The 105,670-nt window shown below is 45.1% G+C and overlaps 2 protein-coding genes across 4 annotated transcripts; both read left to right on the top strand.

Annotated features, from left to right (window-relative positions):
• Positions 1–7,110: 7,110 nt before the first annotated feature.
• LOC138764870 (myosin-binding protein H-like) lies at positions 7,111–47,053 on the top strand. 2 transcript variants are annotated; one of them, XM_069941275.1, is made up of 11 exons: positions 7,111–7,232; positions 8,393–8,527; positions 17,429–17,596; positions 22,590–22,678; positions 24,729–24,924; positions 27,165–27,304; positions 32,422–32,581; positions 34,897–35,033; positions 37,497–37,683; positions 41,336–41,391; positions 46,816–47,053. In XM_069941275.1, exons 1-10 carry the CDS (start codon positions 7,208–7,210, stop codon positions 41,353–41,355), a joined length of 1,257 nt encoding a protein of 418 aa, XP_069797376.1. In that variant the 5' UTR covers positions 7,111–7,207; the 3' UTR covers positions 41,356–41,391; positions 46,816–47,053. The 2 variants fall into 2 exon arrangements, with proteins under 2 accessions (XP_069797376.1, XP_069797375.1); XM_069941274.1 differs by lacking the exon at positions 41,336–41,391.
• A 5,109-nt stretch (positions 47,054–52,162) lies between these two features.
• Positions 52,163–104,028, top strand: LOC138764869 (choline/ethanolaminephosphotransferase 1-like). 2 transcript variants are annotated; one of them, XM_069941273.1, is made up of 8 exons: positions 52,163–52,739; positions 60,738–60,885; positions 62,911–63,052; positions 63,487–63,571; positions 93,938–94,069; positions 95,294–95,452; positions 96,476–96,601; positions 100,763–104,028. In XM_069941273.1, exons 1-8 carry the CDS (start codon positions 52,365–52,367, stop codon positions 100,898–100,900), a joined length of 1,305 nt encoding a protein of 434 aa, XP_069797374.1. In that variant the 5' UTR covers positions 52,163–52,364; the 3' UTR covers positions 100,901–104,028. The 2 variants fall into 2 exon arrangements, with proteins under 2 accessions (XP_069797374.1, XP_069797373.1); XM_069941272.1 differs by lacking the exon at positions 63,487–63,571 and adding an exon at positions 65,818–65,902 and having other exon boundaries at positions 52,165–52,739.
• Positions 104,029–105,670: the final 1,642 nt, after the last annotated feature.

Below are 105,670 nucleotides of genomic sequence, written 5' to 3'. Positions count from 1 at the left end.
TCAATGGAGGTTCAAGAGTCTGATTGCTGTTTGAAAGAGAACCGAGGGATGCTGGTGCTCAGGCTTCTGTACCTTCTACCTGAAGGTAGCAGTGAAAAAAGGCTGCAACCATGGTGATAGAAGTCCTCTATAATGTTGGCTGCCTCTTCTGTGATCGACATATGTTTGCTACCTTCTACAGCCTTCTGAGTTCCTGGGCACTTGAATTTCCAAACCAGGCTGCAATGCCCAGGGAACCTGTAGTAGTTTAAGTCGTACCAAAGTCCCAAAGGTTGGTAGGTTGGTTGGCCACAGTAATCGACCCCTGGTGTAGGTGGTGGGAGGAGGATTGTACAAGGGGAGTGATGTGAGGGGAAATAGATTACAGGGATGGGGATTAAAGGGAATGCTTGGTAAACTGGCATAGTCTGGGTGGACAAATGTAAGGAAATCTGGAAACGTTCCAATGACTGTACTTGTGAGCTGACAAAATAAAACTGTCCGTCTACAATTAATTGGTATTATATCCCCCATCCACTGCACTTGTCTCATCAGCCTCGTATGTTACCATGACATTACTATCTGTAGCACACTGACCCCTGGCAGAACTCGCACTACGGGATGCTCATGGACATCAGCTGTCTCTTCCTCATGCTTCACATACTGTATCTCATGCAAGAACAAATGTGCAGGAGAAACTCAGCTGGTCACGCTGCAACCATAGGAACTAAAAGGTAACTAACGTTTCGGGTCTGTGCCCTTCATCAAGGTATGAGCAAAAAAAACCAGGTAGGTGCCTGAATAAAAAGGTGGGGGGTGTCATGATAATGAATATGTATGAGATGTACCGGAAGTCACGTGGTATGAGAGAGATAAGAACACAAGCAAGAGAACAAAGGAAACGGGAGAATAAAGCCACTGAGAAGTTTACCTGATAAAACTTGTGTTTAATGTTTTATTAACTTCACATTTCGGGCCACAAATGTGACATTGGCAACGAGGATGAAAGAAGCTTGAAGAAAATTAAAGACTAAACAAGATTACAGAGGATTACAGAGAACTTCAAGGTGATAAGAATTTTCTCTTTGTCTCAGTACTTTTGGGGCTGGAATATTTCCTCATGGCTGGTGCAGACGGTGACTTTCTAACACATAGTGGAATTGCTCATTTTGACCCAACGGGTGATGCAAGCACTGTAAGTGTGAAGTGGAAGGCATGGCTGGAAGAATTTGAATCCTACGCCGACAGTCGTGGCCTATTTCTAGATACCGGTACAGTTGAACAAAAAGCGCAGAGGAGGACGTTACTTCTTTTCACTGCTGGACCTGCAGTTCGGGAAACATTTAAGACACTTTTGAATACTGGAAGAAAGGATGAGTACCGGAAAGCGGTAGATGCATTAAATGCACACTATGTAGTGACACCGAATGCTACATTTCAACGCCATTTGTTTCGGAGAATGAGACAAGAAGATGGCCAGACAATTGCTCAGTACGTGACGAGACTACGCCAGCTAGCTGTTGGATGCAATTACATGCCAGCTGATTTGGACAACCAATTATTGGATCAAGTCGTACAGCACTGTAGATCAGATAAACTCAGAAGACGTCTACTGGAAAGAGGGAGTGAGTTGAAACTCACCGATGCTTTAACCATTGCTGCTGCATTAGAAGCTGTTGAAGGGCAATTTCATACCATGACCCTGAAAGACAACTCAAGCCAGCAAATTAAGAGGCTCTCACATCGCCATAACCAGCCAAGATATACGTCGACACAGGACGTGGAGTGTTATCGATGTGGAAACCGAGGTCACTTTGGAAAAGACCCATATTGCCCGGCCAAAGGCAAAGTTTGCAGAAAGTGTGGAGGTAAGGACCACTTTGCAAAGAAGTGCAAAAGCAAGTCCAATGCAGACCAGAAGAGGAAGAGTACAACTTCCAAAGGCAAAGCCTGGGGGAAAGGAAAGTATCCTGGAAAGAAAGATACCATTCGCCAGATAGACGGTGACGATGATGATACCCAGGAGGAACAGAGTTGTTACCAATTTACGTTGAATGAAGTACACCATGAGAAGGTCCCAGTGATCATTGGTGGAGTGATAGTGCAGGTCATTGTAGACTCAGGCAGTGACAGTAATGTGATTGATCGACATTTATGGGAGAAGTTGAAAAGGAAAAAGATCATCTGTACCTCAAAGAAGTGTTCCAAGAAACTGTATCCATACACAGCAACCAAGCCATTACAGACCATTGGATGTTTTACTGCAACTGTTGAAGCTGGAGATAAGTACACCGAAGCAGAGTTTATGGTCATAGAAGAGAGGGGAGAACCATTGCTGAGTAGAAGCACAGCACAAGACCTGGCAATACTTCATATTGGAGCTTGTGTCGATTCAATTCAGTCATATGAGGATATGAAGCAAGAATTCCCCGCAGTCTTCCAAGGAGTAGGAAAGCTGAAAAGTCGACAATTGAAGCTAGCGGTAGATGAAACGGTCAAACCCAAGGCACAACCAATGCGCCGAACTCCGTTTGGACTTCGTGGGAAAGTCGAAGCCAAAATTAAAGAATTGATCGAACAAGCCATTATTGAACCTGTGGAACATTCGACACAATGGGTCAGCCCAGTCGTGATCGTGCCCAAACCAAAGGGTGACATAAGACTATGTGTTGACATGAGAATGGCCAATGAAGCTATAATTAGAGAACGACACCCTATACCAACAGTGGAGGAAATACTTCAAGAACTAACTACCAGCAAGGTATTCTCAAAAATTGATCTGAAATGGGGCTATCATCAATTAGAGCTGGATCCAGGTTCCCGAGATGTAACAACATTTGTGACTCACTGTGTATTGTATCGTTACAAGAGACTATCATTTGGAATTAATGCAGCTTCGGAGATCTACCAGTATGAAATCCATCGAGTGATTCAAGGCATTCCTGGAGTTGCCAACATTTCTGACGACATCATAGTCCATGAACCAACGAAGGAAGAGCATGACAAACGGTTGAGACGTGTACTATCTAGACTACAGGAGGCAGGCCTTACCGTGAATGGAAACAAGTGCCAGTTCGGTGTGTCAGAAATGGACTTCATGGGACACAGACTTACACAGAAAGGACTAAACCCTGCAGAGGCCAAGGTGAAAGCTATTGCAGAGGCACGTGCACCTCAGAACACAACAGAGGTGAGGAGTTTCCTGGGATTGGTCAATTTTTGTGCAAAGTTCATTCCTAATTTTGCTACAGTGGCAGAACCACTAAGGAAACTAACCAGGAAAGGTGTACCATTTCATTTTGGATCTGAGCAGAAGAAAGTGTTCACAGCGCTGAAGCAAAGCCTGACAGATGCAAAAACTCTTGGATATTACGGTCCGGCGGCATCAACCAAAGTCATAGCGGATGCCAGCCCGGTTGGTTTAGGAGCCGTGTTGGTCCAGATGCATGATGGAGGACCAAGAATCATTGCCTATGCTAGCAGATCGTTATCAGATGTGGAAAGAAGATACTCTCAGACAGAGAAAGAAGCACTCGGACTTGTATGGGCCTGTGAGAGGTTCCATGCATATTTATACGGCATTGAATTTGAACTCATCACAGATCATAAGCCATTAGAGGTGATCTATGCACCTAGATCCAAACCATGTGCCAGAATAGAGAGATGGGTACTCAGACTACAACCCTACAAATATAAAGTAATCCACATTGCAGGGAAAACAAACATTGCAGATCCGCTGTCCAGATTGGTGAAGGATGGATGTCCACAATCCAAGTCAGAATTGGGAACAGAAACAGAGAGCTTTGTACGCTTCGTAGCTATTCAGTCGACACCGAAAGCTGTGACTACGAAGGAAGTCGAGAGAGAATCTGAACGTGATCCAGAACTCATGGAAGTAAGAGAATGCATACAGAGTGGACAATGGGACAAGTGTACTCACAAGGCTTACATTCCCATTAGAGACGAACTTTGTTGCATCGGACAGTGTGTATTAAGAGGTTGCAGATTGGTGATACCGCAAAGATTGAGACAAAAGATCGTATCCTTAGCGCATGAAGGACACCTAGGCATTGTTAGTACCAAGCAAAACCTCAGGACCAAGGTATGGTGGCCAGGTTGTGATAAAGACGCAGAGAAATTTGTCAAAACTTGTCACGGATGTCAAATCACAAGTAGGAGTAATCTGCCAGAACCGATCCGGAGTACACAACTTCCGACAGGACCATGGATCGACGTAGCTGTTGATTTTCTTGGACCTTTACCGACGGGTGAATCAATTATGGTAGTGATAGATTACTACAGCAGATACTATGAGTACGTGGTGTTGAAGTCCACAACCATTGAAAAAACAATACAAGCGTAGGCAGAGATATTCGCAAGATATGGATTACCTGTAACATTATACTCTGACAATGGTCCACAATTCATTTCAAAGACATTTGCGGAATACATGAGGACCACAGGTATCCACCGTCATAAAGTAACTCCGAAATGGTCGCAAGCCAACGGAGAAGTAGAGAGACAAAATCAATCCATTGAAAAACGATTGAGGATTGCACACGCAGAAGGACAAAATTGGCGAGAAGCATTGCTATCTTATGTGGCTGTCTATCGAGCAACGCCTCATGCAACCACTGGAAAAAGTCCTGCAGAAGCATTTTTTGGGAGAAAAATCCGCACAAAAATGCCAGAAATAAAGGAAATCCGATACGACCAGGAGATGAGGGACCATGATGCTGAAAAGAAAGGTGCAGCAAAGCTGTACACAGATTCGAAACGTGGAGCCAAGTATTCAGACATCATGCCAGGAGATAATGTTCTAGTGAGGCATGAAACTGGTGGTAAGCTAGACACACCTTATTACAATCAAACCTATACTGTCGTATCCAGAAGTGGCAGTATGGTGACAGTCAAGTCTCCGACTGGAGTCCTGTATAAGAGAAATGTCTCAGGTGTAAAAAGGTACCAGTCCAGAGATACATCGAGCGAAGAGGTTGAAAGGCCAATACGAGATGCTGAAACTGAGAGACCTGATGATGTTCCAGAGGCAGTTACCAGCACCCCTGATGAAGTGACTAGAGCGCCAGAAACACCCGAAGCCGTGGCGAGCAGTATTTCCGACGCTGAGAGTGAACAACCGAGAAGCGACGACAATATCGCAGGCAGGCCAAAACGAAACCGGAAACCGCCCAAATGATACGAAGACTTTGTGCCATAGTTTTAATAAGAACTTTGGGACAGTATTTTAATCTTATATCATAAAGTGCATGTATGAGTGCAGTAGGAAGTAAATTTTATGTAGTTGAGTTATAGTATTACCATTAGTTACGATGTTTGTATGTTTCCGAGGGATATTGGTAAGTGAAGGTAAAGTTTATTTCTGATTAAAGGAGGGATGTCATGATAATGAATATGTATGAGATGTACCGGAAGTCACGTGGTATGAGAGAGATAAGAACACAAGCAGGAGAACAAAGGAAACGGGAGAATAAAGCCACTGAGAAGTTAACCTGATAAAACTTGTGTTTAATGTTTTATTAACTTCACATTTCGGGCCACAAATGTGACAGGGGGGAGGTGGACAGGAAGGAGGCAGGAGGAGGAGCCCAGGCTAACAGGTAAGAGGCCTTAAGTGGATGCAGGTGGGTGATTGATGAGAAAAAGTGATGGGGGGGAGAGGATCGCTCTCTGATAGGAGAGGCAAGGGAACCTGGAGGAAAGGAGACAGAGAGAGAGGGAAAAGGAGAGACACGGGGCAAGAGGGTGAATGGAAATAGGAGCAATCAGTCTTAATGCTGTAGAGTGCCAGATGGAATGTTAGACTATTCTTCCAATATAGGGGTATCAGTGCATGAAGCCATGGTCAAACAGGGTGGGAACCATGTGTGCGATTAAAATGATTGGCCACTAGGAGTTCCTTGCTGCTGAATGAAACAATCTCCCAGTTTGCTCCCATCTACCCCAGTATCTGCAAATGTTCTTGTTCAGCTTCACATTGCTCTTCATTCATCATCCGCACACCTGACGAACTGCATGTGTTGCTTCATCCACAGATTTCTTTTTCAATATTGTTATTAACATTGAAATTTCACATCCAAAAAATAGAGTACATATGGATATATTTAAAATTCAAAGATACCTTACACTTAATCATAGCCTTTCATCCAAGGTTCCCCACATTTTAATCAAACAGATTACATTGTATTGATATTACAATATTTTTTTAAAAAAAGGAAAATCTAAACCCACTACTAAGAAGCTGATTCGCAAAGAAAAGGAAGACAGAATTCTTATCAGAGGTGATAACTTACCTCATTGGTCAACACTTTCTACCTTCATAGCAAACCAGAGATGATAAAAGTAACCCAAAAAGGGTCCCCGCAGTGTTTGAAAATTTGATTTCAAATTGGAAAATTAGCATCTCCTCTAAATTTAAACATGACATGGCGTCACCTAACCATTGAGCATAGATTTCTCCCCTCTCTCCACACATATCGTGTGCAATTCCAAAGACCTTCGAAGTGGCTTACAAAGGCCATTGGGGATAGTACAGCAGGTAAACTGCACAGACAAGAAGACATGTTGGCCTTCATTAGTCAGGACGTTGAAGAGCAGGGAGGTTGTGCTCCAACCTCGAACAAAGAATTACAGTGCCCTTGTCCGTTGCATTTATGCGTATGACAATAAACTCATCTGACATTTCAGTCTTTTTCGGATCAGGAGCACCTTGACTGACAATCCATTGGCTGTTCACTACACTTGGCGTCAGAACCACGTATTTCAAAGTTTGAAGAAATCTCCCTGTCCATGGTGATCACAGTGAACAGACATTGATATCGATGCATGGTGTGTGTGGGTGTGAGAGAGAGTGTGTGCGCGGATTAGCTGGTTATCTGTGTGTGTGTGTGTGTGTGTGTGGTGAGAGAAAAAGAGAGAAGGTGAGGGTGGGCCAATGGACAGAAGGATGATGGGGATGGATTCGGGTTGCAGGTTTACACTGGTCGGCCTGCCAGCGGATGGCGGAGGTCTAGTGCCACCCCGTAATCTCCCACTGCCCTCGTCCTTATCCCCTGGGTCGCGTCAGTCCCGCGGGGCGGGTCCCCATCTGCCTGCTGACTATTTAAAGAGATCACCGGCCGCTCCAGTCCCGTTGCAGTCCCTCTCGGTTCTCCTGCCAGCCTCTCAGCCTCTCCCGTGGGACAACACAGCCACACCTTCCTCGCCGGCCATGGACCCAGAGAATCCCAAACCAGGTAAGAAAGTGGCCGGAGAGAGATTCGCACAACTTCCTAACTCAAATGGTAAAGGTGCCTGTCCGGGTGTCCCCGTCTGTTGACACTCGCTCGAGCCCAATCTCTGCAAATAAACTTATCTTTCTCTAAAGTTGATCTCCATCCTTCGACATAATAAAACATCTCGATCAATTTTCAAACCAATGTATTTCATACGAGTTTTATATATATTTATATGTACCTCCTCTGTGATTATAGATGATCTATTCCCCGTAAAAGTATATCCAAATGTTATCTTTTTCGCTGTACAGATTCACCACCGTCCCCCTCGTTCATCTACCTTCGTCTCCCCTCTCCTCCCATTCTTCCTCTCCCCATTTCTCCACCGTATTCCCTCCGCTCATACTCCCCCCGTTCTCCCTCTCCCCGTTCTCTCTCCCGGTTCGCTCCCCCCTCCGTTCTCCTCCTCTCCGTTTTTTTTCTCTCTCTCTCTATCCCTCTCCGCTCTCTCTCTCTCCGCGCTCTCTCTATCCCCTCCGCTCTCTCTCGCTCTCTCTATCCCTCTCCGTGCTCTCTCTATCCCCTCCGCTCCCTCTCTATCCTCCCTCCGCTCTTTCTCTCTCTCTCTATCCCTCTCCGCTCTCTCTCTCTCTCTCTATCCCCCTCCGCTCCCTCTCTATCCCCCTTCCGCTCTCTCTATCCCCCTCCGTTCTCTCTCCATCCCTCTCCGATCTCTCTCTCTATCCTCCTCCGTTCTCTTCCCTCCTCCGTTCTCCTCCCCCTCCGTTCTTTCTCTCTTTCCTTCCTCCGTTTCCTCTCTATTCCCCTTCCATCCCTCCGTTGTCTCTCTAACCCCCACTCCGTTCTCTATCTTCCCCATTTCTCTCCTCCTCCCTCCCACCATCGCTCTCTCTCCCTCCCTCTCCCTTCCCCTCTCCAGTGACTGATCTGTGTGGGGGAATCCCGCTGCTTTTAAATTTACATTTAGACATACACCCTGATCACAGGCATTTCGGCCCACGAACCCGTGCCGGCTAATTTACAGCCAATAAACCTACAGCGGTGGAAGAACATCCACACTCCTTCCAGACAGCGCCGGATTCGAACTCTCGTCGCTGGCGGTTTATTAGCGTTGCGCTCACCGTGCCAATTACTCTCTCCTCTGGCCTCTCCCTGTGCAGTTCCCGACGGGGAGCCAACGGACCTGACGGTGGAGGATGTGACCAGCACTTCACTGACTCTGAACTGGAACACTCCCAAGCACATTGGCACCAGTGGTTTGGCTGGATACCTAGTGGAATATTGCAAGGACAACAGTGAGTGATGGCTCTTGAACCCTGGGTGGATCAGACAACAGATCTCCCCGAGCTGGGCTGAGAGTGACAGGGTATGGCGGGAGGAGGAGGAGGTGTGTTCAGGGGTCAATCTGGTGTGGGGTGTCTGGGTGTGGAGAGGAGGGAGCCAGTTTGGGTATTGGGGGAGCAGGGGTTGGACTGGGTGTGGGCGGTCGAGTCAATCTGGTGTGAGGGGAGTCTCACTGGGTGCAGGGGATTGGACTGGATGCGGGGGATCTGTGTGATGGGGTCAGGGATCAGTCACGATGTAGTGGGACAGTCTGGGTATAGGGGTTGGTCTGAGTGTTAGAAGTTATGGGTCAGTCTGAATGTGTCGGGGGGGGGGGGGGTGTCAGTCTGACTTTTAAGAATCAGGGGTGACTGTTGGAGGCCAGGCAGTGTTGGGAGTTAGGAATCAGTCTGGATGTAGTGGGTCATTTTGAGTGTTTTGGGGACAATGGTCAGTCTGGGTGAAAGGTGGTCAGTCTGGTGTAGGGTGGTCAGTCTGGGTGTAGGGAACAGACTAGTTGAAGATTAGGGTTCATTATGGTGTCAGTCTGAGTATTGGGGGTCAGGGATCAGTCTGGGTGTTGGAGGGTCAGTGTGGGTGCAGGAATCAGACAAGTTAGGGGCCAGGGTTGCATCAGTGTGTAGGGAGACTTTAGTGATTGGACAGCATGGGGGTGGGGCCCTCCTGGATATAGGGCTCTGTCTGGTCTTGATGGTTGGGAGGTGGTTTGGGTATTGGGGGTGAGGGGTCAGATAGTGTGCAATGTCAGTCTGAAGGTGGATTGGACTTCTCGGCATCAGTGAGTCACACTGGAGGGGTCAGGGGCCAGCCTGGGTGCTGGTTTGGCTGTTGGGGGTGGAGGGGGGAGGATCAGTCGGTGTGGGATCAGTTTAGGTATGGAGAGGGGCAAATAGGAGGATGACATCCCTTTGGAATCGTCTGTGTCATCCTAGTTCCAGGTGGGTCAGGTTTAGTCAGACGAGAGGTGGCGCTGGGCTGAGGCACTTTCTACAGACATTGCAGGACACAGGAGACTCCTGAAACATGAAACTGATTTTGTACTTCAGGTCCACAGTGAGTGCAAAAGATTAAAGGTATCGTGCTCTGTTTTCAGCAGGTGGACAAATTGAGTTAAAGAAAAAAGTCTGCAGTACTACCCCTCCTCCCTCACCACCTATCGGGGCCCCAAATAATCCTTCCAAGTGAGGCAACCCTTCATCTGTGAATTTTCAGGGGACATTTACAGCTCCTGTTGTGGCCTCCTCTGCATCAAAGAGACTGGATGCTGACTGGGAGATCATTACCTTGAGCACCTTCACTCTGTCCGCTGCAACAGTAAGGAGTCCCATTAGCCAACCATTTCAAATCCTCACACCATTCCTACACCGACATGTCTATCCATGGTTTCGTGCACTGGCAAGTTGAGGCTACTAGTAGACTGTATTCAGTCTGGTCACTTTCCAACCAGATGGCATTATCATCAACTCCAGTTTCCATTAAACCTCTCTCCCCGAGTTCTTCTCTTTCCCTGTTTCCTTTCTTCCAGCTCTCCCCACCATTCCCTTCCTTCTTCTATCAGAGGGCTACCCCTTTTTTTGGTCCTCGGCCCACTCCCCTATCATATTTCAGCTTTTTACTCTTCTATCCTCCTTTACTTATGCCTGTGCACCTCCCCCTACCCCTTCCACTCCTCGTGCACCTTTTTATTCAGGGCCCGAAACGTTGGTGACCATATCAATGCTGCGCAATCTGCTGAGTTTCTCCAGCGCTTTTATGCACAAACTGAGATCTGGAGCTGTTGTGTGTCTGCTCCTGCTCTCATGATCCCAGCACTGGGCTGTGGTTATGTCCTAGTACTGGCCTCCAGACCTGACCCCGTGATGTCAGCACTGAGCTCCAGACTTATCCCGTTATTTCCAGCATTGAGCTCCGGACGTGTCCCATTATTCCCAACACTGGGTTCCGGTCTTGTCCCGTGATCCCAGCAATGGGCTCCAGACCTGTCCTGTGATCCCTACACTGGATTCTGGACCTGTCCCATGATCCCAGTGATGGGCTCCGGACCTGTCCCATGATTCCAGGGCTGAGCTCCAGACCTGTCCCGTGATCTCAGGCTGAGCTCCAGACCTGTCCTGTTATCCCACAACTGAGGTCCAGACTTGTCCCGTGATCTCAGTTGACTGACATTGTAATAAATAATTTGGTGTCTGCAAAATGGATTATTATGGTCAGGAATCGCCACAAACAAGTCCTGTATTTTTGCCTCAAGATCGCAGCTGATATAAGATTTATTCTGCTTTTTTGTGGGGAATTTTCTACCCTGGCAAGAGATACTGGTGAAGGAATTGTAACCAGACAGATTGGTTGGGCTCTGAACTCAGCTCGCTGAAATTCCTCACTGGAGAAAGCGGAGGCATAGGGAGTAGAGGAGCAGAATGGATCAATGACTAACACTGGTTGCAAGTCCTTCAGTCTCAGATCTGATTATTTCTGAGATTTGTCTAAGATTTCCTGCTTCTGGCTCGTTCCTCATATTCCTTGAAGAAAGTCTTTGTTCCAGAAGGGAAAAATAGGCCTGAAACTTCGGCAATATATCTTTGCTTTTTATGGACTGGCTGAATTCATCCAGCATTTTGGTGTGTTTGATGCTGACATGTTGAGGACGGGGAATTTACAAGTAGCCTCAACACGAGGCCATGGACACATGTATTAGTGTGGTAATGGGGTGTGGAATTGAAGTGGTTGGCCACTGGGAGGTCCTTGCTGTTTCAGCAGACAGAACAAAGATGCTCAACAAAACCATTTTACTGTTCCTTTGTGCCCCCTCCCCTCCTTTGTCAATTTGCCTGAAGTGTAGGGAGGTACTGGGTCTGTTTCCCCTGGAGGTTAAGAAAGGACATGATTGAGCCGTGAATTGGGTATGGATGGGGTCAACTGCAGAAAACTATTCCCTTATTAGATCAAACTGGAGAACATAGATAGAGGTACATAGTTATAAACACTGATAGCATTTAAAAATTACGCTTGAATTCCTGAAGCACGGAAGATCATGGGCAGATGGGATTAATGCAGATGGGCGCCCACTGGCCAGCATGGATGTAATGGGCAGAACAGCCTGTTTCTATGCTGTGCGACTCTCTGACAGCCCACCACAAGCCCGGCTTTGCTGCGATGTCAGCAGTGATGTTCCTGAGCCACGTGCTGTGAGAGACATTGTAGTGACCTCTCTTCTGTTTACTCCTGGTATGCCACGAGCTCCTGCAGTGACTGACTCAAAGTAACTATCTGCAGACCATGACTTAAATATTGTCCATGTTTGACCTGATGTCATGACAATTTCATGGTGCCTGGATTTGGTACTAAGCAACCTCTCCAGTGTTGATCTTATGACTGAGATTTGAAGCCTATTCAAGAGCGAACCGCTTTGAAATGGATCAAGAATGGAATTGTGCCACGTGATGACGTGGGGTTATACTGCAAATCCCTACTCTCCTTGAAAAAGTTGAAAGAAAGAGTCAAAATAAGTTAGCAAAACTTAAGAAAAATAGAAGAAAGAAGTATCGGAAGATGCAAAACATTTTAAAATGGCACCAAAGAAAGAAAAGCCAGTCGTTACAGTACAAGAAACTGAGCAAGAATGAGATCGAGGTAAGGACGAATGGCTGACCTTGAGGAAGGATCTAGGAGCTGTTCATAAGGTACTGTCCAGGGGAGATAAGCCAGGAGCTGGGGAGACCTTGGAATCTGCAGTACAGGGTCTCTCCAGATAATAGCCACCCGACTCGGGTGAAGATGTGACTCTGTGCATGTGTGACTCCACAAAAAAAAACCAGAGGCAACTTTTAAAAATAAAACAAGCAGACGCCCAGCTCCAGTGAGCACAAATACGAACAGTAAGGACAGGAGTTTTTGTTTACTCAAAGTCCCAAGACCAAGCAGCTGGAGAAAATTAAAGAATCATTTATTTCTGCAGCAGAAATGAAAAAAAAAATACATGGAATCTTCCCAACAAGATAGGAAGTTTATAATGGCAGAAATAAAAAGATATGGAGAGATTGTAGCTGAAAACAAGACTTTTACGGAGAAAGTTGAGAAAAAAAAATTGAAATTCAAGGCATCAAGGAGCAAATGAAATTGGTACGAGCAGAAGCAGCTGCAATAAAAGATCAGTTAATGCTGAAAAGAGACATTTTAGAGAACTTCAGTTGAAGAAACAACAGATTATTGGACTTAAAGAAGGTGATGAAGGACAAGAAATTACAAAGTTTTCACAGCGTTGGATTCCACAGTCTTTGGGAGTGTCTGAATTTCAAGGAGACATTGAAATTGAGAGAGCGCATAGAGCATCGAGACCAAAGCCACAGCCGGACCAGAAGCCGCACCCGATACTAGTCAGATTTCTTCAATATGAAATACAAGAGAAGATTTTAGAGCTGGCGGTGAAGCAAGCAAAAGAACGACAGTAACCAATCATTTATTTATATTGGAAATAAGATTTTTTTATATCCTGATATAAGTTTTGAGTTGTTGAAAAAGAGGAAAGAATTCAATGCAGTTAAAATGTGTTATGGAAGAAAGGTTATGCCTTTGTCTTAAGATATCCGGCAGTTTTGAAGGTCTTTGTTCCAGAAGGGAAAAATAGGTTTTTCACGGAACCTAATAAAGCTGATTCATAGCCTGAAAAAAACAAGATACTTGCATGTATTATCAGATGGAAAATATTTTGTTGTAATTGGGGGGAAAAAGTAATACTTCGAGAGTTTAAATGGGGAAGAGGGTTTAACCTTTACAAGATCTATATATTAAAAGATCTATGAGAGAATTCGAATCTATGATAAAAATAGAATATTGTTTGATATATCGAGTGAGTGAGTGGGGACCATGAGCCTCACCACTGTGAAGTCATGTGCATGAATATGATTTGGATCACATCCTGAATAGATCATGGGAATAGAGACGTAATGGGATCATGCACCTTGGGGGGTTCTTCTCTAGTTCTTATTTCTATCTTTTCTTATTTTATGCCTGGATTGACTACGATTATTGTAATATATGATGTTAATTTAATGGGAGTGAGAGGTGTGGGAAAGAGATGATCGATGGACAGAAGATTTAATATTGGTACTTAATGGCAGGAAAATTGAATTTTATTAGTATTAATATCAATAGAATTCAGAATCCAATAAAATGGAAAAAAATGTTAAATTACATGAAGAAGATTAAAATAGATACAGCTTTTTTGGCAGGAATGAATTTAAAAAGAGATTGGATTGGATCTGTATTGGCTTCTTCATTTAATTCCAAGGCCAGAGAAGTAGCTATATTAATAAATAAACGTTTACCAATCAAAACTATAGATAAAGCAGGGAGATATGTAATGATTAATTTTCAAATTTATCCAGAATATTGGACATTGATGAATATATATGCACCAAATGTGGATGATGGGAAATTTATACAAGATATTTTTAAGAAATTATCAAGTACCCATGGGAAAATAATAATGGGTGGAGATTTTAATTTCACTTTTGATTCAAAACTAGATCGATCAGGTGGAAATATTGTTAAAAATAAAGTAGTTGAAATCGTGACAGGTTTAATGAATGAGATGAGACTTGTTGATAGTTGGAGGAAAATTCATCCTAATGATTGGGACTATTCTTTTTATTCTTTTAGACACAAGACATATTCATATATTGATATGTTTTTAGTTTCTACACAATTACAAGCTCTAGTTCAGAAGATTGAATATCAAGAATATTATTGGAAAGAGGAATTAAGAAATATAAAATAGCTAAGATGATGTTAAAGCAGAATCCATTTATTTCTTTTACTGGTACAATAACGTGATAAAGAGGATAAAAGATTGCTTCTGAGGTTCTTTTTCTTGACTTTGGAACAAATGTAAGAGAATTTCAATACACCAAACTATTTTTTCATACTATCATCTTAAATCATATTTAAAAAATAAATTAGGTGCAAATTTTAGACTTCTGGAACAGAGCCCATTTGAGTATTTAATAATTCATACATTTATTGAGAAATTCATTACTAATATGTATATACAATTACAAGACACAATGCAGTAAAAAGAAATATTTAAGTGTAAAAATGGGAAAAATATTTAAATATACAAATTCATGATGAGGCCTGGTCAAGATTGTTCCAGGAAAGTGCAACCAATACAATTAATTTTAGTTATCAAATGGTACAATATAATTTTTTACACCAATTATACTACACTCTGTATCAATTACATGGACTTCATTCAAATTGTTCTGATAAATGTTTCAGATGTAACAAAGAAACAGGAACCTTATTACAAGCAGTTTGGTCTTGTGAAAAAGTGGGAAAACCTTGGGAAGACTTGAATATATAATTGGGACAAATTATGAAGATTCAGATACCAAAAGATTCCAGAATATTTTTGCTTGGTGAATTATATGGCACTGATACTAAATTGAAGTTAGACAAATATCAACAAAATTTTTTGAGTGTAGCAATAACGGTGGCAGTAACATGGAAGTCAGATAATTTTATAAGGTTAGATAGATGGCGTACGGAAATTCAAAATTGTTCAAAAGATTACTTATAATTTAAGGTTTATATGATTTGGAAACCATATATGGATTTCATCAGTAAGAGTCTATCCACATCGTCCATAACACCCGCTCATCCCAATTAATATGTACAGGATAGAATAATATGTTAGGAATATATGAATAGTGAATGACAAATAAATTCAGGTGTATTCTCTTTTTTCTCTTTCTTTGGGGATGGGCAGGGAGGGGGATAAAAAAATTAAAAATGTATATAAAATTTTGTATCATTTTCATTACATTGTATTGGTATATGATGAAGAATTTATATGTACATATTGATGGAAATTAAAAATAAAATTTTCAAAAAAAGAATGGAATTGTGACTAATTTCAAGATGTTGGATTTTAGAATACTGGGGTTTATGCCGGAGTCACGTCATGCAGCTCACACAGGTCAACTTTGGTAACAGAGAATTAGATTCTCTGTCATACAGCAGGAAAATGGGATCTTCAACTCAACTTGTCCATGCCAATCAAGTGGCCTACCTCAGCTACTTCTAATCGCCTGCCTTTAGAACATAAAACATTACAGCACAGGCACTTCAGCTCACAATCTACGCATATAAACCTACTCAACAATCCAAACTTTCGGAACCTCTCACCCATAACCCTATATTTTTCTTGATTCCACGTGCCTGTGTAAGAGTCTTTTAAATGTCCCTGTTGTACCAGCCTCTACCACCACCCCTGGCAATGCATTCCAAGCACCCACTGCTCTCTGTGTATAGAAAAAAAATTATCCATGACAGTTCTACTAAATTTTCCTCCCCTCATTTTATACAGATGTCGTCTGGTATTTACTACTGTCACTCCTGGAAAAAGTTGCTGGCTGTCTGTCCTCTCTATGCCTCTCATAATGTAGACCTCTACTAAATCACCTCTAATCCTTCCTCACTCCTAACTCTGTTAACCTTGCCTCCTAAGATGTGTTCTCCAATCCAGGCAACATCCAGGTAAATCTCCTCTGCCCCCAATCCAAAGCTTCCACATCCTTCCTGTAATGAGGCGATCAGAACCGAACACAATATTCCAAATGTGATCAAAGTCGAGTTTTATAGAGCTGCAACATTACCTCATGGCTCTTGAACTCAATCCCTTGACTAATGAAGGCCAGCATGATGCCTATCAACCTGTGTGGCAATTTGCCCCATATCCCTCCAAATCTTTCCTGTCCATGGAGCTTCTCTTTGGATTCCAGCCCAGGTGAAAGTAGTCGTAATTCCAAATATCTTTTAAAGGCGATAATTGTACCTGCCTCTACCATTCTCTCCACTAGCTTGTTCCACGCACCCTCTCTGTGGAAAAGCTTGCCCCAAGGTGCTTTTGAAATCTTTTCTCTATCACCTTAAACTTATGGCCCCTAGTTTTAGACTTTCATACCCTATGAAAGTGACTATTTATCTATCTATGACCCTAGCTATCTATGTTTTCTTCTTAGAAGGCAGAGAGGGGATTTGATTGAGGTATTTAAAATTATTAAGGGTATAGTTAGAGTTGACATGGAAAGGCTCTTTCCTTAAAGAAAGGGATAGATATAAATGAGAGAACATGAGTTGAGAGTTAGGGGGCAAAAGTTTAGAGGAAATATGAGGGGGGACATCTTTTCTCAGAGAGCGGTGGGTGTGTGGATCGAGCTTTCAGACAAAATGGCAGAGGCAGGCTCGATATTACCATTTAAGGAGAATCCCAAATACATGCACACAACCTATTAACTTTCCAATCCTATCTCTCTTTGGGTCTTAAGAGGAAACCTGTGCATCCAGAGGAAACCCTCGCAGGTCACGGGGAGAACGTACAAACTCCTTACAGGTCACGGGGAGAACGTACAAACTCCTTACAGGTCACGGGGAGAACGTACAAACTCCTTACAGGTCACGGGGAGAACGTACAAACTCCTTACAGGTCACGGGGAGAACGTACAAACTCCTTACAGGTCACGGGGAGAACGTACAAACTCCTTACAGACAATGGTGGATTTGAACCCAGGACAGTGACATTATAATAGCGTTGCGCTAACCACTACACTAACCCTGAGACCCGGATCATCTGAATGCACTGAGAGAGCCCCTAATACCCTTTCTCCTAACAGCTGAAGTGTGTAGTGAGCTTCTACAAGGTTTGATTCCATGTAATTCCCACCTGCCAGATGTGAACTTTGACACTGGTAACAAGACACCGAGTTTTCCCAAACGCAGGCGGCTGCTAGTTTCCATCGCATTCCTCAGATGCGCAGCTGAGATGATCCTTTTAATTCCTACATTTCTTTTCCCAGCTGAAACCTGGATCCCGGCCAACAAGGTAATGACCACAAAAACCATCCTGGTGATCAAGAACCTCACGGAAGGAGACCGGTTGAGGGTCCGGGTTAAGGCGGTCCATGGTAGCGGTGGGACTGCCACCGCTACCCTCCCTGACCCGGTTCTCATCAAGCAGCCGATCGGTAAGTCGGGGGTTAATGCAGGAGAGAGTCAGAGCTTTTGGCTAATCTATGGGATCTGGAGGTGAGGGGGTTGGGCACCAGGAAGGTATCACGTTTCCCCTACACCCTGTCAGAGTGATGGTGACAAATGGAGCAAAATTCCTCAGCAGATTCCTGAGTCAGGGAGAATGTGGCATATCAGCTTGCCAAAATAGCAGCTGGATCAGCAGAATATTTAAATGTTCTCGGCAGGATTTCCGTGTCATCCTGACGTGACCGGCCCCCTCAACCATTCAATGAAGGGCCTCCTGGACTGAGTTTTACTGTTCTGAATGCTGATTAGGGTCTGGTTTCTGGAGGGCTTGTCAAAGATACAGCAGGGAAGCAGGCCCTTCAGCCACACCCACCACTTTACACCCACTGATGTTTTACTCTCCTCGTGCTCCCCTCAACCCTCCCCCTTCAGATTCTACTCCCTGCCTATGAATGAGGAGAAAATTACTGGAGCCAATTAACCTCCCAGCTTGGGATGTGGGTGGTGACACAGAAGTCGCTGGGGGAATGTCCAAGAGAGCATCCGTGGTCAGGATCGAACCGGGCTCCCCGGGGCAGTGAGCTCCAGCCACTGTGATGCCCTTCTTGTGCAACTCCCCAACCGTACCCACTGCCTGAGTCACTCACACACACCACGGTGTGCAGAGTTGGCTGCTCACATCCTCAGTCCTTGGACGGAATCAAACTGAATTGTTTGCTGCACCACATGCGGAGACACAACAGTGAACAGAAACGTTGTTTTGTGTGCTATCCAGGTAAGTCAACCCATATTGGAATACTAAAACTTTTGCAATAGTGAAATCACAGAGAAAATGTTCAGTTAAAACCATGCAGGAGCCGCACCATTTCACTGATTGTAGGTCTGCTCAAGATTCGGATAACAGCAAGAACGAAAGAATCCTTGCATCAATTGCATCCGGTACTCCCACTGTGGCCTTCTCTACATTGGAGACTGGGAGATCGCTTCGCTAAGCACCTTCGCTCCATCCGCACCAGTGACAGGGATCTCACAGTGGCCAACCATTTCAGTTCTGTGCCCCACTCCTGTGCTGACCTGTCTGCCCACGGCCTCATATACTGCCAAACCAAGACCACCTGCACATTGGAGGAGAAACACCTCATTTTCTGTCGTGGCTCTCTCCAGCTGGATGGCATTAATATTGACTTCTCCAGTTTCTGCTAGCCTACTTTGTTCTTCCTCTCTCTTCTCCATTCATCTTTTCTCCAGGTCTCAAACCCCTCCCCTCTCCGTTCAGAGCCATCCCCCCTCCCCCTGTTTGCTGGTGTGCTATCCCTCTCTTATCCACCTATTACCTCCTGCCTGTGGGACTGTGCTCCTACCTCTCCCCCCCCCCACCATTTTGTTTGGGTGCCTCCCTACATTTTGTCCATACGCTGATGAAGGACTCAATCCCGAAACATTGGTTATATATCTTTATTTTTGCTACATAAAGGACACTGTTTGACCTGCTGAGTTTCTCCAGCATTGTTTTCACTTCAACCACGGTGTCTGCAGAATTTCGTGTTTAACTTGCATCCGGTGGGGCATGCTTTCAAACTCGTGTATCTTCTGTGCGATGGGAGGGGGGAGAAGAGTGGGATGGCCCCTTTAGCATGTTGGCCTTGTGCAGGATTGACCCAATACCTTCACTCAACCTCAACAGTCTGGCCCACATCACACATTAGGCACGTGTGGGGAATCTTGCAGGAACGCTCACATTTTGTAACTTTGTTCACCCACTTTGTTTGTCGGGATCCTTGAGAATCTGAAAGTTTGCTGCCAATTGATTGGAAAGAGAATTTCTTTTCTCTTCCTGCCCGAACTGTTCTTGAGAGGTGGGGCTGGGGAATAGGGAGGTGGGGGGGAATGATACAAACAGCGCGTAACGAGCAGCAATAGACAATGAACCAGACAGTGTTTAATTTTAAAATACTATTTTTATTTCTTACTCTTAAACTATAGTCTTAACTCTTATGCTATCCTTAACATTAAATCTATCCCCAACCATGCACAGGTGTCACATGTCGCATGCGTGTGTGTGTGTGTGTGTGTGTGTGTGTGTGTGTGTGTGTGTGCGTGTGTGTGTGTATTTGTGTGTGTGTGTGTTTGTGTGTGTGTGTTTGTGTGTGTGTGTTTGTGTGTTTGTGAGTGTGTGTGTATTTGTATGTGTGTATGTGTTTGTATGTGTGTGTGTGTTTGTGTGTGTGTGTTTGTGTGTGTGTGTTTGTATGTGTGTGTGTATTTGTGTGTGTGTGTTTGTGTGTGTGTTTGTGTGTGTGTGTTTGTATGTGTGTGTTTGTGTGTGTGTGTTTGTATGTGTGTGTGTATTTGTGTGTGTGTGTGTTTGTGTGTGTGTGTTTGTGTGTGTGTGTTTGTGAGTGTGTGTGTGTATTTGTATGTGTGTATGTGTTTGTATGTGTGTGTGTGTTTGTGTGTGTGTGTGTTTGTGTGTGTGTTTGTGTGTGTTTGTATGTGTGTGTGTATTTGTGTGTGTGTGTATTTGTGTGTGTGTGTGTGTTTGTGTGTGTGTGTTTGTGTGTGTGTGTTTGTATGTGTGTGTATTTGTGTGTGTGTGTGTTTGTGTGTTTGTGTGTGTGTGTGTGCATGTGTGTGTGCATGTGTGTGTGCATGTGTGTGTGTGTTTGTGTGTGTGTGTTTGTGTGTGTGTGTTTGAGTGTGTGTGTATTTGTATGTGTGTATGTGTTTGTATGTGTGTGTGTGTGTTTGTGTGTGTGTTTGTATGTGTGTGTGTATTTGTGTGTGTGTTTGTATGTGTGTGTGTATTTGTGTGTGTGTGTGTGTTTGTGTGTGTGTGTTTGTGTGTGTGTGTTTGTATGTGTGTGTGTATTTGTGTGTGTGTGTTTGTGTGTGTGTGTTTGTGTGTGTGCATGTGTGTGTGTGTGTGTGTGTGTGTGAGTGTGTGCATGTGTGTGTGTGTGTGTGTGTGTGTGTGTGTGTGTGTGTGTGTGTGTGTGTGCGCGCGGGCGTTAAACCCAGACCATTACAGTCCATACCAAAGTCAAGAAAGTTACTTCAAAGTTCACTTTTACAGATTCAGTGTTGAAGTGTAGACCTTTGAAACGTGATGCCCGGATTAATGTTGAACTGATGGGAGACTGGAGTTGTGTCTGCTACAGACTCACGAATTCTTCTTGCTTTGCCCTTGAAGAAATGTCCATCCACACGAGCAGTGGTCACTACACTTCTGGTCCTTATGTAGGTGAGACTTGAACTAGGCGGCCTCCACAAAGCTTCCAAGACCCTGGTACCTGTCTCTCCAAGTGATCTCCACTGTTAGTCACACTCAAAATGAAGCATCTTGCTTCCCGCAAAGACCCTCCTGGCACAGGTCAATCCACCGAAAAGGCCCAGTCATTCACAGAGCTTTGCTCTGAATTCCACAAATATGGTTTCAAACAGCTGCTTTCTCTCCAGCAGCCAGAATGGTTCTCTCTCTGCAAAATCGAATTCTGGAACAGACTGTGATAAACCTTCCCTCCATTCTGTCGCTGGGCTGAGACTTGTGTGAAATGTTAAATGTTAACTGTGACCATTCAGTTCCTCGGGTCTATACTATCCCTTACAGTAATAATCCCATTTTACTAAAACAGGAGCTCGTAATAGAGGCCGCTACTGTTGAAGGTGTTCCCACAGGTCCTTTTGGGGAGGGTCAGAGACCCAGAGACAATGGTCTGAGGGAGGATCCATTGAGTGATAAACTTTTTTTTCTCCAAAAATAAACTTTATTCACCATAAATTATTTACAAAAAAACAGTTGGAAGACTTTTCACATCCTTAGTGGGATATCCATATATTTCCATCAATCTTTATTGTTACCTTTGTTCTCCATTTAGCACCATTGTGGTTGCTTGTATTGTTTGAAGGTTTTCCCCTTGGCCCCTCAATGCCTGATAACAGAAAGACTTGAGATTGTGGTCCTACCCCCAAAACACTCTCATGTTGGCTGCACCAAGCCTCAGTACATCCCTCAGCACGTACTCCTGTAGACTAGAATGCGCCAATCAACTGCATTCCCTCACCAAAATCTCGGCGTGCTGGAAGACCAACAAGTTTCAAGCAGACCACAGGGTGTCTCTCACCGAGTTGATGGTCTTCCAACAGTTCTGGATGCCCTTTCACTGCGTGTGTCATGAACCTGTCAAGTCGACCAGTGCAGAGACAGGGCCTTTGACTCATCAGCCCATCTTCACCAATCCTGTTGGTCTTCCAGGAGATGGTGCTCCCATACATCCAATTCCCCCACCTTTTCGGGGGGGGGGGTACGTCATGGAGACCTCTGGAGACTTTGGGGTCGAGTGCAGTACTCAAAAATGCTGGAGAAACTCACTAAGTCATTCAGCACTGGCTGCCAGCATTTCAGGGCTGAGCCCTTTGTCAAGGTATGAGTTAAAAACAGGCAGGTGTCTAAATAAATAGGTGTGGGGGGGGGGAAGGAGAGGAGAAGAGGGAGGCAGGGGCAGGGGAAGAAACACAGGCTAACAGGTTGGAGGTCGTGGGTGGATACTGGTGGGAGGGTTGAAGGGAATAAAGCTGAGGTGATAGGGAGAGGGGGATGGAGAAGGAGGGGAAGAGGGTGGGAAGCTGGAGAAAAGACAGAGAGATGGGGAAAGAGAGTCTCCGAATACTCCAGTGTCTGTGTATAGTTATTGAGCACCCTTCGGCCCACTGTATCCATGGCGACCATCAAGTACCCATGTACATTAATCCCATTTACCAGCACTTGGCTCAAAGCTTTGGCGATCGAAGTGGTCATCCTGAAACCTCACTGGTTGTGAGTCTCTATCTCCTCTCCTCCTCCAATCTCCAACTACAGTCTCCCTGAAAACATTTTTCCTCCGCCCCCCTCTGTATACCCTGCCCTAAATCTTTGCTCTCCAGTTTTGCACATCTTGGGGCATATAAACACACTCCATTCTTCCTTTTACATTTTTCTTGCAGTTCCTCCCAAAATCCGTCTACCCCGCAAACTCCGGGAAACGTTCATTCGGAAAGTTGGCCAGAAGTTGAACCTGTCAATACCGATCCACGTGAGTAACTGGTAATCATTGTGAGGGCTCCATCCATCGTCTGCATGTATCGATTTAATTGATCCTGAGCTAGATTTAGGGCAGCATGGTTACCGCAACGCTGCTAAAAGTGCCAGCGAATTGGGTTCGAATCAAATGCTGTCTATTAGGAGTTTGCACGTTCTCCCCTGTCCATGTGGGTTTCCTCCAGGTGCTCCGGTTTCCTCCCATGTTCCAAAGACGTATGAGTTTAGAAGGTTAATTGGTCACTTGTATTTGAGCAGTGCGAGCTTGTGGGCCGGAAGGAGCTGTTACTGTGCTGTATCTATAAATTTGAAACATTAATTGTTTCATAAAGATAACTCCATTGGAAAGCTTGCAGAAGGTAAATCCTCCTGGTCCAAGACCTCTGTAATAGAAAATGAACACTTTTACCCCCTGAGTTTCTGGTGAAGATAGGATAGACCACACTGCCCCACCTCATATCGCTCTCCAAGTCATTGTGGAGTCAGGCAAGAACTGTCAGATGGCTTTATAAAAAAAGCTTGGGACATCCGGGAATTTCAAAAGTCCAACAAAGTTACAGTTTCACACAATTTTTTAGGTCCGAAATAACCTGTGTAAATCCTGTTCCCAGCTAATAGCCAACCATTCAATGTGCATAGAGCATGGAACAGTACAGCACACCCTGCAGCCTGTGTGATTGTATCAGGTATGGCGTCCAAGTTAAACTAAATCTCTGCCACTTGCACCATGATCTTCATCCTACATTTTCACATGTCTATACAGAAGCCTCTTAGACGCCACAACCATTTAGAATAGTACAGCCCTTCTGTGTCTGTGCCAACCATGATTCCCAAATTAAACTAAAACTTTGCTTCTATATTTGCTTTCATCATTACCTCTGGCAGCCGTTCCTGGCAACCACCACTGTGTGTGTGTGTGTGTGTGAAAAATAAACACTTGACCTGCACATCTCCTCCAAACAGTTCCTCCTCTCACCTTAAACACATGCCCTCGACATTTTGTATGCTGGGGAAAATATGTGGGATCCTTTCACCGTGACAGAAGTGAATGCGTAGGAGCCTCTCACCGTTATGGGAGTGTGTGTGTAGGAGCCTCTCACCGTTATGGGAGTGAGTGTGTGTATGAGTCTTTCACCGTGACGGGAGTGATTGTGTGCGAGCCTCTCACCGTGACGGGAGTGAGAGGAAGGGACAGGTCAGTGTGGCAGGGGGTTGTGGTTCAGTGTTGGGGTGTGTCAGGTCGGGGTGCGGTGTGAGGGTTCGATGTGGAGGAGAGGGTTCGGTATGGGATCGAGCGTGCAGGTCTGTTTGAGGGAGAGGAGAGGGATCATTGTAGGGGGTGAGGGAAAGGAGTCAGTGGGGGAGGTGTGAAGGAGGAGGAGAGGGATCGGTTTGGGGGATGGATGGGCGTGGGGTCGGTGTTGAGAGTCCTTTGTTTGCTCAGGTCCATATTAGAGTTGCTGTGTATTTGAGCGGGTCCTGTGCTTGAACAGGTCTTGTGTTTGAACAGGTTCTATGTTTGGGCAGGTCCTGTGCTTGAGTGGGTCCTATGTTTGAGCGGGTCCTGGGTTTGAGCGGGTCCTGTGTTTGAGCGGATCCTGGGTTTGAGCGGGTCCTGGGTTTGAGCAGGTCCTGGGTTTGAGTGGGTCCTGAGTTTGAGTGGGTCCTATGTTTGAGCGGGTCCTGAGTATGTGTGCTCTGGTTGTGTGGGAGTAACTGCATTGAAGCAGGCCGTTGTTTGGGAAGTGTGCTGGTGTCCCAAGGGTTGGACCATGATTGATGGAATAATTCCTTCACTCACAAACACAGAAACAGGCAGTCCCTTGACCTGCCCCCCTCCCCCACTCAGTGCGATCCTGGACAGCCTTCTCCAGTCTCAGCCCTTCGTCCGTGCCTGGTCTTTGTGTGAGTGTGAGCCTCGGAGTAGACCATGTGCAGTCTTCCTGCACGTGAAGCATTGAGCAGTCGCAGCCGTCCACCTCCAGTGCCCGGGAACTCCGCTCTCCTTCCCCATTGACAGAAACTGTGTTTCTCTCCAACTCCAGGGCAATATGAAATCCTCCATCATCTGGACTAAAGATGACCAGCCTGTGCCAGCGGACCGGGTGAACATCTGTAACACTTCCACAGACACTATCCTGTTTATCAGATCATTGGAGAGGAAAGACTCTGGCAAGTACAAGCTCCTTGCCCAGGCGGACACTGCTGTGGATGAAGTGGTCATCAACATCCAGGTCGTGGGTAGGCACCCACATTTCTTCCTGATCGTGTCTTTGTATGTTTCTGAGATAGATTCAGTGAGACTAGAAGTCGAGGCCTTTTGGCCCAACTTATCCATGCTGACCAAAATGTCCCACTCACACTTGTCTCGCCTGCCTGGGTTTGGCCCATATTCCTCTAAGCCCATCCTATCCATGCATCCGTCGAAATGTCCCTCCCACTCTAGTCCCACCTGTGAAGGAGTTGAGTCTATGGTCAGATCAGCCATGATCTTAGTGAGTGGTGGAGCAGGTTCAGCAGGTCAGATGGCCAACTAGGGTCATAAAGAGAGCTTTTGGGATGTTGGCCTTCATAAATGATAGTGTGCAAACTCCACACAGACAGCAATGCCCGAGGTAAATCTGCACCCCCTCCAAAGCCAGCAATGAGGTGACCAGAAGTAAACGCCACAGAACACAACATACTGTTAAGTAGAATGATCTTCAGGTGATGTGATTGCAGTGCAATACACAAGCTCACAGCTTGACGAAGGACTCACAGGTCTGAAATGTTCTTTACCCTTTATTTCCTTTAGATGCTGCGAGTCCTGCTGTGTTTCTCCAGCACTTTTGCTTCTGGCACAGAATTCTTGTGTTTTTAGGTCTTCTTGTCCTATTTACTATTGTTGATTACATCAGTGGTGCTCTGCAGGTGGTGTCAAGGATTACTAAATCAGAAAGGCATAGTAGCACCTACACATTCTAAGGAGGGTGGGGGTGGGAGGCAAGGCTACCAGCCCTCATCTTAACAACGCTATATAGGAGGACAATTGAGCGGGTCCTACCTGGCTGCATCTTTGTGTGGTAGCTGCAAAGCATCGGGCTGGAAGTCAATACAAAGGATCCTCAAAATGGCCGTGAAGATCCCTTTCCTTTATTAACATCTACCGGGAACAAAGAACATTGGAATTTACAGCACAGTACAGTCCCTTCAGCCCACGGTGTTGTGCAGACCTCAGCTAATCTGGCTGTGGACTCCATTCCCCATAACCCTTAATCCCTCTACTATGCAAAAATCTACCCATTTGTATCTTAAATATATGTAATGGTAATATTTTATTGTCGTACACATTGTACAGTGTACATATGCACCAAAATTCTTTTTGGCTGCAGCTGAACAGTATTTTGCAAAACAAAACAATATGATACATTAAATTAAATTGAAACAATAAGTACATAAGAGAGAAAGATAATAAATATTCAGTTATCCTAGTGTAAATATAAGTGACTTTACAATAGTGCAGACAATCCTTTTGTTCAAGAGTCTAATAGCTCTAAAATGTTGGAAATAAACTGTTCTTGAACCTAGAAGTGGTAGTCTTCACCTTTCTGTACCTTCTACCCAAAGGTAGCAGTGAGAAGAGGTTTTAATCAAGGTGATGGGGATCCTCAATGATGTTCAAGGCAGCGCCTTTCATAGATATCTGCAGTGGATGGGAGGTCAGGGCCTCTGATGGACCTGGCTATGATTGCTGCTTTCAGCATCCTTCTGTGTTCATGAGCACTCGAATTACCCAACCATGAGGCGGTCTCTGCTGCTTTCTTTCTTAATCTCTGTCCTAAATCTACTCCCCCTGAAAAAAAACTTAATTCTCCAAAAAAAAATGTTCCCCAGCAAAACAAAACTCCTGTTGGTGGTCAGGGAAAGGGTTCAAACGCTCTTGTGGTCGAAGATTTGGTGGTAGGTGTTCCACGGGTGTGTCAAAGGTGGTCCACAGGTGTGTTGTGGGGTGGTCCCTGGCTGTATTGCAGATGGTCCTTGGTCGGGTTACAGGTGGTTGGCTAGTTTGTTCTTGGGGGCCCACTGGTTTATTATCGGGTATCCATAGGATTGTTGTAGGTTGTCTGTGGATGTGTTGTAGGTGTCTATGGGTTTGCAGTAGGTGGTCTGCTGGTGCCTTGTCGGGGGTCAGCGGGTGTTTTATAGGGGTTCCATGGGTTTATTGCAAATGGGTCCTGGGGTGTGGTGAGGATGGTCCTTAGGTTTGTTTAGGTGGTCACTGGATTTGTTTTGGTAGTCTGTGTTAAGAAATATTTAAGGCAGTCTGTGGGTCAAAAAAAAATTGAGAATAATGGACCCCTCTGTAGTCTCTGGTCCTCTCAACATTTAATTACTCCAACAGATTTGACAGGAACCACTCTCTCCTGTCATCCAAGGTGTTACTGTAGATTATGTGTGGTTGGGGCAGTAGGCCTGATGCAGTCAATATGTTTTTCTTGCAGAGAAACCCGCTCCTCCACAGACTCTGAAGTTGGGCAATGTATGGGGATTCAACGTGTCCCTGGAGTGGCAGCCCCCCAAGGACAACGGGAACACCGAGATCAGTGGCTACACGGTCCAGAAATCGGACAAAAAGACGGGGGTGAGTGGCCAGGGTGTTCGTGTAGCTTTACCTTAACTGGCCACGGATACGGTTGGTGCGAATGTCCGACCTTTACTCTTATGGCCACCGTCGCCTCATTCCCAGAAGCCAGGGAGATTTGGTTTTACCTGTCAGCCATTTGGAATCAGTCGTTGATGACCGCCCTGTTGCCTCAGTGCAGGAGGTTCTCGTCCTGCTCATGGGACCTGTGTCTATGATGGAGGCCGATCGTGAGGGGTACCTGTACTGTGATGGCCACAATATACCTGAAACAGAGAGAAGAGCTCTTCTGTAAGTGGTCTGGCAAGTCATTTCTAACCTTCATACAGCAGCAGGACAAGAGCACAGTTATAATGGTAATGAGTTCATAGTCATACACATTGTACAGTGTACACATGCACTGAAATTCCTATTGATGCAACTGGACAGATACTTTTCAAAAAAACCAACAATGGGGCGGCCAAACTGCAGCTCATAAGCCACATGTGGCTCTTTGACATTTAACGTGCAGCTTGCAGAAATAGGTTTGGTGGAGGAGATACCAGTACTCCCGAAGCTGCCCCAGGACACTCAGAATCCCTGCAGCCAAACCATGGGATCATGGGATGGTCACAGCCTGGGCAGCGTGAGAAGGAGAGGGAAGACAGAGTAGGCACTGGAGGAGCAGCCCCTGTAGAGGAGTAGAGCAAGCATTGTGCACCAGAATCAGGTTCTTCTTGCTTGGGCTGGGCCACACTGCAGTAGAGCACCACCGATGTGTGGCGTGCGGTAGGAGAGTCGAGCAAAGATGAGGGTCCTCTGTGGGGAGCAGCCGCAGAAGTCGGGAAGCCTGGGCTCTGATGAGGCATAGGCCTGCCCCTGAAGGCATAGTCTGTCCAGCCACTCTGGCAAGGGGAAGGAAGATGTCAGAGACTTGGAGGAAAGGCTGGAGCTAGCAGCAGCTGTGAAGGTCCTGTCAGTGGCCATGGGCAAGCCTTTGCCCCTCTGGATGGAGAATCAAAACCGGGCAGCACAAACATTAGACCGCTCCATATCCACCTTCTGCTCCCAGAAGCCGCTCCATCCCACCGATGACTGGGAAGATGGGAGTGGAGAGTGGGATGGGGAGGAGCAGAGCTGTGGGCCCCCTGGCCATGCCCTGCTGCAGGAAGCTGCTTTGCATCAGGTCGCTTCCTGGATCATGCCCTCGGCTGTAATCGTGCAGGTATCTGCAGAGACTTGTGGCAGCAGCATTCCCAAAGAGAACACATCAGGAATAGGAGCAGGAGTCGTCCATCCAGCCTGTTGAGCCTGATCCTATATTCAGCAAGATCACAGCTGATCTGGCTATGGGCCCACCTTTCACCCAGAACCTTTCATTTCCCTAAGATGCAAACATCTATCTTACTGCATCTGAAGTATATTTAATGAGGCAGCTTCTACTGAATGGTGTAACCAGGAGAGGTCCAAGAGTCCGCTAGCTGTTGGAAAGGATCTGTTCTTGAACCTACCCCTGGTCTTCAGGCTTCTGTAGTTTCTGCCCGAAGGTAGCAGTGAGAAGTGAAAATGATAGAGAATAGTGTTACAGTGAAAAGATCAGTTAGTACCCAGCAAGGGCAAAATGAGATCACTGTTGTGGGATTCATTCAGGAGCCTGATGGCTGTGGGGAGGAAACTCTTTAAACCAGTGTGTGATTTTACACTCTTGTACCTTCTCTTCGATGGGAGGAGGGAGAAGAGAATGTATCTGGAGTGAGATGGGTTCTTTATTATGTGGGTGTTTCCCCAGGCAGCAGGTGTGACGGAGGGGAGGGAGTTTGCATGATGTGCTGAGCAGTATTCACCACCTCCTGTAGCTTCCTTGAGTTTGAGCAGAGCAGCTCCTGTACCATCCAGCAAGTATGGGTCCAATTGACGAGAGTCGACCAAAATGTCCCACCTACACTTGTCTCATCTGCCTATCTTTGGCCCCTCTCCCCCTATCCATGGGTCTGTCCAAATGTTTCTTCACCGTGTTGACTGTTGTGCAAATGTGGTTGGTCACTGGAAATGTCGACTCCCAGGAACTGAAACAGAGATGGGTCTGAGGACCAGAATGGGAATTGCTCTGCCCAAATTGTAACACCCAGGACTGGAGCAACATGAACACAACAGTCCAGAGTTTCGCAGGAGAGCCTCATGCTCCTGGTGCTCAGTCCCCCGACTGCATCCCCCATTCATGTGACCATGGGAACATGGGACTTTCTAATCGTGATCATGAACTTCGTGACATCTGCTGGCCTTGACCTTCCCCATCAAGCATGGGTACACCAAAGAGAAGAGAAATGAGATCGGAAGCTGTGGATAGAAAGATATGCCACAGTTCTGTTGTCTTAACAACCTCCAGTGTAAGATGCCAATGTGGTACATTGTTAGTGCAAGAACATATTTGTACAAATGCAACTTGCCGTTCCACCGGCTTCTGAGACTAGACCACTGTCTTTTGTGAACTGCATAGAATTATCCCCCAGGTGCTCCAATGTCCTCCCACATCCCAAAGGTGTATGGATTGGTAGGTTATTTTGCCACTCTAAGTGATTCCTAATGTAGGTGGGGCAGGAAGGATCCGGTGGATTTGGAGAGGATGCAGAAGTGGATGCCGCCAGGATGGAGGGTACACTTGACAAGAAGAGATTGGAGACACTCAGTTTGTTTTCTCAGTAGCGTTGGGGAACTGAGGGGAGACTTGATAGAAGTTTCAATGAAGTTCTCAGAGGCACTGATAGAGTAGACAGTGAAAGAGTGGCCAGTAGCCTTGCCCTCCTCAACCTTCTTAGGAAGTGTAGGTGCTACAGCATGTTCCTGATTAATGAGCAGATGTTATGGGACTAGGTTAGGTTGTTCTTTAAATGGACACCAAGCAACTTTATGCCACCCACTCTCTCTACAACAGAGCCATTGATACCCGTACATTATTCAGTGTATTATTCATAAATATTTTTATTTAAAGTGCACGAAAAGTAAGGCAGTGTCTTTGGTTCATTGATTATTCAGGAACCTGATGGCAGCGGGGAAGAAGCTGTCCTTGTGTTGCTGAGTGCTCGTCTTTAGGCTCCTGTACCTTTTTCCCGATGGTAGCTGAGTGAAGAGGGCATGGCCTGAGGATAGAGGCTGCTTTTTTAAGACACCACCTCATGTAGACGTCCTCGATGGGGAGAAGTCTGGAGCCTGTGATGTCGCAGGCTGAGTTAATAACCTTCTGGGATTTTTTTTCTTTTCCTGAGAGTTGACGCCTCCATGCCAGGCAGTGAAGCAACCAGCCAGAATGGGATACCTGTAGAGGTTTTCGAGAGTCTTCATTGACATCCCGAATCTCCTCAAACACCTCACAAAGTATAGGCGCTGGTGAGCTTTATTTGTGATTGCCATTGACATGGAGGCTCCAGGACAGATCCTTGACAGCCAGGAATTTGAAGTTCTTGACTCTTCACTACTGAGCCCTTGATGAAGACTGGGTCGTGTTCCCCTGACTTCCTCCTGGTCCACAATCATCTCCTAGGTTTTGCTAATGTTGAGCACAAGGTTGTTGGTGTGACACCATTCAATGAGCTGATCTATCTCCCTCCTGTACGCTTCCTCATCACCTTTTGTGATTCAGCCGTGATTTGTAGTGTTCAACACGCCAGACTTATCCTCACTAAAACAATGAAAATCTCTCCATTTAACTCACGGTTTATTCACCCTTACTGCACACCCATCCTTGATGGCACAGCAAATAGAGCTGTTGCCCCATGGGACCTGTGTTTGATCCCAACCTCCTGCACTGTCTGCATGGAGTTTGTATGCTCTCCCTATGATCATATGGGTTCCCATTCCCTACTACCCTAATGTTGTGGTTTCCTCCTGCAACCCAAAGTTGGGCAGGTAGGTTGGTTGCTGTAAATTTTCACTGGTGTGAATGGCAGCAGCAGGGGAAACTGATAATCAGGGATAGTACCCGTACAACGTGTTGACAAGATCTGTACAGGGCAGCAGAGAGACTGCAGTTAGGGTGCCGTGAGCAGTTCTGGTTACCCAGCGTTCGGAAGAACATCTATACACGGGTAAAAACACATAGAAATGATGGAAGAACTCAGCAGGTCTTGAAGCATCCATGGGGGTAAAGAAATATTACTGATGTTTCGGGCCTGAGCCCTTCTTCAAGGAATAAGCAAAAAGCAGAAAGGCACCTGAAATAAAGACTGGATGTGGGAGAAGTCTAGAGTCCAGACCCTGGAAGGGGTGCAGAGGAGATTCAGCAGGTTGTTGCTGGGACTGCAGGGGTGGGGTTGTAGATAGAGGTTGGATTGACAAGGTGTAGAAGACAGTGCTGATCTTATGGAGGTTTTGTCAAATCATGGTAGAGTGAATGCTCACTGTATTTTTCTCAGTGTAAATTATTTTATAATTGGAGGGCGTAGATTTAAGGAGAGATGGGAGACCTGAGGGGGAACTTTTTCACTCAAGAAGGTGGTCCATATCACATGGAAGTCCAGCTCCCCCCTGCTCATCACTCGATGGAGCATGGAGATACACATGGAGAAAATAACATATAATTTAAGAAATAAGTATGATATTTTTCCAAAATATCTAGAGCACTTTGGTGCTTTACAGCCAATAGTTGGTAAAAAAGCAAACACAATACATAAAGACAACAGCAGTGAAGCATCTCAAGGAGTGGAAGTCGATTAGAAAGACTGGCAGGACGCTGAAGTTTTCTAATTACCATTTTTCTGGTTGTCACTTTAATTGTTTAATTTTCAAAGTTTTGGGGGAAGGGAAGGAAATTGTAAACAAGCTGACATGGTGTTTGTACCTGAGAAGTGAATTATTCAGTAAATAAAAATAATTATTTTCAGATGTGATAACTATGTTAATTTTGGAAAGATTGAAAAATTTTCAGTTGGAAAATGCAAAAAGCAGGTGGTCCATATCTGGAGCATCTGTCAGAGGAAGCTCCGGAAATGGGAACAATGATGATACTCAAAGACATTTGGCTGCGCGGTATGACACCCGATGTTGTTACAAGTATAGCACTGGTGATGAGCGGCTCTCTCGTGGGTGGTGACGCCGTCACTGACTGCTCTCTCTCCCCACTTGCTCCTGTTCCCTTGTGCCAGGAATGGTTCACCGTGGTGGAGAAGGTTCGTGCCACCTCCTACATCGTTGCCAACCTGGTGATGGGGAATCACTACAACTTCCGCGTCTTCTCTGAGAACCTGGTTGGACGGAGTGAGACAGCGGCGCTGTGCAAGGACACCGTCTACATCCCTAAACCAAGTATGGGTCGACTCATGGCAGCGGCCTCCAGCCTAGTATGGGCAAAGGGAAACCACCCCCCCCCCCCACTTCCAATTTCCCTAGAGTCAAGCAGGCGCCCAGCTCTCACCTCAGTCTTCTCTGGCCTTCCAAAATGCAACACCTTACGCTCATCTTCATAAAGTCCATCTGATATTTCTCCATATTTCCAGCTGGCCTAGGTCCTATGGTATCCTTTGATGACCTTCCAGACTCTCAAGGGCTTGGTAGAGGGATATGGCTCCTTATGACCACTTGTACCTCAGGACATCACAGCTCAGCTTTAGCTCATAAGTGAGCATCTTGGAAATGGTTCTCCACAGATTGTTGGAGGAACCCAGGACACTGAAGAAGTCAGAATCTGAAGCTCAGGGCAATCAGCTGGAGCTGGGTGAACTCAGCGCGTGAAAGCTGCATCAGTGGGAGAGAAAGAAAGATGATGTTTTGAGGCAAAACTCTTTATTGAAACTGATTAAATGTGGTAGAGGAGTCCGTGGCGAGATGACAGGTGGGAGAGGGGCCCCGTGTGGGATTGGTGAAGCAGGAAGAGGTGGGACACAATAGACTGAGGCAGTGGATTGACAGATGCCAGACAAAGAGAGAGGCAATAACAACCAAGGGGTGAGGTGGAGGAAGATGAGTCACATAAGGAGGGAAGGGTGACTAGAAGATAAAGTCTGCCAGAGCTGGTAACTGTTGAGAAAATAAGAATGGTGATGAATCTCTCTCCCTTTGGCATTGTCCAATCATCTGCCCCTGTCTGTCATGTATCACCTCTCCCAGGTTCAATGATCCCACATGGGGTGGGGGGGGGGGGAACCTCTGTCCCACCCTGTCCTCTTTACAGCAACCTCTCTACCACAATTAACCAGTCTTCATAAAGGGCTTTAGCTTGGAAGGTCATTCGTTCTTTTTCTCCCACTGAGTTCCTCCAGCAGATTGTGTTCAGTGCCACTGATTACTGAAGCACTGGTATCTCTGTTACCTTTCCAGCTCAGGGATTGACACCTCCTGGTATAGGCAACCTCAGGTCGCATTTTGGGAAGGAAATTGTACACCTCATGGTCTACATTTTAAAACATTTATTGCATGACCAGATACAATAAGAACTCGTATCCTCTTCCCTGGTCTCAGCTGGGTGGTAGAGTCACATCTGGGAGAGATGTCCCTGCATCGGCCCAAAGAACTGGGTTCGATCCTGACCTTGGGGTGCTGTCTATGTGGAATTTACACATTTTCCCCGTGACTATGTGGGTTTATCCCTCCACCCTCCTCCCATCCCAGGGGTGCTCCGGTTTCCATAGCCTATAGAACACTACAGGGCCTTCAGCTATAATTTTGTCTCATGTCACTGACCTGCACCTGGACCAAATCCCTCCATACCCCTCCCATCCACATACTCTCCAAATTTTTCCTAAATGTCAAAATTGATCCCATATTCACCAATTTAGCTGGCAGCTCATTCCATGCTCCCAACACTCTTTACATGAAGAAGTTCCCTCTAATATTCCCTTTAAACTTTTCCTCTTTCACCCTTAATCCATCTCCTCTAGCTTTTATCTCAGCCACTCTCATTGGAAGAAGCCTGCATAATAATTTTCATAACCATCATAATTTTATATGTCTCCATCAAATCTCCCCCTCATTCTTCTCTGCTCCAAGGAATAAAGTCCCTGTAACTCAGTTCTTCAAGTCCTTGTAAGTCTTCTTTGCACTTTTTCAATCTTATTGATATCCTTCCTGCAGTTAGGTGACCAAAACTGCACACAATGCTTCAAATTTGGCCTCACCAATGACTTATACAGCTTCACCATAACATCCTAATTCCTATACTCAATACTCTGATTTATGAAGGCCAATGTGCCAAAAGCTCTCTTTATGAACATATCTTCCTGTGATGCTACTTTCAGGGAATTATGTATCAGTATTCCCAGATCCTTCTGTTCTACTGCTCTCCTTGATACTCTACTGTTTACCTTTTATGTTCTACCTTGGTTTGTCCTTCCAAAGTACAACACCTCACAGTGGTCTGCGTTAAATTCCATCTGCCATTCCTTCCATGACACAAAGACATGGGGTTGGTTAGTTCATTGACAATTACATTACATTCAGTGGGAGGTCAAATGGTGGAATCTCGGAGGAGTTAATGGGAATAGGGCAAGAATAAAATATGACACATGCAGGAGTGGGATAAATGAGCATTCACTGTTTGTCAGGGATTTGAAGGGCTGAAGAACCCTTATCCGTGCTGAGCGACTGTATTGCACCTGTGGTTTAACTGTCTACCTCTGCCTCAGGTAAACCATACAAACCCCCAGTGTATGAAGAAAAGGACTTTAATGAGCCCCCAAAATTTACCCAACCTCCGGTGGACAAGACCACCACAGTGGGATTCACCACCAAGCTCTTCTGCAGTGTGAGAGGTAACCCCAGGGTAAGTAGCTGTGCAGACATTAACAGTCCACAGGTAGAGCACTCACTGACTAAGAGCTACAGCCGAAACCTTGCAACAGTTAGAATTGTACAGTCAGATGGACCAGATCTTGCAACTGCCCAGGTGGAGATTCACATTCCGGTGAAACGAACATCTGCAGATGCTGTGATTGTAGTAATAATTTAGAAATGCTGGAGGAAATCAGCAGGTCTCGCAGCATCCATAGGAGGTAAAGATGTATGTATAACCAATGTTTTGGGCCTGAGCCCTTCTTCAAGGTACAAGTAAAAAGCAGACAGTCGCCTGAATTAAAATGCTGGGCAGAAGGAAGAGGCAGGGAGAGGAGTTTAGACTAGCAGACAAAGGAGTTACTTGGATATGGAAAGGAGGACTGGAGAGAGGACTGGGGGAGGCATGTCTGTTCTGGTGAATGGAGAGCTGGGGGAAAGGAGGCAGAAGGAAAAGAGAAGAGAGAGAGAGAGAGAGAGAGAGAGAGAGACAGAGCTAGAGGAAATGAGACATAGGGATAGATTGGTGGTGGGGGGTGGGGAGGGGCAGTACAAACAGAAACTGGACAAGTTGATGTTAATACCATCCGGTTGGAGGGGCCTCAGACCAAATATGGGGTTCTCCCAGTGGCCCCCCATTTCAATTCCCTGCCCCATTCCCTTGCCAACATGTCTGTCCATGCTCTCATGCACTGCCAGACTGAGACGAGCCACAAATTGGAGAAACAACACCTGACTTTCCGACTGAGCATCCTCCAAACGAATGACGTTAACATCGACATTTCCAGTTTCTTTTAGCCCCCCATATCTATCTTATGTCTCCTTTCCTCTGTCTGTCTGTCTCTCTCTCTTCCTTTTTCCCTCTGCCTCCTTTCCCCCAGCTCTGCATTCACAAAGCCAACCCCTGCACCCAATTCTCACCTTTCTTCTCTCCTGCCTCCCTATCCATAACCATTTAGTGCCTTTAATCTGTTGGTCTGTATGCCTCCCCTTTCCTTTTCCTTCCTTCTCCCCAGCCTTTTAATTCAGGTGCCTGTCTGCTTTTTTACTCGAAAAAGGGCTCAGGCCTGAAATGTCAGTTATATATCTTTACCTTCTATGGTCTCTGTGAGTCAGATCAGAAACAGAATTTATTGTCATGAATAAGTCCAGCATTCCCTATGTTTTTATTCACATCCCTTGTAACCATTCTGCTGCTTTTATTACAGATCCTCCTCTCCCTCTGCTACTGCTCCATGTGGAAGAATCAAAGCACATCGATACCAAGACCATATAACAAAGTGTTTTCTCTTTAGAAGAGAAAATCTGTCATGGTCAGATTAGGGTCAGTCAACAGGGCTTTGTGAAGGGCAGGTCATGTTTTACAATTTGGTTGTTGTTTTTGAGGAGGTGACAAAGTTGGTTGATGATGGTAGGACAGTGGATGTTGTCTGCATGGACTTTAGTTAGGCTCTCTCACGGTAGGCCGATCGAGAAGGTGCAGGAGTGTGGGATCCATGGTGAGTTGATGCTTTGAATTGGCTGCCTCATTGAATATGAATGGGGGAAGGGCATTAGTTGGGCTGGAGGCCTGTGACCAGTGGTGTTCCTCAGGAACAATAGGAACCCTATTGCTTGTGATACATACAAATGACTTGAATGAGAAAGAAAGTGAGTGGATTAGTTCATTTTCAGATGATATGAAGGTTGGTGGAGTTGTGGACAGTGTCAAGGGCTCTCAAAGAATCCCAATGGGATATAGTTCAGTTAAAGAGATGCGTAGAAAAAATTACTTAAGTGTGAGGAGTTGGTCTGTGGGAGATCAAATAGAAGGGGAACGTATACAATTAATGGCAGGACTCTTCACAGCATTCATGTGCAGAAGGGATCTGGGGACCCAAGTCCATAGCTCATTGAAAGTGGCCCCGCCAGTAGTTAGCATGGTAAGGTTGGCCTCAAAGGATGGTGCATAACGAATAAACTGAAAGAAGTCGAAGTATTATGTACAATTCTGGTCGCCCCATTATGGAAAGGATATGAAGTCTTTGAACAGGGTACAGAGGAGGATGCTGCTAGGTTTAGGGGTGGCATGAATTGTCAGAGGAGGTTAGATTGTCTTGTCTATATCACTGGATGCGAGAGAAGACCTGATAAAGGTTTATAAAGTCATGAGAGGCTTTGATAGGAGAGACGGTCAAAATCTTGTCCCAGCTGAGCAATACTTGAGATTGTGTGACTGCAATTTACAAGACTGAATATCAGCTGCTCGTGACATAATCATCAAAGCTACAATTCCAGCTGGTGGTAGCATGTCATGTTATTACTGGTTGCAAAATAATTTTTACCAGAACAGTACATCCCATTGTAATGTAAATTACAAGTATATACATATAACTGGTTGTAACACATTCCATTCAACTCCAGAACGTATTTGATTTATGTTATAATGTGTCACACTGCACAATGTCTCTTGCAGCCGAAAATTATTTGGTTGAAGAACCAGGTCTTACTCAATGAGAATCCCAAGTTCAGGATTCTGACTAACGAGGGCATCAGCAGCCTGGAAATCCGGAAACCGAGCTCTTTTGACGGAGGGGTCTACACCTGCAAAGCAGTGAATATGTTGGGAGAGGCTGCTGCGAACTGCAAGCTTGATGTGAAGGGTGAGTAAGAAAGGCATGGAGTTTCACAACCCCAGAGTTCCTTAAGCCGCTTCCAAGCCAATGAAGTGTAATTAAGGTGTGGTAACTAACATCAGGGCCACCCTCAATGCCTTGAAGTTAAGACAGCATCTTGTCACCTCCTTTAGCGCCTGTAATGCAAAGTGGATGTCCTTTGAAGTAAGTTCTAATAGTTTGAGATTCCTTGAGAACAATGCAGTTTGGCATCCAGACCGAGTGGAGGGGGAAAGGGAACATAAATTCCAACAGCTACGAATCTCAGGAATCTCCCCAAGCGAAGCAGTTTGGCATCCAGACCGAGTGGAGGGGGAAAGGGAACATAAATTCCAACAGCTACGAATCTCAGGAACCTCCCCAAGCGAACCTGAGCAGAAACTACTCTTGGACCACCAAATGATCCCTCAGAATTATTGAAACGTCTTATTTTTTTTTCTGCACGTGCGAAATATTTATCTATTCTTATGGTAAAAACACAATGCGGGAGAAACTCAGCAGATCAAACAGCGTACTTTATAGAGCAAAGACAAAGATACATAACCAACCATTTGGGTTTGAGCTCTTCATCAAGGGATGAAAAAATGCAAAATAGAGGGGGAGGGGAGGGGCAGGAACACAAGCCCCAGAGATGGATAAGGGAGGGAGGGCACACCAGCAAACAGGGCGAGGAGGGATGGCTCTATGAATGGAGAAGCAAAAGGGTGGAGAGTAATATTTGGGACTGCCCCATGATATTAACCTTGGGGTACACATTGGTACTGCCAATACTCAAGTGGAGTTTTGCACATTATGTGTGAGCTTCTTCCCGCATCTCAAGTTAAATTAAGTCATCCCTCATGTGTAGGTGTGGGGTGGAATGTCGGGGTGGGATTTGATGGGAATATGGGGAATATACACGCATCGGTGCAGCGCTGTTAAAGAACCAGTGAAACGGGTTCAAATCCGGCGCTGTCTGTAATGAGTTTGTCCATTCTCCCCATGTCTGAGTGAATTTTTCTGGGTGCTCTGGTTTCCTCCCACCCTCCAAACAACATACTTAGTTTGTCGAGAAATTGGTCTATTTAGGTGGCATGAACTTGTGAGCCAGAAGGACCTGTTATAGTGTTGTATCTTTAAATTAAAAATACAAAACAGTGCTTATGGATAGTGGATGGAAGGGCCTGTTTCCATGCTCTCTGAATCTATTACCAAGCTCTTTACAAGCTAAATTGATGTTTCAGTTGCCAGGACTGGAGGCCATGTTATCAGGGAGATTGGACTGGATGGGGGGGGGGGGGGGGGGGGGGTGGGGGGAAGTGGTTGATCTTATAAAATTGAGAGGCATGGTTGTGATGGGTTGGTTACAATCCCTTTCCCACGGTGGTGAAGTCTAAAACAAGAGGGTACTTGGAGGGAAAGATTTAAAGGGGACCTGAAGGGTGAATCTTTCACACAGAGTGTGGTGGATCTGTGGAACAAGTTGCCAGGGGAAATGATGAAGGTTGGGGGAATGGCAACATTTAAGACAATTGGGGTGGAAAAGGTTCTGCAGGATCATGGGCCAAATGTGGGCAAATGGGTCTAGCACAGATGGGCAACTTAGCTGGCATGGATGAATTGGGCCTAAGGGCCTGTTTTCATGTTGTATGGCTTAGAACAATAGAACATTACACTACAGAAACATGCCCCTTTGGGCCTTCTAGTCTTTGCCGAACCATTTTGTTTGCCTACTCCCACTGACCTGCACCCAATTCATAGCCCTTCATACCTCTCTCATCTATGTACCTGTTCAAATTCTTGTTAAATGTTAAAATTGAGTCTACATTCTCCATTTCAGCTGGCAGCTCATTCCACACGCCCACCACTCTGTGTGTGAAGTTTTCCCTAAACCTTTGCCCTTTTATCCTTTACCCATGTCCTCTGGTTTGTATCTCACCTACCCTCAGTAGAAAAAGCCTATCATTTACTCTGTCCATCCCATCATAATTTTAAATACCTCTATCAAATCTCCCATCATTCTTCTATACGCTAGGGAATAAACCTGTTTAGCCTTTCCCTGTAACTCAGATCTAAAGTCCAGGCAGCATCCTAGTAAATTTTCTCTGCACTCTTTCTATCATATTGATATCTTTCCTGTAGTTAGGTGACCAAAACTGCACAAAGTAGTGTTTGACACACTACCAAAACAAATAATAAGAAGCAAACATTCAGAGACATGGGGTGGGGGGGGGGAGGGGGGTGGCTGTGAATCCCTCCACCTCCTCCGATTCCGCTGCCACCTCCTGAGCCCGCGTAACCTCCGTATTTGCATGGTCTCCTGCCTGGTCCAGCACCGAATCCAAGTTTCAGGCGTCTGAGACACCCTCCTCGACTCCTGGTTCTGGATGCCTGAAATGATCAGGATGCAGTCAGCGCCTGAGGCCCTCTGGGAGCCCAGCTCACCGTCAACACCCTCATGATTGCAGGTTCCCGTGAGCCAGTCTCCTGCAGCCTCTTGGGAGCCCTTCTACCTATGTGCCCTTCACTGGTCAGCTGCTGCGGACCCTTCCGCTGTTAGGTCCTCTCCTAGGCTTCTCTTTCTTGCTGGGGACGGATGTTCTCTTTTTCTGGTGCTCCATACCGGATCACTGCCCACCCAGAGCCCACCACTCTATGAAGTCGAATCTGGGAGGAGATGGTGAGAATGTGGGCAGAATAAAGAATGGGATTACTGTAGGCTTGGTGCAAATAGGTGGCTGGATTTGACAGTGGCAGAGGTTGGTAATGAGTATAATGCTTTAGGTTTTCTAGTGACCCATGTCGTCAAGTTAATCCTGGTATGGAGACTGGTGCTGAGGAGAGTTAGAACAGGGGCCTTAGTCAAGGTATGGTTCTTAGTGAGATTACCAGTTCCCTCAATTGGACATCCAGGTGAATTTTAGGAAGAGCAGTGGACTTCCTTTTACCGAATGGAAGAAAAATTGTTGTGAAATTGAATTATTTATTGTTACATGAGCTGAGATACAGTAAAACACTTTATTTTGTGGGCTATCCAGGCAGGTCAATTCGTGCAGTAATAAACAAATAATCAAACAACAGTGCATCAAGTTCTAAGAGATAAAATAAGCAGGTTTCTGAGCTTACAGATGGGTGAGGGAGAAAGAACACTTCAAGGGTACAACTTGGTATTTTATTAAATATAATAAGCAAGATAAAAGACAAACAAAACAACAAGTTAAAGATGTATCATAACCATCAATTATGCAGTGACCTTTCGCTTGTCGGGGTCTCTCGTTTACCATGGCTGACTTGGAGAGTCTCAGAGGTCTTGGTGCCAATTGGAACCCCAGTCCAAGAAGAAGTCCCACAAGGGCACTCACAACTTACACTTAGAGAACTAAGGAGCCCACGCTCTTTCCTAATCTATGCATATTAATTGGCGATTACTCTTAAAACTAATGCATTCTTAGTGAAAGGCAGGGCTCACCCCAGCTCTGATGTGCATCCCACTATACACCTATCCCCCAGGCACCAAATCATCAGGGTATCCAAACGATCACTTGGCACATTGTTGAGCTTAAGTGTCTCATCCTTTCATCCCTCGGTCACCCCCTCTCTTTTTATCCTATCTCACTCTCTCTCCCTCTCTGTTCTAACTATCTCTCCTTTCTTCTTACAGCTGTCACTGTGGCCCAGTAAAGACTTGGACCCATTGGAGCCAACATCTCCAGCCAGGTTAGAACATGATGGTCTCCTCTCGTTACACTTTGGTTTAATAATTCCCTTGCTTAAAAATGAGGGAGGAGGAGGGTTTTTTACTTGGTCGGAATCCAACGCAGGAAGAGATGGAAATGATCCCATGTCTCCTAGAGGTTTTGCCTACCTGCCCTGAGTGGGTTGCTAGAGACTGACTCACACGCCGTCAAGATTCCTGTCATTGGGTGGATGGGTCACCAGGCAGGCAGAACCATTTCTTTTTAGACAAGCAGTCCAGCCCTTGTGCGGGTGGCCTGAACCTTCGTAGCTGTTCTTTGACCTTCGACGCGGGAGTTCAGGAAGCAGGAGACAAAAGCCATATTACTCCTGGCTAGGCAGGAGCTTTGTGGTGTCTGGCATGAGAGAAGGAAGCAAGTTCTGCCTCCCTGTGTTGAATTGTGGGCCTGGCTGTGGGGGAGGATCCTTCCTTCCCTAGGTATCATTTCAGTCCAGCAGAAGTTCAGATTGGGAGGCCACACACTTTCCTCTGCGATAGTCCTGTTCAACCTTGCAACTTTGACCTTTGGCAAGATGTTCTGCTTGGTGGCATTCCTGCTCTGCTTTACACTGTCCTCCACACAGAACCTCTACACTGTCCTTGACTCTAACCTCCAGATAGGACCTTTACAAAAGATCTCTACACATCACTTCCACTAACTCCTACACAGGACCTCTATACAGGTCTTCTTCACAAATCTCTTCAAAGGACCTCTACACAAGACCAATTTCTTGCTTTTTTGTTGTAGGTAGCACACACATTTGTATGCATGCCTATGTCTGCATGTGTCCAGGTCTGTCAAGTGTGCCTGTGTGTCAGTGTCTCTTCTCTGTGCGCCCACGTGTATGTGTGTGTCTCTATGTGTCTGCATATGTGTGTCGGTTTATGGCTGCGTGTCTCTGTATGTCTGTATATGTGTCGGTGTGTGTGCCTCTTTGTGTGTGTGTGTGTGTGTCTGCAGGTACAAGGTACCTCAATTGGCTGATGATCTACATGTTGTCTGAATGTGGTAATTTCAATGAGCGTGTGCCAGCCTGAGCTGTGTGAACTCCAGTGTACATAATGAAGGAAGTATGTGGATTCAGGTACATATACTGAAGGTTGAGTGTGAATTTCAGTGCCCTTACTGAAGGATGCGTGTTAACATCAGTGCAAATGATGAACGTTGCTTGTGAACTCCAGTGCACCTACTGAAGGATGCATGTGAACTTTGGTGTACATATTGAAGGAAGCGTGTGAACTCCAGTGTGCATACTGAAGGATGCGCGTGGGAGTCGTGATCAGCACAGAAGCAAACTTGCAACAAATCAACAATCTTTGAGAGGAACTTGGGGGTTGGACGTTTCTGGTCGAGACACCAGTCAGGCCTTGATGTGAAGTATCAATTCCCTCTCCTCCACTCCCATGGATGCTACCTGACCCACTGAGTTCCTCCAGCAAACTTTTACTTTGGGTTCCATCACCTGCAGTCGCTTTGTGACTGCAGCGCCATGGGATCATTTCCTAACCCACTAGTGACAAATCAGTCCACACTTCCTTGGAGGCATTTCCCCATGGTGGGTTGCAGATTGCAAGACCCACCTATATCCACCACAGTTCCCACTACCTTCACAGCACATGCCTCCAGCCACAACCATTTTGTTGACCTCCTCAGTGCCTCAGCGGAGAGGAGAAAGGTGGCTTCCATTCGCACTCTGCTACCTCATCTGAGGACATGTCTAGCTCTCCAAAAACAAGGCACCCGATCACAGGGCAGCACGGTTAGGACATTACTAATACAGCGTCAATGAGTCAGATTTGACTCTGATGCTGTCTGTAAGGAGTTTGTACCTTCTCCCCATGTCTGCATGGGTTTCCTCTGGGTGCTCCACTTTCCTCCCACGAAAGGGGATTGTAGGTTATTTAGTGTATTTTGGGGGCACGGAGTTGTGGGCTGGAAGGGCCTGTTACCATGCTGTTTGGTTATTGAAACAGGCTTCTGTCCTCCCAGCACTTGCCCTGATTGGCTGCAGTTAAGAGGCTTGTCTTCTGCACACAGGATCCACATTGATGTACTGTATCTTACCCCATTCTCCCTTTGCAGAATGCAGAAGGTCATTCAAAAGGCTGTCAGCTATTCAGGCCTGAGCCCTTCTTCAGGAGTGCTGAAAATCAAGCAGCTGTCCAAATAGAATGGACTCCGGCCTGAAATGTCGACTGCCTTTTGCAGTGTGACCTGCTGGGTTCATCCAGTACTTGTGTGTGCTGCATATGCAGGTTTTCTTGTTGACCTCCGTTCTCCTTTTAAACTGGTTGTGTGTTCCACACAGTTGCAGACCGTCAGTCAATGGCATCAGCTTAATAAACCCCTTGCTTAAATAGGGCTAAAAGAATTACTGAGGATCCTGTTTGTCCAGTGCACAGGATTTTTGACCCACTACCATCAAGGAGGAGGTACAGGAGCGTCAAAATCAGGACTGCCGGGCTGAGAAATAGCTTCTTCTAGCAGGCTGTGAGAATGATGAATGATACCTGTAACCAAGTAAATCATCCTAATATATTTGTATATCTGTGTAAACTGTGGTTAGGGAAATATTGTTTCTTCGGGTACAGTCAGTAGATAATAAACGAACATCTCAGTTGGGTATGCAGGTTTATGTTGAGGGGATCTTCTTCAGAGAGGTGAGCACCTCATTGCTTAGTCCAGAGATCCATTCCTCACTGTATCTCATGGGCAGCTCCTTGCTTTCTAGAGTCTGCCGAGATGATCCTTTCCCCTCGTTTCATCTTTGAAACTCACCCCAAATTCCAATACAATTCAAAGGCAAAGGTGTGCAACATGGTTAGTTCGATGCCATTGCAGTGCCAGCCACCCAGGTACAAATCCAGCACTGTCTATAAGGAGTTTGAATGTTCTCCCTGTGACCTGAGTGGGTTTCCCTCACCATATAAAAATACACGGTGTTTGGTAAGTAAATTGGGTGGCACAGATTTCATGGGCCAGAATTGACTGCTATCGTGCTGTAAATCCAATCATAAATTTAAAAAATTATAAATTAATTGTTTAATTTTTTTTTAAATGCAGACCTACAGCATGGTAACAGGCACTTCCAGCTCATTTGCTGCCCAAATACCCCAATTAACCCACAACAGACTTTTTTGAAGGGTGGGAAGAAACCCATCGACCAATAGTACTTATATCAACAGCAATGAAGTGTTTTAAAAGGGCTAGTGATGAAGCAGATCAGCTCCTGTCTGAGCGGTGACATTCCAGTTCACCCTATCGTAGTGACAGGTCTACAGCAGATGCCATCTCACTGGCTGTACACAAAGACCTGGACAACAAAGATGAATACAGCAGGATGCTCTTTATCAAATACAGTTTGGCATTTAACACCATCATCCCCTCAAAACTGATCAGCAAACTCCAAGACCTGAGAGTTAACACCCCGTTGCATAATTGGATCATGGATTTCCTCAACTCCAGACCACAATCAGTGAAGATTGGTAAGAACTTCTCCTCCACAATCTCCATCAGTACCAGAGCAATGTTCTTAGCCCCCTGCTCCACTCACTTTGCACCTATGACTGTGTAGCTCGGTACAACAATAACATCATCTACAAATTTGCCGATGATATCGTGGTTGTGGGTTGAATAAAGGAAGGGGATGGAGATTGAAAACTCGATCCAACAACAACCTCGCACTCAATGTCTCCAAAACTGAAGAGCTGATTGTTGACTTCAGAAAAGGAAAGCCAGAGGTATCCAATCCAAGTGATCACTGGGGGATCAGGGGTGGAGAGGGTGAGCAAATTTAAGTTCTTTGGAGTCACTATCTCGTAGGATCTTTCCTGGACCCAACACACCTATGGTATTGTGAAGAAAGCATGTCAGCGCATCTACTTTCTCAGCAGTTTACGGATCTTTGGTCTGAAACCCTGGCAAATTTCTACAGAGGTGTGGTGGAAAGTGTGCTGACCGGCTGCATCACATATCACATCTGATAAGGGAACACCAATACCCCTAAGCAGAAAAGCCCTTCTAAAGGCAGTGGACACAGCCCAGGACAAAAACCCTCTACATCTACAGGGAATGCTGCCATCGGGGGGCAGCACACACTCACTTCTTACTGCTGCCATCAGGGAAGAGGTATAGATACTACAAGACACGCACCACCAGGTTCAGGAATACCTGCTACCCCTCCACCATCAGACTCCTCAAAGACAAACTCAATCAGGGACTCATTTAAGGAATCTTACTTGTGCACTGTATTGATTTTCTTTTTGTTCTCTCTGTATTGCTCAGTCAATTTGTTTACATTTGTTATCTGTTTCCAGTTCTTTATTTGTTTACATGTTCACGCTATGTACACTTTATTTTTTGCACAACCAATTAGTGATATTTCTGCCATGCCTGCAGGAAAAAGGAATCTCAGGGTTGTACATGATGTCATATACGTACTCTGACAATAAATTTGAAATGTGATCTGAAACCGGAGCACCCAGAGGAAGCCCACACAGACACAGGGAGAACATGCAAACTCCTTACAAACAGCAGTGGATTTGAGCCCAGGTCACTGGCACTCTTTTGGCATTGTGCTAACCACTAGACTAACTGTGCCACCCCGAATCATATTTTTAAAAAAATTACAGAAATTATTCAGTACACAAATGTGCTGTAGAAACACAGTATCTATAGAAAGAAAAGGGTAACCAACATTTCAAATCTGGGCCATTTGTCAGATAAGATAAAAACAGGGAGGTACTTTAATAAAAAGGTCGGGGGAGGTGGGAAGGAGGGAGGAAGGAGAAGAGCACGGGTGAGCATGCAAGAGGTAATAAGTGGATACAGCTGGGAGGGTAGAAGAGAAAGAAACTGAGATGTGATAGTGAAGTGGGCAGAGGACAAATGTGCTAACGTGGAATGTAAGTCGTTTCTCCAGTTTGACAGTGCACGAAGCTATGGACACGTCGGTGTGGGAATACTGTGTGGAATTAAAATGGTTGGCCACTGGGAGATCCTTTCTTTTTTCAGCAGAGGGAAGGGTGCTCAACAAAACAATCCCCAGCCTGTGCCCAGTCTCCCCGATGTAGAGGAGGCCACATCCAGAGCATTGGATGCAGTAAATAACCCCTGCAAATTCACAAGTGAAATCTGGCTTACCTTGGAAGGACAGGTTGGAGCCCAGAATGGCAATGAGGGAGGAGGTGTGGGCACAGGTGTAGCACTTCTTAGGATTCTCACCACAACCAGCACTCAGTCATGGCGATCTGTGATGGTGATTGTTCCATTTTAAGAGCTGTGGGGGGGGGGGAGGGGGGGAATGTTGTGGGGTTATGAATGTGCAAACTTTGCATATTTCGGTTGGTTTGTTGCATCTCAATTGATTCTGAACGTCATTTCTGTTTTTGCCTGTTGATCGCAGATGCGTTTTTTGCCAGTTTTCTGCTGTCTCAGATCGTCGAATGATGTGCTCTACCGATTGTGGTGAAAAATGGCTGATGTTTAGCAGCACCAAGACATTTGGTGTGTTCCTAAACCCCAACGTCAGTTGAATCTCTCTTCACAAGCCCATTGTTTTAAATAGTGTGTGGCTCTAGCAAAGAATCCTGACATTGAAATTTGGCAAAGAACAAACATACAAATAAAAATAAAACTACAAAGAGGTCTGGGCATGTGTTCATTCTTTTAGAATATTTTATTTAATTAACATATATAAAATCATAATAAACAAACAATAACAAGTCACCATAATGCAATGTTAACAAATATATATTAAAAAACTTAAAAACTAGAAAAAAAGACCTCTAAATCCTCCACCCCCCCAAACCTAATCTAATCCCATAACTAAGATACATAAAATCACTACTGCATAATAATTAATTCTGATTGCATCAGATGACTCTCAAGGATCCCAAAAATATCGTAAAATTATTATTCTTTTAGGGAAAACTCCACTGGTCAGGAGAAATTTAAAAACATTATAATTTTAACCTCATAATTCTATCCTACGGGCTCCAAATTTGTAGAAATAAGGAATAAATGGAGCAGGAGCAAGCCATTCAGCCCATCAAGCCCATCCTACCATACTCACGCTCCCTCAATTTCCTGATCAATTAAATATTTATCTATCTCCACCTTAAATTGAATAATCTGGCCTCAATCATCCTTTGGGCAGAGGATTTCCTGAGGGAAAGAAAATATCTATTCACCTCATTTTTAAAAGACCAACCCCATAGGTTATCGCTATGCCCACTTCTTCATCAAACTTTACAGCACAGTACAGGCCTTTCAGCCCATGATGTGCCAACCTATATAAATCTATTCAACAACCTAAACCTTCTGAACCTCACACCCATAACCCTCTATATTGCATACATCTGTGTGCCTGAGCCTTTTACATGTTCCTATTGTACCAGCCACCACCACTACCCCTGCCAATGTATTCCAGACACCCATTATTCTCTGCGTAAAAAAATTACCCCTGACATCTCCCCTGAACTTTCCTCCCCTCCCATCTTATAATGACATCCTCTAGTTTTTGCTACTGTTGCCCTGGGAAAAAGGTACGGACTGTCCACCCTATCATAATCTTGTAGGCCTCTATTAAGCCACCTCTTATCCTTCTTGCTCCAAAGAGAAAAGCTTTACCTTATAAGACATGTTTTTCCAATCCAGGCAACATCCTGGTAAATTTCCTCCACTCCCACATCCTTCTTGTAATGAGTCAACCAGAACTGAACAAAATATTTCAAGTGTAGTCTATTTTATAGAGTTGCAACATTACCTCAGGACTCTTGAACTCAATCCCTGAATGAATGAAGGCCAGTATACATAAGCCTTCTTAATTGCCCTATCAACCTGTGTGGTGACCTTTAGAGATCTATGGATTTGAACTCTGAGGTCTTTGTGTTCCTCCACACTGTTAGTATGCTCTGTCATGACTCTCCCACTCGTGAAAACATCCTTGTGTCTACCCCTGTTAATCTTCTCTTGTATTGTAGAATTGAAGCTGCAAGTGATAACTCTACGTTGTGACAATGGGCCAGATTAGGCAGAGATGAGAGATTCCCCTGCAAAGTGGCCCGATGCTGGCAGATCCCTCTCACTCAGCTGCTAAATGGATTCCAGATCCTTGGAATAAATGCAGAAGATGCCAGAAACATGCAAGAGGTCAGGCAGTGACTTCAGAGAGAGAGAGAGAAGAGAGAGAGAGAGAGAGAGAGAGAGAGAGAGAGAGAGAGAGAGAGAGAGAGAGAGAGAGAGAGAGAGAGCAAATCAATTAACTTCCAATGAGTGAGTGGCCTTTGCAAAGGGGGCTGTCACTGAGATTGGCACTGAAAGTACAAGTAAAAACTATAAGAAGGTCCAGTCATTTCTGGAGCCGAGGAGCCTAACTTACAGAGAAAGGTTAAACAGGTTTAGACTTTATACCCTGGAATGTCAAAGAATGAGGGGAGATTTGACAGAGGTATACCGAATTACGAGGGGTACAGACAGAGTGAATGCAAAGTGGCTTTTTCCACTGGGTTGGGTGAGACAAGAACTCAAGGACATGAAATAAGGGTGAAAGGTGAAATGTTTAAATGGAACATTAGGGAAACTTCTTCGTGCAGAGTGGGAAGTGTGGAATGAGCTGCCCTATTGAAGTGGTGCTTGATTCAACATTTAAGAAAAATGTAGATAGGTACATGGATGGGAAGGGTATGGAGGGCTGGATGTAGGGTCAATGGGACTGGGCGGAATAATAGTTTGGCACAGACCAGACTGGGTGCTGTGTTCTTTGTATTTATTTTATTCAAGTTCAAGTTTATTGTCGCAGTATCGAAAACATAGTGTTTTGGGAGCAGACCAGCTGACATTTTAATATAGGGTAGAAGACACAGAACAGAGTTAGAGAGAGAGATCCTTTGGTAAGAAGCAAAAGGCAGCATAATTTTACTATTTTCTGGTTTTTGTCTGATAATGGAGGAAAAAATAAACTATCCTTGAACCTGCTCACACAAGTGAATCTCCTTTCTGACCGGGGGTGGGGGAGGAGCGGGGTGGGTGAAGGGAGTGTGGCTGGGATGGGCTGAGTCCTTTAACATGTTGGCTGCTTTTCTGAGACAGAATCAACAGAGGTTTGTATGATAACCTGAGCCAGGTTCACAATCCTTCCTGTGCATGGCATGCATTTCACTCAACCCAGCCTTGTCCTTGAGAGGTATGGTCTCACTGTGTCCTGCTCTTGCAGATCTTGAACTGCCTTTGGCAGTCTTCATTGGCTCACACAGGTCACATGACAAGCTCTTGTATATCCTGACCATGTGAGGTACACCTCCCACAAAAAAAGGATTTACTCCACTTCATTAGATCCAAGACTTGAAACTACCAAGAAGTTTCTACAACAGGTATACATATACTGTTGCATGAAGGCAAATATCCAACTCATTGATTGATTTGACAGTGATGAATGAACACAAAGTTCTACAGAATCAGAATCATGAACAAGTCATGAAATTTGGTGTTTTGCGACAGCAGCACAATGCAAACATTTATATTATAAACCATCTTACTACAATAGTATTTAAAAAATGCACGAAAAGTAAGGCAGTGTCCTTGGTTCATTGATCATTCAGGAATCTGATGGCAGCAGGGAAGAAGCTATCCCTGTGCTACTGAGTGCTCATCTTTAGGGGTTACAGGAAGAGAGAACTATTTTTAAAGGGCAAAAGAATTTAAACTAAAATGAGTGCAGATGATGGCGATGGCATTTTGAAGCAAAAAATACAGACACCATGAATCAAGGACTGCTCCAACGCTAGGTAGGTCCAAGGTGTTTTCATGCTCTCTACGTCTGCTCGTGAATACAAAGTGCTGGTTCCATTCATTCATTTTTTTTAAGGTTTAGCTAATTTGCCCTGAGAGGTGATGCAACACCTGTGTTCTGTGAAACTCAGCAGGACACAACAGCATCCATAGGAAGTAAAGGGTAACCAACATTTTGGGCCTGGGACCTTGATCAGGAAGAAGCAAAAATAGGTAGGTGCCTGAATAAATAGTAGTGGAGGGGGGGGGGGGTGAAGGAAGAATGGAGGGAGGGAAGGGCAGGTGGAGGAGTTCAGACTAACAGGTCATAGGTGGATACAGGTGGAAGAGGAGAGAAGCAAAGTGAGAGGGTAGAGGGCCAAGGATCACTCTGTGTTAGACTGACACAATTAGACTTTTGCTTAGTCTGGGAATGATGGAGAAAGGGCAGGGAGGTCGAGCAAAGACTATGGCCAAATTACCCATGATCTTATTAAGTGGCAAAGTAGTATCTATGGGCCAGAAAGCCAATTCCTGCTGTTCCTTGTGAAGACCACCTAGAGCAATGTGAAGAATGGCTCCGCAACCGGAACAGAAGTAGTAATGTTACGAGCCCAGAGGACCCCAAAACCCAGCAGCAATAGATATTCATCAAGGCAAATGGTTACTTAAACAAAAGTTGCCTTTAATTATCTTTAAACATGAAAACAGGATCACACTTTAACTTATCACTCTTAACTTAACTAACCTAACTTAGCCCCCTTCTAATTCTAAACTCACGTGTATGTAAGTTCAGAAAAGTTCTTTAATTTACAGTCCAATATCACTTCTCATTCCTCCTAGTTCACTGGTTGGAGGCAATTCTTATACTGTGCACAGAATTTAACATTTATAAAGTTCACCAGGCTTTGGTGCTTGAAAGGTAAATGGTTGCCGCTCAGGAAGGTTCTTGTCGGTTTTCAGAGAGATTTGTTGTTCCTGGACACAAACTGACCCCTTTTAATCAGCCACTTCAGTATCTTGCCGAAGAAACTTGCCCCCTCAGGGTGTTCCAGATGATAACCTATTTTTTTTTTCAGGTCACTACAGAGCTCCCTTTTGTTTCTCTTATTTCAAGTGAAGCTTTAGGCAGCCAGTCCTCTCCTCTTGCATGAACCACAAGGTTCAGTCTGAACTAAGTACTCACAACCTGTCTCCCAAATGGGGTTTTCCACAAGCTTTCCAGCTTGTCCTGTTCCAGTCCCAGCTGCTACTGCTGACTGCAGCACTGCAAAACTGATCTTTCTCTCTGAGAAAAAGACTGTTTGACTTCCTCTCTGCTTGGAAAACCACATGACCCTCTTAGATGCACTCCAGACAGCCTGTGGCTCCGAACTACTCCTCCAATCTCTTTCATCTGCTGCTTTTCAAAACAATCCATTAGTGAAGTCTCTTGGGCACTCCCAAAGTTTTTGTAAAGGTCCCCAGGAGCCGCCCTGTCTGGCTTGAGCAGAGCTCCAGTATTTTAAATGAGATCTGTTTTGAAGTGTTTGTGTGTCCGACACTGAGAAAAACCTGCTCCACTTTATCTCCCAAAAACATATATTTTAACAAAACAAACACAGCATTATCTATCACAGGACTCGTCGCGCCTGAGCAGGTCTGTATCTGATTCGATAACCGAAGTCTCGACATGCACGGAAACCAGGACTAGATCCAGATCCACAACTTGACTGGGATTCCGACCCACTCCTGGACTGGATCCGGAGCCACAGAGACACGGGGTCTGGATCCAGACCCACACACAAACCAGGACTGGGTTCAGACCCACCCCTCCCCACACACACACTCAAGGATTGGAACTGGATCCCGTCCCACAACATCGGGACTGAATCCGCACCAACAACGTCACTGGGACAGGATCCAGACACACACCGATCCTGAATCCGGACCCATATCGGGACTGAATTTCGACCTACCCTGACACCGGGACTGGATCTCGACCCACACCGCCGGTGTTAAATGTCACATCCGGCGACGTAGTTGTGACCTCCGGTGAGTGCTTCCGGAGCGTGGAGGGGCTGCGTCCAAGGAAACAGAAACCGGCGGAGCCTGGCAACGGCCTGCCGTCAAAAGAAGGGGAAGGAGAGCGACCGGGCCGGTTAGACCGGTCCTCGAGGTTGTGAGTGACCGAACGCCGGCTCCATGAACGCTCAGCGGCGGCCGCCGCGACGGAGCGAAGGCGGGGAGGTGAACCCGGGGCTGGGCCTGAGCCGTGCGTCGCTACTGAACACCCGGGCGGGCCGAGGAAGGCGGATATCCGAGCCCGGCTTGGGCCTCGGGCTCGGCGCTTTGCTGCAGCAGCCCCTGTCCAGGCAGCAGCTGAAGCGCCTCGAGGAGCACCGGTACCGGAGCGCTGGGGCCTCGCTGCTGGAGCCGCTGATGCAGGTGTGGTGGGAGTGGCTGGTCCGCCACCTCCCGCTCTGGGTGGCCCCCAATGTCATCACTATCACCGGCCTGGCCCTCAATGTCTGCACCACCCTTGTCCTCATGCTGTATTGCCCGACGGCCACCGAGCAGGTAAGCACACCAGGCGGAGCTGCCCGAACACTGCACATACTGTACATTGACAAAGAATAGTCGGGGTCTAATTGTAAATGATACAACGTACATGTTCCCATGGGTTGTCCCAGCGCTGCTGGTTAATATACAGGACCCCGTACCCTGCCCCACCTCTCCTGTGGTTGGAGGACAGGGCCCCGTGCCCTGCCCCTCCACTGGTGTGGTTTGTGGACAGGGCCCCGTGCCCTGCCCCTCCACTGGTGTGGTTTGTGGACAGGGCCCCGTGGCCCTGCCCCTCCACTGGTGTGGTTTGTGGACAGGGCCCCGTGGCCCTGCCCCTCCACTGGTGTGGTTTGTGGACAGGGCCCCGTGGCCCTGCCCCTCCACTGGTGTGGTTTGTGGACAGGGCCCCGTGCCCTGCCCCTCCACTGGTGTGGTTTGTGGACAGGGCCCCGTGCCCTGCCCCTCCACTGGTGTGGTTTGTGGACAGGGCCCCGTGCCCTGCCCCTCCACTGGTGTGGTTTGTGGACAGGGCCCCGTGCCCTGCCCCTCCACTGGTGTGGTTTGTGGACAGGGCCCCGTGCCCTGCCCCTCCACTGGTGTGGTTTGTGGACAGGGCCCCGTGCCCTGCCCCTCCACTGGTGTGGTTTGTGGACAGGGCCCCGTGCCCTGCCCCTCCACTGGTGTGGTTTGTGGACAGGGCCCCGTGCCCTGCCCCTCCTTTGCTAAGAATATTTAGTCTCTTAAAAGATCCTATTATACTTGCCTCCGATGTATGTTGATAGCAGTGCATTCCACTCTCTCTCTGTGGAAAAACCTGCTTCTTGCATTCTCTCCACCCCTGCACTATTTGCTCCCAAGCATCTTAAAAATATGCTTCCTTATGTTGGCTATTTCAGCCCTGGGAAAAAGCCTCTGGCCTTCCATGCATGCTTCTCACCATCTTGTACACCTCTATAAGGTCGCCCCTCATCCTCAGTCACTCCAAAGAGAAAATACCAAGTTCACAAACCTATCCTCGTAAGGTATCCTCTCCAATTCAGGCAGCATCCTAGTAAATTTCCTCTGCATTCATATCCTTCCTATTCATATTCCAAGTGGTGTCTGTCTAAGGTCTTGTTTTGTTGCTCTTGAACTCTGTTCCTTTGTTAATGAAGGTCCATGCGCCATGTGCCTTCTTAACACTTTCAACCTGTGCAGCAGCTTCGAGTGTCCAGTGGACATGGATTCCAAGATTTCTCAGTTCATTCACATTGTTCCGAGTTCTCCTGTTAACATCCTGTCTTCTTTGCCCTACTGAAGTGAACTATTTCACACATTTCTGGGTTAAACTCCATCTGCTGCTTCTTGGCTCAGCTCTGCATCATGTCAATGTCCCTTGTAACCTCTGGCAGCCCTCCAAACTATCCACAGCACCATTAACCTTCGTGTCATCTTAAAACTTGCTCTCGCTTCTACTTATCCAGGTCATTAATAAAAATTGCAAGGAGGGATCCCAGCTTCAGTGGAATTGCCAATTCTGCATCCTCCTTGGATTCCATGCTTCCTTACCTTCTGAATAATCCTTATGTGGGCGACCTTATCAAATGGCTTTCTCAAATCCATGCACATTATGTCCATTGCTCTACTTTCATCAATGTGCTGTTACATCTGCAAAGAATTCAATCATTTTTCTGAAACACTGCCTTCTCCTGACAAAGCCATGCTGACAATCCCTAATCACATTCTGCCTCTCTAAATGCTTGTAAATAGTATCTGTCAGGATCCTCTTCAACAGCTTGCATCCCACTCGCGGGTCCATATTTTCCTGGGTTATCTCTTCTCTACTCTCTTGAACGGGAGGAACACTCCAATCCTCTGATTCTTCTGACCACAGTGACAATGACTAGAACTGCTTGGCTATGGTGGTGACAGGGTTTTTCTTTGCAATATGTTTAGAAGATGGAGCTCTTATGGTTGATCTTAATGCACTATCAAGGTTGACATCCTTTCACAGAATGAGGGATGTGCTGTATCTATGCTCATCCCATTGGAAAAGTTCTGATTCGTCAGTCTATTAATGCACATCATTTCCCTAAAGCAAAGTTTGAATAGCTTAAGGGTATCAAACCTATTAATCAGCCATACCAAGCAGAGAACCTTTACTTGTAAAGTACTTTACAAGTAAATGTTATTGATTCTTTTGTTTGCAGCAAAAGCTCCACAGTATGGTTAATGCTTAAGCACCAATCCCCATGAAAACCATCACACTTCAGCTTAGTTTTGTACTCATTGAAGCAGGTGGGATTTAATTAAGTTTGCAGTATGATGATGTCCATCACACCGTTAAGGCAATGCTTTTAGTAGAATGGATTAGCTGATGGATTCCACGAGTTCTGAAAGTTGCATAAGGTGACGAGTACGTTACCTTCAGTTGAAATCCAGTATGATTCTACAAAGATTTCTCTACTCAGTAGATTTCTCTACTCTGAGTTTGCTGTCCATTCTCATTCTTCTTGAAGAAAGTATTGACCTTATTGAAAATGTCCAGTATTCTAGAGGTATCCTATTTACAGATTAAGGTTTTATACATATCTGACAGTTGAATGCTAGGTTAATGCTTTCTGTTCTGTGGAGTTGTGACATGAACTGGAGGTTGTAGAATGAATGTCTAATTTTGTGCACAAATTGTCCTTTGATGCCTTCTGACTTCCTGCATTTCCATTCGAGAAAGAAGGCATCTTGAGTTTTGGCAATACCCTCACCTAGCACATGTCTGTCTGCAAGCTGGCAGTGCAAGTGGCTGACTCTGGAGGCTGACTGCACAGTCGCAGAAGCTCTTTTAGCTGTGTGGTTCCTTGGCACGGGCACTATGTAGTGGTGCTACCTTAGAGGCTCTGAGGTAATGTTTGCTGTTGGAATCATCTGTCTTGGTCAAGCTCAGCATTTTCTGTTTGAAAATTCCTTTTTTGATTTTTATGCTTGAGATGAATCAATTCCACATGTTGCAGCAGGTTGTGTGAAACTTGGCAATGATTGAAAAGTTGTAGTTCCTCAATGGTAGAGGTAATCCTTGAGTAGTTAAGGGATGATCTCATTGTGTTTAATCTTGCATTAAACCACATTTGATAGAAGATTTCAGATACTTTGTTGGCAGATTTAGCAACAGGAGCTACTTTAATGCTGCAACTGGTCAGGAATTTAATGTGCTCCACATGCTGAGCCACGCCTCTCAGATCTATCTGAGAGTGCCACCGGTGTATTTATTTTATTTATTCATCTATTAAATATTTACCAAGCTTCAAACATTCTCCTGCCCATTCGATGTTTCCAAGTGTGACAACATCCTTTCTTTTAGCTCTGCCACATTTATAATGCAAGAAGCCTTCGTGTTCCAGTTTCAGGTGGAATATTAGCACGAATCGAGTTAATCCATGCCTATGACTCACGATCGTCTTGTCACTCAAAGCTTGAAGAAAGACCTGAGGTAGACCTAACGAGTGGTCATGTGCCACTTGTGGTGCGGAGATCATATTGCATCGCCGGTTGATGCCTGAGACTTTGGGAAATCGTGGATTTGGCTTTTTGTTCTTCCACTGCCATCACCTCTGAAGTTAATTACTCTGTCACAGGGAACTGCAGATTATTGCATGCACTTGGACGCTCAACAAGAACTTTGTGATATTTATAACGCTTCAAAATATTTTTGTCACAGTACACTGAGCACAGTGAAAAGGGTTCTTCTGCAAGCAGTCTCAGGTTAGCTTTAACGTTTGGACAGCTGAATTGAGTATAATTTAGAATACAGTTTGAATGGAAGAAAGATCAATTGGTATCAAGCAAAGGCAAAATGATGGCACTTGTGTGGGGTTCATTCAGGATCTGATGGCTGCAGGAAATTGTCTTTAAGCTTGTTGGTTTCTTAAAGCTTCTCCTTGATAGCAGCAGAGAGAAGAGATTGTGTCTGGGCTGTAATGGGTCCATCAGTCGGTTGGCCCCAGTGGGAAGTGTGGATGGAGTTGATGAATGGGAGGGACTGTGCATGATGTGGTGAGTTGCATTCACTATCTTTCAATCTTGAGTGGAGAAGCTCCCGTTCCATGCAGTGATGGATCCAGGAAGTATGCTTTCGATGATATTCTGCAAAAGTTGTCAAGGGGAACTTTGGTCTTCCAAGAAAGTGCTTTCTTGACTGTTATTGCAATGTGCTTAGTCCAGTTCAGGTCATTGAAGTTGTCTATTCTTTTCACTTTAGCACCATTCATGTAGGCATGAGTATGGAGTCTGTTGCCTCCCCTAGAATCAATGATCATGGCTCTGTCTTGTGAGAGAGGGGGGTGTTGTCTTGGCACTATGCCATTGAACTTTCAAAAATATTTCAAACTTTGTTTTCCAGAGAGTACTTTGTATTTTTTTTCCTGTTATCTAACTTGTAAGGCAGTAGTCATATTCTGATGAACCCAATAATGTCTTTAGAAGGCTATGTATTCTTTCAAAACTGTAACAATACTCTAGATGTGTTTAGCCAGATATTTGTGTTACTGGTGTAATGTTACTCGCCTTTCTGATTTTACTTTTTGACTGCAGTATTTTCGTCACGAACCCTGAAACTCTCTGTATTTCTTGTTTTTCACTGTTTAGAAGAACACCTGTAGTTTGTTGCTGTCGGATATAGTACTTCAGTAACCAGTGAAAACAAATCTGGAAATGCTCCGGGTTAGATAAGATCTGTGGAGTAAAAACTCAAGCTGAACTTAGTTGAACTATTGTTTAAATGGTGAAAAAGTTGCAAGCTGCTATTGTGCGAGAGACCTGAAAGGTTTTTTGTGAATCACTTGCAAGATAACAGCAGTAATTGTCAAATGGGATGTGGATCTTCATTGCTTGAGGGACTGAAGTTAAAGGCAGGGAGGTTTTGTGCTGCAACTGTAGAGTACTGGTGAGGCTGCACCCAGAGTATTGTAAATAATGTACACATGCTTGATGCAGAAACTCAGCAGGTTCTGCAGCTAGAAAGGAACCCACTCAGTCCCTGTTCTATTTGGCTCCAAGGTGAATCCAGTTAATTTAGTGATCCCAATCCTCTCCTCATAAACCTACAAATTCAATCCTTTTGCAGTATGTTTTCCTCTTCTTTGAACATGACATTAGAATCTGTCCCCACTGACCTTCTCCAAAAGCCTGTCCCATCTTTTCTGAAGTGTACAGCCCAGAACTGAAAGCAGTAAGTATTCCATTTGTGGCCGTACTAGTGTTTTGTGCTTCTGTGTGGTCCTTGATTTGTAAAGCCCAGGTACCCTTAAACCAGTTTCTGAACCTGACCCACTTTCATACCTGCTCTGTTTTCAAATTATGCCCTTGAGTTTGCTGTCCATTCTCATTCTTCTAACCAAAATGTAACACTGCGTAAATTTGATCTGCTGTCTCTCCACCCATTCCAGTGCCTTGCAATTCATCCTCCTCATCGTTCACTGTGCATCCATGTCTGTTCAAGATAGCTTTTATTTTCACGTAACAATACATAAAAATGATATACTTCAACGTTTGTCTACTGTAAGGCAAATAAAATCACCATGAGCATTGCCTGGCACTCTTAACAGGAGAAAGAGAAGCAAAAGAGAGTAATATTAGAGGTGCTGAGTGTCTGTGGATTCACCTCCCAAACAGACTGCATTGGCAGCCCAAGCTCTGGATCCGAACCTCCAATACGATTAGAAAGCCTTCTGGAGTCCTTCTTGCCCTCAGCACCCTTTAGAATCTAGGTTCTAACACTTGGTTCCCATGGGCCAGTCGCTGGTAGTCTGCAGCCTGTGTGTGTCTTTCTATTATATAACCAATGGTCATTTGCAGACTTGTCATCTGCCAATGTGGACATGACATTTGCACAAATACCAATGTTCGAATTGTACTGAGAGCACTGGTGGAGTGCACATGGTCGCCAGTGTAGCCAGGGTGTTGGGTCCCACAGCTCTTGCCCTTTCCAGTGCTCTGATTGTTTCATTTCATTCTGCATGACTGCTAATTGGCTGATTATTGCATTTGTGATGCAGGGGCTCCTGGGAGGGGTTGTGTGGGGTTTCTAGCTGAAAATGTTTACAAAACTTTCACCCTTCAAATCCCTTCTGGCCTCTGCCCTATTGAGAATGGCGAAGTTTGTGGAACCGCTTCCACTTTTTCAACTCTAATTATTGAGCATGTTGTGGTTGCTTACATGCCTTCATTGGGAACGGTGCTGGCTGATGACGCAAGCGATGTGACACGCATGGTAAATAGCCTGCATGCGTGAGTGTGTTAAGCGCCAGTATGCAGGTGATGGATGTCAGATGCAGGGGAGAGTGAGAGTGTCAGGATTACCCATGTGGCAGTGAGATAATGAGAAGGTCAGAGGAGTTTAGGCTGGGTGGTGTTTGGTGATTGGAAGAATGCAATGTTGTGTCTAGTGAATATTAAAAGAAAGTTGACTTTGTGGTGTTGTGAAAGAAATGAGTGAGTGAATTCAAGCCCATCTCTGGTCACCTGGATCACATTCTTGTATGTAAAATACTGACATCATCTCCATTAAATTGAACTCTATTATGTCCTTGAGATGCACTTGCAATACAGGAATAGGTCAGGCCATTTAATTAATTCACATACACTGTCTGGAATCCCATTTCCCCATTGCTAAACCAAATCTTTCTTGGGTAAGAATTCCAAGCACACAAGATTGCCCTTCAATTCTACAAAGTCTTGCTCAGACCCCAGCTGTGTTAATTCTGGGATTCCACCTTGAGAAAAGTAGATAGAGCAGGTTTACTACAGTGAAAGTCCTGAAATCTGGACTGCTCAGGAATAGAGTTGGTTTGGATTTACCATTCTGGATTCTCAGGCAGTATTTTTAAAATTCAAATATAAGGAGAATAAAATGGTAAATGTTGATACCTTATTAACAAAACATTGTTTCATTTAAAATACAAGTGCAAAACAAATATTTTTCTTAAATTTCCATGGCTTCCACTTGGTTTGCTTGTTGCTGTTGCGCATCTGAGGTGCTTTTGCATGCACGTGCACGTGCAAAATCCAAGAATTATCGAGAAGTCCGGATTCTCGGGTGGTCCAGATTTCTGGCATCCAGTTTTTTTGGACTTCCACTGTTAAGTAATGCTGAGATTGCAGGGATGTCATTTCAGAAGATTAAGGGAATTGAGAAAAAATTTAATTTAGATTTTCGATGGAGGAACTGCTTTCTGTTGTTAAATCTTGAAGGAAACTAAAGGTCAAAATGGAAGCATTTTTTTTTTCCAAAATTCTGTTTTTCTCCAAGACTTGAGTGCTGGGAGTCAATGGAAGTTTGAAGAGTTGGTGGATCTTTGGGGAGGTATTGAGAGATGGGAGGTTAGCTTCCTGTCTCATGTTCCACCTTTGCTTGGTATTTTTGAATAGGTCAAAGAATTAAAATATTCATCTCCCACTTTGAATAGTTCAAAATCCTCCCTTCCCCAGATATTTCTGGCTTCTACCACGGTTCCACTTCTATATTGATAACTAAATTCAGGCTTTTTAATTGTTTTACCTCTTGTCATTGCCTTTCTTCTAGATCAGCCTGTTAAAACTCCCAATTAGTACCTGTGAACTTTCCCTTTGTTTTGATTTCCATTGGGAGCACAGTATTCAACCATTGGGTGTATCTAGTTTGCATTTCCTGGAATGGGTTCAGGGAGGGATTGTGCCATCTTATTTGACATGCCTGCATCTCTAATAAAGATGTTGAGTACAATTATTGGAGAAGAAATACCACCCTGCATTTTCTTACAGTAGTACCTTTCAGGATCTCACGACACCCAAGGCATTACGTGGACCAGGGTCACTGTTGTAAGAGTTGTGGGGAATCTAACATATTTGCTATATAGGGAAAAACCAATGCTACTTTAAAGTTCTGCCCACATATTGCTTGTACGTTGTTAATCCATTCCTCCTCTCCCCAGGTTGGAGACACCCGAGAAATGTGTGTAACGTTGTTACTGATTTTCAGCTGACTGTATTTTCCGTGCTCTGCAGGCACCTCTGTGGGCATACCTAGCGTGTGCTCTGGGGCTCTTTGTCTACCAGACACTTGACGCAATAGATGGGAAGCAGGCCAGAAGGACGCATAGCAGCAGTCCTCTTGGAGAGCTGTTTGACCATGGCTGTGATTCACTTTCCACAGGTGGGAGCTTGTTCTTAATTGTTTGCTGTTTGTATACAATGCACAAAAATCTCCTTTTTGCTGTTATATCAGTCCTATAAGTACTGTGGTATCACTACTGTAAAGCTATATTAGACACCAGCATGAACTCCTCCCTCTTTCCCTACCCTTTTTTTCAGGTTCTGCCCTTTTTCTACCTTTTCCTGCCTGAACTATTGATGGTCCTATTGCCTTCAATGGGCGGTGCCTGACCCACTGAATTCTTCCAGCACCTCTCGACAATTGTTGTGCAAATTCACCAAGTCTCACCTTCTTAGTTGACCTTGAAAGGTGATTCAATTTGTTGTCATTGTAACAAAGCAGTGTCATGTCACATGAAATTGCTTTTGCCTGCTGTAAGGCAGACCGATTCACATCAGCTAAAATTGCCTGAAGTGCCTCTTAGTCAGAGAAAGAGAACCAAAAGGGTGTTTTCCCCCCACCCCCCAGACTCAGTGTCCATGGATTCACCTCCAGTGCCTCCGCAGCAACGCAGTCCTGTCCAAACCACTGGCAACCCGAGCTCCAGATCCGAACCTCCGACATTGTCAGGAACCCTTCAGAGCCTTTGACGTCCCCTCAGCTGGTACAACTCTGCAAATGGTGGGCATCCATCACAGCATTTGCTGGAGAGATAACATAAACAAGGACTGGGGTAGCCTCCCGCAATCCAGGCACTAACACTCCATGGAGTCTCAACTCCATCCTTTAGCACATATTTCACAATATACACTGTGGGAGTATCTTCACCTGATGTATAGAAGTGTTTTCAAGGTGGCAGTACTGCCGATGCCACTGTAACGGCAGTGCTGCCACTGGTGCAGACCCGAGGGGAGCAAGGAGCAGAGACAGTGCGGGATCCAACCACCCAGTCAACTGATGTCAGCTCCACACAGGCTTGGTCTTTCAGCCACAGAGCCTCCTCACTGGCCCGTCGCTGTGGTCACTGTCTTGTGGGTTATCTCCTCTGCTGCTTCTTCTCGGATGGGGGGGGGGGGGTTGGGGGAGAGAGGGAAATAGGTGTCCCTATTTTCTTATGCTCTGCGCCAGTCCTCTGCTCCACTGGAGTCTGCAACCCCTCATGGTTGCTGCCGATCAGAGGCGCCACTATCTTTGGTGCAAACCCCGCGGTTGTGGGATTTTAAATAAAACTACTATGGGCTCCTTTAACAGGCCGTTCAAAGCCTGTGTGGAGCTGACATCAGTTGACTGGGTGGTTGGATCCCGCACAGTCTCTGCTCCTTGCTCCCCTCGGGTCTGCACCAGCGGCAGCACTGCCGTAACAGTGGCATCGGCAATTCTGCCACCTTGAAAACACTTCTGAACATCAGGTGAAGATACTCCCACAGTGTAAATTGTGAAATGTGTGGAAGTGCTAAAGGATGGAGTTGAGACTCCATGGAGTGTTAGTGCCTGGATTGTGGGAGGCTACCCCAGTCCTTGTTTATGTTATCTCTCCAGCGAATGCTGTGATGGATGCCCACCATTTGCAGAGTTGTCAGTGTCAATGGGGGAGTGTGTCTGGCGCTACTTCCCAGTAGGGCTGTGTGGAAACTGGTGCGGCTACCAAATGAAGGATGGGGAAGGCAGAACCATCCACGGTGAACTTTGAACTCGTATGTGGCAAAGGGAACTTTGCTCTATCAATAAGGCCCTAAAGAATAAATAAGCTTCTCGGTCGGTGTTAAATAGACCATCATGAGGTTCTTGCAATGCTCTTGCTCTGACCTCCTGCCAATGCTTGTATTACAATGAGGATTCTTTCTGTCTCTGTTGATACTCATTTCCCTTCCCCATCTCCACCCATTCCTCGTCACTTCCAACTACAATAGGAAGCTTGGTTTAATCTGAGATGACTGTTCAAGGTGCTGAATTTTCTGAAAAAAGGGTCATGTCAGAGTTGTCCATGTCTGAATCTGGGCAGTATGTTGGAATTCCAATGTTCACTGCTGGCAAGATTATTGTGAGCTTGTTTTAAGTAAAGTCTGTCCCCCTTTCTACCGACAGTCTTCGTGGTCCTGGGGATATGCATAGCTGTGCAGCTTGGGACCAACCCTGAATGGATGTTCTTCTGCTGCTTTGCTGGAGTGTTCATGTTCTACTGCGCTCACTGGCAGACATATGTCTCTGGAACATTGCGATTTGGGATGTGAGTATTAATAAAATGCTGACCAGATGGTAAGGCAACATCTGCAACCCCTAATGTTCCCTTCAAATATTTCACCTTTGTATGCCAGACTTGTTCTTTTGCCCTTGCGCAGTTGCATTGACTGTGAAATGTTGCCCTCAATTCTTCAGGTGGGAAATGCTCGAGCACGAGTGGTCCCTATGCAGATGTTTCCTTTTCAGCTGGACATGTCTGGTGATCTGGCACTAGCTGCTGTTGTTCACAGGCCCTACTTTTGGCAGTCCTTTTGTCTGTTACCTTTTGTTCTTTGGGACTGCATGAGGGAAATGGGCCTTGCTGTGAACCTATCACACTCCATACTACCTGCTTGGTGTTTTTATTTTGTTTTCTTTCTTGGTCTACTTTAGTTCTGTGAGTGTTGTTTCATTGAGTGCTAATTATTCCCTAACTGACAGATTGGACATCACTGAAGCTCAGCTCTGTATTGTAGTTGCACAAGTTGTGACGGTGGTCGTGGGGCCTTCATTGTGGAGTATGCCGGTAAACAGCTATCCTACGGGTGAATGCACGTTGACTGTAGCCAATCAAACAATGGTTCTTTCGTGCATCACAGCCGATTGGTATCCTCCCCACCTTCTCAGCTTTTCCTCTATTGAGAATTGACTCTTGAATCACCAGTGGCATCTTCAGTGCCAAAACCCATGGTTAGCACTGTGTCCATGTTGCCAAAGTGAATATATTTCCAAGACTCCAGGTAGAGAAAGTGATACAGCAGGAAAAAAGGCCATTTGGTCCATTTTGACCACTGAGCATCTGTTTTTAGTCTCACCACATCCCTAGGTTCTACAACTTGCCTCCAAACTAGGGGGCAATTTACAGCAGTCAATTAATCAATCAACCTGCATAACTCTGCGATGTAGGAGGAAAAGGGAGCACCCAGGGGGATACTCACACTGTCCCAGCAAGAACTTGCAACTCCACACAGACTGCATGATTGCTGGAGTTCAGAAGTAGCAATCCCATTAGTTGTGTTGCTGGCAGACTGTGTAAAACCTTACAACAATTGCTTCAGTCCTGCTCTTCAGTCTCTCTTCCTCCTCTGTTGGAGGTCTTAAGACCCCTGCCAAGCTGCTTCACCCTACTCAGCTGTCCCTCTCCTGGCATTTCTGACTTCTTTCACAGTGAGACCACTATCCACAAGTATCTGGTTGTGGCAGCAATGGTGATGTCGGAGTGAGAGTTGTACTGCACAGAAACAGGCTTTCATTACAACTCCTCCATGCCGACCAAAGTTGGATCCTGAACTAGTGCGGTATCCCTCATCTAAACCTTTACTGTCCTAGAACGTGTCTAAATGTATTTAGAATGTTATAATTGTTCCCATTTCTACCACTTCCTCTGCCAGCCATTTCCAGATACCCATCACCTCCCATGTTCCAAAGTTTGCCCCTCAGATATTTTTCCTCTTGCCTTAAACCTGTGCCCTCTAGATTTGCACTGCTCCACCCTGAGAAAGGTCTCCGACCATTCAGGTTATCTATTCCCCTCTTTATTTTATAAAGCCCTATAAGGTGTCAAGCCTCTTTTGCTCCAGAGATAACCAATCCCAGCAGATCCATTTGTCAATGACTGAGCAAAACTATCTTCTCATGTCACATACTTTCAGTAGAGTGGCATTGCTTTTTTAAAATTGGAAATACTGCATGATAGTAGGCCGTTCCTGCCCACAAGCCCGTGCTACCCATTTACGCCCATGTGACCAATTAACCTACAAACCTTGTATGCCTTTGGAACATAGGAGAAGGCCACAACACCTGGAGGAAACCCATTTGATCACGGAGAGAGTGAACAAATTCCTGCAGATAGCAGTGGATTCAAACCCAGGTGCTGTAATAGAGTACACTGACTGCACTCCCCCATTCAACCAACTTCCTCCAATTAAAGGGCACTGAGATTTTTTAACCAAAAATAGATTATTCACAATAAATTATTTACGAAAGGAAAAGCGTTCAGAACCTGTTGCCACTCTTACTTATATATCCATACATTCCCATCACCATACATTGTTGCATTCGATTCCGTGGCACCTTGTTGCTTCTTTTCACCCGCCCCCCCCCCCCCCCCCACCAAAACTACCCCCCCTTTGTCTCAGCTCCTCGATGGTTGATAATGAGAGGACTCTAGACTGTGGTCCTTCCCCAGAGTGCTCTTGTGTTGGCTGCACCAATGCTCAGTGCTTCCCTTAGCATGTACCTCTGCAGCCTATAATGTGCCAGTTGGCACCATTCCCTCACTGACATCTCAATTTGCCTTTGGGCAAACCAAAGGGCACCTTTCACTAAGTTGCTGCCCTTCCAGCAGTTCTGGATGTCTGACTCTGTATGCATCCCTGGGAACACCCTGTAGATAAGAGTCCTCTATCGCACTGCCGCTGGGGATGAACCATGACAAGGACCCTTCATCCTTCTCCCCACACTCTTAGCAAATCTGCATTCAGCTAAGAGGTGGGCGATTGTCTCCACTCCACTGAGCCTTTCTCTACCTCAAGCTGAGAATGACCAACATCAGCCCTGTCCTTTGCAGGGTGCTGGGGTAGCCTGTAAAGGTCATGGGTTGACATGTCTGGGGGAATGGGGGGGGAAAATAATGAACCAAGGTGTGGGTCTAATGGAGCGAGTTCCTCTTGGCCTGATGCATGTTAGAACTGCAGGAGCCTTGCTTGGGGAAAACTAACTTTCCGTCGAATGGCTCTTTAACACTGATTTATGCTTTTCTCACCCAATCAGAATTGATGTGACGGAAGTGCAATTCTTCATAATTGTCCTGTTTTTATTGGCTGCGAGTGGAGGAACTGCATTTTGGGAATCAATGGTAATTGATCAAATAGCTGAATTTTGATTGGCCTCCTCATTTTTACTGGGGGGGTGTGAGGATGGGGGAAGGGAGGTGGGGGGGGGGCTAAAGGACAACAGCAAGCAGGACCTGTGAGTAACTGAGGTGTGGGGGGGTTTGTCTAACTCTGCCGTCACTCTCTGGAGAAGACAGAAAAGGAAGCATGGCTTCAAAAGCTGTGTTGATTGCTCCATCCCCTGAGTTTGCTGTTGTCCTTTCAAAATGCATGGAAATCTGACTCCTGATCTCAATTTGTTCATTTGGATAGCTCCACAATTTGTGTGATTTTTTTTGATTTTTTTAATTTTTTAAAATTTCAAGCCTTTGTTTGGGACAGTTATGTGAGTATCTGTAAAATGTGATGTTTGACCTTGAATGAACGATGACTGATGTTTTGGAACCAAATTCTCAAGTCTGGGGCATTGGGCTGGTGCTTCGGATTCCTGTTTTCGGAAATGGACAAGCCAGGGCAGTTGACAGGAAAAGCCAAAATGAGGTGGGAATGTGGTCCAGGTGGGATCCTGGTCCAAAGCTTCAGCCATGATTGGGGAACCTTGCTCCTGTCACTTGAAGAGACAAGAGGAGAAAAGGCTGTGAGGTCTTGCCTGTGCAAGGGGAAAAGGGCATAGGTCAAACCATTGTGATTGTGGGTGACAGACTGGCATTGAAGTGTCAAATGAGTTGCAGATTGAAGTCTGTCCCCATGTCCCTTGAAACAGACCTCTGCTACTTGTATGTCTGTTGTTCCCTTCACACTGGGCTAACCAACATACAGACGTCAGATCACCCCGGCGATGCTGCGCCTTCCTGAGGTGGTCCATCCATGGAGTGATATGATGCCTGCATGCCAATTAGCCAACCACTTCATTCCTGTGTCCCACTTCTGCACTCCTGCACTGACATGTCCTCGTGCGCTACCACATTAAGGCCATGCCTAAATTGGAGGAGCAGCCCCTTGTATTCTGTCTGGACACTCCAACCAGATGGCAAAAACTTTGTTCTCCAGTTTCTGATAGGCTCCCTCTCCCTCCCCCATCCCTCTGTCTCCTTTCCTCCATCTTTTCACCCATTTCCTTCTCCAGATAGCTGTCCCCTCCCCTATCTTGTCTCAGCTTTTTTCTCTCTTCCCCTCCCCAAACCACCATATCCATCTATGACCTTGTGCCTGTGCTCCTCCCTCTATCATAAAGAATGCGATGTGACTTGCTGAGTTTCTCCAGCATTTTTGTGTAAACTATAATCACAGCATCTGAAGATTTTCTTTTTCACCAAGATGTTGCATGGATTGGGAAGCATATAATGCAAAGTTGACAGAACCAGGGATTTTTTTAAATTTTATTTATTTATTTTTTGGAGTGATATAGGATGAGAGGAGACTTGATAGAGGCTTAGATAGGATGGACAACCAGCACTTTTTCTTGGGTAATGTTAGGAATACCAGAGGACATCTGTTTAAGTTGGATGGAGGGAAGCTTTTTTAATACACAGAGTGGTGTGTGACTGGAATACACAGAGTGGTGGGTGCCTGAAATGCATAGGGTGGTGGTGGAAGCTGGTACAAGTGGGACATTCAAAAGACTCTTGGATAGGTGTATGGATGCAAGAGAAAGGATTATGATGTGAGGCAGGGAAGGATTAAATTGTTGTGGAGTAGGTTTACATGGGTTGACACAACATTGAAGGCTGAAGGAGTTGTATTGTACTGCAATGTTCTGTGTTCTATTGTTAACACTTTCTTGCTTTGGATACATTCTAACTGATCTCTCACTGTAAATCTGCACTGTTTTTACTGCTTTACACTGTATGGGTTGATTAGCTGGACTACTCACAAAACAAACTCACAGAATCTGGGTGCACGCAACAATAAACTTGAGCTTTACCATGCATTAAACATAAAATATTTTCAAAGCTTTAAACAGAACCTGGTGCTCAGCTGTGTGGGTGTAACGGGACATGATCAAGGAGGACAAGAGCTTTAGGGTGGGTTTTATGTCTCTCAAGTGCCCTCATGTCGCCTACCTTGAAACTGTTCCTCAGTCCTGTCTCCATCTTCCTTGTGTCCTGTTCAAACCTTTCTCTCCCCTGGCCCAACGGTACTGGCCACCATCTCAGACCTCTGTGCATCTGGGACCTGGATTGCGATTGTTTTGCAACTCTATATTAGCAAAGATGGGTTTGTGTGAGTTGTTGCAACCATGTTTGTAATTTCTGACCATCAAATGGAGGTCCATGGGAGGGAACTTCCTTATCAGTTTGGAGCTAGGCACATATTCTGCTGGGTCGATTGCAGCTGATTCGAGATCTCTGGTTTAAGAGTAAGGGGAGAGATGTGACCCCATTTTCTACCCCGATCACTGTTAAGGTAGGCCGAAGGGCCTGTCCTGTACTGTTGTTTGAATCGCCATCATTGCAAAAAACCTTTGTCCTGATGGAAAGAGCAATGGAATGTTGGCAGACAGATTTTGCAGGGGCTCTGGTCACAATAAGTCTTGGCTTTCACCTCCAGATACAAGCTGCAATGGTGCAACAAACTGGGAATTATAGACCAGTGGTGGGCAATCTATTGGTGAGCATTCTCAGGGTCAGGATTTGCAAGCATTTAGAGATGGTGAATATGACTTTGTATAGGGAAGATCATGCCTCTTGAGCTTAATTTAGTTATTTTGAGGAAGTAACAAAAAATTCATGAGGTATAGAACTTTGGCTCTGTGGTTTTAGAATTAGTTTGCCTGCAGAAAACTGAGGGTAAAAGTCGATGGAATGTATTCTACCTGGAGGTCAGTGACTAGTGATGTTCTGGTGATTTTAAAAATTATATATATATATATATATATATATATATATATATATATATATAAATAAATGACTTGGTAGTGGGATGGGGCAGTAAGTTTGCAGATGACAAGAAGGTTGGAGGTGTTGTGGATAGTGTAGAAGGTTGTCGTAGGTTAGAACAGGATGAAGAATTGGACGAGAAAGAGATGCACTTTAGAAAGTCGAACTTGAAGGCAGAGTACATAGTTAATGACAGGATTCTTAGTGTTCTTCTACACTTTCTAATAGGCTACATAATGGCAGTGAGGATGTCTGGAGTCAATCTTGTATAATTATAGTCATACAGTTCTACAGCATGGAAAAAGGCCCTTTGGCCCAACATCCATGCCCCCCAAGTTGTCTACCTGAACTAGTCCTACTTGCCTGTGTCCTGGGTAAAATTGTACCTCTCATTTTGATCGTTTTAGATTGGTCACAGTGTTTGAGCTACTGAAAGAAAATAGACACACGCACCGAGAGCAGTTCAGTTTATACAAATGTTTATTACAAATTCAAAAGCTAATTTCAAACTACAATATGCTAGCCCTTCCCAACTATACTTATCAACGCCTGGACTGGTCCCAACTGCCAAAGCAAGGCAACGACTGCACACTTGTAGAAGGTTGTCGGGGCGCCAGTAGCAGCTCTCCACCTCCCTCGACCGGGACGTTAGCTGGATCCTAGAAGTTCTTCTTCTTGCTGAGAGATTTTGCCACCTCTCGGAGAGTCTCAAACTTCAGCAGTGGGACCATGGCTTATATTACCCAAAATTTGTTTACTTCATAGTTTATCTCTTTGAACAAATGATTTAATTATCTTCGAGGTCTCCTGAAAGTCTGCGACCAACAAAAGTGAACTGCATCTCTGGGCCTCATGGTGGAACTTAGATTATGTCTGCTGATTCTAAAAATCAAGCAGGTTCTCAGCCCTGCAGAAGCAAATGCTGCAAAAGTAAAAAACACAGTTTAAATCTTCCATTACAGCCTGCAATTGGTCTGCATCCCTTTTGGGATCCAAAGCAATAGATCTCTGAAGGTTACCTGGCAGGTTGATGGGGTAGTTAAGCCGTCATTAGTTAAGGGATTGAGTTCAAGAGTCAGGAGGTAATGCTGCAACTCTAGAAAATTCTGGTTAGACCATACTTGGAATATTGTGTTTAGTTGTGGTTGCCTCATTTCAGGAAGAATGTGGAAGTTTTGGAGAGGGTGCAGAGATTTACCAGGATGTTGCCTGGATTAGGGAACTTGTCTTGTAAGGCAAGGTTAACAGATCTTGGGGTTTTCTCTTTGGAGTGAAGAAGAATGAGAGGAGCCTTACTAGAGGTGTACAAGATTATGAGCGGGATAGATAGGGTGGACAGCCAGCATCTTTTTCCTGAGGTGACGGTGGCAAATACCAGAAGACATCTGTATCAGGTGAGGGGAGAAAACTTTAGGGTATTTTTTTTTAAACACAGTGAGTAGTGGGTGCTTGGAATGTGTTGCCAGGGATAGTGGTAGGCTGGAGTAACAGGGATATTTAAAAGTTTTAGTCAGGAATATTGATGCAAGAAAAATAGAGGGTTATGGGTGTGAGATGGGGAAGGATTAGATAGGTCAGTACAACATAAAACAATCAGATTTATTGTTTAGTTGTTTCTATTAACTGATGGAACTGGTCTCTTTGGAGTGACTTCCTTTTGCCTGGATACAACTTTTTTATACTGGGCCAGATAATACAGGTGGTCGAGGACCTTAAGAGCAGATTTGGTTGTGATGTGTGGGTGGCAGAAAAATGTTACCTCCACTTTCAGTGGGATGTGGTAAACGATGCAGGGCCCAGAATGGTAGTTTATATGATGTACTGGCAATGACTCTGGGCTGAAGAGCATTCACGTTGGTCTACTTTGATCAAATGGTAGGTCATATTTGGAAACAGCCTGCAATCCTTTGTCATTGCTTACCTCTGATTGTTAAATGTATGCTTTTCAAAAGGGGCAGTGTGGTTTAGTTTTTACAAGAGAGGATACAAATAACCTCCCAAGGATGTTGGGAAACATAGAGACTAATGCAAGGGAGGAAATGAAAGAAATCAGTATCTCTCAGGACATGGTCTTGGGGAAATTGATGGGATTGAAGGCAGATAAATCCCAAGGGCCTGATAATCTACATCCTAGGGTACTTAAGGAAGTGGACATTCAGATAGCAGATGCTTTAAGAATTATTTTCCAGAACTTGATAGACTCAGGATCAGTACCCCCATAGATTGGAGGGTAGCTAATGTTACCCCACTATTTAAAAAGGGGGGTAGAGAAAAAGCGGGGAATTATCGGCCGGTGAGCCTTACATCAGTAGTGGGCAAAATGATAGAATCCATTATTAAGGATGCAATAGCGGAGCATATGACTAGCAGAGAAGGGATCGGACGGAGTCAACATGGATTTACAAAAGGTAAATCATGCTTGACAAATCTATTGGAATTCTTTGAGATGGTGACAGGTAAAATAGATGGGGGAGAGCCAGTGGATGTGGTGTACCTGGACTTCCAAAAGGCCTTCGATAAGGTCCCGCATAAACGACTGGCTTCCAAAATCAAGGCTCATGGGATTGGGGGCAAAGTATTGATGTGGATTGAGAACTGGCTGGCAGGTAGAAGACAGAGAGTTGGGATAAATGGCTCGTTTTCTGAGTGGCAGGCGGTGACCAGTGGGGTACCACAGGGATCTGTACTGGGACCCCAGCTGTTCACAATTTACATTAATGATCTGGATGAGGGGATTGGATGTAATATCTCCAAATTTGCAGATGACGCTAAGCTAGGAGGGGTTGTGTGCACGGAAGAGGGGGTCAGGAAGCTCCAGTGTGATTTGGATAAATTGAGGGACTGGGCAGATACATGGCAAATGCACTACAATGTGGATAAATGTGAGGTTATCCACTTTGGTAATACAAACCGGAGGGCAGATTACTATTTGAATGGCAATAGATTAAGAGATGGTGAAGTGCAGAGAGACCTAGGGGTACTTGTACATCAGTCTTTGAAGGCGAGCATGCAGGTACAGCAGGCGGTTAAAAAGGCAAATGGTATGTTGGCCTTCATATCAAGAGGGTTTGAGTATAGGAACAAGGATACCTTACTGCAGCTGTACAGGGCCTTGGTGAGACCCCACCTGGAGTATTGTGTGCAGTTTTGGTCGCCTTATCTAAGGAAGGATGTTCTTGCAATGGAGGGAGTGCAGAGGCGATTCACCAGGCTGATACCTGGAATGACAGGAATGACTTATGAGGAAAGATTGCGCAAATTGGGATTGTACTCGCTGGAGTTTAGAAGATTGAGAGGGGATCTCATAGAGACATATAAAATTCTGGCAGGACTGGACAAAATAGATGCGGAAGGGATGTTACCAATGGTGGGAAAATCCAGAACCCGGGGCCATGGTTTGAGGATAATAGGCAAACAATTTAGGACCGAGATGAGGAGGAATTTCTATACCCAGAGGGTGGTGAATATGTGGAATTCATTGCCACAGAGGGCAGTAGAGGCAGGTTCATTAAATATATTTAAGAGGGAATTAGATCTATTTCTTCAGTATAAGGGTATTAAAGGTTACGGAGAGAAGGCGGGGACGGGGTACTGAACTTTAAGATCAGCCATGATCTCGTTGAATGGCGGAGCAGGCTCGAAGGGTCGAATGACCTACTCCTGCTCCTATCTTCTATGCTTCTATGTTAGCATATTATTATAGCGACAGCGACCCAGGTTTGAATTCCCCACTGTGAAGAGTTTGTACGTTCTCTCCACATCTGCGTGGGTATCCTCCAGGTGTTCCTGTTTCCTCTCACATTCAGGGTTACTGGTGAATTAATCATATAGGTGTATTTGCCTGATATGGGCCGGAAATGCCTGTAGATCTAGTAGCTCTAGGTTAGAAGTTCTAGCCATGACTTTCCATTGTCATAGGCTACATAATGGCAGTGAGGATGTCTGGAGCCAATCTTGTATAATTATAGTCATACAGTTCTACAGCATGGAAACAGGCCCTTTGGCCCAACATCCTTGCCCCCCAAGTTGTCTACCTGAACTAGTCCTACTTGCCTGCAATTGGTCTGCATCCCTTTAAACCTGTCCATGACATGTGTGGTCCCCTTGTTTTAAAAATATTATAGGGAGAATCCTGAGAATTATAGGCCAGTAGTCTTGCATAAGTGATAAGCAAACTACTGGAGGAGAGACATCAGGGGCAAGTTTTTAGAGTTGTGGGTGTCTGGAATGCAATGCCAAGGATGGTGGTGGAGACTCTTAGGCACATGGATTAAAGAAAAATAGAGGGTTACGAGGTAGGAATATGTGGGTTGGCACAACATTGATGGCTGAAGGGCCTGTACTGTGCTATGATGTATCAATTTGACCAGACTTGTGAACATTTGTGCAGACTGGCCTCAATTTTTATTTGGTAACAGTCATTGAAAAACTGGGATGTTTTATCACATTAAAAGTGCAGTTTGAACAGAAGGTGTGACTACTATTTTTGTATTGAGTCTGTACAAGTTCTCACCTTCTTTCCTCAACATCTTGGATCAATTAAGTGTAATCTCTGAGGCCTGCTCCATCATAACATAATAACATAACAATTACAGCACGGAAACAGGCCATTAGGCCCTTCTAGTCCGCACCGAACCAAACACCCCTTTCTAGTCCCACCTCCCTGCACAATGCCCATAACCCTCCATCTTCTTCTCATTCATATACCTTTCCAACCTTTTCTTAAATAATACAATTGACTCCGCCGCCACTATTTCTCCCGGAAGATCATTCCACACGGCTACCACTCTCTGAGTAAAGAAGTTCCCCCTCATGTTACCTCTAAACCTCTGCCCCTTAATTCTTAACTCGTGTCCTCTTGTTTTAATCTTTCCTCCTCTTAACGGAAATAGTCTATCCACATCCACTCTGTCTATCCCTTTCATAATCTTAAATACTTCTATCAAATCCCCTCTCAACCTTCTACGCTCCAAAGAATAAAGACCTAATCTGTCCAATCTCTCCCTATACTCTAGATGCTTAAACCCAGGTAACATTCTGGTAAACTTTCTCTGCACTCTCTCCACTCTGTTTATATCCTTCCTATAATTAGGCGACCAGAACTGCACACAGAACTCCAAATTAGGCCGCACCAACGTCTTATACAATCTCAACATCACCTCCCAACTCCTATATTCCATGCAATGATTGATAAAGGCCAGCATACTAAAAGCCTTCTTCACCACCCTATTCACGTGAGTTTCTACCTTCAGGGAACGATGTACCGTTACTCCTAAATCTTTCTGCTCTTCTGTATTCCTCAATGCTCTCCCATTTACCACGTATGTCCTATTCTGATTCTTCTTACCAAAATGAAGCACCTCACACTTATCAGCATTAAATTCCATCTGCCATTTTTCAGCCCACTTTTCTAAGCAGCCCAAATCCCTCTGCAATCCTTGAAAACCTTCTTCATTATCCACTATTCCACCTATCTTAGTATCGTCTGCATATTTACTAATCCAATTTACCACCCCATCATCTAGATCATTAATGTATATAACGAACAACAATGGTCCCAATACAAATCCTTGAGGCACACCACTGGTCACCGGCCTCCAACCTGACAGACAATTATCCACTACCACTCTCTGGCCTCTCCCTTTCAGCCAATGTTCAATCCATTTGACTATCTTAAAATTTATACCTAAAGACTGCACCTTCCTAACTAACCTTCCATGTGGTACCTTATCGAAGGCCTTACTGAAGTCCATATAGACAACATCCACTGCACTACCCTCATCCACATTCCTAGTCACCTCTTCAAAAAATTCAATCAGATTGGTCAAACATGACCTTCCTCCCACAAATCCATGTTGAGTGCTCCTGATCAGACCCTGTCTATCCAGATGTTTATAAGTACTATCTCTAAGAATTTTCTCCATTAATTTACCTACCACAGACGTCAAACTTACAGGCCGATAGTTGCCAGGCTTCCTCCTTGAACCCTTTTTAAATAACGGAACCACATGCGCAATGCGCCAATCCTCCGGCACTATCCCCATATCTAATGACATTTGGAAAATTACCGCCAGAGCCTCTGCTATTTCCTCCTTCACTTCTCTCAAAGTCCTGGGGAAGATCCCGTCTGGTCCCGGAGACTTATCCACCTTTTTATTCTTCAAAAGCCTTAAAACTACACCTTTTGTAATCTCTATATTCCCCATATTTACCCAATTTGCTTTTTTTTATCTAACATCTCCCAATATCCTTCTCCTTAGTGAATACCGAAGAAAAGAAACTGTTCAATATCTCCCCCATTTCTCTAGGCTCCACACACAGTTTTCCGCTCTGATTTTCTAAGGGACCAATTTTGTCTCTAGCTTTCCTCTTACCATTAACATATTTGTAGAACTCTTTTGGATTAGTTTTCACCCTGTTTGCCATAGTTTTCTCGTACCTTCTTTTAGCTTTCCTAATTCCTCTCTTAAGATGCCTCTTACATTCAATGTACCTTTCAAACATCTCCTTAACTCCATGCTTCTTATATCTAATGTACGCCTCCCTTTTTCTTCGAATCAAGTTTCCAATATTCCTTGAAAACCACGGCTCTCTCAAACCTTTTGCCCCTCCTTTTAACCTAACAGGAACATAAAGCTTTTGCACTCTCAAAATCTGATCTTTAAAAGATTTCCATCTCTCTACTACATCCTGCCCATAAAACAAATTGTCCCAATGCACACCCTGCAAGTCCTTTCGCATCTCCTCAAATCTAGCTTTTCCCCAATCAAAAACCTCAATCCTTGGCCCTGATTTCTCTTTCCATAATGACATTGAAGCTGATGGCATTATGATCACTGGACCCGAAGTGCTCGCCAACACTAACCTCCGTCACTTGACCCATCCCATTTGCCAACAGTAGATCTAACACTGCTCCTTCTCTGGTCGGCACCTCTACATATTGTTGTAAAAAACTATCTTGCACACATTTCACAAACTCTAACCCATCCAGTCCTTTCACAGAATGTGTTTCCCAATCTATATGTGGAAAATTAAAATCTCCCATAATTACAACCCTGTGCTTATCACAAATATCTACTATCTCCCTACAGATTTGCTCCTCTAGGTCTCGGTCCCCTCCGGGTGGTCTATAATACACCCCTACAAGTGTAACCTCTCCTTTCCTACTCCTCAGTTCCACCTAAATAGCCTCCGTGGATGTGCCCTCTAATCTATCCTTCCTAGGCACCGCTGTAATATTTTCCCTGACAAGCAATGCAACCCCACCTCCTCTTGCCCCTCCGACTCTATCACACCTAAAACAACGAAACCCAGGGATATTCAGTTGCCAATCACATCCCTCCTGCAACCATGTCTCACTAATCGCTACCACATCATACTTCCAAGTATCAATCCACACCTTCAGCTCATCCACCTTTTTTTTTACAATACTCCTGGCATTAAAATATATGAATTTCAGAGATTTCCCAATTTTTAATCCCTGTTTTCCCTCATCTTTAATAACAACATTATTTACTTTTCCTGCCAATTGCCCTTCATCTTCTTCCAGAGCATTTTCCCTTCTCTATCACCTGCCCATCCATATTCAAATACTTACTACAAACTTTCTTTGTTTGCATTCTAACCTTCTCCTTACTGCTCTGTACTATTTTGTTCCCTCCCCCCAACCATTCTAGTTTAAAGGATCCTGAGTAGCCCTAGCAAATACCTCTGCCAGGATTCTGGTCCCCCTGGGATTTAAGTGTAACCCGTCCTTACTGTACAGGTCACATCTCCCCCAAAAAAAGGTCCCAGTTATCCAGAAACTTAAAACCCTGCCCCTTACTCCACCCCTTCAGCCACGTGTTAATCCTCCACCTCATCCTATTTCTATTCACACTGTCACGTGGCACAGGGAGTAATCCAGAGATTACCCCCTTTGCGGTCCTTCTTTTTAACTCCCTACCTAACTGCCTGTACTCACTTTTTAGGACCTCTTCTCTAATTCTCCCTATGTCATTGGTACCTACATGTACCACGACCTCTGGCTCCTGTCCCTCCCACTTTAGGATATCTGGGACACGAGCAGCAACATCCCGGACCCTGGCACCAGGGAGGCAAACCACCATCCGGTTCTCCTTGCTGTGTCCGCAGAATCCCCTATCCGTCCTCTTAACTATGGAGTCTCCTACCACAATTGCCCTCCTCTTCCTTTCCCTCCCTTTCTGAGCTACAGGGGCCGACCTTGTGCTGGAGGCACAGCCACTGTCACTCCTCCCAACCTTGATGTCCCCCTCAACAGTGCTCAAAGAGGCGTACTTATTGCTGAGGGTTACATTCACAGGGCTCGTCTCTGGCACCTTACGTTCTTTTGTCCCTCTCCTAACAGTTACCCACCTTTCATCCTCCCGTGGCCCTGGCGTGACCACCTGGCTGTAACTCCTGTCTATGACTACCTCTGTTTCCCTAACCAGCCTGAGGTCATCGAGCTGCAGCTCTAGTTCCCTAACACGGTCCCTGACAATCTGCAGCTCGACACACCTAGTGCAGATATGGACATCCGGGAGTCTGGAAGACTCCAGGACCTCCCACATCCGGCACTCCCGACAACACACAGCCTTAACACTCATCCCTTACCCCAATGAAGTAGTAATAAAGACTATCTTAGCTTTCTCTCCGCCTGCTTTCGCCGAAGCCTGATGAGCCAAAGCCAGGACTAAACTACAGGTACTCCCTGATTTACGACTGTAATTTGGACTGAAGGATTGGTCATATCTCGGAATGGACGTCCGTCTGAATTGTTCGTTCGTTTTTTAGAAATAATTAAAAGAAAATATAAAATTTATCCGATTTATGTTGTATTTGACGAACTATAACAGGGATACAGGGCATGTAAGACCCACAATGTGTGTACTTGTTAGTCGGTGTCCAAGAGTCTGTAGGCTGGGTGCACCTATCTTGATTCCTGTGCACGTGTGCAAGTCTTCGGTTGGTGCATACGCGGTGGGTTCACGTATTGCTGTTCAGTTGGTGCATGCGCAAGAGTTAAGCGCCCCCTTACGATATTGAATTCATACCCTTAACGCTTAACCCAAGCCTACAAACACCAGGTTTTTGGCTCTTACCTGCCCTATATCCCCGTTACAGTTTTGTCAAATACAACATAAACCACATGAATTTCATTTTTTCTTTATTTTTTAAAACAAATTTTGGTGTGTGTGGATGGATTCAACTCCCATAAATCGCAAGTTGGGGAGTACCTGTATATGTACCCACCTTTGATCTAAATCCTTTGCACTTGTCTTTCAAAAATGATTTGCTTCAGTTAGAAAGATTTTTCTCCTAAGCTTGGGTGGAGGAGGATAGGCAGTTAGAAAAGAGACTTCCATGTTTGTACAATTTTCAGTGTGAAGAGCAGACTCCTAATTTAACAGCTGACGGCCTTGGCTCTCATTTTATAACCGCCCTTTCTTCTGGATTTGCAACCAGCGAAAATGGTTTCTCCATCACTACCTTATTGGACCTGTTTAACTACTTGATTAGAATAAAGTTAAAGCAGATCACGTTTATGCAAAGTACAGAAAAGATTCCAGAGGATGTTGTCAGGACTGGAGGACTGAGCTACACGGAGAGGCTAAACAGGTTATGTATATTTTTTTTAGATAACACAGTGCTGGCCCCTCAGTCCATGATGTGGTGCTGACCATTATAAACTTGCTCCACCATAAACCCTCCCTTCTTGCATCTATGTGCCTATCTGAGAGTCCCTATTGTACCAGGCCCCACCATCAACCTCAGCAATGCATTCCAGCCACCCACCACCCTTTTAAAAAAAAACAACACAACTTGCCTCTGGTGTCTCCCCTAAACTAACCTTGAACTGATGTCCTCTGGTATTGGCAGTTTCCACTCTGGGTAAAAGGTGCTGGCTGTCCACCATGCCGATGGAGCATAGCTTGCTGAGCTGTGACCCTACAGAGGTGCACAAAATCGTGAAGGGCGCAGACAAGTCAGACAACCAAATTGCCCTTCCCATAATAGGAAGTCTAAAACTAGAAGACATCGGTCTAAGGTGAGAGGGGAAAGATTCAAAGCTAACCTCAGGGAGATCTTTTTCATTAATTCTGCATACTTCGGCTGAATGACATTCTTCCTATTAGGCAGGCAACCAAAACTACCCAATATTTGGCGTGGTCTCACCAGCATCATGTCCCAACGCCTCCATTCAGTGCCTTATCCAATGCAGGAAACTTGCTAGAAACCATCTTAACCACCCTGTCTCCCCGTGTCACTACTTTCAGAGAAATGTGTACCCGCATCCCTTTGTCATTCTGTTCCACAACACTCTCCATTGCATTACCACTTGCTGAGCAAGGCCTGCCCTGGTTTAACCTATCAAAGTGGAGTACCTTACATTTGCTTGAGTTAAATTCCAGCTGATTTTCTTGTGCCAATGGCATTTTTTTTGTCTACTTTTTAAAATTTGAATAGTTTTCTAATTGCTCATTTTTGGACATTGGTCATACTTTAGGTATGCATACTTTGAAACTTATATAAAAAAAATCAGGATAACCTTGTTTCAATCTGAAAGGACCTTGTGTTCTTTTCGAGGATGATCAAGGGATATTTGAAAATACAATCAAGGAAATTAAGCTGAGTCAGGCAAGGGTTTTCATACTGGTCTGAATAAAAGGCAATTTTTGTACTTTATCATGAAGTTGCAATGATCAAGGTATGGAGGACAATTGTCAGTAATGGTAAAAGATTGGCAGTTTGGTTTTGGAGAGTCTGGGGAGAGGTGACACGAGCAGAAGATGATGAATGGGTCTAGAGTATGATCTTATTGTCCCTCTCCCTATCCATTTAAAGTTTGATGTACAAAGTTTGTCAATCCCAGCCCCTCTTCAGTTTTCTGAAAAGTGTTTCTTGAAAAATCCCTGGCGATTTTTCATAAGCTATGCCATCCAAATACAAAGTTGAAGATCTGATTATTATTTAAATGGTGAAAGATTGCAGCCTACTTTTGTGCAGAGGGATTTGGGAGTACTTGTGCAGGAATCACAAAAGGTTGGTTTCCAGGTGCAACAGGTGATCAAAAAGGCAAATGAGAGAGGTGGCCATGTGATGGAGTAGTGACTGGTTAGGGAAAACCAGCATCATGTAACATAATGTCCCAACTCCTCCATTCAGTGGAGAAAGTTGACAAAAAATGTAGAAAAACAAGGCAAAAACAAGGTAAAACAAAAAAGTTGCAAGATAAAAAGTATAAGAAGAACCTGAGGATGGCTCCAAAGAAGGAAAAGACTAGAGGATGGCCCGAGCTGTGAGGCCGGTAATCGGGTAGCTGGGCAGTGACATCCCCCGGGGTGGTCTGGAACATGGGCTTGTGGAGCCTGAAAAAGAAATGCCAGCGCGCCTTCTAAAGAAGGCGCCGAAGGGAACGAACGCCAGCTGCGAGACGCTGACTTGGTAATTGGAGATGCCGCGGAGAAGACAACGATAGAAGCAAGATCAATACAGAGCCAAGAAATGGAACAAGAGAAAGGAGATCAAGAGGAAGAAGAAGACATACAAGGTTAAAAAATAGATGCAGATGGTAGATAAGGAATACTTTGACAGTCAAATAAAGATTCTAATGGAAACAATAATGGCTGAGTTCAATACTATTTTTTTTAAAAACCATGCAAGAGACAGATGTAAAAATACAAAAAATGCTATGGCAGAAATGAGAAAGTGAAGTGGAAGACAGTGATAGGTGTGGACGTTGAGGTGAATGAGTTAAGAGAAAAATTGGAAGATAGAGATAAGATTAAGAAGACACATGACTTATTAGCCCCAAAAAATTGACATTTGAGGATTTCAGGAGACTTAATAATATAAAAATAGGGGGCCTGAAAGAAGGTGAAGGAAGGGGCAGATAGAAAAGGATTTATACAAAGATGGATCCCACAGATCTTGGGAGTGGAAGAACTCCAAGAAATAGAAATTGAAAGAGTCCACAGAGCATTAACACCAAAGCTGCAGCCACATCAGAAACCGCATTCCATACTAATAAAACAAAAGAGAAAATATTGGATCTGGCAATGAAAATAGTGAAAGAAAATAAGGGACCATTGGAGTACAATGGGAATTTTTAAAATCCAGATAGAAGCTTAGAACTTTTAAAGAAGTGAAAGGAGTTTAATTTAGCAAAAACTGTACTATGAAAAAAAAATGTTATAACTTTGTGTTATGGCATTCAGCAGTGTTGAAGACATTCATCCCTGGTGGGAAAAAGATTGTTTTCAGATCCAGAAGAAGCTCGTCACTTTGCAGATCAATTACCAAATAAGTACAAGAAGAGGAGCAAAGAAAATAATAGAAGGACTTGAGATAATGTATATAAATAAGTTGGAATGTTAATAGTTTGAGTACAGACATTTAAGGAAAAAGAGGTTTTAAAATAAAGCTTTATTATATTTTAAAGAATAATATATAGTGATTTCTCAGGGGGTGGGGGGCAGCTGGGGAGGGGTGAGTATCTCTCCACTGCAAAATCTGTTGATATTTGCGGTATACACCGCAACCCACATAGAAAAGGGAGTTGTGGTTGTCTTTTGAGGTGGTACGGGCAACTCAGTAAAGGGAGATTTATTGTTGTTTTCTTTAATAATATTCTTTGGTTTTCTTATGGTTTTTGTCATTTTCCTACTAGTTGTGTCATCGCGTATAGTAATGAGTAAGAACAATCTAAGGAGTGATTTTAGAAGAAGGGAGATGGAGGGTTTGAAGAGGTGGGAAAGAGGTGAAAATACATGGGTAAAATGAATACATTTAACTCTATAACTATTAATAGAATTCACAATCAAATTGAGAGAAAAGTTACTTAAAAAAGGAGAAAATAGATATAGCATCTATACAAGAAACTATTAACTGAGTTAGAACATCGCAAACTGAAGAGGGACTGGGTAGGTCACGTAGTGGCATCATCATACAATTCAAAGGCCAGGGGAGTTGCTATATTAGTTAATAAGAATCTGCCAATTAAGATAAAGAAAGAAATAACAGGCCTAGCGAGTAGATACATAACGATGATGTTCCAGATTTATTCAGAAGCTTGGAACTTAATTGAACATTTATGCTCCTAATGAAGATGACCAGGAATTTATGCAGGACGTTTTTTTTTAAAGATGGTAGATACACAAGGACACATTTTACTAGGAAGTGATTTTAATTTTAACCTTGTCTCATCAATAGATAAAACCGGGAAGACACATAAAAAAAAATAAAGCAGCTAAATTTACATTGAACTTGATGCATGATATGAAGATAGTTGATATATAGAGAAAACAGCATCCAAAAGAAAGAGATTATTCATATTATTCAAACAGACATGACACCTATTCTAGGATTGATATATTCTTGTTGTTGGCTCAGATTCAAGGGAGAGTTCGAAAGACCGAATAAAGGCAAGACTTTTATCTGACCACTCACCCTTGTTACTGACAATTGCTTTAGAGCACACATGTCAAACTCTGGCCTGCGGGACACATTTGGCCCGCGATATAATTATATTTGGCCCGCAAGATCATTTCAAAAATGTATTAGAGGTGGCCCACCCTGCAGCGAGAGCCGATGCTGTTTTTTTGATAATGTCACCCCCACCATCCTCCCCCTTCATTGCACATCCTTCCCCATTGTAACACGAGAAGTCTGTCGATGTCATCAGCCGGCAAGCCGGTTGGAAGGCTCCCCGCACAACCAGTCACTTCTCCCACCTGTCGAGCGGTGCGGCGGATGGGCGAGCGCCTGTGATTGCCTGTCGGCGCGACGGACATGGCAGGCTGCGCACGGCCCCCGGGCAGCGCGAGCCCCACGCGACTGGCCCCGGGAAGCGCGAGCCCCACGCGACTGGCACCGGACGGCCCTTCCACAGCACGATCGCACTTCTCCCGGTCGCCACGGCCTTCAGCGCTTGCATCCGCGCGGACCACAGGGACGGCTGGTTTGGCCCTGCACGTGAAGAGAGATGGTGGCTATCCGCAAAGGCTGATCGACAGCGTGCTGGGCCTGAGTGGGTGGGTAAGCAGAGGTGGGCAGAGGGTGTAGGTGAGGAGTAATGGGCATGAGAAGTTATGGTGGTGCGAGGGGCAGTTAGAGGGAGGGATGAGTAGAAGGAGGGGTGGATAGGGAAGAGGTAAAAGGGGAGGGGCAGGGCGAGTAGGGGAGGGGTGATTAGAGGGTGAGAGACAGGTAGAGGGAGGAACAGGTTGAGGGGAGAGGCAGTAGAGGGGCGTGTATAGGATGGGGTGGGTAGAGGCAGAGCGAGTGGAGTGAGGGGTGAGTAGAGGTTGGGTAAAGGACTGGTCAGGTAGAGGGATGGTGGGTCGAGGGTGAATAGAGGCCTAGAGCCTGAGGAGTGAGCAGGAAATGCTTAGTCCTGATGCAGGCCAAAATGGACACAGCCTGTGAATGCTGACTACATCTCCACAGGGACCAAATATGTTTTCCTCAGGTCAAGCAAAGGTTGAACTTGAGCTACCTACTCCTGACCTGTAACATTATCCTCCTAAAGTTATATCCTAAAGTTTAACATTACATATGTTGAAAGAAGAGAAAACATGCAGATGTTGTTGAAAATTTTCAATAAATATTTAGTTCGGCCCTCGACTTAGTCCAAGTTTTTAATTTTGGCCCTCCGTGAATTTGAGTTTGACACCCCTGCTTTAGAGGATATTATGCCAAAAACATAGATCGAGACTAAACTCCATATTGTTAAAAAGGCAAGACTTTTGGGAATATGTAGAATAACAAATTAAAATATACTTTGAGACAAATGCAAATTTAGTAACCGACAAATTTATATTATGGGATGCATTCAAGGCCTTTATTAGGGGACAAATAGTTACGTGACCAAGATTAAAAAAGAATATGATCGGGAAATAGAACAGTTGGGAAAAAGAGATGGTAACTATAGAGAAAGATTTAATGAGAAGATATGGAGAAAAAGAGAGAATTGACAGAAAAAATTAAAATAGGATACATTGCAAATATACAAAGTGGAGAAAAACATTATGAAAACAAAACAAAGATATTATGAATTAGGAGAGAAAACCCACAAAATATTGGCTTGGCATCTACAAACAGAGCAAGCAACAAGAACTATCATAGCAACAAGGAAGGAGGATAAACAGATCTCATATCAACCATCTGAGATTAATGGAAATTTAAAAAATGTTTTAAAAGCAATTGTATCAAACCAAAAACCCAGGGAAGAATGACGAAATAATGAATTTTTGTCAAACATTGAATTGCCCCAATTACAATTGGAAGATCAAAATAAATTACTAAAGCCCCTGACAAGAACAGAAATACATGATACACTAATGACCATTACCAAATAATAAAGCACCAGGAGAAGATTGATTCCCTACAGAGCTTTATAAGGTATTCAATAATCTATTAGTTCTGACCCTCTGAGAGGTAATGAAACGGGTGGAAGAGACCCAGAACTTGCCTGACTCATGTAAAACGACAATAATTACAGTAATTCCAAAAACAAGAAAAGATCCATTGTTACAGACTTCATATAGACCAATATCTTTACTAAATACAGATTATAAATTAATAGCAAAATTACTAGCGAATAGATTAACAGATTGTATACCGAAATTAGTGACGCTAGATCAGACAGGATTTGTTTAAAATAGAAGAGTGGCAGATGATGTCTGTAAATTTATTAATTTAATCCAAACATCTCAAATAAATAAAACACCAACTGTGGCAGTAGCTCTAGATTCAGAGAAAGCTTTTGATAGGGTGGAATTATCTGTTTAAAGTACTACAGAAATTGAAATTACTGGAAAAATTTATTAATTGGATTAGAGCACTGTACAGGTGCTCCTTTATCCGGAACCTTGGATAGTGTGTTCTGAATTTTGAATTTTTCTGGATTTCCGAATGCCCACCCGAATTGTGATGCAGTCTCCCCCCAACCACCGGTCTCCCGGCTGCCGGTCCCCGCTTGCCGGATTTTAGAGCTTTCCGGACTTTAGATGTCCGGATAAAGGATCGTGTATCTGTATAATGATCCTTTGGCAAAAGTGGTAACAAATGGCTATGTTTCAGACCACTTTAAAATGAATAGATCAACAAGACTGTCCATTATCACCATCCCTGTTTGCTTTGGCTATAGAACTATTGGCAGCACTGATAAGAAAAGAACCTGTGATAAAGGGAATTAAAGTAAAAGAGGAAGAATTTAAAATGAGCTTATTGGCAGATATTATAGTATATTTAACGGACCCAGATAAAGCAATTTTATATATAGGTTATATATAAAATTTAAAGAATATGGGGCGATATCAGGATACAAGGTTAATATTGATAAAAGTGAAGAGATGCCAATGAACAAAGTCATTTATACAAAATGTAAAAGGGAATCCCCTTTTAAATGGCAATCGCAGGCCATACATTACCTACATATCAGGATAGATAATAATTTAAATCATTGGTATAAATAAATTACCAACCTTTAATTTAAAAAAATACAGGAAGACTTAGAGAATTGGAAAGATTTATCATTAACTTTAATAGGGAGAGTAAACTAGGGAAAATAGGGAGAGGATTCTACTAAATAGAATAATACCTAGTGTCGCCGAGAATATTCTCCCAGAATCACAGTGCGGCTTTCGCGCAAACAGAGGAACCACTGACATGGTCTTTGCCCTCAGACAGCTCCAAGAAAAGTGCAGAGAACAAAACAAAGGACTCTACATCACCTTTGTTGACCTCACCAAAGCCTTCGACACCGTGAGCAGGAAAGGGCTTTGGCAAATACTAGAGCGCATCGGATGTCCCCCAAAGTTCCTCAACATGATTATCCAACTGCACGAAAACCAACAAGGTCGGGTCAGATACAGCAATGAGCTCTCTGAACCCTTCTCCATTAACAATGGCGTGAAGCAAGGCTGTGTTCTCGCACCAACCCTCTTTTCAATCTTCTTCAGCATGATGCTGAACCAAGCCATGAAAGACCCCAACAATGAAGACGCTGTTTACATCCGGTACCGCACGGATGGCAGTCTCTTCAATCTGTGGTGCCTGCAAGCTCACACCAAGACACAAGAGAAACTTGTCCGTGAACTACTCTTTGCAGATGATGCCGCTTTAGTTGCCCATTCAGAGCCAGCTCTTCAGCGCTTGACGTCCTGCTTTGCGGAAACTGCCAAAATGTTTGGCCTGGAAGTCAGCCTGAAGAAAACTGAGGTCCTCCATCAGCCAGCTCCCCACCATGACTACCAGCCCCCCCACATCTCCATCGGGCATACAAAACTCAAAACGGTCAACCAGTTTACCTATCTCGGCTGCACCATTTCATCAGATGCAAGGATCGACAATGAGATAGACAACAGACTCGCCAAGGCAAATAGCGCCTTTGGAAGACTACACAAAAGAGTCTGGAAAAACAACCAACTGAAAAACCTCACAAAGATAAGCGTATACAGAGCCGTTGTCATACCCACACTCCTGTTCGGCTCCGAATCATGGGTCCTCTACCGGCACCACCTACGGCTCCTAGAACGCTTCCACCAGCGTTGTCTCCGCTCCATCCTCAACATCCATTGGAGCGCTTACACCCCTAACGTCGAAGTACTCGAGATGGCAGAGGTCGACAGCATCGAGTCCACGCTGCTGAAGATCCAGCTGAGCTGGATGGGTCACGTCTCCAGAATGGAGGACCATCGCCTTCCCAAGATCGTGTTATATGGCGAGCTCTCCACTGGCCACCGTGACAGAGGTGCACCAAAGAAAAGGTACAAGGACTGCCTAAAGAAATCTCTTGGTGCCTGCCACATTGACCACCGCCAGTGGGCTGATAACGCCTCAAACCGTGCATCTTGGCGCCTCACAGTTTGGCGGGCAGCAACCTCCTTTGAAGAAGACCGCAGAGCCCACCTCACTGACAAAAGGCAAAGGAGGAAAAACCCAACCCCAACCAACCAATTTTCCCTTGCAACCGCTGCAATCGTGTCTGCCTGTCCCGCATCGGACTTGTCAGCCACAAACGAGCCTGCAGCTGACGTGGACTTTTTACCCCCTCCATAAATCTTCGTCCGCGAAGCCAAGCCAAAGAAAGAAAAAGAAACTGCATCAAGATGAATGTATTTCCACGGCTAGAATATTTGTTCCAAAAGCTACTGACTCCCTTGACAGTGGAATTTTTAAATGAAATTTAATAAATTAATAAGAAAGTTTTTATGGAAGAGGAAAAAAAAATCAAGTATGGCTTTGGAAAAAATAACATTGGTGTATAAACAAAGAGGATTGCAGCTACCAAATTTCAAAAACTATTACAGGGCGGCACAGTTAAGATATCTATCAGATTTCTGTCATACAGGAGAAAAACCGGATTGGCTCAAGATAGAATTATATAAATTAGGAGAAAAGGTCCCTTGTAGCGGCAGCAACACTGCTACTGAAAGAACACACAATCAGATGGGTTGACCTCAGTGAGCAGAACTGATTTATTGCAGGCTGCTGGGCTGGACTTATCCCAACCCGGACCTGGCTGAGAACCGCGCTAGGGGGGGCTGACGTCACCCGGGTGTCACATGGTCCCCTAGCGCGGGCTTCTGAGCCTTGTGCTGAGAAGAAGGGGAAAATCCCGACGGCGTCATTTTGCCGGCTGCCCTGCCGCATGGATTACAAGCGGGGTCGGTTCGCCTGCCTAGTGGTGTGCTGCCACAAAGCCCCCCCAGAACCGGCACCAATTTCCTTTTTAGCTGGGTGGCCTCACTTCTTGGGCTGGGCCACGATCACTGGTTCAGTGGAGACGACGTGCGCTGGCTTCAGCCTGTCCACAGTAAACAGTTCCCACCTGCCGCCGATGTCCAGCGTGAACGTAGACCCTGAACACTGGACAACCTTGTATGGCCCCTTGTAAGGTCTCTGCAGAGGTGCCGCGGGCGGGCCCCACAGAATAAAAACGTACTCTGCGGAAATCAGCTCGCTGGGGATGTGAGATGGCCATGTGCCATGTCTGAATGGCGGTGGGGATGCAAAGGAGTCCAAGCGGGCCCAGAGGTGGGGAAGCAGCTCGTGCGGCGACTGCTGGGGGTTGTGAGGCGCATTGATGAACTCACCAGGAAGTGCCAGTGGTGCGCCGTAGACCAGCTCAGCTGATGATGCCTGCAGATCCTCCTTGGGCGTGGAGTGGATGCCCAGGAGCACCCAAGTTCGTCCACCCAGTCGGGACCGGTGAGATGGGCCATAAGCGTCAACTTAAGGTGGCGGTGCAGATGCTCGACCAGCCCATTGGCCTGTGGGTGATAGGCCGTGGTGCGGTGTAGCTCGATTCCCCAACCTGTTGGCGAGCTGTGCCCAGAGCGCAGAGGTGAACTGGGCGCCCCGATCGCTGGTGAGGTGATTCAGAACGCCGAACCGGGTGACCCAACCGTGCAACAGCGCTCTGGAGCAGGAGTCCGTGGAGACGTCTGGCATCAGGATCACCTCTGGCCAACAAGTGGTGCGGTCCACCATCGTGAACAGGTAACAGTTGACCCGGGAAATGGGTAAGAGCCCAACTATGGCCACGTGAATGTGGCTGAACTGTTCCCGGACGTGCACGAACTCTTGCACGGGCGCGCTGGTGTGCCTGTGTACCTTGGACATTTGACAATGGGTGCACGTTCTGGCCCGGCCTGCGATCTGCTTCCGCAGCCCATGCCAGATGAACCACTCTGCCACCATCCGGACTGTGGACCTGATGGATGGGTGCGAAAGGTCATGGATGTGATGTAAGACTTGCCTGCGCCACTGCTGGGGAACCACTGGTCGTTGGGTGCCCATGGAGACATCGCACAGGACAGTGCTTCTGCCGTTTGGAGTCGGGAGGTCTCGGAACCGCATGCCCGTGATGGCAGTCCTGAAGGCTTGCATCTCCTCGTCAGACTTCTGGTCTCAGACGAGCTGGTCGAAGTGAGGCCGGGTGTCCGAGCGCAAATGGCCAGTCGCGAGAGTGCATTGGCGACCACGTTGTCCTTCCCCACCTTGTGCCGAATGTCGGTGGTAAACTCTAACACGAAGGAGTGGTGACACTGCTGGTGGGCCATCGCGAGTGCCTGGGTGAGGGGTTTGTGGTCAGTGAAGATGGTAAAAGTCCTTCCCTCTGAGAAATAGCGGAAATACCGCATTGCCAGGTACATGGCCAGTAACTCATGGTCAAAAATGCTATACTTGGACTCTGGTGGGCAGAGAAGCCATCTGAAGAATGCCAGCGGCTTCCATTGTCCGTTCACCTGCTGCTCCAGAATGGCGTTGATGGTTGTGGCAGAGACATCGGAGAGCACCATATGCAGGTCGGTGTGTGGGTGGACGAACATGGTAGCCTTTGCGAGGGCGTCCTTGGTGGCCTCGAATGCACTGCAGTATCTGGGGTCCAGGTGAGCAATATGTACTTGGTGGCAATGAGGGCGAATGGCGGCTGCATGATGTGCGCAGCTCCCGGGATGAATCGGTTGTAGAAGTTGACCATACCCGCAAGCTCCTGCAGCTCCTTGAGATTGTCCAGACGTGAGAACTCCTTGATAGCGGCAACCTTCGTAGCGGCGGGCGTGGCTCCCTCGGCCGTGATGGTATGGCCCAGGAACTGCATGGACTCTTTCCCAAACTGGCACTTGGCTAGGTTGATGGTGAGGCCGAAGTTGGCCAGCCGGGAGAAGAGGATGCGCAGTTGGGCCTTGTGTTGCGCCCAATCCCTGCTGGCAATGAGGATGTCATCTAAGTAAATGAGGATGAAATCCAGGTCCCTGGCCACTGAGTCCATGAGGCGCTGGAATATCTGAGCAGCGTTCTTGAGCCTGAACACCATGCGAAGGAATTCGAACAAGCCGAAGGGGGTGATGATGGCCATCTTTGGTATGTCCTCAGGATGCACCGGGATTTAGTTATACCCATGCATCAGGTTAACATTGGAGAAAACCCTTGCACCATGCAGGTTGGCCATAAAAGTCTTGGATGTGAGGGATGGGGTAACAGTCCGGAACTGTCGTTTCGTTGAGCCATCGATCGTCTCCACAGGGACGCCAGCAGGGACGGCTTTCGGGATAAGGTGGAGCGGCGAGGCCCACGGACTGTCGGACCACCGAATGATCCCCAGTTCCAATAGATGCGAAAACTCCTCCTTCACCACCTGGAGCTTGTCAGGAGGGAGCCGACGTGCCTTGGTGTGAACTGGTGGGCCCTGGGCAGGGATGTGGTGGAACACCCCGTGGCACAGTGAGGCAGTGGAGAATTGTGGCTTGAGGAGGGTCGGAAACTCGTCCAGGATTCATGGCCATCTGCGGCTGTTCTGTGCGAGAGGCGTTGAAGCGAACAGCCTAGAAAGTACGGGCATCCACCAGGCGCATACCCCGAATGTCCACCAGAAGCCTGTGGGCGAGGAGGAAGTGGGCACCCAGGATGGCAGTCGGAAGGGACGAGACGGTGAACCCATGAGAACTTTCGTCGGCTGATCTGGAAGTGGACTGTCTTGTCTTCATATGTCCAGATCTCTGTTGTGTTGGCCGCACAGGGGGAGGTCCTCGAGGTCGGTTCCTGGGCTTGATGGCCGTGGCCGGGATGACGCTGATCTGGGCCCCAGTGTTGAGGAGGAACCTCCAGCCGCTGACTGAGTCCCGCAGGTAGAGGAGGCTGTGTCATTGGCCAGCCGCTGCAGCCATTAACAGCGGCCGGCCTGGTCGTTTCCCTGGAACGAGCAGAGCTGACGACACTTCCGAGCCTTGGTTCCCCAGCGCTGGTGGTAGAAGCAGAGACCTGCAGAGGATGCCGTGCCCCTATTTATGCTCTTGGTGGCCCCTGCAGGGGCCGGATGCTCTACCGCAGCGCGAAGGGTGGGTTTGACATGGTCATGCCCGTACCTCGTGACCTGCTGGACCGCCATGTCCTCCGGGAATCGCTCAAGCCATAGCTCTTGGGGCTTCTGAGCGACCTTCCTCAGGTTGGTAAAGCTCTCTTGGGCCAATAACAGCCAGATGTCCTCGGGCAGATGGTCGAGGAAAATGCGCTTGAAGAGTGGGCAATTGGTGTGATCACCCATGAGCGTGAGCATCTCGTCCATCAGTTCCATCGGAGACCTGTCCCCCAGGGCAACAAGGTGCATCATCCGAGTGGCACGCTGGTGCCTGCATAGTCCGAGGGATCCGGTGAGCACTCACTTGATGGTCTAGTATTTGTCTTCGGCGGGTGGGTGCTGAATGAGGTGCAGCAAGCATTTGCCGGTGGCCTGCTCTAGGGCGGCGACCACATGGTAGAATTTGGTCGTGTCAGATGAAATCTGGAGGAGGTGAAATTGAACCATGTGGCCGAACCAGGTCTCCGGCTCCTGAACCCAGAATTCAGACAGCTTGACGACTATAGCACTGATCTCAGGTTCGTTCATGATGGGTTCAGAGACGTTTGAACCAGTCGAGGTCACCAATTGTAGTGGCAGCTACACTGCTACCGAAAGAACACACAACAGACGGGTTGAGCTCAGTGAGCAGAACTGATTTATTGCAGGTTGCTGGGCTGGACTTATACTCCCAGTGGACCTGGCTGAGAACCGTGCTGGGGGCGCTGACGTCACCGGGCGTCACGTGGTCCCCCAGCGCGTGCTTCTGAGCCCTGTGCTGAGAAGAAGGGGAACCCCCCCCCGACGGCGCCATTTTGGCCGGATGCCACGCTGTGTGGATTACAGGGCCAGTTCGCCTGCCTTGTGGTGTGCCGCCACACCCTGAACATTTACTCTATAAATGGGATGAGAAACTGGTACAACATAACAATACCATATCGTACACACAAAAATATCCAAGAGAATACCTCTGGAGCGAAAGATGATAAATTATCAAATACCAAAAATGTTACTAACACAAAACCCATTAATTCCTTTTACAATAGGCAACTTATTTTGTAAGGAATGGGCAAGAAAAGGAATTAAAAGAATAAAAGATTGCTTTTTGGGAAATAATTTATTGACATTTGAACAGTTAAAAAATAAATATGGAATATCACATGGTACAATATTTTCATACTATCAGTTGAAAACTTATTTAAAAGAGAAGTTGGGAACTAGCCTAAGATTACCCAAGTAGCTGCTATGAATACTTAATTACAGACACTGCAATTGTTTTTAAAAAAAAAACCAATTACAAATATGTATAGCATATTGCAATATATGTAAAAAGATGAAGCAATTTGGGAAAAAGATTTCAATATACGAATAAAGAATGAAACAGAAGGAACTATGTGCAGGGACCATGATTAATACAATAAATACTCAGTTTCGTATGATGAAATTGCCTATATAGACTACATGTTACACCTCAAAAGTTAAAAGAATGGAACCAACACTATTGGACAAATGCTTATGTTTTAAACAAGAAATTGGAACAGCAAAACATGCAATTTGGATATATAAAAAAAGTGAAAACTTTTTGGGAGGATTTAAACCTAATATTAAATAGAATTACAAAAAATCTTCTTGTTAAACAACATAAAAGATAAAGAATTAGGTCTAAAATTAGACAGGGCTCAAAAACGATTTATTACGATTGTGCTCGTAGCAGCAAAAAAAAGTACAGAATGATAACTTGGAAAATGGAAGCAACCTTAAAAATACAACAATGGTCCATAGAAATGGACAAGTGAATTCCATTAGAAAAAATTACCTACAAACCAAAAGACAAATATGCTTAATTTGAACAAATTTGGGAACCATACATAGAGTATATTAGAAACCGCCAATTTCAGACCTCCATTGTTACAATTATGAAAATAATGAAATATGACATAATTTCTTTTTCTTTCTCTTTTTCTATTCTATTGTTTATTTATTCTTTCTTTCATTTCTTGGTTTAAGTTGTAGGGGGTGGGGTGAAGAGAAAAAAGGCAAATCGCTGTATACAGGTACTCAATCCTTTTATCTGGACATCTAAAATCCGGAAAGCTCCAAAAACCGGCAAGTGAGGCCAGAGACTGGCAGCGAGGGGCGGACGGGAGACCGGCAGCGTGAGTCGGGCGGGCAAGGTGGGGGGGGGGGGGGGGGGAGAGACGGCAGCGTGACTGGAAGGGGGTGGAGGTGGATAGGGCAGCACAATTCGGGTGGGTTTAAATATGGTTTTCCGAAATCCAAAAAAATCCGAAATTCCAAACACACTGGATTCCAGATAAAGGATTGTGTACTGTATTTTAATACTGAATATTTGTACATATTATTACTAACATGATTCTCAGAAGTATTAAGTTTAAAAAAAAATTTTAAACGGTAAATGTCCTGCTTCAACTGTTCAGTTAACTGGTGAGGCTGCACCTGGTGTACTGTGGTAGTTCTGGTCTCCTTACTTGAGAAAAAAGATACTGGCCTTGGAGGTGCACAGAGGAGGTTCATCAGGTTTATTCTGGAGATGATGGGGTTAGCCTATGAGGAGAGATTGAATCACCTAGAACTATACTTGCAGGATTAAGGGAAAATGAGAGGGGATTGTTAGAAACATAAATGAAAGATTAGATTGAGGCAGGCAAGTTGTTTCCACTGTCAGGTGACACCAGTGCTAGGGGATATGGCCTCAAAATTTGGGGGGGGGGGTGAGGTGGAATATAGGACTAAAATGAGGAAGAACTCCCAGAGAGTATTGAATCTGTGGAATTCTTCAACCAAGGAAGCATTAGAAGCTGCCTCATTGACTGTATTCAAGACAATTGGGGAATAAAAGGCCATGGGGATGGGTGGGTAAGAGGATCTTAAATCGACAACCGGATCAGCTATGACCTTGTGGAGCAGGCTTGATGGGCCGGATGGTTGACTCCTGCTCCTAATGTTCTTATCCTGGTGACTGATGTAAATGGTACCCAGTACACTATGGGGTGGGGGGGGGGGTGGGGTGGGGGGGGGTACAGTTTGTAGGGAGTGACAGAGGAACAAAGACTGTGTGTCTGGGAGGTGTAGTCTGTTCTAAGAGATGGGGAGAGGCCAGTTGAAATTCCTCACCTCAGCCCCCACTGATCTTGTGCCCCACACTTTGGAAGATTTATTCATGGAGGCATCACTGTATAATGTGGATGCTTTCAAAAAATATCCTATAAAATCATCTTGTCCTCTCAAATTTATAATATTGACACTGCACGATGAGCAATGAATTTCTGATGATTCCTCTCTTTTTAAAAATCTTTTCTCTGATAAAGATCCCACTGTTGGAAATTCAAGTTAAAATTGTGCCAGCTCTCTTTGTGGTGGCAGGCGCCATCTTCTCCTGCACCAACTACTTCACTGTCATCTTCACAGGAGGCGTGGGCAAGAACGGCTCAACTATTGCGGTAAGGACTCTGAATGGGGCGGGATCAGTCTATGCATGCCCGCGTTCAGGAAGAGGTTAATTCCAAGACCACCTAAATGCGCTGCTGCAAAGTGGGAGTGAGAGGTTATCCCATGCAGGAACATCATCCGAAGAGGAATGGGGAGGGTCGGGGGGAGTATTGACACTAAAGTCAGGCAAGTGAATCAGTCAGGGTTAAGCACAAGTTGGATCTGGGCTATGATACTGTGGGATAAGTGAGGGGAGCAGGTGTGTGTACAAACCAAGAATCTGTTGTCAGGAATATTGCAGGCTCCCTCTTAGTTTCTTGTAGTAGATTGGAGGTGGCTGCTGTGACTAACCTATCACCTGCTCCTCGGTGTTCTGAAAGTAACATCCAGGATAGAAAATCAATGAATCAAAAGCAGGATGCCATGAAATTTTGCAACACTGAATCAGGCCCTTTGACCCAACTTGTCCATGCCAGCCAAATTGTGTACCTGAGCTGGTTCTGTTTGACTGCATTCGGACCATATCCCATTAAGCCTTGCCTTGTATTTGTGCAAATGGCTTTTAAATTGTACCTCTACCACTTCCCCTAGCAGTGTGTTCCATATATCAACCACCCCCTCTTTGTAGGAGGAAAAAGGTAGCCCCTCAAATCCACTCTAAATCTTTCCCACTCCTCTTAAGATTGTTTCGGCCAGTTTTAAACTCCCATCCTGGGGAGAGTGGGGGGGAAAGTAACATTCAATTTTCCCAGGTCCCTCATTTTATAAACATCTAAGGCTACTCCTCTGCCTCTTGTGCTCTTGGGGGGGGGGGGGGCATGGGGGGGGAAGAAAAGCCCCAACCTCTCCTTGTACTTTAAGCCCTCCAGTCCCAGAAACATTTGCGTGAATCTTTTCTGCCACCAATTTCAGGAAGCCTGCTCTCCAGAGTCCTGTCATTGTCTGAATTGTGGGCAGTCCCCTCGTGAAGTAACAGTGAGGGGAAAGAGATGGAAATTGTCAGAGTGCTGGAAGTCCACAGTGAACAGTGTGATGGCAGTTTAATCGACAGTTCTCCCTGATGTTGAGTAAGTGAGATGCAGATTGTTTCCCTCGTGAGACAGTTGTCCATGGCAGGAGCTGCCAAGGGGCCTGGATTTCCTGTCACTGCACAGCAGCGCCAGATCACTGCTCTGCTTGCATTAAGGCTGCATGCTCAATGACCAGCGTTAATCATAGAATTTTTATTTTAACAGGGCACAAGTGTGTTGTCACCCTTCCTGCACATCGGGACAGTTATCACACTGGCACTGATGATCTACAAGAAGTCCACCAGTCGGCTTTTTGAGAACAACCCCTGCCTCTACATTCTCGCTTTTGGTTTTGTCTCTGCAAAAATAACCAACAAATTAGTGGTAGGTAACAGCTGGCCCAATCCTCCTGTTTGATAGCATGACGGATGGCGTGCTGATGTGGAGGGACAGTGATCCCCAGTGTTATTGCAATCAGTTTTACAAGGGATTTATGGTTGTGAAGTTGAGGTTTTTAATGAGAATCCCTTAAGGTACAACAATCCACCTTGTGTCTGACACAACAGACCATCTGTTGTGATAGCCACAAGGTGGATTGTTGTAAACTGGAGACATTCTCATTAAAACTTTGACTTCATAACCTGAAATCTCTTGCAAAACTGATTGCCCCAGTAGTTTGTAGCTGAATCGTTTGATTTATCAATAAGCCACCTCTGAGTGCACACTTGAATTGAATCTGCTTTGCCTTTTATATTCTGCCTGGCATCTTTAGCTCATAGTTTGCAGGTCATGGGTTCAACTTCAGCTGCAGGACTTGCCCCATACAATGGGAAGACCTCCAACAAAATACTGTTGAAGGTGTTGGATTTTGACCAGAGTCTCACAGCCATTGTGTATAGGGCTATTCTCTGTGCTCTCTCCCATATTTAGCCTTTTTTTTTTAAAAAGTAAAAGGCTCTGAGCATTGTATCCATTGCTGTTTATAGAAGTTTATAGAAGTTTGCTTTGTACAAATGGCCGTGCCACATTTCCTCAACTGCAGAAGTGGTTTCAGGGCAAATGTAGTATTGACTGGGTCTGTTTTTTGTTTTACAGCACAGAAACAGACCCTTTGGCCCAACTCAACCATGCAAACCAGATTGTCTGCCAGAGCTGGCCCTAATTCCCCACGCTAATCCGTGCACCTGTCCCAAACTCTTAAATGTTGTGATGGTACTGGCCTCTACCACTTCCTCTGGCAGCTCACTCTATACATCCACCACGTTCTGTGTGAAGGAGCCCCTCAGGCCCTTTTTAAATCTTTACCCTCACCTAAAATTCATGCCCTCTATATTTGTATTTCTTGTTAGCTGAGACTTGCTTCAAACCTTTGTGGGGGGGGACAGTAAATCATTTCTCTAATTTCAGGTGGCTCACATGACAAAGAGCGAGATGCATTTGCAGGACACAGCATTTGTTGGTCCAGGTCTCCTCTTTCTAGACCAGTACTTCAACAGTTTCATCAGCGAGTATTTGGTGCTCTGGATTGCTTTGGTAAGTAAGAAGTATTGGTGCTGTATTACATTAATGAGCAATTGGCTCGTGGTGTTCAGTCCCTATCAGATTCTGTTATTGTCAGGGCAACAAGTTAACCAGATTTATCCCAGTAGATGCAGTGACTCATCGAAGTAGGCTGGCAATTTGCAGTGTGGATCTGGAGCTGGGAGTGTGATCATTTAGATGCGATTTGCAATGTGACAGCATCTACCTCTTGGAACTGTGTGCAGTGTAAGACGGAAGGCATGGGTTCTTCACTCTTGGGAAACTTACTGCCCACCAGGAAGACTCAGCTGAGGATGAAGCAGTGGGGTTTCATGCATTAAATAATTTCTGTGATGTGACATCTCCTGATATTCTTTTGCTGTAGAGGGAGTAATAGGAAGTCCTACCTGGTTCTCGAAGGAACACTGAAAGATTGGGGCATTGCATTGGAGCCAGGAGTGGGTAGTCTTTTAACTGGTGCTGTGTGTCTGTATGGCATTGGTGTTTTGTAATTGGGCATTTGAGGAAATGTCCCCTGGATTTGGTATAAGAGTGTTGTTTTATGGTTTGACCCGGGCATGGTTTGTGGAAGGTGGTGTGCGGTTGGATCCAGATATGGTGTGTGGAAGGTGATGTGCAGTTGGACCTGGACATGGGGCGTGGAAGGCAGTGTGCGGTTGGACCCAGGCATGGTGCATGGAAAGCGGTGTGCGGTTGGACCTGGGCATGGTGCATGGAAGGCGATGTGTGGTTGGGATCAGGCTTGAGACCAAGATGATAGGTGGAAACATAAATGAAAGGAAAAGATGAGGTAGATGAGACTGGGTGGAGGAGGTTAGAGGACTGAGGTTGGTAGGTGTGAAATGGGGAAGTCTATGACACTGTAACTGTAGTAAAAAACACAGAAACATTGGTGTTGCGGCAGTGTCCAGAAGTGGTCTTCAGGGTATGAGCAAAACGCAGGCAACTAAATAAAAAGGCTGGGGGAGGAGGGAAGAGCTCAGGCCAACAGGAAAAAGGAGATAATTAGACATGGATAGGGTGACAGGAAAGGTGAGAATTGATTGAGGGAGGTGTGTGCGTCTGTGAATGCAGAACTGGAGGAGACAGAGGGATAGAGAGGGAGACTGGGTTAGAGAAAAGGAGACACAGGAATAGAAGGGGAAAGGTGGGGGGGAAGGGTGTGGTGCTGCCAACAGAAGTTGGAGAAGTCTATATGCCATCTGGTTGGAGGGTACCTAGATGGAAGATGAGGTGGTGTTCCTTTAATTTGCAGGTGGTCCCAGACTGGCAATACATGAAACCATGGACAGACATATTAGCATGGGAATGGGCCAGGGAATTGAAACAGGTTGCCACGTGAGATCTCCACAATTGCAGCGGACAGAGCGAAGATACTCAATGAAGCGATTTCTCCCAGTGTGTGTTCAGGCTCTCCAATTCAGAGAGTCCAACAGGAGCACAGGATGCAGATTCATGTGTTAGTTCACTTGGAAGGACTGTTTGGGGTCACAAAAGGTGGATGTGCAGGTGCAGTGCACCTGGTAAGTATAATGAGATAAGGGAAGGATTAGGGAGTATTGTGTTCAGTTGTGGTCACCTCATTGTAGAAAGGATGGAGATGCTTTGGAGAGAGTGTCAAGTTTATTGTCATCTGATTTGCTCAAGTACTGTACAAACCAACAGCATTCTCTGGTCCTCGGTACAGACACACAACCAGACATAACATACATACAGACAAACCATACATCTGCAGCACAAATATTCATAGGTACAAATAAAATTGTTTCATGAATTTGAGCGTTTCATATGGTTGGAGGGAATAGTTGCTTTGGTCATTCTCTCTGCCCATGGGAAGAAGCTGTTCCTCAGCCTGGCGGTGCTGGCTCTGATCCTCCTGATGGGAGCAGCTGAAAGAAGCTGTGTGCAGGGTGGAAGGGGTCCTCAATGACTTTGCACACCCTCTTCAGACAATAATCTTGGTAAATCATGTTGCTGGTGGAAGTGGAGTGGGTGGGGGAAGAGGGAGGGAGAATCCAGTGATCTTTTCTACCACTTATGGTCCTGTGAATTAACTTCCAATCCAGTTCTCTGTATTAACCATATCACAGTTACCCCTTTTACCCAGCTATTGAAAGACGGGAATTAACTTACCTGTATGAACACAACGAACGTGCGAGTGGGGGGTGGGGGGGGGAGGGTCATTTTCATCCTGTGCATTACCCCACCAAGGTAGGTAATATCAGAGCTGATGTGTTTTGCATCAGCTCCTGTCTAAAAGGCTTACCTGCCTTCCTGGGATGCCAATGCTGTAATGCTGCAGGTCCCGCCTCCTTTTGCTCCAGGATGCTGGGTCGCTATGTAAAAGGTTGCACTGACCCTGCTTTTCTTGGTTCAGTGTGAACAACCTGAGGTGGCTTTAAATATGAGTTATTCACACACCAATGAAATGGCATTGCTGTGTAAAAGGGATATGTGATGCAGCCGGCAAGGACATTCTCAGTAGAGCTCCTGTAGATGTTCAAAATAATGGTGGCCAATAGCCTTGACCGCTTCGGTCTTCTTAGGAAGTGAAGTTGCTGCTATGCATTCTTGACAAGTGAGGAGATGTTGTGTATCCATGATGGGCCACTACCCGATAGTTAAGTGAACTCCAAGGAACTTTGTTCTCTCTACTAGAGTTGTTGATGTGTAGTGAAGGGTGGTGGTTCCTGGTCCTCCTAAAGTCCATAATCAACTCCTTTGTCTTGTCTACATTGAGACCTGGGTGCAGAGATTTACCAGGATGTTACCTAGATGGGAGAGCAGATCAGATGAATCGATGTTGACAGAGCTTTGGCTTTCTCTTTGAAGTGCCAAAGGATGAGAGGACTTTCCAGAAGTATAAAAGATTATGACCTTTTTCATGGGGCAACAATAGCAAATACCAGATGATGTATGTTTAAGGTGAGTAGAGGAACATTGAGGAGATGTCAGAGGCGAGTTTTTTTAATACACAGAAAATGTGGGTGCCTGTAATGTATTGCTGAAGTTGGTGATGGAGGCTGGTTCAATAGGGACATTCAAAAGAAACTTGGATAGGCACATGGATTTAAGAAAGATGTAAGGTAATGGGTGTGAGGTAGGAAAACATTAGATTGTTGTGAAGGTTGCCATAGGTCGGCACATCACAGGCCAAAGGGCCTTTACTGTTCTTTGAGGTAAAAATGGTGAGCAGGATGGAAGCATGCACTCTTGAAGATTGGTGGGTGTGAGAAAGGAGCGGGGTTGCCTGCAACTATAACATCAATGCTCATATCATCAGGTTTTGAGCTCGTGTGGAATGCAAAGTGTTCTTTTGATTTGCCTTGGGCTTTTCCATGGTTGCGGATGAGGTTGAAGACAAATTAGTTGATATGGGAAGGGGAGTTGAAATGACATGTGACCAGACTTGAGGTGCTCTACAGAGTGGTCACCTGTTCTACACCTCATCGATGTTGAGCAGGCTACATATTGAACAAGAGATGCAACCTGGAACCTCTGCCTCACTTGGAAGGATTGTTTAGGTCCTTGGATGGTGATGGAGGTACAGGAACACCTCCTTGGGTTGTTGGGGAAAGGGCAAAGGGACAGGGAGGGAAGAGTGGGGATGAGCAGGCCAAGGAATCCTGAGGGCAGTGGTTCCTACAGAAAGGGGGCTTGTGGTTGAATCGTTCCTTGGCTGGAACATTTCAGTGGAAATATGTTTGGTCTGCATTGTGGAAAATACGATGTGAAGGCATAACACTCTTGTTATGTCTTTACTACATGGTTAAAATAGCAGTGCGCTGTGGGTGTGAATAAGTTTGATCTAATTGGGAGCAGTTCAGTGGCAACTGTAAATTTGTTTAACTCTGAGATTGTACCTGTCTCTCTGAGACGTCAGGGTGTGAAGGAATTTTTATATGGGCCCTTCCACCTCAAACACACCCAGGCAACCAATTAAAGTACTAATCCTATGAGAGCTGGAAGAGACTGGAGCACCTGGAAAACCCACACATGGGAGAATGTAAAAACCTTACAGACAGCAGCGGATTTGAACCCAGATCACTGTCGCTGTAATAGTGTTGCACTTTGTGTTATACCTTTTGTGACCAGTGGCTGAAGGGCCATGGACTGTTCCCCATTAATTGTTCTCTTTGCTTTGCCCTTCAGGTCTGGTCTCTCTTTGACCTAATCCGTTACTCTGTAGGTGTCTGCAATCAGATCGCATCCCATCTTCACATTAACATCTTCAAAATTAATTCCATCTCCCCAGCAGTCAGCTCTCAGGAGCAAAACCATCACGAGTGACTTCACCACTGTGCTTAATGAAGCAACCCCAAGGTTCGACTGAGGAAATGTACATAGAGCAAAGCACCGAAATGGAGAAAAAGTGAACAAATTATTAATTTTTGGTTCAATCATTGTATGCACTTTTTGTTTATTTAAGCCTCAGTTTCCGAATGAAGTCGAGCACTCCTGGACTCGCAGACAGTGGAAGGAACTGACTTGCTGCTACAGGCATGTCTCCCTGTAATGCTGGCAGGTCAGGATAGGACATGGTCTCATTACAGGGCTTAGACGAGACCACTGGCTTTGACCTTTTCAGCCCTCTTGGTCACCTGAGTATCTGCCGGGGTAGTACAGTGCTGGAAGATTTGGGTCTGAGCTTAGTTGAAGTTAAAACCCGATGAGCCATATCGCAGGTAAGGATTTCAAGGGATGGGGGTGCTTTGTGCCAAGCAAGAACCTCACTGCTTGACAGGTGAGGTGAGTGAACTACAGAGTGCTTTGGAAATAAAATTACATTGGCTTTGGGACATGTGATCTGATGGGGTTTCCTAAAATTAATAGAGTGCCAGCAAGGTGCTAGTGCCTGAGGGTTAAAGTTTTGCAATGCAATATTTTGTAGTATTTAAACTAATTACACCAGTGAGGTTGTATCAGATTTTGGTATTAACTGCTTAACAATACATGCTTGTGTAATTAAAGGGGCCTTGTTGGTGCTGGACTGTCACTTGGGAGCAGTGTAATGTGACTATTTTGTTTGCTTTATTTTTTACACACGCCAACATGTAAAGGAGTAAATGGCCACAAACACTTGTGTCTACTTTAACAAAGTGCTTTCACGTTTAAAAAAAAAAATCTCTCTGGTTGTAGATTTGTTTCCCATGAGTGAGCCCACTGCTTCCTGGCTTATTCTGAATTCAATTCCTCACGAATCAGGACTTTCCAGACTCATCTAAACATTGTGTTACACCAAAGGAACAAATCAGTAACATCAGCTGAGGAACCGGCACTGAGTAGTTTTCTCTGCAAAATTCTTCAAATAGATCAATTCACTTCACAGGGTATCAACTCCGAAGGAATTTCTTTTTGACCAAGGCTTGATTTAATGATTGTAGAATGATTTACTGGCTTAAACAGTACTGGAAATGTGCACAGTATCTGCGTTAATGCTTAAAGTTTATAACTTGTAATAAGAGCATCTGTTGGTCGACAGAACCTGATTCTGTGCACCTGCTTATTGACCATCAAGTAGGATCATCCTTCATGCTACGTGCCAGAATAAAGTCCTTCTTACATGTGGATAATGAGTCAGTACCTTTGTATACTAAAATGATTTCCACAATGAGACTGCAGTTCATCCATCTCCTGTTGCAGAAAATGTTTTGCCTGCCTGAGTTTGCTCCATCAGCCTTAGCATCACAGCTGAAAACAAACTTGGCCTTCGACTATTTGGTGACTGTCCAGTTACCAACAGCACGTTTTCGCTGCTCAGTGACATCTACTATATCTAGCTGATGCTGACAGCAATAGGAAGAGCAGATTTTTTTTCTATTCCAAGACATTGAATGTAATTGTTCAATAATAATCAGGGGTTTGGATGGAAGGTGTGGCTTTTCACTTTATATACAATCCACAATAACTCTGGCAACTTAGGCTTGGTCTAACTTTGAGGAATCCCATTTGCTGAGCATTTCCTGGGTTGAGTGCAAGGGATAGATCTGTCCTGTTGTACTTTGGACACTGCTGCCTTGTATTGACCTTTGGCTGTGGTCATTTGAAAAAGATATGGAAAAACAAAATTCAACCTGAATGAGCGATTGAGTGGAGAGATTCAGTGCATCTCACATTTTCATTGGCATCGGTCAACACCTCCGATCTTCTCTGGTGCTGAAGGGTTGGGATATTACTGTGGTCAGGACAAGCAGTGACTTTGTGCCTGTTCCAGCTGGTATTTGCCTATTTTTCTGCAGCAAATCATTGGTGCTGTAAAATTAACCATCACCTCTGCACACTTGTATTACCTGAAAAACTGCACAGTTCCATTTTGTATTTTTATTTTGTTTTAAGAAATGCCATGTAATGTGATATTGGAAAATAGCAATAGATGGAATCAAAACAGTCCTCTTTCATACCAGACATTCTTGGGTGACTGAGAAGAATTTGTTCACTTCTGTGAATATCTGATTTCCCTGTAAAGTTTGATCAATGAAGATTCCTACTTTACCAGAAAGAGGCTAATTTATTTGCCTATGTAATTATTTCAATAAATATACATGCAAAATGTTTTTTTTTTGTCCAGTAAGTTGTTATTGCTCCTAGTATTATGAATAATAGAGGGGACAGGAATGAGTAAATCTTTGAAGTGAGCCCTAAGAGTTTGAAGAAATTTTTAAATGATAGCAAACGAGTTCAGACCTGTCTGGTCTATTATTGTTTCAGCATGAATTAACATCCTGAATTGTGAGGGGTGGGGGGGCTGCTCAGCACACATAAATCCACTTCACTCACTAAAATGCCCAAACTATGCAAGAATTGAAACTAATATACACTACTAGTATTCATGAAGGCCTGTTGCCATCAAACAGATGTGACAGAAGTATTATGAATGGATTTAACAGTATTTTAAATCCTTTGTACAAGGTGTAGGGTTGCCTTGCAGTATTTTCAAATGTATAGATGGGAAAGTGTATGGTTAATGACTATCAGGGTCCTGCTCACATGCTCTGAGAACTTCCCAGAAGTGAGTGGTCTCCTGATCTTACTAACCTAGCCACATTCTGCCATCTTGGCAATTTCCAAATGCTGGATACAAATACAGAATGAACCACTGCGAATTTCTTGCTTTTGCCCCTATTTCTTGGGCTTGGTGATTTCTGAAAGAGGTAAAAAAAAACTCAAAGTCCAAATTAGTGTTGTTATGTATATAATTCAATGAGCAGGTCCTTTTGTTGAACCATCCCCATTCACTTGGAGCAACTGGATATAATGGAGTTAATTCTTTTGCACAAATTTTGTTAATGAATTAAGTACAGATGATTTCAATTAATTTTGCCTCTGGTGTAACTGGGCATCTTGATTTACTCTTGTAGTAATTTTCTGTTCTTTTTAAATAAGTGCTGATGTAAATAAAGATTGCTTTATTCATGATAGTTGTGTATGTTGTAGTCATTTGATTCATTTGTATCCTTTTCATAAAGCATTGGTCCTCCTGATCTTGAACTTTCCTTGTTGTAAGCTGCTATGTTGCCCATGTGCATTGCACCAGTTCCCAGCAGGCTATAACCAGATCTGTCTTTGGAGACAGCAGAGCATCCTTGCGTTAATAACACAGATCCCTGCCAGTGAGAAGAGGAACGTCTTTGTGACTGGAATCAAGGTAGCATGGTGGAGTTGCAGATTATAAAGCTGCTCTAGGGTCCTGGGTTTGACTCTGACCTTGGGTGCTGTCTTAGTGAGTTTGCACCTTGTAACACGCGAGTTTCCTCCAGTGCTCTGGTTTCTTCACACATCCCAAAGATATTGTTTGGCAGGTAAATTGACACTTCAGTTGGTGGACTTACAATGTTGGATGGAAATGAAAGAAAGCACATTGATGTGAAAAATACTTTATGCCAACATTACACAATGTGTCCAATCTTGTGCTTTTCCCCAAACATTTAAAGACATCACATTTGTTGTAGCATGAGCATTCTGGCTGGTAACTTAAACTGCATCATTAATGCAGCTTGATGATCTAGCAGTGCCGACAGCAATCTGGACAGCTCCTCCAGACTTCTGATGGACTCTGTGCAACACCATTAGCTACCCTGCAGTCCACCTATTTGAGATTGGATGGCACAACCTGGTCTCAGAGAGACTTCATCTTCGATGCAAAGGCTGTCACGGTCAGAACCATCGACATCATGCTGGTGTACTTTGACCACTGTCTCCTTCGCATCTCCTCTGTCACCGACAGGAGGATGAGGCGGACAGAAATGTGGAAGCTGAGTGTGAATTTGCTGACCCCAGAGAATGTAGAGGAACTAAAGGAGTATACTGATTGAGAAATTAAAGAACAGTTTCATGATTCTCCAATGAACTGATGGGAAAATGACCAAGGAGACCATCTAGAGGTTATTTATCCTCAAAGGTGCTTGGAGAGCAAGCAGAGGGAACTGAGCCAACTCCACACTGATCTGAAGCAAATCCTCCTCCTGCAGTTTAGAGGGGTGGAAGTGAGAGAGGAACTCAAAGGTGAAGAGCTGGCAAGCTGTGCTTTTCACCTCTGAGTCCTCCAAGATCATCTGATGCAGAGTTGAAATTGTATTAAACTGCTTTACATGGACATCCATAGTGCAGTCCAAATCAATGGGCTGGGAACAGGTAGCTTCCCCAATAAGTCTGGAGTCGGTCAGGGTTGCCTGCTCTCTCCAGTTTTGTGTGCTGCATTGAGTTCTTTGCTGAATCCATCAAGAAGGGTGAGGGCATAAGAGGAGTAATGTTGCAGGCAGTGGAGGCATCAGGTCAAACCCTCCCTGTACATGGCCAAAATCACCGTCTTCTGTTTAGACACCATAGAGGTCACAGGCTGATCAGCATCTGCAGCCATTTTGAGTCTGCATTGGGTGCCAGGGTAAGCTTAAAGTGTGAGTTTAGGCCCTTTAGTAACTGACTGGTTCACCAACCCCTTCAGTCAGATCAGACTATTGGAGGGTCTGAGGCAAACAACAGAAATTGGTCAGAGTGGATGACAAAGGTCTACCAGAAACTGGGTCTGTGGGCACAGCACTCCCTCTCAATAGCAGAAGAACC

The sequence above is a fragment of the Narcine bancroftii genome, chromosome 5 (assembly GCF_036971445.1).
Source record: "Narcine bancroftii isolate sNarBan1 chromosome 5, sNarBan1.hap1, whole genome shotgun sequence".
Taxonomy (NCBI): Eukaryota; Metazoa; Chordata; class Chondrichthyes; order Torpediniformes; family Narcinidae; genus Narcine; species Narcine bancroftii.
This window is presented reverse-complemented; position numbering and strand designations above follow the sequence as displayed.

Coding starts and splice junctions, on each gene's coding strand:
- LOC138764870 (XM_069941274.1), top strand. CDS start 7,208: ATGGACCCAGAGAATCCCAAACCAG. Junction 32,582..34,896: donor CGTCTACATCCCTAAACCAA/GTATGGGTCGAC, acceptor CCTCTGCCTCAG/GTAAACCATACAAACCCCCA. Junction 35,034..37,496: donor GTGTGAGAGGTAACCCCAGG/GTAAGTAGCTGT, acceptor TGTCTCTTGCAG/CCGAAAATTATTTGGTTGAA.
- LOC138764869 (XM_069941273.1), top strand. CDS start 52,365: ATGAACGCTCAGCGGCGGCCGCCGCGACGGAGCGAAGGCGGGGAGGTG. Junction 52,740..60,737: donor GCCCGACGGCCACCGAGCAG/GTAAGCACACCA, acceptor CGTGCTCTGCAG/GCACCTCTGTGGGCATACCT. Junction 63,572..93,937: donor CTTCATTGTGGAGTATGCCG/GTAAACAGCTAT, acceptor TCTCTGATAAAG/ATCCCACTGTTGGAAATTCA.